Source organism: Polyodon spathula, chromosome 8, assembly GCF_017654505.1.
Source record: "Polyodon spathula isolate WHYD16114869_AA chromosome 8, ASM1765450v1, whole genome shotgun sequence".
NCBI classification, from domain to species: domain Eukaryota; kingdom Metazoa; phylum Chordata; class Actinopteri; order Acipenseriformes; family Polyodontidae; genus Polyodon; species Polyodon spathula.
The window spans coordinates 20,961,445-21,078,859 of record NC_054541.1 but is presented as its reverse complement, the minus strand read 5'-3'; the positions used below and the strand labels follow the sequence as shown (position 1 = coordinate 21,078,859).

Genomic DNA, 117,415 nt, shown 5'->3' with positions numbered 1-117,415 from the left:
ATTAAATTAAAAGTGATCCCTGCAATGAATACCTAATAAAAACAATAATCACTTTGTTATAATGTACATAAAATTGTAGAAAGGCAAGAATACCTACAAATTAACACAGTAGAACCATATCCTCTATAATTATAAAAAGCACAAAGGAGAACAACTATTTTTCACATGAAAAGGTTGACAGCATTTAAAGGCCTGTACATGTTAAAAGACTGGAATGCTCCACATCGATGTATGAGAGGCCAAATCTGATACACAGTACAAAAATACAAAACAAAAACAGACCACACAAGATTTTCACACAAAACAACTTCTGCTGTGGGAAAATGTGTGTGTATCAAACCACTATTATTTCTACCCTGGTAAAAGGTTGTCATTTTGCTGTTCATTAGCTTTTAACATAATTATACTGGAGCGTTCTTCATTATAAGACAGGAGGCAAAAGGAACAGGAAAGTATGGCTCAATAGCCAGGCAGGCTTTTTATTAAGCAGCAGGCAATGATACAAACAGCAGCAATAGTCTCCACTCGACTCTAATCCCATACCACAAGCAGCTCACAGGCTGTTTTATACCCCACATTGGTACAATTGTAACAGTGTCTCATACCTAAACCAGGCACTACTCCCCCTGCCTCTTGCCAGGGGTACAAGTTATTCTTCTGGAGGTCAGCGCTGGTGCACAGTTCCATCCACAGTCCAGCACAGAATAACATCTGCAACAAGATAACACTGTTGTGCAGAGGAGGCACGGAAGCAGACCATGCAACCTGCTTCTGCAAACGGCATAGTTCCACGCAAGTCCAGTTCCAACGCACAACATAGCAGCGCCAGCCCTTTGTTACTATACATTTTGCTATGGTGGTTAACTCACCCTTGTTCAGCCGCACAGTCATGACACTTTCATGTTGTAAACAAAGCACAGAACAAATGGAGAATAAATAACTGGCTTTCCATCCCCTTTTTAAAGGCTGGGATAATCAATTAATCTATTAACACCTGGCCACATGCTGCACCTTAGATTCAATTAGTCAGAGAGAGAAGTCTAACCTCCCAGCCCTGCCATATCTAGCACATACTATTTTACAAAATTACACATTGTTATTTAAAAATCAAACAAAACTTATAAATAACAAATAATATTATTATTATTATTAATATTATTATTATTAATATATTATTATTAATAATAATAATAATAATATTGCTCTTCCATTATTTATGGTGTAATATCAACATATTGGTTTTTAGTTTTTACTTAAAGATGTTCTTGAGCTTGAGTTGAAAGTGACCGTAATCTTTGCTGATCAGCTTTATCTGGCTGTTACATCAAACACTGTTCTACTGTAGTACATGAAGATCTTTCATGTCATACCAGAAAAAAAAATACTGACTGGTTTTATGTCTTGGGTGGTAATTAAGTTAATCATTTTGAGTTTTGTGAAAACGACAAGAAATAAAACATTAATCGTTTCTGACTGAAATGCATGTTTGAATGCAGACTTGACACATGAAAAGGAATTTATATTAAGTCTCAATCAGATTGGTAGTGGTGGAATTCCCCTTCATTATAAAATGCACACATAGCCAGGAGGCTCACTGTTGCTGACAGAAACTGGCAAACTGACAGAAAATGTACCATTGTGAATGGAAACTTATTTACAAAACCCTGTTATTTATTATTAGTTTTTTTCACGCAACTGTCAAAATACAAGATACATTTGGACAAGTAGAAATAACTACATTTTTGTGATTTTTTTTTTTTTTTTTCAGTGTTATAAAAGTCCCATGAATTAATACATGTTTTGTAGCATTACTGGTGCTTTCATAAATTATGGATTATACTGTTGTAATGTACTGGATAAGAACATTGAGGATGTTATTCAGAAATAAATTAGTGTTATTCCATTTAAAACACTTCTAATTCAACTGATACATATTCAAAATATCAACTGCCAACTAGACAGTCCACCTCTTCTAAACAATTAAAGTATTTACACAGTAACCATCTTTTAGATCTCTTGAGTTGGTAAATGTGTTTTCTTTGGCAAATTCACTGTGTTCTCTTTGATGAATCTATACTTCAGTTTAATAGGAAAATTAATAATGTATAAATTCAACAGATGGCCTCCTGCAATGGTATTGCATACCATGGTATGTCAGCTGCAGGTCTGCCTTTATTTCCAGGCTCCATTAGAGGTTTGTTTAGAACAATCTGCATATGTCTATATTTATAACATTGTTGTACAATTGACATTTATAGAGGAACAATGCAGGACCGTGGTACTACTCTGCACTGTTGTTTAACATAACAACATTGTTTAGAAATTATTATATAAAAAAAATATTGTGTGGCTTCTCCAAACAATAATTTTCTTATATTTTCTAAAGAGTATGTAGTGTCAAAGTATTATTTATTTATTTATTTATTTTACATTTCCCGTGATGCGTATTTTACAGTAGTTGCATCCATTTTAAGTAAAACCACCATATCCTTCTCACCAAGGACTACCTCCACAGCAGGGGATAAAAAAACACAGAGGATGGCAAATGGAGCAACTGAAACATACTGACAGTGTCACTGGAAAGAGATAGTGGTACATTACTGGTTAGTGCATCCTACCACCCTTTGACAGTCTCAGTGATGATAGGGGTCAATCAGATGTTTCTGCTGTTGAACAAAAGGCATATTTATACTGTTCCCACTTCCCCTTCCCCTTGAGAGGCCCCAACTCCCCATCTTGCAAACACATAACCAGATTCTCATTATCCTTTAAAGGAAAATTTGGGTTTCAAATCTTTTATCCAGAAATTGGTACTATAATTAGACCAGGTTGGGAAAGAATGGATCCTGCTATGTAATGAAATAGTGCCTGAAAATCCTACTTTGTTTCTATCTTGTCAAGCAGTATTAATGAAAGGATGGATACAGCAATATTACAATTCCAAACCCACATGAATCATCAATGTATTTTATCTTTGAAATGGAAAGTTGAATGTGTAAAGTGAATGTCTTTAAAACAATAAAACAGAGATTCCTCTTGTAATTTCATTCAGTGAAGGTATTGTGTGATTGGTGGATAATGCTGCTGTATCAGTCAATGAAGATTTGGGAAGTGCATTTTGTTTTAAGGTCACTGGGATTATCAAAAATATAAGGTAATATGTATAGAAACTAAGGGGATCATCCTATACTATGACAAACGACAGCTAGATATTTGTAGCATATTTTACAGCTCTGGGGACCAGAGATTGCATCTGGTGTAATCCAGCAGATCCATACCTTGAACAATAAGAAGTTGATATAATTCAGGGCAATTCCCTTGTTCAGTATAATACTCAAAAAAATCAGCTGTAGTTTATAGAGGTAGGTTATAGTCGAGAATATGAACTCTTTGGCTAATGTCGTCATCATTGTACACTGATCTTCATTATTTGATATTATTTATTTGCAACTGATTACATTTGTAAAGCAATTCACAGAATTTGTTAGTTACCACCAGAAAATCATTGAAGAGGTGTAACACATTATTGTAATCTGATTACATTTCTCAGGTCGTTGTTATGGATTATATTTTATGTGAAAAAATAGTGAAATCAGAAAGTGCCTTATTTGTCATATGAACGCACTGTTCATATCATCTTGCTAGAAAATTGAGTCAGAAGGAAATGATAATTAGATCTTCAAAGAATATTTCGAGCTGCAACCTGACCAAACCAAAAAAAAAATCTCTGTAAAATGTCTGAGAAGTAACTAACTGTAACAGCAACAGATTAATTTTTAAGAAAAGCTTCCCCAACACTCCCTAAAACACAATACAGTGTATCCTACAGCTGGCAACAGCATGCACCAGCTAACAATGCCCTGTGTAACTGTGCCCCTCCTAGGGCCACCCATATATCCAGTGTAGCCTCATTCTACTTCCCAAATTAACCCTTTCGACACCCATAGGTACCCCAAGTGCAGCTAAAAAGGCATTAATGCCTGCTACCTGGCTAGCTGAATTGGTCCCCCTACAACTCAAGTTATCCCTGAACCAGAAACCTGCCGAGACAACATTTTTTAAGGTTAAATAACCATAACATCTCAAACAAAAAGCAGCTTGGTGTGAATTTGAACGATAATTAACCAAACACAGGCACACTGGCCTTGATGGTTCATTTGGCCTGTTTGGGAAACAGGCCAAGACCGCTTACATGAAAGACTATTAAAGGGTTATTTTTGTTCAGATACTTATCTGAAACAAAACTGAAATTCCTTAGTTGCATCCCTTTTTTGAGGATGTCTGGGGTTTTTTTTGTGTTCACTGCTAGATAACAATCTCTCATCCTCTTAGTAAGGTTAATTCATGCCAAGAAACCCATCGAGTGTTGCGCAAAAATCTCCAATACCAGCATATCACAAAATAATAAACACAGTAAACTGATATTTTTAAGAAGGAACTAGTGGTTAACACAAAAAAGGGAATCAGTCTACATTACCCAAAGCCATGTAAAATATTACAAAATGAACTGCACTGTGGCTACACTGATCTTTTGTTGCCTTTTTAAATGTACTGACAACACAATTATATAATCAGGAGAATAACCTTAAACATTGTGTCTGAACACCCAATTATTATTATTAACAGTCCACAGCTAGGATAATGGCCTGTTTACACCCAGGAGCTCTGCAGCAGATGTTTGTGTGCTATCAGTCTCTGCAGGACAAAGGCCAGCCTTGCAGGTGAGTGTTTTGGGTTCACTGGGTGCCTAGCCCATTACGATGTTCCCAGTTCTGTCCTCACAAACACATCACTGTGTGCTTAGTGCAGGGTTTCATCCTGGGGACCCCTGTGTCTGCTGGTTTTCATTCCAACTGATTTCTCAATTACTTAATCAAACCCTTAATTGAACTAATCATGTGCTTAATTACTAGGCCTTTTTAATTGTTCTCAGCTCCTAAAAAGTTCCAGATTTCAAATTACTTATACAATTGTACAGTTAACTTGAAATCTCCAACTATTCAAAAGCTGAAAACAATTTAAAGGGTCTAATTAAGCTAATGAATAGTTCAATTAAGGGTTTGATTAAGTAATTGAGAACTCAGTTGGAATGAAAACCAGCAGACACACGGGTCCCAAGGACCAGGACTGGGAAACCCTGGCTTAGTCTACACTGTATGTATTAGTAAATGTAACTGCAGTGTAACTACACATAGTTATTTGTAATTTTAAAAGTATCCAAGATTGCAATCAAGTGAGGAGTGAAAGTAAATATATGAATGTAGCCCTCGGGTAATCTCAAGAAGCCAAGGCCATAACTTATTTTGATAAAATAATCTACTGTGGTGAATTGATTAAAGAAAAGATAACCCCCCCCCCCCCCACCCATTTTAATAATACATTTCCCTATCTTCTACATAACATGTTGTCGTATGGTAGAATGTTTTGTTTTCACTGATCAGGTGAACCATATTTTCCTGACAGAACACAAAGATGTTTCCTTTTTAAAATAATGAAGTTCAGATGGGGTTTTTACTGGGCTCTAATGTAGGGTTTGGGGTCTTGTTGAATTGAATTCTCATCATCCCTCAATCCACTTGATTTGCTGGTATAGAGTAATACATGAATGACTTAATATCAAAGCTACTACACACCAGACGCGATGTGATGCAAGTGAATGTGTTGCACGACACACCGCACCACGACAAAAACAATAACGCAAGTAGTTTTGATACAAACCATTCACACTGCCTGTGATGCAACGGGGCGACACTGAAGCAATATGAAAAGAAAAATGGGATTGGATCTATTTTTGAGATTTTAACTAACTAGAGAGCAATCAGAGAACAGCTTCAATGCATGTGGTCCACTGGGTTGAAGCAGTATCCAAAATAACAGAGGACAAAAATATACTTGGAAAAATACCCAGAACTTTATGACAAAGGTCAATGCAATAATAAAGATAGTACAGTATATGGAAGTCCATTTCGAAGGAACTGGATATGCCTGGTATGTATACTTTATTGCCATATATGTTGAAGACACTTCAGTTCAATTGCTGGTGTAGAAACAAAGACACAACAAAATGTGTGGTACAGTATGTATAGGACAGTGGGCCACTATTCACAAAACTTTCAACCCTGTTTTAAAGCATGTTTTGTTAAGGATTGTTTTTAAAGTCAATTTTGATTAAATAAATCAAGTTCTAGTTCATGAAACCGTTTTGAGCTGTTAAAGAGAGGGTATTTTGAGTCTATTCTCATTTTTCAAATGTAATTATTCCTTAAAGTTTTGTGAATAGGGTACAGCCGATAAAATGTTCTACACAGCCAATATATGTTCTATTTGTTACTGAACCATTTAAAACAGTCCTGACACGGTGCTTGAATGGTAGCTTTGGGTGACGTGACAGAAGCATTGCCTGGTTAACTGAGTGCAACAGTAGCAATCCTTCTGAACAGCAGGTTCTTTCTTCCTTTTATTTAACTCATAAGGAGATGGTTTAATCCAGTTGTATGCATTTCTGTGAATCCGGAACATGTCAGAATCTGTCAGGCAACGGAAATGCTTTAGCCCCAGGCTTCATGCGGTTTCATCTTTAAGGCCATTTAAAAGAACGGCTTGTTATAGAATAGATTTTTTTTGTGCCCTTTATTAGGACCACTGTAGCTTTTTCAAGGCACAGCCTGAAAATATTAGGACCAGCTTCTTTCCAAGACCATTTTACTCAGTGCCTTTGTTCACAGTAATGGTCAGATTCTACATGTGTGTTTCATTTTATATATACTCATCCAATATCTGACAGAGCGAATATTAACACATTTGACAAAATATGTCAACCTTTCACGATGAAGTTTAATTCTCAATGTCATTTCATCGTTTGTTTTTGAGTTTTGCATATTTATCATTAATTGATATCTATTTATGTCATATCTATCTTGAAGTAGCAACGGTTGTGTTTTAATTTCCCCCAAAATACTAGAGTATAACAGCAAAGAAGAGAGAGAAAGACTTTGGACCAGTTGTGGTCCTGACTTTTTTGACTGGTGAGGCACAAATCACTAAATAGTTATTACCCCCCCCCCCCCCACCCCCACCCCCAAGGTTATACCCCATCAATGGGTTAACGTACTAAACTTTGTTTAGTGGGGTCAGTGCAGTCAGAATTTGAATTGTGGTTGGTGATCCAGTATCTAATGGAGTAGGAAAGCCAGCCCGAACCCTCTGAAAGTGGACAGATCTGATTGAGGCAGGGACAGCAGGGGGCTTTCCATGCTGTCTTATAATTACATTATACCTATCCCCCAAAAAAAAGACATACTCACGTCAAGCCTGTGCCAAAGGAAAGCACTCTGCTGTCTCCGATCAAAACCCTGGTCATCTTTAATCCTAACCCAGGAAAGATCACCAGAGAGTGAGTGAACCTTCGTAATCGCAAGAGAGAGAAACTGAGGAATTGCCGGAGCCAGCAGCAGACGGCCTACAGAGGCTACTAAATACATGAATGAAGAAGGAAACAGTAAGACAATTAGCAGTACTTCTGAAACAATTGAGTAAACAGGTGTTATCCATTCCAATGTGGATTTGCATTGTGAAATTAGTACTTCAGAAATTGAGACTCAAGTGGCCTTTCTACAGGATAAACAAGCACAAAAGCATGTCAATCATTAAGAAAAATGAAGCACACTCCTGTCAATAATCACCCAGTAGAGATGGGCTTTGCGACGTGCGATAAAGAGTTGAGGTCTTTTTTGGTTCACTTCAAGTCAAACACAAACTGAACCAAGACATAAATAAAATGTAATCTTATATTCTATAATGCTGCATGAGGCAAATGGTGGTCACACCAGATACTGACTGGTTTTCTGATCCACGCCCCTACCTTTTTTTTTAAGTTATCTGTGACCAACAGATGCATATCTGTATTCCCAGTCATGTGAAATTCATAGATTAGGGCCTAATGAATTTATTTCAATGGACTGATTTCCTTATATGAACTGTAACTCAGTAAAATCTTTGAAATTGTTGCATGTTGCGTTTATATTTTTGTTCAGTGTAGTTTTCTGTTTTGTGCATTCTGAAGGGAATTTGGTACATTACACGTTATATTAAACACAAATCATGTATATCCAGCAATAAAAATGTCAATAGCACAGCAAATCATAGCAAAGCATAGCTTGGTAAAGCATAGGCAAGCATAGCTTAGAGTAGAGAAGAAGGATGGAAAAGTATGGTGAGACTGGTAAACCTGGTTAAACCATGGTAAAAGCACAGTATACATTGGGGAAATAAAAGAGTGCATAATTACTGTACAGATTTTCTGACATTTAGCTAATCTTACAAAAGATTTATTCTATATTTATTAACTCTGGTCTTGTCAATTTATAAATATAAATGACACATACTGTACAGTTTTCCCAGTTCTTTCAATAGAACTGATGATTGAATATATTTACTAAGTTAGAGAACGGAGTACATATTTGCTTTATATTGTGTAGGCATACATCCCTCAAAATAGGCCCATCCTCGTTCCAGTAATCTGATTTAGACTGCACAATAACACTATTAAGTATGAATTTGGTTCCTATAGTTATGAGAAATACACGATTGCAGTTTCATTATAGAACTGCAATAAGGAATGTGTATCTCTGGAGCATTTGCTCCTCAAGCCACACATTCAAATTTTAAACATAATTTTAAATGCACACATTAAAAAATGTCTTGCAATTGTTTAATATAAGCATAGGTATTGTGTCAATCCAGAAGACTTTCTGAAAATGTAAAACTTGATAAATGGATTTGGAAACAAATATTGGACATGGGTACTTCAGCTGCAATTTAAGAAGAAAGATAAAATCTTTTAAGTTCTATACTTTCCCCTTTATAGACCTTCATATAACCTCTGCACCTTCAACACCGGCTTTCGTTTAAACAGTTGCCTTTAGTGGCACATTAAATCAAGATTATCCAACCCACAGACTGTGATTTGGTAAATCTGTAGGAAGAAAACTAATGGGCACAAAAACAATTGCCAGGCTCCTCTGATTAACTGAATTCTCACCTTTTAGAAAGCCCAGAATGACATGCACCCACATGTTACAAAGAGATATTATGTCTGATTGTGCTGGAGAGAAGGGCCTGCAGGGTACCTGTTAAGTGTGTTTATGCTTTTTGAGGAACAAAGAGCAAAAACGGTTGGTGTCTGTGCCAATGATGTGTCAGAGATTGTAGATACGCTATCAGGTGAAAAACATCAGTGCAGGACCACCAGCAAAGGAACTGCATGTTTCAACAATCCCTGAAGGGCAAGGATGTACTAAAACCAGCTCTGCATATTCCAGAGAGGGAGAGAAATTACACTTCCATACTGTACATTATTTTATTCACAATGCAAAAAAATTACATTTTAATAAACCTCTGAATTTTGTCATTAAAGTCTCTTATAAATTACTTAACAAGGCAAGTTCCCAAGCCAGTAATTTCCAGTTGCAAAGTTCATCACAAAGACAGGTATGACAAAATAATCTAGAGATGAACGACAAATAAAACATGACAGTAACATGAGAAATAGGCAACATATCTGATCAGATTCGTGATGTCGTGATGTAGCTACGTTTGCGGATTTTGGAATGTGGTCCAGAAACTCCCTATTGTAGAAGGTGGGGCTTTTCCTTGTCCTAAAATTGTAGAACAGATTTGCTGATCTTTAAAAAATATATATTCTAGGGATCTCATTATAATAGCCTTCAGTATTACCATGAAGAAATCTTAAAATAACCATTAAGAGTTCACATGAACGGAGCATTACCCATAATGGCAAACCAACGGATTTGGAACAAACATGGCACCCTGGTACTGATATGGTACAGTTCCATCTAGCAGACAAACATTATATTACCAAGAAAGCAAGTTTAAATAAAAAAGCACTCCACCCTCTCTGTTCTTACCATCATTTATAGAGCTTTTTTGGGTGTTTGAAAGCAACACAGAGTTGTCTGTGTATTATTAGAAAAAACAGCCTTTTTTAACATGTGGTAGGACCTGGAGTCAATGTCAAAATGAAGTTCTGAAAACAGAAAATGGGCAACAGCAAACTCTGCCAGTGCCATCTACTTTGCATATATAGGTCATGTTCTTAAAGCACAGATTTTCATAGTTCTGCACAGAATCGCCAAGACGCGCGTTCTTTGAGGGCTGCTGCATGACGTCACTCAACCACCCACAGATTCTGCACAGCCTAGCCCAGCTTTTAGAAGTTACTGCGGGAGGCTGGCTGTGGCCGTGATAGACAGAGATGATGCAGAGATCACGAGTGACCTGCTAATTGTAATGCAAATTACTAAAACTACTGCCGCCCCCTTATTATTGAAGGCCATTTGGCCCTTCTTGCTCGCTTGGTTGTTAGTAGCTTATTATTCCTAGAATCTTTCAGCTGTTTCTTGAAGGATCCCAGGGTGTCAGCTTCTACAATGTTGAGTTTCATTATATACAAACAAACAGAATAAGTCATTAATTATGCAACTAGAGTATAAAGAGGTGATGTTGTTGGTAAGTTTCCCAAAGGTTTGGAGAAGGCGTTACTAGTAGTAACGTAACGTCAGAGAGCAGCAATGTCCAGCAATCTCTAGGAAGGCGCCAGGAGCAGCAAACGCAGCCAGCTCTGGGATACAAGAACATGGCCGGCGTTTATCTAGAAGCTGCGTGTGACATCAGAAGGACAGCAGCCAAAGAGCAGCCGGCACAGCAAGCGCTAGGTAACAGAATGTAACCATAGAGAGTAGGTGGGGCTGGCAGTTGAATGGTCACAATGTCACATGATGTGAATGAAACGAGGAAAGCTGTTGGCTTGCAGTCCTTAGGATTCTCCAGACAAGTTCAAAGATGTACAGACAAGATTTACAGATAACTGACTCAATAGAAAAACACAACCCAGAACCACACTGAATGATTGTAAACATCATAAAACAGTTATGCAAAAGTAATTGTAGCTAACAACAATACAAATAAAAAATAAAATAAAAATCTTACAAATTTTGCACTACAATTAGTTCTTAGATCTTGAATGTGCAGTACAATACACTATGTTAAAGTAGTTCTGTTTGCTTGCCTTGCCTTCCAGGAAGTCTGTTACAGCTTTACTTCCTTTGTCATTTTACCCCAGCAGTGTCTTCTGGGTCAAAGCAAGGTAGTGGCTGAAAGCATGTCAGTCAGGCAGGGAAGCAGCTGATTAGTGAAGGAGTGGCGACAAGATCACCTTCAGGTGAAATTACCCAGGAAATGCAAGACAGTCAAAGCATGGCTTGTAGACAGATTTCTTTAACCATGTTTTAAAATAAACACGTTTGCTAAAACATGTTGTCAAACTGCACATTTGAGACCTGTATAAATCAATGGATACACATAACAGTGAAAACTATTTTCTTAACTACAATTACATTAAAAAGGAATACAAATTTCATTGGAAGCTACCGACCCCTCAAAGCAGCACCTGACTGTAAAATAACCACAGAAACACACGACAATACAGTTCCACAATTTAGTATTTTTAGAATATATTTATTACATGACAGTACTGGCACATGCGCCACGCTAAATTGGACAGAAGAATGTGGATGATCAAATCAATGTGAAATAGTATGCAAATTAACCAGTGCAAGTTAAAGGACACCTACATTTTACAACTTAGTTATCCAAGGGTGAATCCATTGCCTGAAAGTGTGCAAAATCAAATGCTTTAAAAGTTGATCAAAACCTTAAAATTACAGATTTTTTTTAAAAACATCATCCAGTGTTATTACAGATGCAATTTATGTACCACTTATTTTGCTGAACTGTGTAAAAAGTTTTCCCACTGGTGATAAAACCAGACAAACATTGTGAGTATTGTGAGTTTAATGCGAACAGGACAATGGCAAGGTTATTATGTACACTCAATACTGTCATTGTTTTGTGCTGTTATTTTCCCTTTCTGGCAAAAAGGGACATGCAACTCTCAGGGCAATTAAAAAGAAAAGCAGCACAAGCATTTAATTTTCACTACCATTTCTGCTGGATACAGTTCCCCTTTAGAGTACATAGAAATGTATTTACAATATTATTTACAACCAGTAACTCAACAAACATATTAAAAGTTACAGATTTAGAACTGCTTTAATGAAAACTAACCCTATTTTTTTTAGGTATCTGCTGAGAATTACTATTTTGCAACTGTTTTCCAAAACTGATTGCTGGACTTATGAATGCCATATCACACACAAACACACTAGGGGTGTTCAATTCTATTTGATTTCTTAAACTAAGAAAAATCTGTTCTGTATTGTATTCTACAACGTGTATATAATACTACTACTACAGGTGTACAACATATAGGCTAAATATGAAAAATACTGAACATGCTACTGTAGAATAAACAAGACCAATATTTGCATTCAGCGGGAAGATTTTTGACAATGGTTTTCATTAAGCACAATTCTAAACTTTCTAACTTCAGATATTATTTTAACAATTAATGCACACAGGTTGTAGGCATTCATCACACACAGACGACATGCACACGCAAAGACTGGCAGTTTTACCTTTTATAATATTTCATATTATACAAAATCTCTTCACATGATATTTTAAAATATGTTAAAGCACAATGTTCTATTCATATTAAGCTGTTCCTAAATGTTTGAGACATATTGCTGGAATTCTCAGCAGGCAGTTGCGGGGCACAATAGAACAGACAAAAATCAACTTAAGTTAATGTTACTTTCCTGAGTTGCCTATCTATCGTGGTTTTAAAATAAAACTGCTTGTGGTGTATATTCATGTTAATGTTCTGTAGCAATATTAGGGCAGATCATTTCTTCAGGCTGCTTGGAGACTACCTCAGATTGGCCTAGCCACCAAATGGAATTATATATTAAATGCATTTATACAATCTACAGCACAAGGGAAAAACCAGTAAGTAATGTATTTATATATTAAAATAAAAAAAAATCTGACATATATTCTGGAGAACTGGGCCAAAGTAGGATGGTTTGCAGTACCCATATTTTCATTCCAAATATTTTTCAATGCATGGTAGAGTATAACCTATATTTTCTCATACATACAGTATATATAACACACCCACACATAATTTGCACATTGCTGTTTTTCATGGATTTCAGTTCTACTTAAATGATGACATAACTGAACAGCCATCTAGTGGTCAAATGGTGCATCACCATCATAAATTCCTTGCATATCACCCTCCATCCTCCACATACCCTCCAGTTTTCACAATGCTCTGACACATTTGCTGTGCACATTTTTTTTTTGTGTGTGTGTGTCCATAGCTTTGCTAGGAGAAACTGTTCAGGTTGTATATTTGTAATAAAAGATACAACTTGAACAGTTTCTCTCAGCAAAGCCTTCTATACATGCAAAAAATATATTCTCTGCATACTAGCAAGCCTACACAACAGTCTTGTTGAGCAGAAGCAATCACTTTAGAAACCTGAGTCTGGTTACAGCACACCGACAACTTAAAGTAATTGCAGCTAACAAAATAATTCCATATATCTTACCCATTTTGCACTTCCATTTAGTTCATAGGTCTCGTGCAGGTTTGAAAGAAACATCATTTTGAAACATGGCATCTGGTACGGCACTAGGTTAAAGAGTTGCTTGCTTGCCTTGTCTTTTAGAAAGTCTGTTACTGCTTTACTTCCTTGATCACTTCACCCCATCAGGGTCTTATGGGTAAAAGCATGTTACTGGCTGAAAGCATGTCAGTCAATAGGGAAAGCAGTTGATTGGTTATGGACAGGAAAAAGGTGTGAAAGGGGGTGGGGACAATTAAGGTGAAATGACGCAGGAAGTGTTAAACCGAAAAGCATGATTTGCAAAGAAATTTCTTTAACCTGGTGTAGAACCAGATTTCATGTTTGAAAATGAAAATCCATTTTTGCTGTAAATTTGAGACCCATATAATGAATGGATGTGCATGGCAGAGAAAATGCACTGAACAATGTTAAGCTATAAATTATAAGGGTAGCCCTGCAATCTTTCTACAGAGGAAAGAATCTCATCCCAGGCATATAAAAGGTCATTCTATATAAACTTAGCATGGTAGTGTCTTACAAAAAGTATAGAGAATAGCATTTTATTTGTTTTGAAATTATTTTGATTTGTATTGAAATAAAAATATACAGAATGTGCAAATTAAGAAATAAGAAAGTGATATTTACATTAGAAAATTATGAAACAGGAAAAGGCATCGAATTATTTGTGCAGAATTGTGTGGCGTTTTTGTTTTTTCAATGCAGCAGTAAATTTCCTTCTTTTCAGTTGGTCTCCTGCAAATGCAGTGCAATTGTTAAAAATAAAACAGTAATAAGAGGAGATGAGTACTTTTAGGTGCAAGATTATGGTTTGCATAGATCTTACAAAGTGCCTAGAACAGGAGCAGTAGAGAACAGTTTCAGAATATTCACCACACTCCATACTAAGGCGCATCAAAATGCAACACAGAACTATTTTTGCAATGAGCAGCAGATTAAAAAAAAACGCAATATACCACAGGTAAGTCACAGTGAGTCTACCTTATACTAGTTTCAAAGTAATTTCCTTTTTGGGGAAGTGGGGAAAGAAGACAGAAGGGGTCTCCAAAGTCATGGGGTGGGAATCACTTTAGTTCTGGGATTAACTGGGACCAGCTGATGTTGTCCATACCTAGCTCCTCATCCTCCAGGCCGGTGAAGCTAATGTCCACCAGGATCTTGCTAAGGCTATCGTTCATGGTGTCTAGGACCAGACCCTCAGCCACAGAGTGGTTTGCCACTGGGGTCCCAATCTGAAGCTCACGTGAACATCTCTTGGGCCTGTCAGACATGGAGATAGGAGAGCCTGAGCAGGGCAAAGTGAGCAGAGTGGAGGAACGGCTGCTCAGCAGCTCCTGTGGAGAATCAAAGAGTGGCATCTCCTTGAATGGAGTGCTGCTGAAGTTAAAAGGGGCCGGGTCCTCTCGCAAGGGGGCAAGAGGGACACCACGTGGGGTGCGGATGGGGCTGAAATCAAGCATGTTCGCACCCCCTTTCTTCAAAGGAGTGGTTCTCCATAAGTCCTGCAGCAGTAGTGCAGGCAGAAGTGAGGGCTCTTCCAGAACAGGCTTGCTTGGGGTTGAGGAGGAGGTTGGTAGACTGCCCTTGATGGGAGTTTTAAAAGAGAAACCCTTCCCAGGGCTATCTAGCTCAGGCTCTCTAGTGTCCTGGAAGGTGGAGAGGTCAGAAACCATTCCTGAATCAAAGATGCTGCTCTCTGGGAAGAAAATGACAGGCTCCTCTGTGCACGGGAGGACGAGGCACTGCTTTCTCCTGGAGCTGCTCGTCTCCTTCCTCTCCCTGGGCTGCCTGACAGAAGGGGTCTCCAGGGCAGGAGATCCCCGGTTTGGAGGCCTAGGTTCTAGCTGTGGTGGATCATCAGTTTTACTTGTTACCTGTATGGAAAAAAAGGATATATTCCTTCACACAGCAAAACTGAAAAGACAGGTTACATGCTCCCTCTCCAATGGGGATTTATGTGCAATAACAATAAAACCTCATAAGCCTGACACATTTAATGCAAAATTTAACAGTCGCTTATCGTAAATTACTTCATATAATACGAATTCACTTACCACAAATTTCCTGTTGGTACAAATTATTTCGGAGCCCTCCTAGGAAGAAAAATGAGAATACAACTAAACACCCTAGTTTGAACACCTGAGTGTAAAGGATATTGGGAAATGTATTAACCTGTATCCACATTAGCACCTCTCTAGATTTTAGTGCTGTTTTGGGACTACAGATCCTATGATGCATTTAGGAGTTGCCATAGTGCTCACACAAAAATCTACATTATCTTTGCAGACAAAAACTGAGGGGTTGCAAGCCGTGGATAATGCGCCATTGTACAAGAAAAATAAATATTTTGCTAGATTTCAACATTCACACAAACACTTTGTCAAGCATTCTAAAAAAAAATGGGCTACAATAGTACAGGCTTATGAGCAGCAAACTGGAACAAGTCATCAGTGTTTTTGATTTTCTCAATACCCTAATGTTGAGGACACCTTGCTTTTGTGGTTATATATACTCCTTAACAGTTCAGTAAAATGCAGAGTACTTTTAAATGTACAATACTTTTCATTGTTCTGTAATTGAAATGGGATTTTAGTGTTACTGTAACTTCAATAAAAACTGATAAGATTAATTTTTTTGCTGGTCACTTGAAATTTGTATTAACAAGAATTGACTAATTAGATGTAATGATTAACGTAATGATATGATGCGTGATAAGAACAACTGAGGATGGATTTTTGTTATAAAGACAAAAATTGCATTAAATAGGTAGTGTTTGTAATTATAAAATCACATGTATTCATCATTTAAGAAACACGTGGTGAACTACAAGGCATTAAATAAAAAGAATATAAAGATTCCTAGATACACCGTTGGTGGGCATACAGTGGGCCAAACGAATCCCACAATGCGAGAGGCCCCACATTTAAAAGTAACGTACAGCTATGGACAAAAGCCTTGCATCAAGACTTATGCTTCAGAAAGTCGAATGAAACCTGCTGAATAATGTTACATTAACTTATTGAATTGCATACCGCTTTGCAGTTTTCTTAATACAAAAAAAACCTGACAAATCGAAAAATGAGACATTTCGAAAAATCTAACATGAAATACTGTACTATTATGGCTTCCGGTAGACTTTAGCAATATCATTTAGTAGTTTATTTGATTACATGGTGCGAAATAAAATTATGTTCCTATAGTTTTCTAGGTGATGCAACACTTTTGGCCACAGCTGTTTTTGTTAAATAATATAGAAACAGCTTAGTTGCAGAAACACGGCTACAGTACTGTAGTGTGTTTGCTGTAGACTGACGGTGAGTAACATTTGAAAGCAATGGATGAACTGCCTGGCATATTTACCTTGGGAGCGATGCGGACCCTCTTGTTGGTCCAACCCAGATTGCTGGCAGTGCATTTCCTCTCAGTGGCCAGTATTGGGAGCTGTGTGGCTGAGGGCAGGATGAGTGGAGTGGTAAGAGGCAGCTGAATGGGAACCAAGTAGGAGTCTGTGCGAGGAAGGAGAGGCTTCATTTTTCTCTCTGATTGGACAAACACACATTTAGCACCAAAAAAGGACAACAGACAGAAATACCAACAATACCTTTTTCAATACTAACAAGTTTTTTTTTTTTTTTAATTTGTATATTGTTAAATTCATGCATGTAAGCACCTGACCAATATATGACCACCAAATTACAGGTGTCAGGGACATGAAAAACATACACCAACAGCACACAGAATCTTGCTAATGCCCATGGAAAGTTAATCAGAAGAGTATAAACCTAGTTAAAATCAGGTGTCCATTTCAGTGGAAAAGTCACAACGAGCTACATTATGCAAAGTTTCATTGAATATTTGGGCAGGCAATTCTGAAGACGTATCTTCATCCGACCAACCAGTGGCTGAACATTGATACCTGAAGATCGGTCTGCTTTCAGAGCTGTCAAGACCCATTCGTAATGTTTCTTTTAAGTGAATTTGGTACTCCTAGCTCTCGAACTTGAAGTGCATGTTTTTCAACAGCCTGATTTAGTTTTGGAAACCAATAATAACGCTGCACGTTTTCTGACCTTGCTCTTTATGCATGGTCAATTTCCAAGGCCTTTAAGAGCATTCTCCACCCTCGTCATTTTCATAACTTACCTGAGATACTTGCAGGCACAGTTTTTTTCAGTTCAGGTACAGCACGCTTCTGATGCTAAAGGAGATGAAGATACAGAAACACAGTCAGCTGAAAGCCAAATGTGGTACAATTAGCAGAGCCCCTATCCCTGCTCTTCTTGTACTGTCTGCAATCTTCAGGATTCAAAAGGGCCCAAACAATCAGAACTCAGGTAGAATTTCATTTGAACATTTTCTTTGTAGAACCAATAAATCTCTGCTGCTTTCTTACTGTTGGAAACACATGCCATATACAACACAAAGGGCAGGAGATGTTAAACTAAATTATTCTGACTGGCTCTCATTTGTGGACTGCTTTAAAGCAAAACAGAATTTAACAACTCAAAACAGGCAAGATCCAAGTCTGTTTTCTAAAGTAAAAACAGGTTTAGCAAATGAGAAACTAAGCCCTGCTGTTACTTGCACACATGAACAATTATGAGTGCTAGACAGGTTTGTGTTTCCTTCCTTTTCCTCACTCCCTCTGTGCTCATCACTGCAATAGGATTCTATACAAAAAAAAAAAAAAAAATCAAAACATAAATTCTTGCTTTACATATAAAATCCTGGGACTTAGATTGGCAGGTTCAATTCCTAGGGCCTTTGACCTTTCTTAGTTGTTGCCATGAAAGCAATAACATTATTTCCCTCCAAATCTGCATTAACCTGAGAATGAGTGCAAATACCTCCTCCCCTGTACTGCTCTACTGATTTGCAAGGTAAGAAAACAAAACAGAGGAGACCAGTCTTACTTGTTCGCAGACCTGCTTGGTCATTAATGAAGATTGTGCAGGGGGGTCCACTGGCTGGGTGAAGTGAAGGGAAGGAAAAATAAAATGTGAGTATACAAAAACCAAACACCAACATGGCTTGGATTTGCTGTTCAGGCTTGCAGTTTTTGCCATTAATGCCAGCAACACCTTGCGTTTTGTAGCCCCATAGCAGAGTTGGTCAATATTTTTTAATGATGAGAAAAATATCATTGCAAATAAATTATATCGTTCCATTTGTTTTCACTTTTTTTGTGGTAAACCCTTATCTTGTGCATGATGTGACCTGAAAGTATTAGACTTTGGATTGATTCACTTGAACTTCACAGGGAGGTCAATAGGTAGTACATAAATATTTGTATTAGAGTATATAGATATATTTTTTATTCCAGAACTCATTAATTTTACTGAATGCCAAGTCAACCATTTAATCAATCAGATGTCACGTTTAACTTTTAAAAAGGTTCATTTAAATTATGTTTGATGTGCCCGATGTATACTCCAGTGTTTTGGCCACAGGTTTCACCTTGCTATCGGTAAAACTTTTACCTTATTTTATTAACAGTGTGAATGTACCCGTCTTTGTGTTATTTCGAGTATGTTTTACTAGTGTTGCTATTCCGTGGTAATAAAGCAGCTACAGACCAACTGCATTATGTTATTTCGCTGTCACTTGCCCTAGGGTGTATATATTACACTAGCTATATTATTATTAATTATTTAGCAGACACTTATCTAAGATCGACTTACAGAAAATGTAACAAAATATAGAATAAAATCACTTACTTTTACTATTGAATATTAAAACTATCAAATTTTAAATGTGATTGTGGACTGAATTCCAAATCCCCATTAGGCTTATTTTATTTTAGATTCTACTGATTTATTTATTTTTTTAGATCATTCCCTTTATTAAAAATGTGCACAGATTAATCAACCGATTAATCAACTAATGCCCATAAATAAACCAATCAAATTTTAATTGAGCGACAACCCTATAATAAAAATATATTATAGTGGCAGAGTAAGTGGAGGAGAAAAATTGTTGTCCGCGAGGGGTTGCAGGACTACAATTCCCAGAAGGCCACAGGACTGCAAAGGAAATGGAAAGCACCTGGAAGTGGAGAAATAACAGAATTGAATAGAAAACTATTTTTGTAACACTGTGTCACAAAATAACTAACAGTTTGCTTAAATTTGTACATATGCGAACATCACAAAACATACAGCATTCCCCAAATGCTCTTTCCTTTGAGCTTATTGCCGTTGGCCAATAAAAGTGGAAACCAATATGAATATGGGCAGATGATCGAGACTGGGTGCAATATCGTAATAACCACGTAGTTACACTACTGCCCCCGATGAGACTGTACTGTGGTACAGTTCAAACAAGGACATCCTTAATGCAGCAGCGCTGCTTCCTTCAACCCGAGGAAACAACTGTACCTGAACTAAATCAGCCACCTCTGAGCTTTCAGCATCTGTACTTTTATCAGACAAAGACAGAATGACCTGTAAACTTTAATATTCAAAGCACTGAACGTATGACATAATCAAGCAGAATCAAGAATGATTACACTTGCCCTTTGGCTTGCGTTTACTACTGGTGATCCTCGGTAACCAGACACTAACTTGATTATTTCATATGTAATCATTTTAGGGCAGTGAACACACATGTGGTGCTGGAATAAATTTACTTCACAAATACACTTTTACCTAAAGAGCAGCATACCGGTAGAAACTGAACAAATGTGTACCTGGCTGGCCACTTTGATTTCTTGTTTTCCACAAAACCCCAACATAACAAACACCAACCTTGTAAACTTGATCCAGTGTCAAACAGCGGTTAGCTTCGGGATGAATCGTCCAATAGGAGATCTTTCCATCCGGAGAGGTCTCTCGTATAAACATGTCGTGAAGTGAGAGGTTGTGGCGGATTGAATTCTGTCAGGTTGGTAAAGAAGCGGGGTAGCTTTAGAAATCATAAATTGTTTTGAATCAGTTTGTAATCATCGATTAAGCAAGTACACTACTTGTATGATGTATAATAAGAACACCACTAGAAACACAGTTTGGGAGATGCAAAATGTTGATCCCAAAAAAATGGATTTTACCTGCACCTCGAAAAAGTAACTGGGCTGCAAATATGTTGGTAATGTTTCTGTAAGTGTTAAAAAAATGCAGTTTGAGAAAGTTTCTAGGACATTGTAACACACATGTTTTGTAAACCAATCAAGATTTAAGGTCTGAGGGGCTCCCGAGTGGCACATCCAGTAAGGTACTCTGCCCGGAGTGCAGGATGCGCCCTATAGCTTGGAGATTGCCGGTTCAAATCCAAGCTATGCCACTGCCAACCGTGGACGGGAGTTCCCAGGGGGCGGCACACAATTGGCCAAGTGCTGCCTGGGCGGGGTAAGGGTTAGGTCAGCTGGGGAGTCCTTGCACCTGCAGGCTGGCCTGTACACTGCGTGGTCCTCCAATGCTGTAAGATCTGAATATGGCTGCACATTAGCAATAGTGATAGAAGTCACAATTACCTTCCAGCCAGGCTTAGCTATGTGTCTGAAGTAAAGGAAATGGTCTTCAATCCAGGTGTAGATTTCTTTCAGAGTCATCCGCTTGGTCTTTTTGCTGTTAATAGCAAACTGGATCATAGCCATGTAGGAGTAGGGTGGTCTCTCAGAGAGGGTGTCTTTTGAGGAAGAAGGCCCTGCATCATCTTCATTTCCCTAGGATGGTTAGGAAAGAAACATTAGTGCTGCTCATGTGTTTCTTTAAGCTCTACTCAATCCTTAGCAGATTTTAAATGTTCTACATAAAAATAAAAAAAGTGGATCATGCATCATTCAGGGGGCTCAAATCTAAAACTCTGTTTAATTAGAATTGAAAGACATACACCTATTCTTGAGAAAGAAATTAAAAAACTGAGAAATTGTATCCCATGCATGCCTAAAACAACAGTGCCTATTACTGTACTAACATGGATCGCCTGTATGTTGATGTTCAGGTTTTCTTTATCTGCCTCAGTCTTAACCGCGCAAGGTCCCAGGCTATCTGTACTCATCCTCCCGAGCCATTGGATATTTGTCAGACTGTCATCCAGAGGAGAGCAATCAAGATTCTTATTTGCTGTAAAGAAGAAAGGATGTATTCTGAGTATGGTACACATTTAATTGCCTAGACAAGAACTCACTATATCATCCCTCTATCATACAGACTGTTAAGCCTATTGAAAAATATATCCTGCTACTGCTGTAAACAGTGACATGCCTATTTGACTAAAGCCATTCTGGTTTGTATTGCCAATACCAGGCAGGTGTCCTTTTCAGTGTAAATGTAGCAAAAATGAAATAAAATCCTACCAGGTTTAATTTCTTGAAGAGGTTTGGGTTCCACAAATACGCCTGGCAAGGCATCTAACACTGATTGGGAAGCCTCAACGTGATCAGACACTCCAACAGAGTGACTGGAAGTCGAATTCAGTTCCCTCTTGGGCTGGACAGCACAGTCGTGTCTGGGGGATCCAGGGTCGTCTCCTGCTCCTCCTCCACTGCTGAGTAGAATGAACTTGTTTGGGCCCTGGGAGCCGCACTCCTTCCCTTTGGCAGTTAGGGCCCCGATGATGCTCTGGAGGTTTGCAGTTTTGGGGATGACCACCACCTGTGTGTTGGGCATAGAGGGGTGGTCCAAGATCCGGATCCCATCTGGGAATCTCTGGCCGCTGGAACTGCTAGTTCTCTTCTGTGCCCCATCTGGTTCATCCCTAGATGTGTCCTCCTTTTGGGGCAAAGAGAGCTTCCTCCTCTTTAGGATTAAGGGCCTTCTGGGACTGTCTCTCATCCTGGTCAGACACTCTCCACACTGAATAGCACAGAGCAGGGGCAGTTTTTCTATTTTAAAATAAAATTGAAGAAATCAGACTTAATATCTGGGGTGGAAAGGCAGCAGCAGTCAGTCCAGATTTTATATGGCAATAGGGCAAAATGTAGAGAGGTAAATACGTTCACAGTCAATCACAAAATAACAAGCGGTATGCAATTGTGTTTATCTCGGTAAATGTTTTTTCAAGTCAAGTGACAAAATTACATGCTAAGACATTATAAAGACCACACAACTATAAGATACAATATGCAAAAGCACATTATTTTAGAGACAGAACCTAGAAATATATGGTTTTAAGTATTTGAAATCACATCACCCACCTTACAAACTGTTTACACATTTAAGAGATCATTCCATTGGAAGCAAAGTCCACCTTGCTCTACTGAAGTTTCCTTTAAAATGTTATCATTATTGGAAAAAGAGCTCCATACAGTAGCAGAGCTAATAAAATGCATGCCATTAACTCTTGCTGCCAGATAGAAGCAGGTGCATGCTGTTTTTGTGACCGTCTCTGAAACTACATTTTCAATGTAGACTACTTATGGAACATAGTGCACAAGCATATACAAGGCTATAACTTATATACTGTAGATTCATATATTAGTAGCGAGTACTAAACATTAAAGTTAAATTAGAAAAATGACACAGTATAATATGCAATATATCCCATGACTGAAGTTTCTACCAAAATCGCAAAACTATAGCATATGTTCTACGTTTATTTGTCGTCATGTAACGACCTGTAAAAATCAATGTTTTAAATATCAGCTTTTACCTGTGACGTGACAACTTTTAGAACAACCGTTTATAACTGATTTTTTTTTTAGGTTTGCAACACTAACTCACAGAAATAAACGCATTATAGAGCCAGCTGCCCAACGTTTCGATATGTTGTACATATCTTTCTGAAGGGAGCCTGTGTTTGAAGCATTATATATATATATACATATATATATATATATACATATATAGAGAGAGAGAGAGAGAGAGAGAGAGAGAGAGACAGAGAAACACTATTACATCATGTAAGAATAAATAATGTATTTGAATATAAACAATAACAAGTAGTTGTCATGCCGTCAGACACCTATAAATACCTCCAATGTTTTGATTCAAACACAGGCTCCCTTCAGAAAGATATGTACAACATATCGAAACGTTGGGCAGCTGGCTCTTTGAGCTAATCTGAATTATTTAAACGTGTACCATGAATAACAATAACATTTATTGTGCAAATTCTTTCCAACGGCGCATATGTATATTGTAAACAACGTGTGTGGTTTTAAAATGTCACTTTTGCTTAAAATGAACAAATATACATACGCGCATCTGTTACGTGTGTGTACGTACGTACGTGTGTGTGTGTGTGTGTGTATATATATATATATATATATATATATATATATATATATATATATATATATATATATAATGTCGGCACGAAAGCTAAAGGAGTCTGAACCTTAATTGCTCCGCCCAGTTTCATTCTCGTAAAGCAAAAACAGTTTCAGAATTCACTGCAACCAAAACTTACCTTCATATTAATTAAATTCCCTTTTGAGTTTTGAAATCAAGTTTTGATGTAGTCACCCAAACCTGACCAATTCAGCCAAATCGCTCCGCTTAAACTAAAATATTTTCAAAATTCTACGCGATTATTTTAAAAAATAATGAATCTTATTTCCAAAACAGTTTATACAGCAATTTGAATTTAGGCGCTGGCTATTCGTTCCGGTCACGTGGACCTACATCAGCCAATGAGTGCTCACACTGCCGGGTCCCAGTTCAGTCATTGAACATCGAGGCGACCAATCACACTGCAAGGTTTAAGATGCAGGGTCGTGCGTTTTCATAGGCGGTTAATTAAACTGGATGAACTACGGAAGACAGATACCGCTAAAAATACCATCAAGAAAGAAAGAAATAAAGAAAGATACAAATTAGATACTAATACCGATGCTGTCGGTATTTCTAACGAGTTTAATTAATTATGCAAATTTTAACCAGTTGTATTTGCACTATACTAAATAACAGATGGCGTGCAGACATGACTGTGTTGCTCGATAAAGCCGGTTATTCGTGTTATGAGTAGAGCAAACAATGACATGACCTCGACTTCCTGTCAATACTTACACTGTCGATGCAGCACTGACAGATTATTTATTATTTAGTTAGTCCAATAAATGGTATCAATTCTCCTTCTCTTTATCTACAGATGTAAGAGCAAGCCATATCTAATGAGCTTCACTTAAGAAACAAGTTTTGTTGGCAGCCCTCTGCTGAGACTTACTAATATAAATCCAATTTAGTTGATTCAGCCTACATTACATACTGTATGTCCTTCTGGCAATTCAAACTGAAGAGCAGCTCCTGAACTCCCTTGTCAAAGCATCTTTACATCGGATTATAAAAAAACAAAACAAAAAAAACCCCACTAGGCTCTGCTGTAGGAGGAGCTGTGACATATGAGGCTTTCAGACAATTTGGTGAAATATCCAACAGTAATTCTGTAGGTTCCATGAATATTTGTTCTCAGTCTATCGATACATAATTTTTTACCATATATTACCCTCAAATTATTGTATCATTGTTTAGCTCCAGATTATTATAAAGAGTTGGCAAAAAATGTCAATGTTATATAAGATCCAATAGTTTTGATGGGGTTTTAAGGGAGAATGTGTTTGGTTTGGGGAACTGTAGTTGCTTGTATTGTACTAAATGAGTTGGATGTCACTTGTTAATTGATGCTTGTTAACAGGCGTTAAATGGTGGAGGGTTTACCTCCCCTGGTAATGTGCACCTTTGCAGTCTGTTCCAGGCTTGAAGAGGTGTGTATTTTGGGATTGTATTTTGAAATAAATGACGGTGTCACAAGATAACTTTGTCTGTCCTCGTTTGTATCTATACAGTAAGCTATTGATATTGCACTCAAATGTGCCCAAATCATTTAACACATTTACATTTTCCATTTGTTTTTGTTTTTGCATTAGTGTGTCGTGATTAATAGATATTAGGATTGTTTTCAGCCACTTTCTACTATTAAACTATTACTATTAAAGGTGATGAAATGTGTTAAATATATTTTCACTGTGCGCAATAAATGAAGCCCACTAATCCGCTTTTCTGAGTTTTGTTTAGAAGCTGCCCTGATTGCAGAAACAGGAATTTCCTTCTGAAGTAGTTATTAAATATGGTAGTAATCCACTTTGGCAATAAGTTTCTCTGAATAGATGTATTTCCAATTCCCCTTTAGCTGCTTGTAAGCTGATGGGCATCAGTTAAAACAGAAAGAACCCTGTTAAAGACATGTTCATTGCAAGATGTAATTTCCTGCCTATTCCATTTTTTGGTACCAATCAATGATAATGACAGAGCATCTTATGACAATCTAAATTAACTACACCTTTTACAAAGGCTAATTTCCTTGCTGGTCTTGGCTGGAGTTTTTTATTTTTTTATGTCAACAGTATAGGCTGAGACGGTGTACAAAGATTAATCTTTTATTAATTAATCTTTTAATCTTAAAAGATTAGATCTTTTTTAGATCAAATGACATGCTGTCACTTATTTACTTATGAAAGGAATACTATTTAATCTTCCTTAATATAAGCATACGCATTCACCTATGTAAAATGCGCAAAGAAGTTTTCAGGTTGTCAGGAGACGCTTTCTCATTGTCATTGATTGGTTCTGAAAAGCTGTATAGACAAGACAGGAAATGTCATACAATGAGCACGTTTTTAACAGGTTAATTTATGTTTTAAGTGATACCTGTGGCTTAAAACATGTTAAAAAGGAAATTTGGAAATAAAACTATTTGAAGAAGCTTAAAGGTATCGACCCCACCCCGTCCTCCAGGAATTCAAGCCCTGACATTTGTCTCTTTCTGAAGGAAAAACATGTTTTTATTAACATGTTGTTTTTCTTCTATTAAACTAATAGCTGTCATAAATTAAAATACTTATAAAATACCTTACATAGCTATAACAACAGATAACATTAGTCTTTGTCTATTTTTTTCTTAAACTTTGCAGGATAAAATATACTTCTTTATAATACATTTAACACATAAATAAAAAAATAAGTGGTCACCAAATTAAAAATAGATTTATCCTACCTCTAAGGCAGTTTATTTAAATATTTATTTTAAAGAATGGTCAAATTAAACGAGGACATGATTATTTTTTGTAATTGTTTTAAACCATTTGCATCATACAGCACTCAACTATCAATGTAAATATATATTTTTTAAAATTAAATGGGCAACCGGAGACCTGGAACTATTGTATTTCATTATTGCTCAAAAACACACTTAAAATGTATACTTACAGACATAAAAAATGTCCTGAAAATTTTAAACTATTTTTACAACATGAATTCCACAAATGTAGAAATAGTTCATAAATGATTTTGTATTATTCACTATTCACGTTTCTTACAGGGTACCTGTGGTGAACTAAAAGTGAATATATTCTTATTTCAATAGAAATATGTTTCCAAATACTTTTGTCATATTTTTTCAGACCCTCCTATTGTTGTGGTGGCTATTTTGATGCAGAAAGTTTTGAAACCGCGACAAACTTCAGTGCACTGCGTTGTAAACATGTCACGGTGGTGATGTGACATGACAGCGTTGATTTCCTATCATGTCCTACACACGAAGTCGTTTGCACGCAGATATACAAATACCATGGATGAAGGGAATAATTCCAACACAATCCAAGTACCTGTATGACCCGTCCTTATTAGGTTACAGTGGTCTAACCTCTTCAGGCAGCGAAAGTGATGATTCAAACGCGGATAGCCGCCAGTTCGTTTTAGCAACAGTCAGTGGATAAACCCTCCCACAATTCTCTGTGATTGGTTGCAAATATGAACGTTGGCTGTTCAGTAATTCTCCAGATTTGCACGGCGCTGTGAAGGTGTACGATTTCAGAATAATCTCATCATTCATGACTCAGTATATATTCATACTGCACGTGAAAACTACTTTTAGGGAATGTAAACTAACCGGTTACTCAATCAGTGCAGACAGTATCGTTTAAATGCAAAAGCACTTTGTCTGTAGCGCAAACGTGATCCGAGGACCTCCCACTAAACGAAGCCATGAGAAAGCCATATCCAATCATAACCACGCGACGACAAGCTCCCGCCAATGCTGAGGCGCTTTACTCGCCTGTGCGGTTGCTAGGGCTTGCAGAGTCCATTTCCTTTAGTTTAAACTGGTGTGTCAGACACAGGGAGGCCAGCAGCTGAGGGATCCATAGCAACGCCTATAATCATGAATTACTACAGCATTAGGTAAGCAAACAAGCCCCGATAGCAGTGTACAGGTATGAAAACGCCCTTGTCAAATGATTTCCAGATCTCGGTAATTAAGTTATCTTTTGTATGTGTAAACTTAAACTTATTATATTGGTTTAACTTTTTGATACTGATACTGCTGCAGCCGGTGCCACGATGGAATAAATAACGTAACAGATTGCCAACTGGTAAAAAATGAAAAACATGCATGTCACTTCAGACACAGAAAATAGTGTTTATAACTAGCATAATACCTATATTATATTGCGCTTTTGTGTGTGTGAGTGAGTGAGTGAGTGAGTGAGTGAGTGCGTCTGCGTGCGTGTGACAAAATAGGGTCGTAATGACTTGCTTAGCAAAACGACGTGTGTCTGTATAATTTAGATGTGTACAGATCAGTAAATATCACAGTGACCAAACTACATTTTGCGGCGGAAGATTTGCTTAGTGTCAAACTGGACACAAAAAAACCCACGTCTGTGTTTTGTTACAGCTAGTGCAATAAACATTACGTAGGTACCTTGCTTTTTTGTATTGAAAATCATTTTATTGAATCGCGCACTTTAACACCCTCAGGAGAGCAAAACCGGTTATAAAATCAGACTATATATATCTATATATATATCGTGACACAAGGAATTACAAAACGTATCAAATTATTATTATTTAATAAAATGTTTCAATAAGGACCTATAGTCGTGTTGGCATTCACAAATTAGAGCAGAGTAATTTGTGTGAGTGCAAGATCAGTATTGTGATGTCACAGGGACACGGAGCTGTGAAAACTTAATAGAAACCAGAAATAAAACGGTGGTGATGTGGAAGACTGGTAGAGTAAAAATGCACAGTATTCTTTATAAACACCTGTGCACAAACTGCTTAGAGCTTTGTAACTAGGTAATGTAGCCTACTAGGTACTGAACATACTGTACCCACTTCTTCCTTATTATGACAATAGGTTTTTATTTTAATTGAAGTGGAATTGAAATTGGATGAACAGAAAGTTTGCCCAGAGAGTCGGGAGACTACAGGATGAGTTATATCAGCAGGTAAAAGTAGATATGGCAGCATACTGTACCTGTATGTGTAATAACAAGCACTCACTCATTCTTTTCAATGGGACTATTGAGTGATTATCACACTTTAGTAGGCTGTGTGGTCTAGTGGTTAAAGAAAAGGGCTTGTAACCAGGAGGTCCCCAGTTCAATTCCTGGCTCACTCACTGTGTGACCTTGAGCAAGTTACAACTTCCTTGTGCTCCATCTTTTGGGCAAGATGTTGTTGTAAGTGACTCTACAGCTGATGCATAGTTCACACACCCTAGTCTTTAAGTTGCCTTGGATAAAGGTGTCTGCAAAATAAACAAATAATAATAACTTTATCATTTGTGGGTGGAGATCACACCAAACCCTGTGAGCTTATTTAATACATTGAGAACAGCTTTTAGTCAAACATTTATCAAAGAATTTTCTTCTAGCATTACTATATATCATTTGTTACATGTAAATATGTAAAGTGTGATGAATATCTCCACCACCACTATTAATAATAATATTATTATTATTATTATTATTATTATTATTATTATTATTATTACTATTATTATTTACATAAACTGTATGTCCTTTTAATGAGTGTCAGCTGTACACTGTTCAAAAACAGCAATCTGTAGTTAATCAGTCCCCCACTGTCACAGGTAATTTTACACTTGTATGCTTAAGTTTGCTGTCTTCTATAGTTTAACTTGTGCTTGTTGACAGTTTTGTTTGTTTCCATTCTATAGTGGTAGTTTTAGCTGTAGTATGGATACAAAGCCCTCCTTGAAACCTGCTAGCTGCTGCTTGCAGTGGCACTAATATTGCATTGGGTCAGCCCTGGGGTAATAATGGGCGCATTAAGTAACTGACCAGTTCAGAGGGAGAACTCTCAGAAAGCACACTGAGCTGAATTTAAATGACTTAACGCTCTGCTACACTGGAGCGCTGAGCAAGTTTTAAAATGGTGACTAATAATTCTTGGCTTTTTGATATTTGTGATGTTCTGGTTGATAAAATGTCCCGAAATGAGGGTCTCATTGGTATTTTTATTCCTAAAATCAGGAATGTTAACCATAGAAATATTTTACCAGGAGGGTAAGCAGATTTACCTTACTGGGTATGCTAGAAAATGAAAAATATCCAGATATAGTACATTGGCCTACCATTAAAAGTTGTTTTGAGAACCTACTGTTACTCCAGGTGAAATTGTCACACATGATTTATGGATGCACAATCCAGCTAGACAGACAAATTTACGTAATTTGCCGGACATTTGTCAACTAGTTGGGTGCCTAATTGAACAGTTTTTTTCTTACGGTCGTGTGTTAATGATGTATGTGATGTAAAATCACCAATGTATAACTAGACTTAAGGATACCAAGATACTTGGTAACAGGCGTGCCCCCTGAAATGTTTCACATGGTACGCAAAACTGAACCACGTCAACATGCCTTCTCATGCCGATAACGACTCTGCATCAACATGCTGTAAGTGTTTCAGCCTATCAGAGTGCTGTATTTTTGTTCTTTCCTGAGTTTCACAGTACCTACACCGTCACATTAGAAAACGGCAATCAAATTGCATCAGTTTCCCTTTCTAAAAAATTAATAAACACTGCGCACTGCAATTGAGACAGAACAGCAACTACAGTGACAGCCAAATAGTCCTCGACAACAATTAAAGGTACAAATAAATCTATTTGAAATACAGACTTAAACTAGGGGAAAAACTAGCGAACAAATCTGTTATACTGGTTCCATTTCGAATCATTACTCTCACAATCACTACAGCTAATGTAATCCTTACACCCCCCCTTAGCATGGCGTTTAAACATTTATTTTGCATGTTGTGTCAAAACAGGCAATTGAAAAAGTAAAACATCAATAATAATAATAATAATATTAATAATATTAATAACACAACTTTGCAATTATGTGTTAATGATTAGGAAATGTATTATTCATTTTAATATAAGACAGTGATAAAATTAAGATACAAATGAAACTTGTGTAAATGTGCACTTACCGTGCTCAGTCCTGGAAGAGCAGCAGAATTCAGATAACTGTACTAACATTCAATGCTGCCAATGTATTTTTGGCACTTAACAGACGGTTCGGTGCTTTTACTGATTTTTTTTTTTTTTTTTTTCCCCTCTGACATTTTGGATCATTAGAAGATAGATTTTTGCTCTTCTTGAAGGCTTCAACCAAATTTATCTGCTTTGTTTGCTCATTACTACCACTAAACGGTACAATCCTGTAAGCTTAAAATGTCTGTTTCGCCTCAACTGATCGCACAAGATTATATGTGAGTCCAGACTTATGAAGCCGGAATTTGTGTGGCTGTGGGCACCAGTGCTTGGTAGCACATTAGTAAAGTATTCATACTGTAATTCAAACTGCTGTTAACATTTCTGTATGGAATGTGATCATTCAAACAAACTACGTCATAACATATCATACATTCCATCATTTTGTCATGTTTGCTGTTAGTGCTAAAGGAAGCCGTGAGCTCTGAATCATTGATGTGAATGGAGGCCAGAATATGCTTGTAGGATAATTAACCCTCCTATTAACCAACTCTAGTTTCGAATTAGCTTAAATGCTGTTTGTATTTTCCTTTTCTGCATAATATTTGATGACTTTTCCTAAGTTGGGACTTATGAACTTATACACAGAAAACAGAACCTTTGAGATGTTTTTTTTTTTTTTTTTAAGAACAGGTCATGTATACAAATAAGATGTTTCAGGTCACTGTGACCCATGGCATTTATCTATGTAGATTTGTGTGCAGGAATAAAACAAACTTTTTTTTAAAAATGTGTTATTTGATTATTATTGTATTTGTATTATTATCTCAGGAAATGTCTGCACCTGTCTGGATATATTTGTAAACAAAAAAACAAACTATATATGCAGAGCCTAATTTTCTCAGTCAGCATTGCAACAGCATCTTTACCACATTCCAAAATGAGGAGCTCCCAGGTTGGCAGTCAGACAAGTTTTATCACAGCTCCTAGACTAAAAGAGCATAAAAGAGTAACACCTTTGTAAATAAAAAAAAATTAATCAATTTAAGGCTGTTTAAATTAGTTTGAAATTGCATTGGGTCAATATGACCCAAAACATAATAGCTATACCTAAATTCTGAACATAATAGGAGGGTTAAGAACTAACTACAGTACAGGGAGGATCAAGTGAGTCCTTTGAGTGAATCCAATTTGAGACTGTCCATATAATAGATAACTAAAGGACTCATCTAATGAGTAGCCCCCGAGCAGCGCCTCTCTTAATCAACCTTTATTTTGATCGGTGCCACTATTCAGCTTTCATTCAGTAGTCCATGCTGCTTGCATTCTAATTTTCATACTTTTTCTAGCTGCTATTGGCCAGCATTAACATCAGTATAATCACTGCATAGTGATTGACTGGGCTTTCATTCTGTTCAGATTTCATTTAATTATAGCGTGTGTTACAAATATCTGTCTTTTTTGCTTTGTGTCAGTAATCATTGGTTGATCAACAAGAGCAGTGATACGTATAGTGATCAACGTTTTGCTTTGTTGTGATCCTATATTATGTTAGGAGAGTAACAAAAGAAAAACATCGGTGAGGTTTTTTCTTTACAACACCTCCTTTTCCACATTTTTTTGAGTTTGTTAGATTTGACAGTTTTCACTTGCATGTACTGCTAAAAAAGTAATAAGTACACCTCAGTAAAGCGTTTACTTTAGGAAAATGTGTCTTTTGCCACATTTATTGTGAAGAAACTGCAATTGCAGGAATTAGAAAAAAAATAACACAAATACAAATAGTGATGTCTACTTTTGTACTGTTTCTGCCTGAAATACACGCAAGAAAAATGTAGGCTGTAACTTTAACTGCTGTGTGACATCTGCTGCTTTTATAGTTATCAGTGGCGCAAAGTATGGCTTTCACAACCTATTAATCTGGAATATTACAGTTTTACATATCATTTCATGATATAACATCATTGCAGATGGTTATATTTTGTTGGATTTAGCTGGGAATTGTGCTGCATGTGGTGAAACAGAAAATAGTTTTTGCATTTATTTAACTTAAATTTGGTAGTCTTTAGCTTATGTTTTGCATTCATTTATATGTATTTATGATATACCGGTAATTTATATTTATGATCTAAATTAATACAATGTATATGATATGGATTAATACATTTAGTAAGTTTGATCTATTGTCAAAGCAGTACATTTAAAAAAATAAAATAAAATAATCCTGCAAAACACCTGATTATTACCTACAGTTTATTATTAGAAGGGCTTGAGAATTAAGATCCAGTATAGTTGAAAGGTTCTGCTATATTTTCTTATTATAGCAATAAATGAAAACATTTTGAAGTGCATATATCTATATTTTCTTTATTTTTCATATACTATATATGCTATACCGTACTTATTTTTTTTGAGAACCACTGCACTAGATGCACCTAGTTATAGCAATTATCAGTTGTTTTGGTCTTTGCTTATTTCAGTTCTAAGATTGCAAAAAAAAGAGTAGTGCTTCCACTCCAAATCAGGTACTTAACCCAACGGCAGGCTGCTGTTTCTATGGATCCTTTGTGACGCAGGTTTACCCTAACTGTTGTGTTATTGCAGGATAACAGAATTTAGATTCCCAATGAAAGTGAATGACAGAGAGATTATGTTTGTGATCTAATGGACAGTTGTTTATCATTCCTAGAAAATAGATTTCATTTTGAGATGAGATGGCTTGCTCATTAAATTTGCATATTTGAAGTGTGGGCAATACCAAAATATTTAGTAAGCAAGCTGTCTGAGTGGGGTGATGCTTGCAGAAATGTATTGCCCCCAAGCAAACCTTTATTCAGTTATTTTTTTGATCAGGATTGTGAAATTGTGCATTATACGTAGTTATGACTCTGATCTCATATTTACCACTGTGGCTGGAGATACAGGAAGTGTGTTAACTGATACTTATTAGAGTGGGAATAACCTCTGATTTATTTTCTGTAGCAAGCTTAAGAATGTTGGTATTGGCACACCTGAAGGGTTAAGCATTTTGAAGTCTTCTGAAAGCATCACTTTCTCTGCCTGAGATCAGCTGACACTGTAGTGACGTGATCACTAAGGAAGTGAATTGAGGTGTTTTTCCTGTTGCCAAGTGATGGAGCAATGAGAAGCTCTTGCTTGCTTGCTTGCTTGCGGTGTGCTTTTCTCCTTTGCAGCCAGTGCTGCCAGATCTGAAAAATGAAGATATAATATTGGAACCTCAAAATTATTGTATTTCACAAAAAATGATCGTACAATTATTTCCGTGGTTTTTCAGGACCCTAAGTTCAGCAGTAAATTCCATATTATAACAGCAACATCTTACTTTCTTGCAGTTGACAGTCACAGGCTGTAAGCAGCCAATAAGCAAGGGTTGCGTCTCCCACTCCTTATGGCCGGTGTTTTGCTTTCGTGGTCGATGTTGGCTCATTCTCATACTTGCTTTTCTTCACAGGAGTACCTGAATGGTACTCCTCACTCTCGGTACTACTCACTGATCGTGATTCCATCCTTTAAACTTCCAAATATGTCTTAAAATAAGGGAGAAAATAACATCTAACCATCACATGCATTTATTAGAAGCAGTCACACTCGCAAACACTTTTAAACATATCTTCACCCACGAGCGATTACACATGACTCATTATTGTCATCTCCTGTCTCCTCCAATGACAGAAGATGAAAAAAATTATTGAATATTAATTTACTTTTTCAGATACAAGTACTCTATGGACTATGGCAATTTTCGCAGATCTATCGTACAAGTACAATAATTATTGTACGTACGGCAGCACTGTTTGCAGCCATCTGGGTCCTAACCAGTCTACAGTATGCTGCTCTATAATGAGTCATTCCCTGGAGCAAAGTCTGCACTCCATAGCTGATGTTAGTGTACTGTTACCAATTCATTCCTGATAAGGCTGCATCTGTCTAGTCACACATTAGACTGCCTCTACTCATTCCTGGTTATCTACTGCAGTGTATCCTGTGCTTTAACATGCACCCAACTCTGCTGCCCATGTCAAGTAGCAAAGCAAAAAAAAAAAAAAAAAATGTGAAAAGTGATTATTTGAAAAGACAGTCCTTTGCAGTGTTTAAACCTTGGATTTTGTAGAAAAAACATCTTTGAAAATCCGTTGATTATTCTATGTTTTTATATTTAAGCCTCTTGAGCACTAGGATTAAAAAACTGACCAGGATAAAATGTACAGTATCAGTATTGGGGTGAAGAGCATGGGGATCTAGATGAGAGGAGAATTCTGAGGCAGCAGAGCTGAGTAGAGCTGAGCTGAGATCATGCTTAACTGTAGCTCTCTTTGCTCCATCTGTTTTGTAAGTAAATCTAATTATTTCTGGATAAAGCACTCATGACAGCAAAGCACACACTGTTATTCTTCCTGTAACTGATGCATTAGAACACTTAAGGTCTTGGTAACATAGCAACGGCAAACAGTCCCATTCGTACACCGCCTTATCTAGCAAAATTTTACAGTATATAAACGAATGCTGTTTACATTGAGACTACCAGGCTTAGTTAGTCTGGGGATTTTAAATACAGCTGTAATAAAGTGTTTTTAAATAGACAACAGTACTTTAACTTTGCCTGGCTATATACTTTGAAATACTTAATTCCCTCCTCTGATCGTGATACAGTACTTCTGTTGTGTGCGTTCTTTAAGTCTCACAAGTCACCATGAATATTTTGTTATTTTTCTGTCTGTAAAAAGCACTTGGAACCTATGGCCACTGCACCACGTGACATTATGTGACTATATGCTTACTACATCAGTGCAGAAAACTGTACCGTCTAAATCTGCACAAAAAATTATAGGTTATTATTTTTATTATTCATTAAAATATACTGCACATTGTTTGTTACAGGAACAAAGCACTCCATCATGACGTTGTGTTCAGTTCCATTGTAAAGACAGCATATTCATTTGATTCAGTGTCACAGAAGCCTCATAGTTACCATGGATTCAATCTGGTATAAAACAAAAAGAAAGAGTGAAGCATTATGGATGTTTTGTATAATTCCTTCCTCAGTATTGATTTGATTAGGCTAAAGCCCATGTTAAAAATATCAGCTCTATTGTACTTCACAAACATGAAAATAGTAATTAATAAACTCCTCCAGAAAAATGCTTATTTGTCACACAGTGATGGGGGAAACTTGTGTCCCCACAGTTGAAACTACCTTTGGGGAATGTAAACAAACTGCACTGTCATCAAGTACACAAGTAAACTGCATGGAACAATGTAGGACATCCCTGCTGAGGATGACAGAAATATATGAAGGCACATGTACAGTACATACTCTATTGCACTTGAAGTTAGAGAAGGTCCATCTGAATCAAAAAACGCATTGCCAGTTATACCTAACACCAGGCTGCAATGGTAGCCACATGCCTGGTTATTATGCATTCTGTGGGTGTGGCCTACATAGTAGAAGTACCTTTTCAATATAAACCTGGATTCTGTTACTGTATTTCTTTACTAAATAACATACCTTACACGTCTTGGTATCGACTTAATTGTAAAACACATGCTTAACGTAGTTGTTTAGTTTGTCACGACTTAATTGGCCCAATCAATAAATAAATCAAAAAATAAATAACATCAGTAAAAATTAAGGCACATTTGAGCAAGTAAATCTACAGCAATTTTTTCATGTGTACACAGTAGGTTGATTGATACAGAAGTTGTAATATATACAGTAAAGAGCTCTGAAGTTGTCTTTGTATGGTAGCGTGCTACAAGCGTTCTCCCACCTTCAAAACTCTACTGTGATATGGACAGTCATGCTTCTGTGATGGCTGGTGAATGTCATCTGCAAGCTCTACATGTCTCTAAAGGGTGCAGATCAGGGAAGCAAAACGCTAAGTGTCAGAGATTACCTGCATTTACATTTAAAACATTTTCAACCTGAAAAAAACTGAAATGAATTGCCTTATTTGCAAGGACAATTTAAGATATTTCAAGAACACAATTGTTTATATTTGACTTTAAAAACAAACAAACAAAAAAAAAAAAAAAAAAAAAAACACTTAAACATCAATGCAGTGAGCTGTTACATATAGGCCTGAAATATACAATGTAACGGGATGGAGGTTGGACGTGAGCAGGGATCAAGCATTTCACAAGAGAGCATCTGAAATAAACAATGTAACGGGGTGGAGGCTGGATGTGAGCAAGGACAAAGCATTTCACAAGAGAGCATATTAACCAAAGTACATGCTACCAAAGAGCCAGGATCCCTCATAAGGGTTTACCATACTAAAAGCCTGGCAAATTGTAATGAAGCACAGTAAAAGCATAGGTAAGCATTGCAAAGCCCAGATATGTATGGTATAGCATATACTGTAGCACATTGCAAAGTATGGTAAATGCAGAGTATAACCATGGGAAAAGTATGTGACAATGGCAAAATTATATGGTAACTGTGCAAATTTCCAGTGGTAAATTTTGTTATTTATTTAAAAAATAGAATAAATATACAGAGGGTGGAGGAAAGAACAAAGGAGAAGTTTTCTTTGATGTCCTTATCTCAGTAATGACACAGCAGTGCTCTGTTCATAGTAACATTGCAGGTGAACCACCTACCTGCTCTCTCTGGGCTTGCCTCCCTCTCCCTCACACTCTGTGTCTCTGGATGCTGCTTTGTGCTGGCGGGTTGTTCTGGAGGCTGCGTTGTGCTGTCAGGTTGTTCTGTAGTGAAGCTCTGCCACAATGGATACATTAAATAATGGCCAACAACCGGCCTACAGCCGATGGACTTACAGCAGGTACAGTAGTATGAGACATGGACATTTCACTGTAGGGATAGCGTATGTTTTGGGCTGCTTGATTTTTTTTTTTCACCAAAGGAAAACAGGTTAAGCCTGCTAAGAAACAGTAGGAATGGTTGGTGTTTAGTTTTATTAGAATACAGAAAGGTAGCTGTGTGTACTGTAGACACTAGACATAAAAAAATATGTTCTGCTTAATTTACATGGCTATCTTCTATCTGTTTCAGATCACTTTTGATATGCCCTGTATTGGCTTAATCTCATTCTACCTTTTATCTGATACATTTCCCTGTACAAGATTGGTGTCTTTATTTTAAGGTGTACTTTTAAAATAGTATGTTGCTTTTGTTTTGATTGCCAATATGTTGACGACAGTGTTTATTTAAATATTTGTTAAGGATTGCCTAGTGAGCTAGCTGTTGTTTAAAAGGTCAAACCATATGGTATACAGTATCAGGTTAATGTTCAAACTTGTGTCTTCTGATTTAGTTTTAATTTATATTCTTGTAATACTAACTTTTTCTTTATTTTTTTTTACTAACTTGTAAGTCACAACCCTTCAGGACTGAATAGTGTTTAAAGCATATTGTAGGGAAATGTTAGTTTGATTAAAAAGTAATGCTGTGAATTTTTTGTTCTGTGTTTAGCATTATTGCCAAAGCCGTGGCATCAAGCATATCGATACTGAATATTGACTTGTTACACTGTAGTTTAATATTTTATTTGAAGAGAAATGAATGCGCGGAGTGTGCACTGTGTTTTGTTCTGTACAGTAAATTCTGGTTCCAGTCTTGGCTACAGTTACTAATGGTGACCACCCTTTTCATGGGAATTCCTCCTTGGGGAACACTTCAGCTTAGAACAACCTTGTGATGAAACAGCTTTTTTCCATTGTAAATGCTCCGCCTAAAGGAATATGAATGCCGCTTAAACACATTTTTGGCACAGATAGAGATTCGTTACTAACTGATTAAAAACTGATACAGTACTGTTTTGTAAGCTGATAAGTCATCATCAAACTTAAATTCAAATGGTTTATTCAGTCTTTTCAAAACTGACTTGTCATCACGAGAGTAATCTAGAGCTGTTGTTAACGTGTGTAGGGATGCTGTGTAAATAACCGCTGTGTTCAAATTAATTCTCATATTCATAATTACCGCTGCTGCATTTTTACTGTATGTAAGGGTGCTTTGTTAATTTAGTTTGTCAGTTATTTTATTAATGTTAGTTTGTCAATTAGTTTATTAACATACACATTTTGCATGCAAGTGACATTTAATGTGTGATTTAGTATTCACACATTGTCAAACGGTTTCTGTTAACAGAAAAAAGAAAAACCAAAAAAACCATGCAGTGCATGAATGGCATCTCATGAATTTAAACAGTCTTCGAATTCCTGGCTAGTGAACAAACCTTCAAGCCTTCTAATACAGCCCTAGAACCCTGAAAATAATTTTGTTAGGGTTTTCTCTTAACCCTTTGCAGTCCTATGTTGGACTAGGTCCGGCATTACAATTTTCCCTTTCCAGTCCAATGTCAGACAGGGTCTGACATCAAAAAGACGTAAAGCACAGGTGGGGCTTGGCTGCAGATACAGTACTTGGTGCCCTTTTGTGATTCAGTGCCTTTTAAACCTGTTTTACATTTTAAAAAAATATTTCAAATGATGCGTGTGAAAATAAATTGGACCTGACGCGCCTGACAAGCACTGAATAAATGGACTGCAAAGGGTTAACACACATTTGTTTAGGCCAAGGGTGGTCTTTGTTCTAACCCTGCTCTAAATTGTTTAATTGAACACATTAAACCTCCATCTAGACCTTGAGTAGTTTAATTATCCAGGACCCTGATTGGACACCTGTAGTTTAGGCCTTTATGTTGCTGTCTTATTTACGGGTGACCCATGAATACTGGTAGCTCTATTAAAGTCTTAGCAATTAACGGCTTTGTAGTTTTTGTGTCTGTGATTTAAAAGGCGGAATGGTATATCGGGTCGTAAATACACAGAGCACAAAAACATACCGATCCACTCCTCTGATCTTGCGCTACACACCGATCCACCCCTCTGATCTCGCGCTACACACCGATCCACCCCTCTGATCTCGCGCTACACACCGATCTACCCCTCTGATCTACTGATTTACTGCAGCCTGGATCCATCACTGCATCACCAGCTGTATCCTGCCACCCCACTGGAATGATGCATTCTACAAACTTCTTATTATAATACTGCTTTTTAAAATTAATTTATTGTAATTCTACCATATTTGCTTTTATTTATTGTATTTATCACTTGCTGTGTAGTAAAACTGTAAGTAACCTTGGATAAAGGCTTTTGTGTGAATAAATAATAATAATAACAACAATTATAATGGTAATAATATGGAAATCCATTGTGAGCTTTCCATAGATTGAGATTCTATAGATTCCATAGATTGATTGAATTGCTTTTTTTCTGGTAAGCTGCAAGGTTATTGGTTGATGCAGTTTTGCTTGAGACTGAATTCTCACTGGTAGCACCTGCTCCAGTTGTCTAGGAATGGTTGTGCCTTTTTGGCACAGTGCGAGATTCACAGTTGGCAATTCACTTTTCAAGTCATTAATTCACAGGTCAATCACGGAGCAATGATTCACCCAGAAGCCTAACAAGCCTGTTGTATGGATGAGTTGACTAATTGATGAATTTATGGATGAATTAACAAATTTCTTGATTGATGGATGAATTGACAAATTAATTGATGAATTGTCTATTTATGCATTGATGGATGAATTGATTTAATAGTTTTTGCACAAATGGCGTACCATAAAAAGCTTCAAGCTGACTCATGAACAAAGGACACAACAGAGTTGCTCCTCACCGACTGGGTCAAGAGCATGAGATTATGTGTGCTACAGTACAGGACTAATAAGGACTAGTTATTGTATAGTTGTTCAGAACATACAGTGTGCTCCCCTTACTGTATTGTTTTAAATTTTGCATTTTAACAAAATAACCCATCTTAATCAATAAATCTACTCTCTCATCATACAAAGTAAAGTAGCCCCTCTGGACCATCACAGCATTTCGTGACCTGCATATTGTCTTGTGTCTTTACTTTAAAGTTACAATACAGTATTTAATGGAGCTGATGGAAGTATGACTTCAGTCTTCTCCTTTGTTGCCAATTGATGCCCTTTTTGTCTATTGCTGCATTGTAAATGTCCAATCACTCCCTTCTCAATAATTATCATGGTTTTACTCCTCCTCACTTAAAAGGTCGCTTTAAATTTTCCAAATATTGAATTTCTTACCTTTTTAATATTCTACTTCCCTGTTGTTGTTTACTTTAAGATCCAACCTTCTGAAAAGACTTCTCGAGGCTAATTTTATGTAACTGAGGTGGGGATGCATATTAGTAACGCACTGTGCAGTACTGTACAGTAGATGAAGCAAGGTGCACTGAAGCCTGTGCAACCCAGATAAGCTTTACCACCCCAATTTATTGGTAAGAAATAAAATATTTAGAAAATGTAATTAAATTACCCCTAACTGAAAGTGCTCCTTATACAACTCCACCACCACACCTAACCTGATTTCCTGTTTTTGTCTCCCTCCTCATTGTGCTCTGTCCCACTGTCTGTCTGTTTGTCTGCCTGCCTGGCTGGATATAAAGACCCTCCAGTTCTGCAAGTTTATCCTCTACCTCAACCTCAGCTGCAAGGTAAGCACACAGTAAATTTGCTGGCAGCCTGCTTGAGTTATCTTAAAGCACATACTCTATCCCCTTGGCTCTTAGCCTTGTACAGAAATGGTAAAATAAAAAAAAAAAAGCTGTGCTTAATTAAAACTGTATTTTCAGTTGTATAATTTATTTATAGAAGAATTGGCTTTTTTTTTGTCTTTGTACCCTAAAATAAAGTAAGCAGGAGCCAAGCAACGTTTTATCATAATATGATGGGGGACTGTGACAAAGTGGCTGAGTGGATGCAGGTGCAGGGGTGATGCAGTGCAGTAATGAAACAGACAGAAATTTAATCCGGTTTGGAAAAGGCTTCTTTTTATTTTTGTACCTAGGTCTGATAACCAGTAACAATAACAGTAAACAGTAACGGGTTTGCAGACCCAAACAATAATAATAAACCACACATGTCCATCCCACAGTTATACATACACGCTCACCAGTCCTGGGTGAGTGCTGTAGTGCTCGTGGTGGGTGATACAGTTTATTTTTGTGACAGTAGTGCAGTGCTGTTCCGGCTTTACTGCTGGCCCTTGGCGACAGCTCCGGAATCCTGTTAGCCTTCTAGTGTAGTGTTACAAACAAGACGATTACACACAGACAAACAAACAAAAAACACTCATGATACTGTTTCACAAAGTGCTATGGGGTCTCTCGCAGTTCTCCTCGGTTCTTTCCATGTAAACCAGTGCAAAGGAACAGATTACAATTCCTTGTCCCTTTTATGCTGTCACACATGACCCCTTGGTAAACGAGTGCAATCGCCTCTCCAATCTGCGGCTGCCATGTTGTTTCCCTTCCTGTTCAAAGTGTTATTGCAACGCAGTCTCACCACCTTCCTGGCTGGCCGAGTTCCCTTGAACCCTGGTAAAGAACTGTCAGGCCAGCCTGTACAAGGAACTGCTTAGCGCCCTCACAGGTTGGGAGGGGGATTTACAACCAAGAATCATTGTATTTCTGTCACAGGGACTTGTGATAAACTTGCACCTGCTGACAAATACATAAATGCTATTTGTTTTAAGGTCTTGGTTATCACTGATTGTTGTTTTTTTGTAAATGACGATTATTCGACTTATTTGACTATTTTTACCTCTGGCATTCTTACCTCGACTATTCTACTCTGCCAAATAAGTAGCAGTTTTACCCCTAATCTTATGGTAGATGCGCTCTAAAAACAGATCTAACAGCACTTGGGAGAACAACACCTTAGCCCTCAGTGTTGTGCTGTGCTGTGGTGTGCTGAAGGTTAATATAGTACATTATGTCCTGGTTATCCTCAGTAAACATGAGTGTTCTACTGTACTCTCTGGCAGTGTTTGATGGGATCTGCGTAGGAAAGTGACGTGCAGACCCTGCTGGCTGTTTGATACATGCCCCGCAGTACCACTGTCTTCAGCCTTCACTCGATAAGCTTCAAAGAACTCTGTCACACCAAAGGACTCCAAATTGTGCTGTAAGGGAGACTTCAAAACACAGCACGCTACAGTATTCTCTGTTGCTCAACTTTTCCTGCACTCCAGAGAAATTTGAACTCTTTAGACTGCTTGGATCAATCTCTATTAGATTTTCTTTTTTAAATGAGGTGGATGCAGTAGTGTCAATGATTACAGTTTAGAGCTACAGGGTAGGAAGTGATAAAACTCCACTTCAGTCTCACTTGGTGACTGTGCTAGTTAATGGTTTAGGGGTGTAATAATTAATTGTGTTTTTATTAATTACGATACTTTACGTTAGGGCTGCTACGATTAAATCAAAAGTTGATTTTTCGATCAGTTCCATTCCTTACTATATAAATCGATTATAAATATTGGATAATCAATTCAGTAATTACATTTTTGTAACGCGCATAGTTAAAAACATTATTGCACTGAACACCCTGCCTTGCTATTTACAGTATTTCTGCCACAGACAAGCAGTGGGCTTGCTTTTATCCTCCTGCTCGTGTAAACTAGCATCTGATTTGCTGGTCCCATCCTACCAGTGAATCAGTTTTGAAAATGCTTTGTAAGTACACCCCTCTGTGTATTCACTGTATTTAAAAAAAAAAAGAAAAGCGCGATGCTTGAATCCAGAGCAGGACGATAGGCTTGTATTCCTGGCAAACAGCCTGTTAATAAATTGTGCACTTTGAAGAAAACTGTATATAGTTTGCAGTTCTTTGGAGTTTCAGAAGGAACTGTTATATAATGAATAATAAATAAATAAATAAACCATCAGTGATGTTAAACGCAATTTTGGAGTAATGATCAGCTTGACCTATAGCAGGTATGCGTGTTGTGGTAAGTAAATCAGTTTATTTATTTATTATTATTATTGTTGTTTATTATTATGATGATGATTTATTATTATTATGATGATGATGATGTTTTATGCCGGGATTTCCGCATTTTGTTTCACAGATAATGAAGGTTAGGTGGTACAGTATTAACAAGATGCAATGCGTGATGCTACAGCTGTCACTGAGTAAAAAAAAAAAAAAGTTTTTCATTTTTATCTTATATAGATTTCTTTCCAAAGTACTGTCATTTGTTTGGAATAAATATTTTAGTAACACCCCTGTAGTATGTTAAACTTGCTTTAGTCTTGTTGAGAATGTTGTGTTTTTTCTGATGCTACCAAGGTATAATTACCCCTTGCATTCAGTTGTTGTGTACAAGCTTTTACTTAACAGCAATGATACCAAAAAATCACGCTGGGGGGAGAGGAATGGAGCGAAAATGTATGTGGGCGGTGGAGTCATCGATATTTATTCGAACAATTATATTTTATGTGCCCAATTAATCGATTGCTATTTCGAGGCTTAACTGACAGCCCTAGTCCCTGCTGACTTGCCACAAACAGTAATTTTCGACTGTCTCCCCCTGTCCTAATGGACCGAGGTTACTGTTTCGGTGCAGGCTACTTCTAGTCTTGTGTTTGTACTGACTAGAAGTTTAGCCAGTGGCTGACTTGCAGGTGAGCATCCCTGCTAACGTGCCACTAGCAGTAACTAGCGGGATCAAGGTTACTGTTTTAGTACAGAGTGTACCACGTCGGTATCAAGCAGTATTATTACCAAGTGTACATGTCAGTATCGAGTGCAAACGTGTCAGCACCGAGTGCACCATGTTAGCACAGAGTGCACGTTACTGTTTTCTGACACTGCTGTTGTGGACATTGCAGTATACCATGGCTGGATTCCATGCATGTGTCTCTTGCAAGGCCAAGCTGCCTGCAAAAGACGGGCATGACAAGTGCATTGTTTGCCTCGGTCTTGAGCATGCGCAGAGAGCTTTCACTAAGCGTACGCTTGAAAATAGAGTGGCACTTCATTCTAGGGACCGTTCCCTCACGCCTGCGCAGCGTTTGGCATCGCCTCACTGTCAATGAGGCTGGTCCCTCCTCTCATCGTTCTCTACCAAAGGAGTGTAAGCACAGAAAAAAGCCCAATCGAGAAACCATGCTCCTCTGCTACTTCCTCATCATCTTCCTCCATGTACAAACACACAAACACACAGAGCTCAGTACCAACCATCTACATTGGGTGGGTCTGAAAGTGAACTGGGTGCAGGGTGTGTGGCAGCCCCCATAGGAGGGTCACCACATCAATATTTTGGAACTGCAGGCAGTGTACCTGTCCTTGCAGGAATTTTTGGAGCAGTTTTGGTGGAGACACCTGCTTGTCCAACATAAATCACCAGGGTGGTCTGCGGGTCACCCAATCTCCACTGTGTGGCCCACAATCTTCTGCTGTGGGCACAAGTGCACCTCCTCTTGCCTGGATTGTGATGTCCTGTGTCCTGTACCAGTTCTAAATCTTTTTGGATAGGAAGTAAAGCTTCCGATATTTTGTGCCTCCCTGGTGAGTGATGTGTTTTATGCCGTGGTGTTGTCAGTGAGGACTAGTACCTCCCCTTATTTTAAGACTGGGTGAAGTGTTTCAGTGCCAAGAAGATTGCTAGAAACTCCAGATGGTTTAAGTGTAGGCATTTTTGTTTAGGTGATTAAGTGTGCTCCCCACCATAGCAGGTAGTTGTCCATATGCAGATGGAGTGTAGGAGGCCATGGAGATAGCGACAGTACCATGTTCATACAAGGTGAATGTCGCCACCATCTGGCTTCTGTTGCAATTCCCAGAGAAACCTCCATGCGGAATGAATCTGTAATTATACCAGGAAGGTAGGAGACACCTCTGTGTCTGTCTCGTGTACTTTTGCATCCCTTACCAAGAGACTGTTGCTGCCATGTTCCCTAGAAACTGCTGAAATAATTGAGCTGTTGGCCTGGTCCCTATTTTGAAGTGACCCGACTGGAAAGGATTGTGGCCACCTTCTCCTTCTGTGAGATGCACAGAGTGAGAGTGTATTGAACTGGGTCCCCAGGAAGACTAGAGACTGTACTAGGGAAAGAGCTGATTTTTTCCCTTTAGACCAATAGGCCCAGGTCCTGAAAGAGAGGAGTCTTGTCCCTGTCTACCAAGGATTTTTCCCTGGAGGGTGCCCACACAAACTAGCCCATACCTTGGAGATGTACTACTACTTCGGCCTCCAGACAGTCTCATGGGAGGAGAACCCCCTAAGAGGCTTTTTAATCCTTTGCATCATCATCCACCAGATCAGGCTCATCCACAGAGTAGTTCTACTGATCGTATGCATTCGTGGGTGTTGTTCTACCAAGGATTGCCACCGAGGCAACAGGCTTTGGAGGCCGAGCCTGTTTTAGGTCTTCAAATTCCCTTAGCCACTAGAAGTACTGATCCTTAGTCAGTGGAAGCATCATGACCTGAGCAGCGCAGGCTGGTCTCCATAGTGGTTGCCGCTGGTTTTGCAGGCGCATCTCTCTCTCCTTGCTGCCACAGGAATGTATACACTTACAAGACTTCTTCCTCAGGGGAGACATGCGCTATTCCTTAGGGCTGCTAGGCCTTTTTGTTGTCCTTGAGGAGAATGACGAGCAGGCTTTAACTGATCGCTGAGCTGGGGGCGATATAGCCCTTCACTTTTTTGTCGGTATGCCCAACATACCAACACACATTAAACACAGATCCCTACTACACAATGGTGAAAGTGGGAGACTACATTGTATAAACAGGGTGCATGGAGAAGAGAGACACACTAATAGGAAAAATGAAATCCAGAAAGAAATAACTAGAGGGAATAGGGAGAGAAAAATACACAAAAAAAAAACACAGGCATGCTAATGCCTATACCGATTCTTTTTTTTTTCCTTATCCAAGGGAGGCCTGCTATCACAAAGTTTGAGAACCCCTGTCCTACTGAGAATAATTAATGGATGTGTGTAAAAGGAATTACAGTACTATAATTGTTTTCTTACATAAATCGTGCTTGCATGTTAAAATAAGAGTCAGCATTTATTCCATATCACAGATAAAAGAAAAATACTCTTGCTCTTTTGTGGTAAACCTTGAATTACATTGACTGTATTTTCCAGGAAAACTTGACAACCAGGAAAAACCCTTGAGATCAACACTGATGTGTGTACTGAAGACAGCAGCAAACAAACTGCATGTCATTCATCAATAATGAATTACAGCAAGCTCTCTGTACAGAGACAGAATTAGAGGGGAGTGAAGCGTGAGTTTTTAATGTACACATCCTTACTGTGAAAACAAACAGCCAAATAAATAAAAAAATAAAACTGCTCTTTTGTGTAATGTCTGCCTGCACATTGCAAATTTGATGTGTTATGCATAATGGCATCTCTTACATGGGTTCTGTAATATATAAAAGTTCTCTCTTTGTTGAAAGTCTGTTTCAGTCACAACGGGGAAGACAGCAGCACACTGGGTTTATGCCAGAGAGCTGGCGCTAAGCTGACTACATAAATTACTGAGCAGGAAAAATGTAATTTTGTTGAACTAATATATACAGCACATGGTGTCAAATCTTTATAATTTAATTAATTCCTTTACCTGGAATAAATCCTGGAAAGACCATCTTGTGTGTACCAATGGCAGAAGCGATTCATTCATCAGTGCAGAATGACAAGCATGAATTCAGTGTACTGGGACAGAATTGTAGTTCTTGTAAGCCATAAGGGTGAAGCTTGAGTGTTTTTATGCTACCATTTAAGTGATTCCCTGTCATATCTATATGGTATGGAATATAACTTGGCCCCCGCATTCTGAATGTAGTACCACTTCCACTGAGCAGTCTAAATCCGCCAGAATTTTGATGATCATACTGTACTGCAGTATGTGTACATTTTTCCAAAGGTAATGCCTGACTAATACCACTACTGAGCCATCTCAGAGACGTTTAAAAAAGTATTTAAAATACCTATTCACACAGCGAAATTCTAAGTCTATGCCGGAGTAATACCGTCGTAACCCTTTCACACAGCCAAAGGGATCACGTGAGAACAACTTTCAAACATGTCAGTCAACAGATTGTTTTTATGGCAATGGCAATTTGCCCATAAATACCAGCATCACGCACTGTCCCTTCTATTTGTGAATTCACCTCCTCATCAGCCTGTAAATGAACAGTTCCTTAACTTATTCCAGACTCCAATTACTACCTCGTTCTTGATCAGCCATTACTTTGTTCTTGGATCAGCCATTGTATTTGAAAAAAAATGAAAGCATGTAACAAAAAATAGGTATATATGCAGTCACATGGGATGTTGACTTTCAATCCACGGCCACTATAGCGCTTCATTGCCGGCATAGCCTTTCACACAGGAGTTTAGCCGGTTTAGTGCCATCTCTGAACCACCTTGAGAGCCTTTATCTGTTCTCTAGGGTGATAAAATACTATATTGCATTATTTTTTGGGCTAGACATTAGTAAAGTAATGTTTTAGTCAGGATCTAATGAAGAAAATCTCCATCTATATTTGATAGCATTATTTTGCATGATTTTAGATTTAAAACGTAAAAAAAAAAATGGGTACATACAAACACCTTTTAAGTTAAATTCTTCATTAATTAAGTATAGACCTTTATGTGAATTGGTCTATTCGTGATCCAGCTGTGAGTGGTCTTTGTTGGAGCCGAGGTGGACAATTGGCGACGTTCTAGAATTTAAGTTTTATTTCCAGATCCTGTCAGCAGAGGTTATGTCATTGAACAAGAGGGGCCTGAAGTCTTGAAGGTGCCCTGGTCTACAGAAGCTGAGACAATGCAGTCAGTCTTCTATGACAAGCCTGACACCTCCAGTGCACCCAGATTTTCTCTTTTGAGATCCAGTCGTCCTGGGGTTGCCCGGCTACAGCTCTGGCTATGTAGGGTGCATGATGTGGAGAAGCTGGGCCTGGCCCAGTTTCCACCAGTGAAGGCTTCTATTGCGACGCTGGTACAGGCGCCTAATTTAGCACTTTTGTCCAAGGATGCTGTTTGCCCCAGTAAGCAGTGTCAGGTCTTGGAGCTGATCCTTAAGCGTGCCTATTTAGCAAGTGGATTCGCTGCACGGCTGGGCAACCTAACCTTTTCTTGCGGTCCCTCTTTGACAAACACATGCCATCACCACTACAGCTGGATGAGCTGCGCCTGGTTAATAATAACCTGCTTTGTCTGTCTAAACTAAACAAGCAGGTAGTTGGTAGAAACCAGGCTGCGCTGGTAGCATTATGCAGGCAACTTTAGCTTTCCCAGGCATGCGTGCCTGATGGGGACAAAATTCCGCTGTTGGATGCCCCTATTACACCGGGGCATACCTTTGGTCCCGCGGATGCTGCAGCACTCTCACCATGCATGGCAATCTACAAAGGTGCTTGTGGCAAGCTATAAAGGTGTGGAACCCCACTTGGCAATTTACCTTGCTTTTTCTGCAGAAGGCTCGAGGAAATCATGTGCTTGTCCATGCAGACAACGCAGCAGTGGTGGCTTATGTCAACCACAAAGACGGCCTCAGGGACTGTCTGGGGTGAAAAAACTGGGCAGCGGACCTTCTCTCAGGGAACGTCCCAGTGCCTCAGAGTGGAGGCGAACCCGAGATGATAGCCCCATTTTGGAGAGGTTCGGGAGAGATCTCTCTTGTCTCCCAGGAATCACCTCACCGTCCCCTCTGTCTCGCCATAATAGTAGGCGGGGATCCGCTGGTGGTAGATGCCTTGGCACACCAGTGGCCTAGGCAGCTTTTTTATATGCCTTCCCACCGCTCACCTTGCTCCCGTTGTGTACGGAGAAAATCAAGCAGGATCGGGCCAAGGTGCTCCTAGTAGCCCCTTTTTGGCATAGGAGATTCTGGTTTTCAACCATGATGCAGCTCCAGAGTGGCCAGCCGCAGAGACTGCCCAAGTGCTGCGACCTGTTCAGTCAGGCACGGGAGACTTATGGCACACTGACCCATCGAGCCTGTAGCTGTGGGTCTGGCCCCTGAATGACTGCATTGAGCCATCTGGGTCTGTCCAATAGGGTTATTGACACCTTACAAAATGCCAGCCCAGCGTCTACATGGTCCCAGTATCCACAGACATTTGTAGAGTTTTTTGAGAGGTTATAGTAATAAAATAATGACTTGGATCACATTTTTCAGGAGTTTTGTGATAAAACGAATGATCGGGAGAGGATTTATCAGTATGCACTCTATAAAGAGGCATGTGAAAAATACAGCAAACAAGGAGTGGGGCTTGACTGGAGATGCAGTACTGAGTGTACTTTGTGATTTTCAATGCCTTTTAAACCTGATTTACTCTGAAAAAAAAATATTTTAAACAGTGCGTGTGAAAATAAATTTGACCTGATGCGCTTGACAACCGCTGAACAAATGGACAGTCTCCCCAGAGCTCCGTGTCCTGGTGGGGCAATTTTTGGTGGCTTTAGACGTCTATGAAGGACATTGTAACTGGCTGGAGGTTAAACGTGGTGCTTATTGCACTCTTTAAGCCTCAATTTGAGCCCATGCATTCAACAGAGGCCAGGACAAGGGTTAGGCACCATACCAATTCTGCCTTTTGCCGAACACTATCTCGGCATTCCATTCCAGGCTTCTTTACACCTCCTTCCACTCTGACTGGGAGCTACAGCTCCATATGCTTCCAGGGTGCATCTGTCAAGGACATTTGCAATGCAGCAGTGTGGGCTACTCCCCATGCCTTTTAATAGGTTCTACAGACTTGGTTTTGGAACTGGAGCATTAAGGGTGGCTTCTGGGTCTTAACTTTACAGCACAGGCACAGAGGCGAGTTTCTCCCTCAGTTTTTTAGCCCTAGTTACTTGTTACTGGGGTTCCGTATGGTAACACACAAGGCAGCCTCAATTTAGCATTGCGTCCATACAGTAATGGTTATGTAACAGGGAGAGATCTGTGCTGACTCTGCTGGCGTGTTCACGGGCTGCAGGAAGAGGGCGGCAGTCGCCCAACAACCGCCTGTGAGTCATGGCAGTGACACGGGGAGGTGGGAAAGTGTGAGTGTGGACTTTCCCCCTCTCTGAATGGCCGAGAGGCGGGTCTTGGGTGATTGTCGGTCCTATAAAATAACGCTCTGTTGTTTCCTCAGGTCTGCCCACTTAGACGCGCTAAGGGTGCGGACGCTTGGATTCGGGACCGGGAATCAGCGAGACAGAGAGAGAGAGCGGGGAACCCTTGGGCAGACCCCGGCGTATTGTAAAAGAGCAGGCTAGATAGCCGACAGAGTAGGACGGTGATCCGGGTCGTGCGGGTAGCGGCGACCGGGATAACGCTGCCGAGTGCAGCACCTTTTATTTGTAGTTTTATTACTGTTTTATTTTCCCTTGTTGTTTTCGCCTTCTGTTTTCATTATTATTTCTTTGAGCACCTGCGAGTGCGTTTGCGGTTCGTGTACCAGCTGTGGTATTTCCGTGGTGCTGTCTATCATCGTTGATAGGCAGCCCACGGTCAACAGTGCCCTCTGCCGGAGAGAAAGAAAAAAAAAATAACTTGTCTAAAATAAAACTGGGCACCTGTGTGGTGTTTCCCGAATACACCTGTCTGTCTCCTGGTCAGTGAATTACCCACACCCCTTTCACACGTGGTGTCAGAAGTGGGATTCACTGGCACTGCCCCAAGCAGTGCAGCTAGAGAAGGAGCAGACTAGCGATGGATGCGACTCAGTTTGCCGCAATGATGGACCTCCTGCGCCAGACGCTCACCGCGGCAGTACAGGGGGCGGCTAGACCCGCAGCTCCAGACCACTCCATCCAGAGACCCACCAAAATGACGGCCGAGGATCGACCGGACGCCTACTTGGAGGTGTTCGAGGCTATGGCGATCTCGGCCGGATGGCCCCAAGCCCAGTGGGCTAGCTATGTGTTGCCCCAACTCACTGGGGAGGCTCAAGCAGCTGCGAGGACGCTGTCCCCGGAGCACATGTTGGATTACCCTCGGCTGAAGGCAGCCATCCTAAATCGTGTGGGGGCCACACCGGAGGGCTACCGGAAGAAATTCCGGGAGGAGCAGTTTGCGGCCGGGGAACACCCACGAGCCATCGCCCACCGGCTGAAGGATTACGCCCTGGGTTGGTTGAATCCTGACCTAAACACCAAAGCCAGGGTGGTGGAAATGATCGTGGTGGAGCGCTTCCTGGAGTGTCTAGCCTCGGGACCTCGGCTGTGGGTCCAGCGGCAGGCGCCGGACACGCTGGACCGGGCGGTCGAACTGGCCGAGCAGTACCAGGCAGCGGAGCCAACGCCTGCGAAACTGCCCGGGAGGAGTGTGGCTGCTGGATCGTCCCCTCAACTGGCCCCGGAAAGGGCGAAGGGACTGGGGGGAAGGGGTAGTCCAGGATTTGGTCGGGGGGTGTCGGCGGGAGCTCCCGGCCCGGGTACTGGGGCAGGGTGGGGATACCCACGGGCTGCTGCAGTGTCGGACCGGGGTCTCGCGCGGACGCCTTATCGGCGGGCCCCTTTTATGGCTCCAGTGTTTTCCCCTCTTTCCAAAACTTCGGGGAGAGAAACCAGCCCACCGAGGTGTTGGACGTGCAGGGAGGTGGGCCACCTCTCCCGGGACTGCCCCGTGATGGAGTGTGACCTCAGCCGACCAGGTAAGCACGTTCAATTACCTCAGTCGCTTCAGCACACGGGTTTTGTTATTCCTGTGACAGTGGATGGTACAAAAACCCAGGCTCTCCTGGATTCAGGGTGTGGTCAGTCTCTAGTACAGGAGAGCCTAGTCTCACCGGGGCATAAACGTATATTGGGACGGGTGCATATTAAATGTATTCATGGGGATGTCCGCTCCTATCCCAAGATAAATGTGTGTATGACTATTGGCCAGCAGGTGACGCAGGTGCAGGTAGGATTATGTCCTCGATTGCCGGTACCAGTAGTTCTGGGGCGGGACTGTGAGCAGTTTAAAGATTGGTTGGCTGCTCTGACAGCCCCGTCTTCTTTATTGGCTAAGAAAGAGGAAGTAATTGGAGAGATTTTTCCCTTTCGCGATCCAGAATGGTTTTGCCATAGATTTAAACCCCGTAAAACTAAACGGGAGCGTCGGATCGCTAAGAATGAGGGCTGGCAATGGAGGGAGTCGGAGAAGTTTCAGGTGGGGGCGGTTGGTGAAGAGTCCGGGGGGGAGGTCGCGGAGCCAGCGCAGGGGTCTGGCTCGGCTGCCTCTGCTCGGGACCGACCTGACCCCGAGTTGGAAGCCATGGGAGCTGATTTCTTAGCTCGCTCCCGTGACTTCCGACTCGAGCAAGGGCGTGACGACGTGCTGGGCAGGCTCTTTGACCAAGCAGCGGTGGTTAATGGTCGGGTGGTCGAGCCCAGACGCGCCGCCACGTACCCCCACTTTGAAATTGATCGAGACCTACTGTACCGTGTTGATAAATTACCCCAGACCGGTGAAGTGCGTCATCAGTTGCTCATTCCTCAGCCCTTTAAGGAGGATTTGTTGCAGCTGGCTCACGCTATTCCCCTGTCTGGTCATTTGGGAAGGGATAAAACTAAAGCAAGGCTTGTGTCACGGTTCTTCTGGCTGGGGCTGGATGGCGATGTTAAGCGGTTTTGTGAGCGTTGTGGGGAATGTCAGAAGGCCAGCCCTAGAGCCGTTCCACGAGCCCCTCTGGTGCCTTTGCCCCTAGTGGAAGCTCCGTTTGAGCGTATTGGGATGGACATAGTTGGGCCACTAGAAAGGAGTGCGGCAGGATACACCCACCTACTTGTCATTCTGGATTACGCTACGCGTTATCCAGAGGCAATTCCCCTCCGATCTATGTCCGCTAAGTCTGTTGCCAACGAGCTTGTGAAGGTTTTCTCCCGGGTGGGGATTCCCAAAGAGATACTAACCGATCAAGGCACCAATTTTATGTCCCGGCTAATCCGCGGAACATGTAAGCTTTTGGGAATTAAGACCATTAGGACCTCTGTGTTTCATCCTCAGACAGACGGTTTGGTGGAACGCTTTAATAAGACCCTTAAGAACATGTTGCGCAGATTTATTCGTAGTGATGTGCGTTACTGGGACCAGCTGATTCCTCCCCTTCTCTTTGCGATCAGAGAGGTTCCCCAGGCTTCCACGGGGTTTTCACCATTCGAGCTGCTGTATGGGCGGAGACCCCGGGGCGTGCTCGATCTGGTCAGAGAGATGTGGGAGGAGCAGCAGGACAATTCGACCAATACAGTCCGGTATGTGTTGGACCTGCGCAAACGTCTTGAGTCTGTTGGGAAATGGGCGCATGACAATTTGCAGCAGGCGCAGCACAGACAGGAGACACAATATAACCGAGGAGCCCGGTTGCGCACATTTCAGCCGGGGGATAAGGTACTTCTTTTATTACCCAGCTCTGAGTCGAAACTCTTGGCTAAGTGGCAAGGACCCTTTGAGGTTACACGCCAGGTTGGGAAGGTGGACTATGAGATCTGCCAGCCGGAGCGACGGACAGAGAAACACATTTACCATATCAATCTTTTAAAGCCTTGGTTACAGCCAGAGGCGTTGTTAGTGGCGCATGCAGATGACGTCACGGACCTGGGACCTGATCTTTCTGTGTTGGCAAGAAAAGGATCGGTACAGATTGCTGAGAATCTGACACCAACGCAGAAATGTCAGGCTCGCGGTCTGGTGGCGGAGTTTCCTGACGTGTTCTCTTCAGTCCCGGGGCAGACTCGAGTAGCCCATCATCACATTGATATTGAGCCGGGGGCGCTAGTTCGCCAGAGGCCGTACCGTATACCTGAGCGTAAAAGACAGGTAATAAAAGCGGAAATTGACGAAATGCTGAGACTGGGGGTAATAGAAGAGTCCCAAAGTGACTGGAACAGTCCGATCGTTTTAGTCGATAAGCCAGACGGGTCAACTCGATTTTGCATTGATTTCAGACGAATCAATGAGAAATCGAAATTTGACGCTTATCCGATGCCCCGAGTAGATGAGTTGCTGGAGCGTCTAGGCACGGCTCATTTTATGACGACACTGGATTTAACGAAGGGGTACTGGCAGATACCCCTGACTCCGGAATCTAGAGAGAGGACGGCGTTTTCGACTCCCTTCGGGTTGTACCAATTCAGGACCATGCCCTTTGGGTTGCACGGAGCCCCCGCCACTTTCCAGCGGATGATGGATCGCATCTTGCGGCCCCATCAGCAGTACGCCGCTGCTTACATAGATGACGTGGTTATCCACAGTGAGGATTGGCCGAGTCATCTGTGTAAGGTAGCGGCGGTGCTGCAATCCTTGCGGGAGGCGGGGCTCACTGCTAACCCAAAGAAGTGTGCCATTGGGAAGAGTGAGTCGGAGTATTTGGGGTATCGAGTAGGGGGCGGCCAGATCAGACCGCTAGTTGCTAAGGTGAAAGCCTTGGCTGACTGGCCGGTTCCTACAACCAAAACCCAGGTGCGCTCTTTCTTGGGACTAGCGGGCTATTATAGAAAGTTCATCCCGAGTTTCGCTACGCTCGCTGCTCCCTTGACAGACCTCACCCGGAAGGCTGCCCCAAATACGGTTCAGTGGACGGAGTCGTGCCAGAGGGCCTTTCTCGCCTTGAAGCGGAGGCTGTGTAGTAAGCCAGTACTATGCAGCCCGGATTTTGGTAAGAGGTTCACCCTGCAGACGGATGCGTCAGAGACAGGTCTCGGGGCAGTGTTGTCGCAGGAGGTTCGGGGAAGCGAGCACCCAGTCCTGTATATCAGCAGGAAGCTCCTTCCCCGCGAGAAAAATTATAGCACCATCGAGAAGGAGTGTCTCGCGGTAAAATGGGCAGTCGAGTCACTCCGGTACTACCTCCTGGGGCGACACTTCACCCTGGTTACAGATCATGCCCCCTTAGCATGGCTTCACCGGATGAAAGATAGCAATGCCAGAATCACACGGTGGTACTTGGCCTTGCAGCCCTATGCCTTCAGGGTAGTCCACCGAGCAGGAAAGCTGCATCAAAACGCAGACTTTTTCTCTCGGGAAGGCATGGGGGTGTAAGATTTTCGAATGAACCGGTGGTGTCATTCTGAGGGGAAGGATATGTAACAGGGAGAGATCTGTGCTGACTCTGCTGGCGTGTTCACGGGCTGCAGGAAGAGGGCGGCAGTCGCCCAACAACCGCCTGTGAGTCATGGCAGTGACACGGGGAGGTGGGAAAGTGTGAGTGTGGACTTTCCCCCTCTCTGAATGGCCGAGAGGCGGGTCTTGGGTGATTGTCGGTCCTATAAAATAACGCTCTGTTGTTTCCTCAGGTCTGCCCACTTAGACGCGCTAAGGGTGCGGACGCTTGGATTCGGGACCGGGAATCAGCGAGACAGAGAGAGAGAGCGGGGAACCCTTGGGCAGACCCCGGCGTATTGTAAAAGAGCAGGCTAGATAGCCGACAGAGTAGGACGGTGATCCGGGTCGTGCGGGTAGCGGCGACCGGGATAACGCTGCCGAGTGCAGCACCTTTTATTTGTAGTTTTATTACTGTTTTATTTTCCCTTGTTGTTTTCGCCTTCTGTTTTCATTATTATTTCTTTGAGCACCTGCGAGTGCGTTTGCGGTTCGTGTACCAGCTGTGGTATTTCCGTGGTGCTGTCTATCATCGTTGATAGGCAGCCCACGGTCAACAGTGCCCTCTGCCGGAGAGAAAGAAAAAAATAACTTGTCTAAAATAAAACTGGGCACCTGTGTGGTGTTTCCCGAATACACCTGTCTGTCTCCTGGTCAGTGAATTACCCACACCCCTTTCACAGGTTACATTACCTACTTGAAAGGGAACATTAGGTTATTATCATAACCCTGGTTCCCTGAAATATAAATGTAACCATTAGCCTTCAAGGTCTCTGCGTCCATGATTGCAACAGGCTTGAAGGAAAAATGATTTGTGCGTGCAGTTCATTTATGTCCTTGAGGGCAGGGCATGACTTGGTCACAGGATCTGTGAACATCTTTGTTATATCTTATTCAGGTTTCGAGTCTTTAGGAGGTAAATACCCATTTGGTAATGGTTATATTTCTATTTCAGGCAACCAGAGTTATGACCTAACGTTTTGTGATAAAGAACAGTACGCATCAGGTGAAACTATGGAAAAATTATAATAAACCTCAATTAATTGTATTTTATAGAAAGTCACATAGGAGCTAGAAAGAAAGTATATGTTTGCTGTTATCTCTATAACATATTTTGTTATTAAAGGAAACCAGTGAATTAGAAAAGTTACTTATGAAACATTTGCAGTTTGTCCTTCCAACCCTAGAATTGTTTTTTTGGTAAAGCTGGGTTGAGAGCAGTACAGCAGACTTTGAGTGAGTTGAGGACTTCTCATTGATCTTTTTCTATTTTTCCTTGCAGTGTTCTTGATGATGAAAATTCCAGCATCCGACAGCAGAAACTGGATAAGCAGGTGAGAAACTGTACATACAGAAATACACAGATCATCACATTTCTGGGGAGTGTTTTTTGTTGTGGTAGCAATAACTGTGCAGTACAGTTCAGTATCTGCTTTTGATACATCAAATGAAAAAGAAAATTGACCTTCAACCGTGTACTGCAGTTCTATTTCAGATAAGAAAAGTGTAGGAAAGGCTTGAGGAATCTTGATGTCCTATTAGTATTTTTTTTATTATTATTATTATTATTATTATTATTATTATTATTATTATTATTATTATTATTATTATTTTATTTCTTAGCAAACGCAAACGCCCTTATCTAGGGTGACTTACAGTTGTTACACGTTATAACAATACATTGCATTAAAAAATGTCACATTACAGGTTATCACATTACAGAATGTCACACAGATAAGAGCAGATATGAAAGTACAATAAAAAAGTAAGAGCAAAATAAGGTATATAGTAACTTAAAAATAAGAGCGAATTCGACTAAGTGCAGTTAAACCTTATAGTAACTATTTGCTTATATGAATAAAGTCCAGTAAGAACACACAGTAAGTATGATAAATGGGTGAGAATGATTTCAAATAAGAATAATTACAGAAAACGTAAGTACAGATACCTATAAGAGTAAAGTCAAATACAAGATATAGTAAGTAGTTATAGGTAGAAGCAGTAGTTGAATGTGGTAAGGTATGAATCAGTTCAGTGCACCAGTACAAGATGATGCAAGTACTGGTACAAGTGGGTGCCATATAGTCCAGCATGATCGAGAGTTTACAGTTTACAGTGCTATTCCAGGTTAGTGCTGGCCCTTGGCAACAGCTCCGGAATCGTGTTTAGCCGTCTAGTAATGTACAGCACAAGACAATTAACCCTTTGCGGTCCTATGTCGAACCAGGTCCAACATTACAATTTTCGCTTTCCAGTCCAAAAAGACATAAAGCACAGTCTCTAGTTGTTTTTTCTCCGATAAGAGCCGAATGAAGCCAAAAAAAAAAGAAAGGGCTTATATGATAGCGCCATGCACCACAGAGATAACACGGACATATTCAAAGGAGATAGCTTCTTCTGCATTTGGTGCTCAAAGAATATCAGACATTTGCAGAGCATTTATAGTAATAAAATAATGGCTTGGATTGCATTATTGAGAAGTTTGGTGATAAAACAAGTGATCAGGAGAGGATTTATCAGTATGCACGTCTATAAAGGGGTTTGTGAAAAATACAGTGAACAAGGAGTGGGGCTTGGCTGGAGATACAATATATAATATTTTAAACGGCGCGTGTGAAAATAAATTGGACCTGACGTGCCTGACAAGCGCTGAATAAATAGACTGCTAGGGGTTAAAGACAAACAAAAAACCTGCAAACATTTTTATCTCACAGGGTCTGTCACAGTCGTTACAGTTCAAGTGCTTTAACCACGCGAAGGAACAGATTACGATTCTCCATCCTCTTTTATGCTATCACACATAAGAACATAAGAACATAAGAAAGTTTACAAACGAGAGGAGGCCATTCGGCCCATCTTGCTCGTTTGGTTGTTAGTAGCTTATTGATCCCAAAATCTCATCAAGCAGCTTCTTGAAGGATCCCAGGGTGTCAGCTTCAACAACATTACTGGGGAGTTGATTCCAGACCCTCACAATTCTCTGTGTAAAAAAGTGTCTCCTATTTTATGTTCTGAATGCCCCTTTTTCTAAACTCCATTTGTGACCCCTGGTCCTTGTTTCTTTTTTCAGGCTGAAAAAGTCCCTTGGGTCGACACTGTCAATACCTTTTAGAATTTTGAATGCTTGAATTAGGTCGCCACGTAGTCTTCTTTGTTCAAGACTGAACAGATTCAATTCTTTTAGCCTGTCTGCATATGACATGCCTTTTAAGCCCGGAATAATTCTGGTCGCTCTTCTTTGCACTCTTTCTAGAGCAGCAATATCTTTTTTATAGCGAGGTGACCAGAACTGCACACAATATTCAAGATGAGGTCTTACTAGTGCATTGTACAGTTTTAACATTACTTCCCTTGATTTAAATTCAACACTTTTCACAATGTATCCGAGCATCTTGTTGGCCTTTTTTATCGCTTCCCCACATTGTCTAGATGAAGACATTTCTGAGTCAACAAAAACTCCTAGGTCTTTTTCATAGATTCCTTCTCCAATTTCAATATCTCCCATATGATATTTATAATGTACATTTTTATTTCCTGCGTGCAGTACCTTACACTTTTCTCTATTAAATGTCATTTGCCATGTGTCTGCCCAGTTCTGAATCTTGTCTAGATCATTTTGAATGACCTTTGCTGCTGCAACAGTGTTTGCCACTCCTCCTACTTTTGTGTCGTCTGCAAATTTAACAAGTTTGCTTACTATACCAGAATCTAAATCATTAATGTAGATTAGGAATAGCAGAGGACCTAATACTGATCCCTGTGGTACTCCGCTGGTTACCACACTCCATTCTGAGGTTTTTCCTCTAATCAGTACTTTCTGTTTTCTACATGTTAACCACTCCCTAATCCATGTACATGTGTTTCCTTGAATCCCAACTGCGTTCAGTTTGAGAATTAATCTTTTGTGCGGGACTTTGTCAAAAGCTTTCTGGAAATCTAAATAAACCATGTCATATGCTTTGCAATTATCCATTATCGATGTTGCATCCTCAAAAAAATCAAGCAAGTTAGTTAGGCACGATCTCCCTTTCCTAAAACCATGTTGACTGTCTCCCAGTACCCTGTTACCATATAGGTAATTTTCCATTTTGGATCTTATTATAGTTTCCATAAGTTTGCATATAATAGAAGTCAGGCTTACTGGTCTGTAGTTACCTGGTTCAGTTTTGTTTCCCTTTTTGTGGATCGGTATTACTTTTGCAATTTTCCAGTCTGTCGGTACCACCCCTGTGTCAAGAGACTGCTGCATGATCTTGGTTAGCGGTTTGTAAATTACTTCTTTCATTTCTTTGAGTACTACTGGGAGGATCTCATCCGGCCCAGGGGATTTGTTTATTTTAAGAGCTCCTAGTCCCTTTAACACTTCTGCCTTAGTTATGCTAAAGTTATTTAAAACTGGATAGGAACTGGATGACATGTGGGGCATGTTGTCAGTATCTTCCTTTGTAAAAACTTGTGAAAAGTAATCATTTAACATATTTGCTATTTTTTTTTCTTCCTCTACGATTTTGCCATTTGTATCTCTTAAACATTTAATCTCCTCTTTGAATGTTCTCTTGCTGTTGTAATATTGGAAAAACATTTTGGAATTGGTTTTAGCTCCCTTAGCAATGTTTATTTCTATTTCTCTCTTGGCCTTTCTAACTTCCTTTTTGACTTGCGTTTGCAGTTCTGTGTACTCTTTCTGCATACTTTCTTTTTGGTCCTTTTTTAATGCTCTGTAAAGTGCCTTTTTTCGCTGAATATTTTTTTTAATTGATCTATTAAACCATTTTGGCAATTTAGTTTTACATTTAGATTTGTCTACTTTAGGGATATAATTGTTTTGCGCCTCTAGTACTACATTTTTGAAGAACAACCATCCTTCTTCTGTGGGTGTTTTCTCTATTTTACTCCAATCTACTTCTGTTAGTCTCTGTTTCATACCTTCATAGTTTGCTTTTCTAAAATTGTAAACCTTAGCTTTAGTCTTTACTTTTGGGGATTTAAAAAACACTTCAAATGAGACCATGTTGTGGTCTGAGTTTGCCAGTGGTTCTCTGACCTCTGTTTTAGTTATTCTATCTTCGTTATTTGAAAAGACTAAATCAAGGCATGCCTCCCCTCTAGTGGGTGCCTTCACAAATTGTGTTAGGAAGCAGTCATTTGTCATTTCCACCATTTCTATTTCATCCTTCGCGCTACCCACCGGGTTTTCCCATTTTATTTGGGGGAAGTTGAAATCCCCCATTAGTATGGCTTCTCCTTTGCTACACACATTTCTAATGTCATTGTATAACAGATTATTGTGCTCACCGTCTGAATCTGGCGGTCTATAGCATGCTCCTATTATTATGCCTTTTGAATTTTTGTCTGTTATTCTGACCCATATTGATTCGGTTTTATTTTCTTTGTCCAGGTTTAACACCTGGGCTTCAAGACTGTTTCTTATATATAGCGCTACCCCTCCTCCTCTTCTGTCCTGCCTGTCTTTCCTATACAGTGTATACCCACAAATATTATATTCGTCCCCATCACTCTCAGATAACCACGTTTCTGTAACACCTATCACATCATAGTTACCTGTTAGTGCAGTAGCTTCAAGTTCTAGAATTTTGTTTCTGATACTTCTAGCATTTAGATAAATACATTTAATGGTTGTCTTACCTGAGTTGTTGTTCTTGTTTTGATGCGGTCTCCCTTCTGTTTTTTTGTTGATTTCTCCCCCCTTCCTTTCTAGTTTAAATGCTTCCGAACCTGCTCGAGGATCTTTTCTCTGAGTAGACTAGTTCCCTTGTTATTTAAATGCAGTCCATCCCGTCTATACAGATAGTCCTCGTTGTAGAATGTGGTCCAATGATCAAGATAGGTGAAGCCTTCCCGTGTGCACCACGTCTTCAGCCATTCGTTTTGATTAATTAAGCCATTCGTTTTGATTAATTAAGCCATGTCTCCTTGGTAAACGAGTGCAACCACCTATCCAATCTGCGGCTGCCACGTCGTATCCCTTCTGGGTCAATGCGTTATTGCAACGGAGTCTCGCCCCCTTCCAGGCTGGCTGACTTCCCTTGAACCCTGGGAAAGAACTGTCAGACCAGCCTGTCCATGGAACTCTGTTCTCGCTGCTTAGTGCCTTCACAGGTTGGGAGGGAGATTTACAACTAAGAATCATTGTATTTCTGTCACAGTTGCTGAGGAAGAAGCGACAGGAACATGCCAGAGTAGAGATGCAGTACAATTTCATTAAAGTTCCAGCTGTACAAATACATTCATTTTGTTTTGTTAATCGGAACCATACACATATTTTACAAGTGTACCACTGCGTTGCACTGACAAGTTGCAGTACTGTCATTCAAAGTAAGTCATTCAAAGTACTGTACTCCATTCAAACAAAATATCTTCTACATCGTGCCATTAACACATTCCTCCTTTATCAGCTCGTTTTTCCTTTTGCCATATTTAAGTTTGTCTTCGACTTTAAAGTTTCGACTCTAGTCATGTACTGTTTTTTCAGCATAGTGATTGCCAAGCATTTTGGCAAATTCTGTAGAGCACAGCACACAGTCACGCAAAAGAATGAAGAAGTACAGTTAACATATTTTATTGACTGGTGAAATACAATTGCTGAAGTACAGTCGCAAATAAAAATATTTATGGCAGTTAAAAAAAATTGAAAAAACACAAAGAAAGTGATTTATATAATTTCTCATTGTTCTATTGAAAGATATCAATTAAAGTAGTGATTCAGCTTTATAATAAAACAAAAAATGATTACATAACATGCATAAAATGAAAAATTATTTCATACTTTGACAAAAGTATTTGCACAATCAACATAGTTTGTATGAAACCCATTTGTTGCAAATTATTGACAATTATGATTGAAAACCAACACCTGATGATAATTATAGAATGAATAAATACATAATCATGTATCATGCTGAAAAATAAATTAGAAATGTGTGATTCAAAAAAGCAATTTCAAAATGGTAGGGATATAACTAAATGAAAATGTTTACTCAGGCCCCATCTGTGCACACTGAGAACAGTTTTTTCCTCCATACATCCCCTAATCCCGATATGTCAAACAGGTTGACTGCTTTTCGTCTAGTTGATTAAGACCAAAGAAGTCTGAGGAAAATTCCCCTTTGTTTGAAACACTCACATATTTCTAACCTATTTCCTGCTGTGTTTTAAATATGTCTTCTGCTACATCAAAAAGCATTCCCCACTGGATTTCAGTTTATCTTGCAATGAGGAATTCTGCAGTGGTATTAATAATCCATGCACCCCTGTATCAATGTGTGAAGCACTTCCAACTTTTACACACATCCACTTGTAAAAGTACAATATTTTCTTCATAGTTGCGAATAGGACGTGCATGTTTGGTTTCATGAAATGCAAGTAAAAATATTCTTAAGAGTTACGTATTGTTCTTCATTTGCTTTTTGTTGCCATCGGTGTAGTGGATGACTTGATTTTTCCTCAGGCCTGAGATTTGCAGCCGACATAGCTTCAACAACTTTTATGTGTTCAGCACTCTGTGTTTTTCAAACACTGGATGACTGAAGTTTTTTACACCTGTGTTTTTTGCATCGAAGTAAATAAATCAGACTATTATCAGGGAAGGATACACACTTACAGTAAGTGAAGATGATCTTGCTACCAAAGTATTTACACCTCATGGTGCAATAAGCAACATGGAAGTACGATTTTTTTTTTTAGCGTGCATGACTACCTGCGAACCCCTTATGTTAACTTCTGTTTATTGGTATTAAGTAACTATAAATGGATACAATTGTTACTGCTGACTATTTTTCCAACATGGGTAATGCTACGTTCCTAAGATTATTTTACTTAAATGAAAATATGTAGTATGAACAGTGTTTGTTGACTATTTCTCAAACATGGGTAATTCTTCTTCCCTGTTTCTAAAACATGGGGAATGTGTATTCATAATCGTAAAGTAATGTGTTTATGGCATTTCTTCTTCTGCTTTTACATTTTTGTAAAATAACTATTTAAAAGACTAGTAAGAATGTATTACCATCTTTTTTTTATTGTATAAACAAGGGTAGCAGTTTCTGACACCACAATACGACCAGTCAGAATTTATTATCCCCCTGTTGTAAAAAAAAAAAAAAAAATGGTTAGAAATTTCTGATGAGGCAGTTTCTAATAATAGCATCAGTAATGAAACAAATTTAAATTTAGATGGATGTAATAATTGTATTAATTTTTTATATGTGATTAAAACCGAGATTAACTAAGATTTTTTTTTTTTTATCGCTTGACAGCCCTACTAATCATACTTCATCAGTTCAGAAGCTAACTAACTGTTTTAATTATTGTTTTAACAAAGTAAAGATGTCTTAGACTCTGCAATTATCAGATGTTGTGCTGCATTCACCAATATAGAAATCTAACCTTTTCACAGTCTGTGAGGCGAGAGTGTATTAAATGGAATGTCCAGACAGTAATTTATGTGTACAGAAATAAAATAATTTATTTTTATTCTCTATACACAACAAAATGATTAAATAACAAAAGAAAACAAAATGGTGTGAGGGAAGGAGTGCAGGGGTGAAATCCAAAACAAACCGTGATGACTCGTCTTTAATTGTCTTCGTGGCGACCCATACATAAACAAAAAAAGACAAAAGAAATGTTAGTGTTTTTGTTTTAAAAATCCCGCTGCACCAAACCAATCTCTCCCTCCACCCGTTACTCCTCCTATTTTACTTTCGGACCAACCCCGAACACAGTAGTACGTTCCCTTTAGTATGTAATGTCCCGCCTCTGTAGTCAGTGGAACACCAATCCTCAACTGACAAGTGTCCTTATCCTTCACTTGACTCCAGTGGCTGGAATTTACATACTCGTACTTCCGCCCCTCACCAAGGTGCCGCCCCTCAAAAGATGACTTTTGCCATGGTCACGAGATCTTGGTAAGGGAAGTCCCGAGTTGGTTTGATGCCATCTACTGTCGGGAGGCTGAATCACAGACCGAAAACCCAGTCAAATGTATTTTCTTTCAAGGTTTGGTAAAAATGTTAATTCTACACAGACTACTATGTTCTTTGAAATGGTTATTTCAAATATATGTGCAGCACCATCATCTTGTGGATGAAGAAAACACTATTTTTTATCTTACCTTTTATCTACATAAATGACAACAATCTTTTTTTTATATAGAGCCTTTCATAGTGGACCACCATCACAAAGCACTTCACAAGATACGAGACTAGGGTGTGTGAACTTACAACAATGTCTCATTTGAAAGACGGAGTACAAGGAGGTTATGTGACTTGCTCAGGGTCACACAATGAGTCAGTGGCTGAGGTGGGATTTGAACCGGGGACCTTCTCATTACAAGCCCATTTCTTTAACCACTGGACCACACAGCCTCCTAAAAAGCTGCTTTGATTAGCCAACACCCTAAAACATGCAGTAACAATCAAAGAACGTAAAATAGGCCTACCCTTTAATTATTTGTATTTTAGATTTTTACAGAACTGTAAAACTTTGAATAACAGAGTAAAGATACAGTACAAGGAAATTAAATCTGTACTCAATCAGGGATCAAGGATTCCCTATCAAGTACGAAATGTAACTACTACCTAATGGGTATTTATCGTTAGACCATAAAACCTGAATAGATATACCAAAGCTGCACACAGTGCCTGTAATGCAGTTGCGCCCGCTACCCTTGGGGCATATAAAGGATTGCTGGCACAATATCATCATCATTTTTCCTTTCACCGACCTGAGAGAGATCTACGCACAGATAAGTATCACTTAAAACTGATTTTTTTTCTGAATTATCTTACTTCGCTTGTGTTTTACACTTAATGCAGTTTAATTACGTTTAATAATGTCTAATTACACGTTTGTGCGCTCAGTCGTGGTTTGTCGTTAGTTCCCTAGCATCCTTTGGTACTACACGAAGCCAGCGGCTTCACCGCCCCTTCCCTGGGATCGAACACCTTTGTCGGCTATTGTATTCTCATCATCAAAAAGATGTCAAGCACAGATCTCTAGTCGTTTTTTCTCCAGAAAAAGCCGAGAAAACCTTTCAATGGCCGAGTGAGACTGATAAGAGCCAAGAGAAGCCGAAAAAAAAGGGCGGATCTGAGCAATACACAGTTCCTTCACCACAGAGATAACACGGACATAAACAAAGAAGGTAGCTGCTTCCACATCCAGCGCTCAAAGAATATCACAGACATTTGCAGAGCTTTTTGAGATGTTTATAGTAATAAAATAATGACTTGAATCACATTATTGAGGAGTTTGGTCATAAAATGAGTGATCAGGAGAGGATTTATCACTTTGCACGACTATGAAGAGGTATGTAAAAAATACAGTGAACAAGGGGTGGGGCTTGACTGGAGATGCAGTACTGAGTGCCCTTTTGCTATGCAGTGCCTTATAAACCTGTTTTACTCGGGGGGGGGGGGGGGGGGTGTGTATTTTAAACAGTGCGTGTAAAATAAACAGCACGTTTGAAAATAAATTGGACCTGGCACGTCTGACAAGCGCTGAATAAGTGAACCGCTAAGGGTTAAAAATTAAACATTTCATTTTTTGGTATAAAAATTATTATTGTGGGAGAATTTTTTTTCTCTGTGTGTATTTTCTGTTTTTTTTTCCACAGAAAGAAGAAAGACCGAGACACGCGCTCTGGTCAAGTTGCTTGCAGTTTTTCCCTGAGTGTATCGTTGCCACATTAGCTCTGCTTGCCAAATTAGTGTGAAGACTGTTAGGTCTCTAGCAGTTGGTTCTCCCCAGTTTTCAGGCTGCTGGTTAGCCAAGAGCGTTATATAGATGGGCATCCCTATATTCGCTTTCGTGGTAACTATAGGTCCAAGACCTGCTACCTTTCCCGCCGGTACTTTTCTTCAACAAAAGAGGTCACCTTCTTTCTGAGTCACTAGCAGTTGTTGGGCTCAGCTCTGCTTCGAGAGCTTGCCTAAACACAGCGACCTACTCAGCCTGTTGCGGGGGACATTGTGGGATCCCGTCCCATTGAGCCTGCAGCTTTGGGTCTGGCCCCTGAACAGCGCTATTTGAGCTGTCTGGGGTTATCTAATAGGGTCATAGACACCCTACAGAATGCCAGAGCAGTGTCCACGCATTCCCAGTATGGGTACAAGTGGGGCATTTTTCAAACTTGGTGCCTGCCCAAGGGTTTTGACCCTAAGGCCCGTCCCATGGCAGTGATAATACAATTTTTACGAGACCTATTTGATGAGGTGAAATTCCCCTCTACATTTAAAGGTCTATTTGGCAGCTATTTTGGCTTTCAATATTAAGATTGATTCAGCCTCCCCAGGAGCTCGTTTCCTGGCTGTACAATTTTTAAGGGGTGCTCTGCGACTTCAGACGCTGTGAAGGACATTGTACCTTGTTGGAGGCTTAACGTGGTGCTTGAAGTACTTATGAAGCCTCCCTTTGAGCCCTTGCATTCAGCTGAGCTGAAATATTTGTCTATGAAAGCGACTTTTTTCTTGCAATCACATCCACTAAGCGGTTGGGTGAGATGCAAACATTTTCAATTGCAAATGCCTGCTGAATTTATGCAGAAGCCAAGGCGAAAGTTACGCTTCGCACCAATCCTGCTTTTTTGCCAAAAACCGTCTCGGCATTCCACATTAACCAGACCCTGGAACTTGAGGCTTTTTATTCTCTGCCTTTCCAGTGTGACAAGGAGCGTCAGCTACAAATCTTGTGTCCAGTGCAGGCTTTAGTGTACTATGTGGACAGAACTCAGAGTTGGATCACAGTTAAGACTGCCTATGAACAAGCCAACTTGCCCCCTCCAGAAAAGCTCACTGCCCATTCCAGCGGGGAGGGCAACTTTGTGGGTTTTGTTCCAGAGTGAATCTGCCAGGGACATCTGCGATGCAGCGGTGTGAGGTACTTTTACATGGTTCTATTGGCTGAATGTCATGGATCCACAAAACCCTGTTTTTGGAATGAGAGTGCTAAGGATGGCCTCAGGGTCGACATTTATATCATAAACATAAAGGTGAGTTCTCCCTCAGTTTTTTAGCACCAGCTACGTGTAGTGGGGTTCCTAATGGCAACAAGCAAGATAGCCTTGGCTTAGCCTTGTGGCATTCTGGCTGGTCTGCAGTATTGCCTTGCGACAGCTTTGGTATTCAGACCCATTAGATAATGGTTACATTTTCTACTTAACTGGGAACTGTGGCAAAGTACAGTACTTAATACCAACAGTCCAACAACAGTTCCAATGGTGAAAACTAAGCTCTATTTGTTGCTTTAAATAATAAGACTGACTATACACAGCATGTGTAAAGCCAGCAAAACCACAGAGTTCAGCCCCGAAATAATAACAACACACAGTATACAGACATGGTCACGAATTCCAGCATCGAGTGCGCCTTGTGTAAGTGGTGAATTATACAGTAACAGTGAAACAGTAGTGCAATGTAGTCCGGGGTTGATGCTGGCTGAATAGCGACAGCTCCCAGATTTAGTCTTCTATGAATGATAATGGTGACAATTAATAGAGAGACAGATACAACACGACAAAAACTGTTACTTTCGGCATTTACCGTCCTTTACAGGTCTTTCACAACCATAACAAAGGAACAGCTCGCTCGATCACATCCCCTGATATACCTTCAGTCACGCCCCCTTTGGTAGCGAGTGCAGTCACGTCTCCTCCAATCCATGACTGACACATCACCTACCGCAGTAAGGTGCCGACTTCTAGTATTGTGGCTTCGCCCCCTTTTTGGATGGCCAAATTCCAACTGACCCTGGAATGAACTGTCAGACCATCCAGTCCGGAGCCCACTGTTCCTGTTATACCGTGTTCTCACAGGACAGGAGGGAGATTGTTGACTAGGATTCAATCACGCTCTGTCACAGGAATGATGACGATGTTGTGCCAGCAGTCCTTTTGATGCCCTAGGACAGCGTTGCGCAAACTTTTTAAATGCCGCCCCCCTTTTTAAGCATACATTTTGTTGTGGCCCCATATTAAAATGTTTGACCGTAACTATATTTTAACAGGTGTTTTTTTTCCCAATTTCACGTAAATCACATATTTTTTCCTTAATCACAAACAGTAGATTTAGCTAATAACATAAGCACATCAAAAATTTTGCAGAATATTTACCTGACATGTTAAACCTGGGTTTCTAACAAATAAATCAGTGAATTGAAGTATTTTGTTTACACTTAGCAAGTCAACATTTAGCTAACATTTCTAACAAATAAATCAGTAAAAAAATAAAAAAATAAAAAAATACATGTAACATTTTTTTTTTTTTTTTTTTTTTACTTTTACCTGACAGATAAATCTGAAAAATATTATCGTTCAGCAATTAAATCTTTGTTTTTCACAAAACAAAGTAGCACACCAGGAGCGAAGTGAACGACACGAATATAGCACGAGTACAAAAAATTATGTAGCTAGTCATGAAAAGAAAAGGCTGTCTCCCTTTGCTCCTTTTGTGGAGACGAAATAAATTAAAACACAAAAGAGCATGGGTAAACCACACACTAAATAAAGGAAACAGTTTGGGGAATACCATCAGCTTGTTAAACAGCAAATATGATTATTATTATTGGTCAACATTATTACAACAAAGAAGCTTCATTTTACAGAAATACAAAACCAGTGTGTGGTGCTTCCTGTCACTTTGACTAAAATTAAGGTGAAATAAAGAAGGATAGACATACCATCAATTTCCAATTGTTCTGCTATTTTTTGACGTGGCATCCTTCATTTTATTGTCTTTATAGCCACGGACACTGTCATCATAAAGAACATTTTATTTTAAATTCTCATTGATGTAGTTTTTATTTTATTTCTGTGGTCTGATGTTTAAGAATGCGTTTGTTAACATTTATGTATTTAGCTAAAGCTGGACTTTTTGTTGTTAAATGTAGGAAAAAATATGCGATCTACATTAAATCCAGGGAAAAATAGCTGTTAAAACATCAGTGTTTCTTTTTACACTTGTCACCACTGTTCATTGCAGTTTCACTGACACACTTACCACTTAAAACTTAATTTCGCTGGTTCTACAAGTACTAAAGTGATTGTCAACAGCTTGTTTGAAAGGTAAGAACTTGGCCTAATTAGCTGTCATTTATGTATGTAGTTAAAATGTTCTATCCTTTTAAATATTATATATATATATATATATATATATATATATATATATATATATATATATATATATATATATATATATATATATTAAGAGGTCCACAGTATTGCAAACACAATTATGACTTCTGTTCCCGATTTTGTTTAATTTTGTAAACAAGTCCCAATCCCAGTTTCTAATTTCAATGCGGCATTGACTGAGAGCAGTTAACTTATATAAAAAATAATTGCTTATACGGGTAAAGCTCAGTAAGAGCGTGTAGTAAGTATGATGCATTGGCGAGAACGATTTCTAATAAGAGCAATTGTAAAAACTTGAATACGGATACCTATAAGAGTAAAATAAGTACAAGGTACAGGAAGTACTTAGAATTAAGAGCAGTAGTAGAATACGGCAAGGTATGGAGCAGTTCAGTGCAAGCACAGGTGCAATAGAGCTGTAGAACTTAATGGTAATAAAAAAATTATATATTTGACTATACATGGATCGCTTGCATTTGTACACAGCAATTTAACCTGCTGAAACATCCAGCTTGATAGAAACCTTTAATTTCTTCAGAAACAAGTAGTATTAAACTTCACCAAAAACAATTGCATCTATTCATTTGATTACTTGCAAAAATGGTATCAAGTAACAATTAAAGTTATCTCACTGCGCCAATTGCTGACACAATTACAGTACAGCAAAATATTATTGTTAATTAACAACAATTGTAATACAAGTAACATGTTATTTGTCATTGAGCGAGAGGAGTATTAAACAAATCCTAAACCGAAATCATCTTTTTATGGAAAAACGATATACAGCCCATTATAGTCCCAAAAAGCTCTCTGTAGCACTCTGCTGGGGAAACAAATGTATTGGTTGTACGTCAGCTGCACCGCCCAAACCGTGCGGTATACTGTGAAGTGCCTCAGGGGACCGCAAGTTTTACATGTACTATAAAAAGAGATTTAATTAAAGGTAAAACATGAAAACCCCTTATGTAAATATGCAGTATAGATAGGGTTAATTAACCAACACTAAATGTACCATTGAGCCCTTAAATTATTTGTAAGTTCTTCAGTGCAGTGTCCAGATGCTTTTCAAAATAGTCTTTGTGGCCCTTCCAGTTGAAGGATTTATTATAACAGACCTGTTTCTAGTGTAGCATAATTAAAAACAGGCACAAATTCATAAATGGCATGAAAAGAAAAAACAACAAATTTAAATAAAAAAAACAATACATCCAAACAGAGATTAAAAGAAGACAGTCTTTTCATTTATTCCCTGTTTGAGTAGCTGTCTGTGTTGTGTTTTTTGCTGTGCTCTCGTCCTCCCCTCTTATCTCTGCTAGCAGTGGTACTGTCTTACTCAAGCTCTATCACATAGCTACTGTTGCTGTGTGCGGTTGATTTGCACAGTCGAATACCGGGTGGAAGATCATCCTGTACAGCCCTCTTACACAGTCTTAAAATACTTCTTTGCATTATCAAGACGTGTTTGTCAGGCGTGCATCAGGAATAAAAACAATAGTGCAGGGTTTAGTGGGCTAGAAGCACTCTTCCCTATCCAAACTCGCATATCTCCTTAACGATGTCCATTGAAAAGGTTAGTCTTTGTTTAATTTATTATTTGAATATTTTATAGTTTGACAGACTAGCCTTGTTTCTTAAGGGGGATTCATTCAGGGCAATTTATTTGGAGAATGTTTGCTTTCCTCTCTAAAAAGGCCCTTTACCCAGTGCCAGGTGACCAGCTTTAAAACCATCAAGGTATGAGAGCCTTGAAGTACAGGGACTTGAAGGTCTGTGACCTTAAGGGATCTTTCTTGTTAGGCAAAATGTATAATGGATCCTTCCAGCTTGCATAATTAAACATGTGCTTCTGTTTTGCTATGTTACTGGGGATATCACATTGGCTCAAACTCAGCTTGCTTTGTAGGAAATTGAATGGAAATGTTTTCAGGATATATATGTGATAAGGCAGGGAGGGGTTAAAATATTCATTGCCCGAATTGTATTTGTTTAACTGTTTATTGTTTAATTTCATTTGTTAATTATATTACTAATTAATTATCACCTGCACCTGGCTACCATTGTAAATTAGTGCAGTCTACTCGAGGCTGCTGTGTGAGTAAGCCTGAGAGTGTGTGTATGTGTAAGGTAGTGTAAAACCTTTTGTTAATTGTGAAGAAACTGTGTTTTTTTTTTTGCTTGTTTGGTTTTGTTTAACGGGCAAACAGCTTGGTTGTCTTGTTTTATAGTTTAGGCTCCTGTGTTTTGTTAGTTAGTGCTTGTGAAAGCTAGGTGTTTGTTTTCATTTATTTATTTTTTTTATTATTGAAAATATATTGCGTCAGCGCTTCAAAACACCTGTGTCTGGATCTGCATTTAAAGGGGCAAACGAACCGCAGAGAGTGGTGCAGTCGGTGTCACTATATATATATATATATATATATATATATATATATATATATTTTATTTATTTAATTTTTTTTCGAGTTTGTTCTCAAAAAGCGAGAAGAAAATACATACGCACAGAAGTTTGTATTGTCGTTTTTTTATTGAAACATTACAGTGACACATTTTATATTGTAGTTTACAAACTTTGGCAAATAGATGCATTGCTGTATTCCATAGAACCTCAGGGCAGGGCAGGGCAGGGGAGGGGGGGATTGCACTTTTAGTATTCTTTAAGCAAAGCAGATTTTAAATTATTCTCCACATTGAGTTTGTAAACCACTTTCCACATTAAAAAAATCTGTCATGCTTTTGAGTGGAGTCACTATGAGGCACTGATTTGAAATGTGGATGCGGGTTGAGGCAATGCAGAATCTGGGGGGGGGGGGGGGGGGGGGGGGGGGGTGCGGGGGGGAAGATATATTGTACATTACATATTGTACATTTCACTTGGTTATCTGAACACAGTCAATCAGACATTTACATGCAGGCTAATACTCAATTATTATTCCAAATATGTGTTATTCTGAATAAGTACACGTTAAACTGAAACTGCATATTCAGCATAATGTAAGCAATATTCTGAATAAGATTATTCAGACTAATATTTGTAGAATATGGCTCTATCCTTGTGGAATGTTGTTCATGTAAACACTGTATTCCACATACTTTTCTTTCTCTATCTCTGCACACGTGTGAGTTAATAGTCTATGAAGTTTTTTTTTTTTTTAATCTTTTTATTACACAGATGTTTTTTCTTTTGTTTTCTCCCCAATTTGGAAAGCCCAATTCTTTTCTTATTTCAACCCGGTTGACCGCTGCCACCCCCATGATGACTCAGGAGAGACAAAGACGGACACATGCGTCCTCCGAAACATGTGCCGTCAGCCGTCCACTTCTTTTCACTCTGCAGGCCCACCACCTTGGAGCTACAGCGTCAGACGACCACGCACCTTACAGGCAGACCTAAGCCCTCCGCACCCGGGCGTCACTCGGTCAATTGTGCACCACCCCCGGTCAGTGGAATAGCTGGGACTCGAACTGGCAACCTCCAGGCTATAGGGTGCATCCTGCACTCCATGCGTTGCGACTTTACCAGATGCGCCACTCTGGAGCCCCCACTGTTAGGTTACACCTTACAGTTTAACATAAATGTTTACTTTGGCTTAAATATTGATTAGTTACATATAAACAGCTTGCATTTCTGAAGCTGTCAGGTTGATGCTGCAGTAAAAAAAATAGAAATATAGCACTGTGGCAGGGCTGAGGCCTGCCCCTGTAAATAGTGTAGTTTGGTGGAGGTTTATATTAAATATGGTTTGGAGGTGTAAAAATGTGTATTAAATGTGCTAGCTATGGCAGGGCAGGGAGATTAAACTTCCTACCTTGCCTAATTGAAAAGAAGGATGCAGCAGGTGGCCCAGTGGCAATTGCATAATTGATGATCAATTAATACTGGTCATCTGCCTTTAAAAAGGGTCTTGAAAGCCAAGCCCTTTGTTCTTCTTTGTCTGTTCTTGTGTGTGGTGTTGTGCTGTCTTCTGCAAACCTGTGAAGAAGAAGAACCCTCACGACTGTGTGTAACAAGGGTGAGCTATCAGGTTATCACCAAGTGTAGACCGGGATAACTGCCTTCAAAACATAGGGATTCATTTCGGGAAATTGTAATCCCGCAAAAGTTTATTTAGTTTATTCAGGGAGAATGTTCCTGACACTGACAGGACGCCCTGCCACAAGCACGTTTACAAAGATTAATGAAGAAAAATATAACTCCATTCTGTTATGAATAATACCATATTCATAGTTTGCCTTGCTTTGTATTTTGATCTACTAAAGTTACTTCTGCAGTAGACAGGAAACGGTCTGCAGTTTATTGGAAGGAACAAAATTGCAATGATGCATGAGAATGTCTGTAGTGTTTATTACTAGAATTCTGGATATGTATGTCTGCATGTACAGTAAATGTGGAATATTAGTAGAGCACTGAATTCCACTTGCATGTAAACAGATTATTCAGAATATTTTTTTGGAATACTTCAGTTATGTTGTGCATGTAAATATACTGATTGATCTCCTAGCTGGGGTTGCCACTGTACACATGCAAGCCATTTCATACTCAAAGATACATCAGATTTACTCTGTAATCAAACACCCTGTGATAGTTTTGTAATGTGAATTAATGAGTACTGTTGAGACCCCCATGGTAATTGATTTCACTTGGAATCAAACCCTGGCTTCTGGAGCTGAAAGCCATGAAAGACTAAAAAGTTAGCTCACTGCACCAACTAGCCCCTAATTGACCTTCTACAGTAGCATTTATCAGTGCTGGAATAATACATTTTAAAAAAGGAAGAGAAAAAAAAGATGTTGCTTCTATAAAGATCAGGGCAAACTAAGATGTATCTCCCCCTTCCTTGCTGAGTTTCTAGGGCATGCTGCACAGGTTTCTCTGTTTTATTATTCAGAGTGGTTGAAAGTGGGGATTTTTAAGAAGCCTTTGGAGTGCAGTCAATCCATAGGGGACCATCTCAGCTTTTTTATTAAAATCTCTTAAGTGGTGGATCAAGGAAGCACTCAAGTTTTTTTCTCTTAATTGGTGAGGCTGTGTGTTTTGTGTTTTGGAAAAATATCTTAATAGCTTTTAACTATACAAGGGATCTACGAAGGGCTTTATTCTGCTTCTAATGTTCACATTATGAACTGATTTCTTTGCTTTCGGCTAAAGTACAGTGAGTAAACTGTTCTCACCAATTTCTAAAGTTCAACTGATATCCCTAAGGCTTTTTGCAATACAGGTCAAGTTCAAAGTTTGAAACGCACTGTGGAGCACTTTTTTAGATTTTGTTCAAGGAAATATGTACTGCAAGATATAAATATTTTGCTTACTATTCTTTTCATTGTCATGACTCATCTCTCTTTCTGCACGCCTTCAGGAAACGGTACACAACACTCCTATTTCAGATTAGGAGGAAAGTCGAAAGCCCCTTAGTAGTCCAATGGAAAGCCTAATTCAAAATAGTATACCAGTATATATTATTTATTTGTTCATTAAAAAAATATACAATTTTAATAACATTTTGGTTAAAATGAATGTTAGGCTACATGCATTAGAAAAGTGTCAGGACCCCGCTGAGTTTACTAGCAATGTGCCTGCTCCAAGTCAATCCATATATATCAAACATCAATGTATATAATTCAAATATCAATCCCATATATACCAAACATCAATGTATATATATCAAATATCAATCCCATATATACCAAACATCGATGTATATACAAAAGGGGACGTGGCTAAGCGATCTGTTCTTTGTTTATGGTTGAGACTAATCTAAGAGTACAAAGTATAAAGTTATCGTGAGTGTTAATTTGTTTTGTCGAATTCGAATTGTACTTTTTTGTTATTAGATGGCTAACATGTACCGGGAGCTGTTGCTTGTAAGGCCAGCACTAACCCGGACAACACTTCACCATTGTACGCGGATAAGTTTTCACAATTTGCACGTAAACCAGTCACTCTGGACTTGTGATCGTGTGTGTTAATACTTGTGTTATTATTTCGGGACTGCAACCTGTTGTTTAGAAACAGTGAAATACACATTGCTGTGTATTGCCTGGGATTATTCTTTGTGGTTGCCAGACCAGGATTATAAAGAATAAAACCTGTTTGGATCGTGAAGTTTGTTCTTTTGTCTTCTGTTTCATAATCGCATCACCACTACACCTTCACACTGCAAGCTGCTTTGCCACAAATACACATTGCTGTGTATTGGCTGGGATTATTGTTTATGGTCACAACGATTTGGATTACAAACGGGAACCAATAAAGAATTGTTTGGACCGTGAATCCTGTTGTCTGTCATCTGTTACGCATTACAACACTTCTACACAAGCGCACTGCAAACCACTTTGCTACAATGTATCAAACATTTTTCTTAAAATACTTTAATGTCACAACAGTCAAGGCTACACAGTTGTATTTTAGTTCATATGGATACAATCAAACATTAACCCTTAGCGGTCCTATATCGGACCAGGTCCGACATTACAATTTACCTTTTCCGGTCTGACATCATCAGAAAGACGTCAAGCACAGGTCTCTAGTTGTTTTTTCTCTGGAAAACGCCAAGAAAACCTTTCAATGCTAGAGGGAGACAGAGGAGCCACAAAAATATCTGAGTAATACACATAGCCCCTGCACCACAGAGGTAGCACAGACACAAACAAAGAAAATAGCTGCTTCTGCATCCAGCGCTCAAAGAATATCACAGACAGTTGCAGAGCTTTTTGAGATGTTATAGTAATAAAATAATGACTTGGATCGCATTATTGAGGAGTTTGGTGTTAAAACGAGTGATCAGGAGATGATTTACCAGTATGCACGACTAATAAGAGGTATGTGGTAAGTACAGTGAACAAGGGGTGGGGCTTGGCTGGAGATGCAGTGCTAAGTTTCCTGTTGATATGCAGTTCATTTTAAACCTGTTTTACTGTGGGGGGGAAAAAAAAAACAACAATGTTTAAACAGCTTGTGTAAAATAAACAGCACGTGTGAAAATAAATTGGACTTGACATGCCTAACATGCGCTGAATAAATGGACCGCTAATAGTTAAAGAAAGTAAATAAACTTTGATTTAATGTGAAACATGCGGTAGTTGATGTATTTCATGTTAACTTTTTAAAAATATTCATCACACCAATTGTTATAAATAACACTAACTATGTAGCTTCTAACATTTGCAAACAAAGACTGCATCAAGCTTTTTAAACAAAAATAAATCCACATATATGCATGTTCAAACCTTGTTCTATTTTATTTCTACTATAATATAAACTGGAATGCCGTTTCCTATCCTTATTGTACAGTACCTTGTCATCATTTTTATGGTATATAGTAGGGGTGGGCACCACTATCTATTTCGATATGATATTGATATTGTTTGATATTGATAATTATTTCCATATCATGGAATAAAAAAAAAAAATTCACGTACGCTTGCAGAGACATACTTTTTATTGCTAATACTGCTAAAAATACAAACACAGTATAATGAAGTTTATTTTTTATTAAGATATAACAAACCCTACACATACCAATCGTTGTTAGTCTCGTAGGCAAACATCACACATAAAGTATTATTTAACCATTTTATTCTATTGATTGGTGTTTTTCTTTTTCTAAGAACCCGATTAACAAGTGTATTTCAAACATTCAATAGCTATAAATCAAGAAAATCCATAACATATACCCTCTCTCATATGCTCTACTCCCCTTTCTTCACCTGTTTCCTCTCACCAGCCAATTATTTACCAGAAACTATATCCTGTTTTCAAAAAGTGCGTGCATCAACTAATTAAAAACAGGACCGTCTTTTTTTAAAGGGATACATGGATTTTTTCCATGCTATTATTTACACTGTTATTAATGCATTTAAAAGGTGAACTTTCTGTATTATAAATGAGATGTACTTTTAAAACATCAAAACACATCTCAAAATAATGCAACATTCATCATACTTAATACTTTTAGAAGTGTCATGAGTCAGTATTTATACGCAGAGAAGAATAAATTACTTCCGGATTGGCTGCGCAGTGAAGTATATCAATATTTCAGTTTTGAGGTGGTAAATTTACAGTATAATCGTAAATCTCAAAACTACTCACTTCTAAATCTTTTGTAGTCATTTTTATATTACTTTAGTATAAATACATGTTAATTTGGATTCATATGTTGTTTTTTTTTCTGACTTTATGTGAACGAAAAGACACAAAAGCTCCCGTTTTCTAATTGGAAATAGTGATATTTCAAAATATCACTGTCCTGGTCACAAAAGCAAAGTTTGTGGGGAATAATAGCCATTTTCTATACTTTTGAGGCATAAGCAATTAGGAAATAACACTTAATACCCAGGAACAAAAATTGTGTTACATAGTGTTATACATGTAAAGTCTCATTTGAAAGCGTTGTGGTGTACGCTCAGGTGTCAACAAAATGTGAAAACTTCTGCAAACCACTGTATATATGTTTAATATTGCATTTGTGTTATATTTTTCTGTGTTTTGGGAGATTTGATATTATCGATATACAATTTTCATATCAATGCCCATCCCTAGTTTAAAGGTCAATGTAACAATACAAAAGATTGGCAATGGTTAGGGTCCAAGGTCCACGTTGTATCTTGGGAGAAGGTTCTGACAATTTACCTAAACCACCCCCCCCAAAAAAACAAAAACAAAAAACAACTGCCATTAGTCTTCAAGTATCCCACAATCCACTGCATAAGAAAGGATTAACTGATCTAAAGAATCACATAGGAAACATGATCATCTGCTTGTAAACATGTGGTCTCCTCAATGTGCTTAAATTGAAAGGTTTTTCAATGTTATTAAAGTTTTAGTTGTGTCCCCTCCTGCTTGCATCTCAGCTGTGCTCTTGTATGCGCTCCCGTGTTTGTTGCACTTTCACAATAAACTTTCCAAATTTAAGAGCGTTACAAGAGATGCAGTCATGAGTACAGTGCACAGGATGTGCGTTATATGTAAAAAATGGATGATGTCTTACGGTAAATAAGCTCTAAAGCAAACTGGACTAAGAATAATTTTTTGGTTTTAATGCAGTTGCTGTAGGACACAGTTGTTGCCATGGACAATTATCTAACGTAATGACAGCAGTTTTTGTTTTTGCATCCTTAATTAAGATTTTAAATTTAGGAAGAAAGGTATTGACTTTTTTCCCAAAATGTTTTTAATGCACTGATAATATTTTCACCTTTTAGTGCTAATCTTTTCAAAATTGCATAAAAGACAGCCCATTTAGAGAGAGACTCAAGAAAGTGGGAAGCTATTTCAAGGGCTTGAGATGCTTTTTTCTTTCATTGCTGCTTTGATACCATGTGGCAAAATGGCTGGTGAAGGAGTGAAAGGCAGACAATTGTAATCCTTTTAGAAAGTGCTCTTTATTTTTATTCCAGGTCTGGTGACTGTTTAAATAATAAATCCCCGGCAATACACAACAATGTGTAAAGCACGGGGATAACAAAACAGGGCACACTCCCGAACAGAAAACAAATACATGGTCGCCAGTCCTAGGGGAGTGCAGACGTGCTTGTGGTGCGTGAACACACGGTATTTCGTGAGGGTTTTGTGCAGTGGTAATCCGGATCGTGCTGACCCTCGGTGACAGCTCCGGATTGGTGAGTTAACTGTCTGGTGGTGCAAAACACAGACAATTACGAGACAGACAATTACTAGACAGACACAAAACACAATACACAACACGTCGCTTTTTCTCTTAATGAGAGCTCCTCTCTCAGTCCTTCTCTCTGCTGAGCTTCTACCCAAACGAAGGAAAAGATCAGCGTTACCCTGGCCCCTATATGTAGTCATGCATGACATCTTGGTAAACGGTTGCAGCTGCCTAATTGTTTGCAGTTGCCCCTCGTTTACCTTTCAGGTCAGCTCAGTCTTAAAAGAGAGCCTCGCTTTTTTCCAGGATGACCGACTTCCCGGTCCCGGAAATGAACTGTCAGGTCAGCCCTTCTAGATACTTCTCCTCCCGTTCTTTAGCGCCCTCATAGGTCGGGAGGGAGATTTATCACCAGAACTCATTATCTTTCTGTCACACACCATCACTGGCATGCTGATGTTGCCATGGGAACCCTGTTCACCTCAAACCAAGAAGGTCTACAGCCAGACTTTCGTGAGGGAAGAAACCAATTATCTGATTTAAAATCTGAGCAGTTTCCACCCTAATGGTTTAATTTGTGAAAGAAATCAAAACCCCTAGAGAGTGATTAGCTATCCAAGGAGTTTGAAAATAAAAATAGTCTCTGGATTTAAGTAAATGCTATATAGTAGTAGTAGTAGTAGTAGCAGTAATAGTTTATTTGGCAGATGCTTTTATCCAGGTGTTACAGGGTTACAATGCAAGCTTAATATTTAAGTACAGTGTAGTTTACAGTAAGTGCAATAGTACAACTAAAATACAATGTGAACTAGGATGCAACAAGTGATATCTACAATGACACATTCATAGTGCAAGGATAGTGCATTAGGTAAGGGTCAGGTAACTGAGTGGAGAATTTGGATCAGACGGCTGCCTCTTCATTGAAGCTGTGTGTTTATTGTTGTGCAACAGCTGAGGATCATGTAGCGTGGTGCTGAGGTCAGGCAAGTCCAGTCTAAACAGGTGGGGCTTGATATTGTACCCTATTGACTAAACCAAATGGTGTTTCTTAGTTCTTGTTTGTACCGTTTGTGACATAACTTATTGTATAGGTTGATTAAGGTTCTTTGACAAAATACTCTCAAGAATAAAGTACAATATGCAGGATTCATCTAATTAGCAATATGTGTTTTTATATGACTGTGGCAAAGTGGTTGATTGTGTACAGGTGCAGGAGTGATGCAGTGTGCAATAAACAAACAAGGAGAGTTATAATCCGGTTGAAAAGGTATTTTATTGTATCCAAGTCTGGTGACCAAATAAGACCCCAGTACAACGGTGTGTATTGCACGGCGTAAATAACAACGGGTTGCAGTCCCAAATAATAAACACAAATATCCACCCCACAATAATACTAGCACAGTTGCACAAGTTCTGGAGTCCATGGAGTGCAGTAGTGCTCGTGGTGGGTGATACAGTTTATTTAGTGACAATCATACAGTGCTGGCCCTTGGCAGCAGCTCCGGAATCGTGTTTAGCTGTCTAGTAATACACAACAAGACAATTACAGACAAACAAAACACGTAGAACATCTCTTTATTATTTCTCACAGGGTCTCTCACACAGTCCTTACGGTTCAATAGTTTTTAAACCAAGCGAAGAAATAGATTATGCTGTCACGCATGACCCCTTGGTAAACGAGTGCAACCGCCTCTCTAATCTGCGGCTGCCACGTCGTTTCCTTTCCGGGTCAATATGTTCTTGCAACGGAGTCTCGCCTTCTTCCAGACTGACCGACTTCTCAACCCGGGGAAAGAACTGTCAGACCAGCCCATCCAAAGATGTTCTCAGTGTTCTCTGTTCTCAATGGTTAGCACATTCACAGGTCAGGAGGGAGATTTACCACCAAGAGTCATTGTATTTTTGTCACAATGACATAAGCACTGTTTGTGATTTTCGTGGTTAAAAAAAAGGAGGGGGGTACTTTTTTTTCTGTACCTGGTTTGTGTCCTGGTTTCTGTCCTGGTTTGTTTTTAATGGTGTAAGGTCCACGTTTTTGAAAAAATTGAAAATTTCAGATTTTATTTCCTCTTTAGTAGAGACCATTTTCTTGCCTCAAGAGTCACTTCTTGTGTTCCAGATAATATAAGCCCATCTGAGCACTTATCCATGGAAACCATGTCATATCAGGTAGGGTCCTATTACTGTCCCAGGAATACGGAGGTCATGTAAGTTGCTATATCAGTGATACAGACCACACACTTTTTCACATATCCATTTTACATTTACAGACCATTAATTCGGAGAAGCCAGTCACATTAGATTAGGTTCCCCCCAGAATGCTTTGTTTTTATACTCAAAACCAAACCATTTCTAGTTAGTTACACCTGTGAATGTTACCCTACTGAATTTAATAAATAAGAATACTTGCATTCAGATAGTGCTGGGACAAATATCCTAATATTCAAATGAATATTTTTTGACATGTATTCGGATACAAAAATCAGATGTTCATATTCGCTACAAGTGACAAAAATACCTTATTTACCGTCTCACCGCGACCGTTTCAAAAAATTTCAAATGAGAAAGAGCTCTGTGATGTGAGATTAATATAAAAAAAAATAATAATTAAAAAAACTGGATCAACACAGCAGCTCTGAGCTTCTATTAAAAAGTTTTAGACAGCAAAAAAGTAAACAGACCAGATTATGTATGCGCACACATAGTGATCTCTATAGAAAGCCATCTGGGACAAAAATGTGTTGTGCTGCTTTAGAATGAGCCAAAATCTCATGGGACAGAAAAAAGGCAAGCACGTCATTCTGAAATGCCTTGCTTAAACAGTGCCCAACTTGCTGTAAATGTTGTGTAGTGATTTTTATATAGTCTATATATTGTTAATATTTTGTTGCCAAAACGGTGAGTTTGTTTCCCCTTCACTTTACAGTGCCATTTCCACATTTGCTTCATTTGAAGTGTTTAAGTTAGTTAAATTTCAGTTTTTGTTTGCTTGTTCAGCTACAAAAAGGCATAAGTAAACCTGTTATTTTATGAAAACGTGTTGATGGCCACTGTTTACTGTGAAGAAACGGCAACAGCAAGGATTAAAAAAAAAAGTAAAAAAGAAAAGTAAAAAATACATTAAATGCGGTGTCAACTTTATGTACAATTTATTTTGTGAATTAACAAAACAACGTTTAGCTTGAACTGCTGTTTGGCATCCTTTGTTTTGTAGTTATTTCATTGGGCTAAAATAAGTCCTACACAACGTATTCTTTACTCCTGGGATGTTTTTCTATTTTAACATGTTACATATTGTAAGGTCTTGCTGTAAAATAAGGCACACACAGGAGCTATATAATGGCTTTTATTACCTTTTGAAAAACGAACGAATATTTAAATTACCCGAACATGAAAATCCTTGTTCGTCCCAGCACTAATTATAGACAGTGTTCTTAATCTGAAAATGCATAAAACACAAACCTATATTTAACAAGTTTTAAATGGTTAAGTCTTGAAAATGCTAACTGTAAAAGCTGCTAAATGTTCTAGATTTCATGTAAGGAAGAAATAAAACAGAAACTCCACAGACCATAAAAAATAGTAACTCATTACAAAGACCAAAGCCACTCCTGCTTGCGATAAGATTTCCAGAGACAACATTTCCTCCTGGTTTGCCTCCTGAAAAACCAATCAGTCAATTAGCACTATTATGGGAAACAAAAGTGGAGAAATGGCCATATTCTATTGGATTTAACCCTCAACAAATACAGAAAGAAGTACTGTACTGAAAAGGGGAATGCCTGTAAAATGCTTTTACATTTGGTTAATGATTGTACTTTTGTGTACGAAGTAAATAGTCCTTAGTCTTTTGAATTTGGTTGTTCTGAAAGAATGGGGGAAATTAACATTTTTTTGGTAAGCTAGGGGCAGCATATTTCTTGTAAAAGCTTAAATTATAATAATAATAATATATACTGATAATTGTAATGCAGGCAGGCCTTTACCCTGAAACCCAGCTTAACATTCAATCCTATTTTATTTCTGTAAATTAAAATCCTATTTTATCTGTCTTCTCTTCTGTCTTCTCTTGTAAATGAGACCTTTGTGGTGTGTGTGTGTGTGTGTGTGTGTGTGTATATATATATATATATATATATATATATATATATATATATATATATATATATATATATATATATATATATCCTGGCTAACAAGGTTTTAGTTGTATGGCATTGGTAATTATGTATATAAGATACACTAGTCTTCATCATAGAAAAACACAGGTTTGTGCCAGTGTATTTTATGTTGGGGGACATTGAAAATGATCAACATTTTCCGAACGCATACAAAGTATACACGGGGAGGAGCGTGGGGAGGGGTCGAAGGCTAATGTATGCCTGTCACAGAGACGGCCGAAGTGGGCGGCGTCAGAACCAGGAAAAGGAATGAATGACAGAGAGGTGTGGTTTGGTGGAGCTGAGCGAATGTTTCGCTCAGCATTTAATAAACAGAACAGAAAATAAAAAGGTTGTACAAACAAACACAAACACAGGACACGGCACACGTCGCCAAAACAAAGACAAACAAAACGGACTAGACAGACAAACACTGTGAGCAGATACGTTGTTATTAATATTATTATTATTATACTTATTATTTCCTCCATCTCCAATCCCGTTCTCCACTCACCGAACGCGCAACCGCGAGTATGTGAAAACGTGCATCTATATATACTGTTGTGCTGGGATTCAATTACTAATTAATTATTCACTTGAATCCCATCACATGAATTAATAAAGTGCAATTCCCCATGCTCACATATTATTACATTTTACTTGCACGTGAAGTTCTGTGCAATCCTCGTGCCTAAATACACATATACATTTTAAACACTCGTGTTACACAGACCCGTTTATATCCCGTGTACCAATGTCTATACACCAACATTTAAACACACCACACGCAACACATAACAGATAATATACAGAGGGGCGGGCACTTTGTCACAATGCCTTATGATCAAAAAAAAAAATGGTGACATTTCTGTAGCATGAAATATTCACATGCCTTCCTGCAAAGGTACAATAGCCACAGAAATGTCTTATTTGTAACAATTCATAATATTTGCTTTTGGTTGAGAAGAAGGATCCTGTTATATTAGCACATGCTTCCTTTCCAGCGCACAAGGTTTTTGAAGGCAATAGAGCATCAACAAGCTCCAGTTAACTTTTCTTGTGCCTGTCTTGGGCCTAACATTAGTGATGAAATGTGTTTATCAGTAACAGTGTATGTCATGGGCAACAATTTGAATGGCAACTGGTACAAAAAGACAGCAACACTTATTATTTAATAGCAAAACAATTAATTGCTTAACAGTGGATTTTTAATTTTTATTTGTTACTGTATCCTCTCAGTATGCAAATATGTGCACAATTCATACAATACATGCAATAATAATATGTCTAAAATCTATCCAACAGCTCAAAAAAGGTTCTATAAATTAAATTAAAAAAAAAAAAAATAACCATAAATTCAGCTCGATTGAAAATTTCTGCCTGTCACACGATTAAACTCAGTTTCATTGCGAAATTGGACTGGAAAACTGAAGTACGCTGTACGCTTGTTGTAATTGAAGATCATTTTGGGAAACACCTGCACTGTACCAACCACTTTTGTACTTGCTGTGTATGTTTATAATCTATAAATACATAGGGAGTAAAAAAATATTTGTGACTGAGGACTATAAAAAATGTTAAGGCTGTACCTACCGTAATATATTACTGCTCAAAGACCTTTGATACCATGGCACAGCAAACTTTTAAGCCGTTACTTGCACAAATTACATTTCAAACTGACCTGGTTTTAGTTTGTGTTTTACATTTTATATATTTTTGTACTTTTACATCCTCCCCATATAACTGTAGATGGTGTTACACCTCTAAAAGTTGTAATAGGATTGCAGATGAGTGTATATTGTGATTGTATGATGGACTATGTTAGTGGTGAGTAACATTTTTACTATCACAACTGATGTATTATTTTTACATCTTTTGTACATGAGAAAACAGCCAAACAGCTGTTTTCTTGTGTGACCAAACAGTCTTAACTTGAATGAAAATTGGTAAAGGGAGGTGCATACATTGCTCATAGACTGGTATTGCAGTACAGATTTTGATGGCAATCCTTGACGTGCAATGCTTTTCGTGACACCAAATTCTCAAACATAAATTGGTAAAAAGAGAAACAAACAATGTTTCTTATTGACTGTTTCCCATGTAGAGTAAAAGAGAAAAGGCAATAAACATTGTACACAGACCTTCTATTTGTGCAGTTATACCAAGTCTTGGCTTACACATTTTTAATTATCCCCCCCCCCCCCCCCCCCCCCCCCCCCCCCCCCCCCCCCCAGCGTTCTCTCCTGGAGCAGAAGCAGCGGCGGAAGCGACAGGAGCCCCTAATGGTGCAGCCCAACCCTGAGGCCAAGCCGCGGCGCTCCAAGCCCAGGAAGAGTGAGGAGCAGGCCCCGCTGGTGGAGTCCCAGCTCAGCATCACCAGCGATGTCATCCTAGACGGTGAGAGCACTTGTACAAACCTTGGGTTAATATCCTTTCTTCTCTATGAATGAATAAATCATATGCAGGGTGTCTCTTATTGTTAGAGTTCTGGCTACTCAAAGTATTAACTTATTATAACTCTATTAAAGCTAAGTTTGCAGTCAGGAACTGAACATAAAAACGTGATGATAGAATCGTGAATAATGATATAACAAAGATACATCCAGTGCTTCAGTGAACTGCAGCAAGTATGTTGTAGTAAGTACTGTAGACATTAAGTATGTAATTAAAGGGATAAAGAGCACTCTGGCCTACTATTGCAGAGCAAGAGTGATTCAATCATGTTTACTATCCTAAACCACAGATATTGCCCAGACCCAAGTGTTCATTATTACTGTTCAATTAATTGAAAACACAGATCTGTAAAATACCTGTTTGCTTTGCTCTTAACTGAAGACACTATGGAGTTGAGTTGCAGTTACAATTAAATTGACCGTCATTTTGTAATGTAAGTCATGTTTTATGATTCAGCATTTGTATGATTCTTCTAGGTTTACCTGGCTGTTGTCACATTCTTGATCCTGTCCTCATTCCAATTTTCGATAACACAGAGTTGAGGCAAAGAAGTGTAGCCAAAGCACAAACAGAGCACAAAGAAGAAAATAGAACAGATAACTGTGCTTATGGAGGGAAGCCAACAAAAGAGGACAGTTTTCTAGATTTAGATCTGCTGAAAGAGGAGTCGTCAGGGGAGCGAGAGGAAGGTAGAAAGGCGGTAAACTGTTGATCACAGAACTGAAGTGTTATTCCAGAAGAATGCAAAATTGTGGTGCGGTGTTGCTTTAGTGTGTAAACCCTATTTTTAATTAACTGATAGAAACCTGATTTAGAGCCTCTGGTAGCAGCATCACAAAGGGAAAAAAAAAACTATCAGGAAGTGAACGTTTCCCTCCCCTATCCACTGATATATGTTTCAAGCCTGTACTGCAAAGTATGGTGGCCCTGTAGGTCATCAAAACAAAGTGTTTTTTTTTTTTTTTTTTTTTTATCTCCCACTTCAGTATGATCGTGTTAACACGGAACCAGTCCTTAACCCTTTGCTGATGGCTCATTGTAATTTCAGACAAATTCGTCTGATGCGTAGTTGCTCACAGGACTGTGACAAGTATGTTATTTTTTTTCAAATTAGCATAAAAAACATTTGTCTGACAATCAAAGAAACAACAGTTAGTCCAGTTTGCTGATATTTTTATTTCATTTTGTAGCAACATTGTTTCTTTTTTGTTTGTTTGTTTTTTCTGCTGAGCAGTTCAGCGACCACGATGCGTTCTACAAGTACAAAGAATTACCTAACAGCATATTAAATCACCCAAAATGTTGTTAAACAAACAAACCATTTGCTATAGTGAAATATATGTGTGGCAAACCAATCAAAAAGTATTTCATTAAAGCCCCTAACCAATAGTGTTGAGTTTTTGGATGCAGTGTAGCATTTCAGAGTCTATGGTTTCCGTGTTTACTCGAGAATGCCTAGACCACGGCATCAAAGCGCAAGTCTTTACCAGAGGGGTTTCTAAATCGTTGTGCAAGACCCAGAACGCTTACTGATCTAAAAGAAATATGGTAGAAGACATTTTTCTAGAAGATGATGGAATGAATGCCAGAAAGAGAAGAATATCCCTTGGATTACGAACTTCTTCACACTGATAAGAAGATTCTGAAGTAGATGAGCTTGTGAACGTTCCAGTTTTGCTTGTTTAGTTTTCAATAGATGTTAGTTATGTGAAACAAGCCCTGGTTATAAATATACTAATGTGTATAAGGATAGTACATTGTCCAATTGTTTAGTGTTGGCTAATGTGTTACGCTTACAGTGTTGCATCAGACTTTGCTGTTGTGAGTGTTTCCCTATTTATTTATTTATTTATTTTACATAGGTTCCTTTTTCATTTTGCCATTTATGAATTTGGTCCAATGTAGTATATTACTTGTATATCTATTAATTATTCATTTTTTGTTTGCTTTTGCTCATACATATGCTAACATATGTATGTACATAAGTATACAGATGATATTTGTTATAAATTAAAAATATTTAAGTAATTAAAAAAAAAGTGTGCATGTTTTTTCTACTTTTGTTTCTAGTTGGGTAAATTAAGAGTGTACTTAATGTCAGAGTGTAATTCTTGGTATGTCCAGGTTCTACAGACACTCAGCTTTTCAAAAAGATATCACACACTGCTTTAAATTGATATATACATTAACTCGCATAATAATCAAAAACCTTGCCAGTCACTTCTCAAAAAAGTAAAAATGCGCACCTGTCAAACAATTTTGCATAAAATCAAGACCATTATTACTAGACCAAAAATATATATTTCATATTCTAGTTCCTGCGGTGTGTTTTCTACCGCTGCTAACTTTAAATATTTTAAGTAGGAGATCAGTAAGTTTGCTTATGAAGACATTGCTAAAGAAAAATTAATTTTCAAGTGAATTTAACTTCTGTGTCACATTGAAACTAGGTCAGTGTGGGTGTACTTGATCATAGAATGAAATCATTATGTATTTAGTAATCTGCAGAGCAACAGCTTTTTAGAAATATATAATACTGTGTACTTTAAGTAGATATTTGGTTAAGTTAAGTCAGTCGGCCCTCAAAATTGGTCGAATTCTCACAGTCTGCAAAGGGTTAAAGATATCTTCAGTATTATCTCCTCAACGCAAAATGTGCCACAAGTCATACTTTAATTCATGCTGCACACTGCCTGATTCTTGAGAACCGTGATGGGTTGGACAATATTGACATTTCCAGTTGTTATCATCATGATCTCCATTATCGTAAATCATGTGTTCTGCTTTTATTTATTGCGGCTGTGACAGGGTAAAGGATAATACTGGTGAAGTGCGGCCTTTCACTAAGATGGAACAACCTTAAGTCTATGGTCGGGTTGCGGCCACCATCTTGCTGAAGATAAACCACACATGTGCTTCAGTACTCTACTTACAGAATACAACCCTTTTCTGATACTCCTGTTACCTAGTAACCTGGGTTAGGAGTTAGGGAGTGTGTGGGATACATGGTTGGTTAGCCTGGGGATGTGAGGAGTAGTGACAGTTCCAGCTCTCTTCCATGTGTAATCGCAGTTTTGTACTCTAATTGTTTAGTTGGTTATCAAATACAGTATCCCAATGAATATCTTATTGGAGAAACACAGACCCGGATGGATGAGAGCCAGGGGACTATTGATGCTGCTGGAACTAACTGCCTCACAGAAACCCTGGATTAATGCATTGGGGCTTTACAGGATCGTCCTGAACCTGGTGATTTCTGACTTTTTTATTTTTTCTGGATTATTACTTCGTGGAAGTTTTATTGTAACTCTTAACAGTGTATACACAAAACACTGTTGAACTTGAACTTTATCAGACTTGTAGCAGAAGCAGAACCGTAAGAGGGAGACCCAGAGACAGCAACAACTGGCTCAGTTCTTCGGCAGCCTGAGAAAATGTCGTCATCTCGGAACCCAGAAGCCACCGTTGGCCGTATTCTTGCTGTTCAGCCCAAGCTCATAAAAATGACTGCAGAAGATGACCCTGAAGTGTATTTGTTGACTTTCGAACTGGTAGCAGAAGCCACCCAGTTGTCAAAAGAACACTGGGTTCTTAAGCTGGCCTTGTGTCTGGCAGCACAGACTTTATGCCAACTTTGTCGGTGTTGGCTAAAGATGCAGAACAAGACTGTTGAAGAAATTAGAGACTGTTTGGCAAGTGAGCAGCTGCTTCAGGTCCTTCCCCTGAATGTCACCACCTGGACCAGGCGCAACTAACACCGGACCCTGGAAGAAGCGATATGTCTTGTTGAGGCATACCAGGATGCTGAAGTAGCAGCCAGCCCCTCTCCCACAGCCCCTCGAATCCGAGCTGCAGACCCAACCGAGCAGCTCGCCCCCGGTGGGTAAAAGAACTCCCCCACCTGCCAGTAGAAAGCCCCAATGTGCCTCCACCTGTAAGTTTCTATAAATGTCATGAACTGGGTCACATCCGTGCTGAATGCCCTCAGATGGAATGCGATGTGGTAATGAACATAATCGGGAGAACCTGTATCTTGTTTCTGTACAGATTGAGTCTAGGAGTAGCCATGCTTTAGTGGACTCTGGATGTGGGCAACCTATCGTTTGAACCTCACTCTCGGGGAGTGGGGGTGGGTTGCGAGGTGTGGTTTGTTAGCCACAGTGGTTAGTGGCAATCTCCTGTATCCATGGAGATGCCCAAACGCATCCTACCATTAAAGTTAGGCTCCACGTCCAGGATCAAAGCACACACATAATCGCAACGGTTGCAAAAAAAATGCCATGTCCTATGATTGTTTTTCGGCTTCATTCAGCTCCTATCAGTCTCACTCGGCCATTGAAAGGTTTTCTTGACTTTTTCTGGAGAAAAAACGACTAGAGACCTGTGCTTGATGTCTTTTTGATGATGTCAGACAGGGTCCGACATCGGACTGGAAAGGGAAAATTGTAATGTCAGACCTGGTCCAACATAGGACCACAAAAGGTTAATCCTTCTTTATGCCCTAGGAAAAGTATAAGCACGTAGAGCGGAAAAAGCTGAGGGAAACCAAATTTAATTCGGGGAGAGGATAGACTCAAATACTGGCCAACTGGGGAAAAAGGAAGGGGAAGGGTATTCAATGTAAACTACAGGAAGAGATGAACAACAGCAGGGGAAGTACCTATGATCCCAATTTTTGGGATCAAGAGATTGATTTGGCCTGCGAACAGAGCAACGATGACACCTTCCAGTTTGCAAGAGAACAGGTCAGGTCAATTGATAGGAAAATCGTACATAATTTTACCCTAATAGCTTATCCGTGTTTTATGGAGAATGACTGGCTAGTATATAGACTGTCCCAGGTAGCTGGGACTGGTAATATAATATCGCGGTTTGGTTCTAAAGCCTTTCCGTGCTGAGGTGATGAGATTGGTATATGATATTCCAATCTCGGGTCTCCTCAGAAGAGAAAAGTCTGAGGACAGCATACTAGCAAGATTTTACTGGCCAGGCATTTACTGCAATATTAGGGATTAAGCAGCAGGTTGTTCAGCTTGCCAATTGACAGCTTAAAAAAAAAAATTGGCCTGCCCCATTGGTTTCATTGCCACTCACTAGGTTGTACCAATTTAAAACCATGCCATTTGGTTCACATAGAGCACAGACAACCTTTCAGAAGTTGATGGACAAAGTATTACAGCTTCATTGAGGGTATGTTGCTGCGTACATAGATGATGCAATTGTGTGTATTTTTTCATGACCAGTGGGGGTTGGCTTAAATTCAGCTTGTCTTTTGTCGGACAACCAATTTGAGAAATACAGCTGATCTTCATTGATCTACTGAGGTATTTGGAGATTTTGCAATTTTGTACTTTGCCATATTCCAACTCCTATCCATTACTTTGCATGAAAACGAGTACAGTACAGTAATCTTAATAGTTCCAGTTAGATTATTTTAACCAGCAGGAATGTTTAGTTTAGTATGTAAAAGTCTAGGAGATCCAGAAGAGCTAAAGATCGTCAAGGTGCACTGTAGAAAAATGAGCATGTATAGGGTTTCAAATAATTATATATCTTATTTAGATGCCTTAACAGATCAAAGAACATTTAATAGGATGTATTATTATTATTATTATTATTATTATATTATTATTATTATTATTATTATTATTCAAGGTAAGACTTGAAGCTTGGGTTTATAATAGCTGCTAGAGCTAAAATTGATGAAACAGCGGGGGGGGGGGGAGTAATGTTGTATTAGAAAACCCATCTGGAAAATATCTGTGTTGTTTTTATGGTAATTTTCTCTGGTGTTTTTAAACAAGTTTTTTGGTTAACTAATGTAAAATAAATGAATGTCATTGAGGACCACACAGATGAATATCAACTGGGGAGGAGCACCATGCCTAATAAAGGGTTTGAACGCCAATGTAAGTGGAACGTAACTGGTTTTCTTACTGCTCTCCCCTGTTCACCCCACAGTGCTGGAAGAGGTCATGAGCTGTCCAGCAAAGACAGAAATCATAGCAGAAACTCCCAGGCCACCAATACCGATGAAACCAAGAAAGGCATTTCAGGGCAGAGGGGAGTGCGAGGAAATTGTGGATTACAAGGTGGAGCAGCCAGGTCTGAAAGAGCAGAGAGCAGGGAAAAAGGGAAAATCAAAAGTACTTAGATCGCAAGGTATCTTATTGGTACGACACTGTGCTGTACTGTGTGTGCCCTCCTTCAAAAATATTAATAAGATAACTGAAAACCAAGAGTATTTTATAGGAAAACTTTTCAAAAGGAAATATAATTTTTTTTTTTTTTTGTGTGCAGGTATCGATGGCCCGGCTGCATTTTTGACTGCAGAAGTTCCGGATCTTGGCACCAAAGTTGAGATCCTGTCTGTGAGCCAGTCTACACCCAGCGAGGATGGTGACAGAGATGGTGACAGAGAGACCCTCCTCAAACCCTCATCCAAACCAGATATACAAGACATCATGCAGAAGAGAGGTAAGCAACCGGTTCAAGCACTGAGTTCCCTTTCAAGTAGTGAATATTAACCATTACAAAATGGGTGTTTCCCTTTGACACCCGAACTGAAAACTCTAATAAAAATTCTCGCTAGAGCAGGGTGGCGCTGCTGAGGCTCCACCCCACAACCACAAAACAGCAGCGTGCCCTGCAAGCATTATTATTTTCTTTTTTCAGCCGAGCTGATTACTCCTGAGACAGAGGACAGGCTTTTTCTATTATTGTGCACGAATTTAGAATTAGCCAGTAGGCTGATTCGAAGGTGGACATCCCTGTTGATTCACCACATACAGTATTTGAGAGGGCAGTAGACCTCAAGAGTAGACACACTGCCTCCTGTGGTTCTCCATAAAGGGGAACCTCTGGGGATAGACGCACTGGCACACCTGTGGCCAATATGTCTGCTGTACACATTTCCATCGCTTGCGCTGCTCCCATTGTGTCTGGAGAAGATCAGACAGGACCGGGCCAGGGTGCTCCTAATAGTCCCTTACTGGCCCAGGAGAGTGGTTCTTCTCCCTGATGCAGCTGCTGGAGGCTTTTCATCCCCCTCCTTTCCAATCTGACAAGGAGCGCCAGCTCCATGTGCTTGGCCCAGGGCGGGTCGTTTACATACAATTTGGAGAGGACTAAAAGCTGGAGGCAGTCGGAGCAGCTCTTTGTTTGCTTCGGGGCTAAGTCCCAAGGACAGGAGCTTCCCAGTCCACTCTCATGTCACAACATTAGAGGCAAGTCCATTTCAATGTTATGTTGGAACATTACTGTCACACAAGTGGTTACTAGCTTGTAAATTGGATGGTATGCCATATCCTTGCGACAGCTTGAGTATACTCACCTATTTTGTAACTGTTAATATTCCATACTTGAAAGGGTATGTTGGGTTATTATCATAACCCTGGTTCCCTGAAATAGGAATATTAACCATTAACTTCAGGCTTTCTGCATTCATGTTCGTAATCTTGAAGAAAATGACAACGATTGCAGGGGTCGCTGCTGTTTGTGGTTGCAGGGACCTCAGCAGCGCCACCCTGCTCTAGCGCGAATCTTTGGTATAGAGTTTTTCAGTTCAGGTGTCTTTAAAGGGAAACACCCATTTTGTAATAGTTAATATTCCTATTTCAGGGAACCAGGGTTATGATAATAACCCAGTGTTTGGCCTCTCCCTAGCTCCACGTGCCTTCTATAAGTGCATGGAAGCTATATTGGCCCCATTGAGACTCACAGGTATCAGAGTACTAAATTATGCATCCCAGACAGAGGCCCATACGGTACTGTCACTGGCCACCTTCAATGGCTGCGCCTTACAGTGAATCATGCAAAGAGCCAGGTCACGCCTTCCCAGACAGCCTCCTATCTAGGAGTGTGTTTGGACACCAGGGCCATGCTGGCCACTCTGTCTTACCACTGTCTAAAGGAACTCTCTAGGTGGAAGCAGCCAGCCCGTCTGTGCCTTGGCATAGTTCTGGGCAGTGTCACCAGCCTGGGGTGCTGTGTGGAATGGCCAAGGTGTGCAAGATGTGTAGAACCTTCCTTGGCACATTTTCACATTTATATCTGCAGGCAGTTTACCGGGTCCCCAGCAGCTCAGAGTGGAAGCTTCACCTGAGGTGGTAAGCCTCCTAGAAGGGGTTCAGGAGAGCAGAGATAGACCTCTTTGCCTCCCAGGAATCAATCCACTGTCCCCTTGGCAATAGATGCCTTGGCACACCAGTGGCCGAGACAACTGTTATATGCCTTCTCACCGCTTGCCAGGCAGGACCTGCTCCTATTAGCCCCATTTTGGTACAAGACACTCAACTCTAATGCAGCTCGTGAGAGGCCAGACATGGAGACTGCCGATGCGCTGCGACATCCTCAGTCAGGCACAGGGGACCTTATGGCATCTCAACCCATTGAGCCTGCAGCTCTGGGTCTGGCCCCTGAACGGCTGCATTTGAGCCATCTGGGTTTGTCCAACAGGGTTGTTGACGCCCAACAAAATGCCAGCATCTACGCGTTCCCAGTACGGGTACAAGTGATCCTTCTTTCCGACATGATGTCTGCCTTGTGGGTTTGACCCCACGACTTGTCCCATGGCAGTAATACTCCAGTTTCTGCAGGACCTATTTGACAAAGGGAAATTCTCCTCCACAGTAAAGGTCTATCTGGGAGCTATTTCAGCTTACCATGTTAAGATTGACTCGGTTTCCCCAGGAGCTGACTTCCTGGCTGGGTAATTTTTGAAAGGGTCTTGGCGACAAAAAGGGGCAAGGACATTATTTATTTACTGTACCCACACTACACAAATAATAATGTATATAACAGTAATATACAGTACCTGAAACTGTGTTTCTCCATGACGTGATTGAAAATTTGTGACAGAAGCTTTCGGATGTATATGTGCTAGATGGAGATGTTAGCATTGATGAGAGGTTGAAAGGTGTCTGATTTGAAATCTGTCACACAAAAAAAAAAATTCCTGCACAATTATTAGAATGTTATTATAATGCTGTGTGGCAGGAAATGTTGCGGTGACGTCAGACCAGAAGAAGGAAGCACACACAGGTCAGGTAACTGCAGTTTACAAAAAAGACCCAGCATGCGCTGTTTATTAAATAACAAAAATAAATAAAATATTTAAACAAAAATAAATTTGCTCACAGAGCACAAATGAAACAGATAAACAAAAACAAATCATGAACACAAAACACTCAAGGTCCAGCTGGGCAGTAGCCTTCACAGTTCCTTTAAGTTTCACTTTCGTTTTAAATTAATCTCTCCTCTCATGCTCTCTCGCTGTCCTCCGTACAGCCACATGGAGAGCAGAGAGCTGCAGGTATGTATACAAGTGACCATCTCCCGATTAGCAACAAATTAATCACTTAATTAATTCGGGAGATGGCCACCTTCTGCACGAGTTTTTAATGTGGATGGGGCTTCCCATCCACACTGCAAAACAATACAAAACAAAATAAAACACACGCTGGTTCGCCGTCATCTATATACAAAATACACAAATATAAAACCATAAACAAAACACACGGCGGTTCGTCGTTATAAATGTACATAAATACACACAATAAACAAATACAAAATAACACAGGGGCGGAGGGGGAGACCCCGTTCTAAAAATAAACAAACAATACGATCAAACAGCAGGGCTTTCCTACCACCCTGCTACGTATCCCCCTCCTTGTGTGAAGCACAATTGGCCCCAACGACCACCTCTCAATATCCCGGAAGAGGGGTCTGGAGTAATCCATAGGGGTGGCCATGGTGGGAGGTCCTCCTCCCCCCATGTCTTCCTGGCTGGTAGCTCCCTCTTCTGGGGCTGCAGCCAAACTGTAGCAGGGGGATCTGGTCTCCTGACCTCCCTCCTTTCTTCATGGCTGACAGCTCCCCTTTGTGGGGCTCCGGCCACCGTACTTCCTGCAGCTGGGGGAGCTGGTCTTCTGTCCTCCTCCCCTTCTTTGTAGCCGGCAGCCCCTTTTTCTGAGGTGCCAGCCCCGGTGCTTCCTGCGGTCCAGCAGGACAGGAGCGGCCCCAGGCGGCGCAAGCTAGGCAGCAGCCCCAGGCGAATCAGAGCCAGCAGCGGCCCCAGGCAAAGCAGAGCCGGCAGTGGCCCCAGGCGAAGCAGAGCCGGCAGCGACCCCAGGCAACCCCAGGCAAAGCAGGACCAGCAAAACCTAGGAGAAGCAAAGGAAAGACGGGCAACCCCAGGCGAAGCGGGACCCTCGGCAACCCCAGGCGAAGCGGGACCCTCGGCAACCCCAGGCGAAGCGAGACCCTCGGCAACCCTAGGGGATAAAAGAGAGACACAAGCTGCCCCAGGCGATGCAGATAAGGCATCCTTGGGCTATGCGAGGCAGGCGTCCTTGGGCGGTGTGAGACAGGGCAGCAGCTGAACCTCAGGAGGCGACAGCAGGAGGAGAGCCAGGCCTAGCTGTGGTGCGGGGGATGGCCCTCTTCGCAGCCACTGCGGCCAGGCATCCTGCCCTGGTCCCTCCAGTGCTGAAGACAGAGACAGCTCCTGCTGCTGTTCTCCAAGTGGTGATGGTGGTGGAGACAGAGGCAGCTCCTGCTGCTCTGCTCCTGACGAAGGAGGCAGGGGCTTCTTCCCTTCTGGCGGCGAAGCTGGCAGGGGCTCCTCCCCTTCTGGCTGCAGTGGGGAAACCAGCAAGCATGCTCCTTCTGCTGATGGAGTTTGGAGGTATTCTCCCTCTGCTGGTGGTGGTGGGAGTGACAAGCAGTCCTCCCATGGCGGTGGAGGTGGAACCAGCAGGTATTCTCTCTCTGCTGGGGGTGGTGGGAGTGACAAGCAGTCCTCCCACGGAGGGCAAACCAGCAGGCATTCTCCCTCTGCTGGTGGAGGTGGGAGTGACAAGCAGTCTTCCCATTGAGGTGTAGGCAACCAGCAGGTATTCTCCCTCTGCTGGTGGAGGTGGGAGTGACAAGCAATCCTCCCACAGAGGTGGAGGTGGAACCAGCAGGTTTTCTTCCTAATCCGGTAGAGGTGAGAGTGACAAGCAGTCCTCCCATTGAGGTGGAGGTGGAACCAGCAGGCATTCTCCCTCTGCTGGTGGGTACCTGGGCCGTGGACGCACCGGCTCCCCCCTCTTGGGCTGTGGACGTTCAGGCTCCTCCCACTCAGGCGCAGGTCGTTCGGGCTCCTCCCACTCAGATGCAGGACATCCTCTGGTGGGAGGGGGCAGTTCGCTGGGAAATGCCCCACTCCCCACAGATGCAGCAACAATACTGCACTCCCATGCTGTGGAGGAGGGCTTCCGAGCTTATCTCCTCTTGTGGTTGTGGCTCCACCTCTTCTTCCTGAGGTGACGAGTGGTAACCATCAGGCAACACGTGGCTTGACTTGCCCAACTCAAAGCACCACTCCTCCCACCTCAAGCATGTCAGGCAGACTTGTGGCTGTTGCTGCTGCTTCCTCCAGCTCCTCCTTTTCCTCCCATCCTTCTTCCTCCTCCTCCCATCTTTCCTCCAAAAAAAAATTATAATAATAAAAAAAAATGAAACTGCGGTACCCTTGTGCAGTCTCTTCTGGCCTTAATCCAGGAGGTGCTGGTGATCCCACACTGGACACCACGTGTGGCAGGAAATGACGTTGCGGTCACTTCAGACCAGAAGAAGGAAGCACACACAGGTCAGGTAGCTGCAATTTACAAATAACAATTTTTTTTATTAAATAACAAAAATAACAAAAATTAATGAAATAGTTAAACAAAAATAAATTTGCTCACAGAGCACAAATTAAACAGATAAACAAAAACAAATCACGAACACAAAACACTCACGGTCCGGTTGGGCAGTAGCCTTCACGGTTCCTTTAAATTTCACTTTCATTTTAAATGAATCTCTTGCTCTCGTTCTCTCCTCCGTACAGACACCCGGAGCGCAGAGAGCTGCAGGTATTTATACAGGTGACCATCTCCCGATTAGCAACAAATTAATCACTTAATTAATTCGGGAGATGGCCACCTTCTGCACGAGTTTTTAATGTGGTTGGGGCTTCCCATCCACGCTGCAAAACAATACAAAACAAAACAAAATGCACAGTGGTCATCTATAAATATACACAAATACACACAATAAACAAATACAAAATAACACAGGGGCGGAGGGGGAGACCCCATTCTAAAAATAAACAAACAATACGATCAAACAGGAGGGCTTTCCTACCGCCTTGCTACATGCTGCCATTGGAAAAAAAAATGTTATTTATACTTATAATACTGCCATTGTTAAAAAATAATAATTATGTCGTTATCTATATTGTTATAATTCTACAACCGTCAACATGTTGTTATTTTGTTATTTCAGATCTATTGAAATAATATATTTCCGTTTTTCATAATCACAGTAAAAAAGTGTGTAAAAAATATAGCAAAAATTATTTTGAAAACTGTCCAAATTGTTTATTGTATTGTACTGTTACAGTTCATACTGAAAGGAAACTTTAGGTTATTGTCATAACCCTGGTTTCCTGAAATAGAGATGTCATCCTTAACCGTCAAGGTCACCATGTCCATGATTGCAGCAGGCTTGAAGGAAAATAACGCTGAGATGAGTGAGGGCAGTCTTTTTGTGCCCTCGGGGGCAGGGCCATGGCTGCGTCACAGATTCAGAGAGCAGCTTTGGTGTACAATTTTCAGGATTCAGGTTTTTAGATGGTAAATACCCATTCGGTATTGGTTACATTTCTATTTCAGGAAACCAGGGTTATGATAATTGTTAGAATTACTGACACACTATCCAGTGGTTTTCATCCAAAGTGTAAGTCACAATATGGGTTTTTAAAATCACCTGCTGAGCACGACTGATACATGTCAATTGAATAGAATGTTTTCAGTAGTCAGATTGTAATTAACAGATTTTTTTTTTTCAACAGAACACTGATGGTTTTCATGTTTTTATTCACACACCCTGGTTCATAAGAACTGAAACTGAAAGCATTTCATATCTCGTCAGCGTTTGGTAGGATTTATGGTCCCTCCAGCAGTAACGCTGCTGCTCTGATTGAAATGAGTGGCTATTGTGGGAGCAGAAAACCAGCACTGCAGGTTCTGCAGGAAGCAGTGATCTGGATATGGTGATGATGTTCTTACCACAAATCATCTTTCTTCTGGTGAACTCTGCCAGGGAAATTTCTGAAAGTTTCAGTTTGGAAGCACTCTAAAACTCAACTGTGAGCTTCACTGTTGTCTAACGTTTAGAACAATGTGAGTTTATCAACATTATTTTGTCAGCTGTTTATTATCACATTACATTACTATTAAAAATAAAAGTACATTAGTTTTTCTTACCATTTATAAGAAAAAAAATATATAACTTTTCTTAAATATTTTAACCGTTTTAAGCATAACCTGTGTATTGCAATATTATTTAGTTACATATACAAAATATAACATCTGTGTCAATTATCTTAAACTATCATCTGAGCACTGAATCATTGTTTTAGTGACAGGCTAGCTAGATCATTGGCAAGGTGTCAAAAATGTCCCTTTTTGACAATCTTTGTAATGGTTTTTCAGATATTCTGTGAAAATGGCAACCTCAAAACCACACAAGTTGTAAATCTATGGAAATTTATTTTTCCTTTCGTATTATATCACACATCCATAGTTTTCACTAAGTTCATAGGTAGAAAAAAATGTACAAGTATTCCTTCGAATTTAAGATGCAGCCCAAATTTCACACCCACATTTGCAAATGAACATTTCCTCATATAAGAAAACTACATATGGAGGCAGTTTGCAGACGGCTGCTGTCAGACAGAGCATTACAGTTATGTACTGCTTCACATTTCCAGCTGTGATTACTCACACATGTTTTTCTCTCTTTTTGTGAACTGTGGTATTGCTTGACAAGTCGAAAAATATGGGATGTGATTAGAACTGAGCCTAATAATGAAACATTGAAATTTTAAAAGCTTCTCTTCGAATTCCTCGGGAAGCTAATGGTGCTTTGTGACATGGAGGACCCTGTTCCTGGTTTGGTTGTGCTGCTGCTGTTGTAAACAGGAAGGCTTGCCCAGAGCAGAGCTGATTGGGAGGTCCTGATTGGCTGGGGGCGTGGCCGGGGAGCCTACGCCTGTTTAAGAACGCAGCAGTGCCAGTTCGAGGCTACCCCACCACGTTCACTAAAGCCATAGCTACAGAGGCGGTGCTGAGTGAAAGCTTGCTTTGATCAATGAGGAAAGCATCCGCTCCACAGGATAACTGTTACGGAACCCTTCAACTGCCAGTCAGTCAAGTTGCTGTTTGTGTACTTAGGCTGTTACATCTTGTTGCCAATTTTTAATACGCACATCACTATACTGTACTCGAATTTGAGACGCAGGCCATTTTTGAGAAGAAAAATTTGTTTAAAAAGTGCATCTTAAATTCGAAGAAATGCTGTTATTATATGAAGACCCCCCCCCCCATTAATTCAGTCACATTTAATTCTTAATGAAAAAGACACAATCATTACCGGTTAAATTACTATTTAATTTCTAAGTGCCAGCATGTAAGGCTATTACCGTACATTAAAGCATCAGAGTAAGTCACCTACTATATTACAAAAGCAAATGGGAAAAGAAAATATGTACAGCACTTATAGTGTTGAACAGCAATCCTTGAAGTCTACAGTAGCTGGAAAAGGGTAGAAATAGCATTTCGATTGCATTTCTATCTTCTGACACGCCTCAGATGCCTCAAATTCATGTTATGATGTACAATTTCTGTTTTGTTCAGCAAACAAAATTACTTTTCTTTTAAAAGCTGGACCATAAATTTCACAGTTTCCTTCTAAACAACCCCAACGAATTAGCTTTTTGTCACTGAAATTACAAACCCATCATCTTACAAAACATGTAACATTTGTTACACCAGCACTCCTGATATTGTTTGGTGGAGTGAGATGATGCATAGGCATCTGTTTAGAGAGAGACTTTTCATTTAGACCCACTTTAGGTCTCTTAGCAGTGTCAGCCATAAGTTTCTTTTAGTAAAATGAATTGTCAGCAACTATTAAGATTTTTTTGTTAAGAGTGTACCGTTGCTATGGTTCTTTTGTATTCTACCATTACAACCAGCCTGTAATTAACTCCAGCACAATATTAATGATGACTTTAGGTTTTCTGTTATATAAAGTGTTTTTCAATGATAATAATAATAATAATAATAATAATAATAATAATAATAATAATATATAATAATAATAATATACATGTGCTGGATACAGGAGGCACATTATTGTTGCTCCATAAAAGCACCAGGGATTCATTTTTGCATTAAACTTTCTCCTCATCCCCATTCCTCATTCAAATAAATTACATAAAAATCGGCCTGCATTTTATTTATTTTACCGTATTGCCAATTATGTACCCACCCTAGAAAGATGTATTAGGACCTGGTCAATCCAAAAACACTGGGGTTGACCTTTTTCAAAATCAAAAGCTATAGATAGATAGATAGATAGATAGATAGATAGATAGATAGATAGATAGATATGATAGACTGTTGCAGGTAATGGCTATTGCGTGCCCTGTTTTTTAAAATTGATTTATTGCTTTCAAAGTGTAATAATACAGTGTTTATAATGAGCCACTACCAGGATAAAACTCTGCAAGGGCGGCACCAGCCTTTCAACTCTGTGAGTATGTTGAGTCAGCTCAACAGTGAAAGTCAAAGGTTTTAGCTCAGGACCGCCTTTAAGAAAGGGTAAAGTTCACTGTTGAGTTTTGGAATGCGCCCATTCATTCCCTAGGATGTGTAAAAAAAAAAAAAAAAAAGTCAAAACAATGATAAACAAATCATTTGGTAAGGGGTGGCACACTAAGCCAGCATGCCAGCACTACCAGTTAAATCCTGTGACTCTATCCACAGTGGTAAAGGTTTGTTGGAAACCCATGTGTGAGTGTGCCTCTCCTTCCTTAGCTGAAAAACCCAGAGAGAAGGGGATAAGTTCGGGGGCCGAGACAGGGTGTGACGCAGTGGAGAAAGGGTCCCTAGATGAGATCCCTGTGGAGCCAATGCCACCCCCCATGTCAGCCCGCGAGAAACTGATACAATCAGGTAGTATGGAGGAGCACTAACCAAGGGGCCTCTCACTGGTGGTGGGCCGGGGGTCTGAGCACTATCCACTTTTTCCAAAAGCAAAGTTTCTCTGAGAATCTACATTTTGTTTTGTTTCTGGTCCATTAAAAATGCAATGACCTATGCAGTTTTCAAAATAGTGTTCTAAGTTTTCAAAAGGATTATTTCTGCTTAAAATATTAGCTTAATATGTTTTTCTTGTAAAATATTATCAGTACACCACAGTAGATCATTTTTTTTCTCTTTTTACAAGACAGCTTCCTAGAGCAGAAACAGCTAATTTACAGTATGGGTTCATAACATAACGCTCAGCTGCAGGAAGTATAGCTGTTCTTTTTAGAATGAGAGAGGAAACGTGTGTGTTCAGCCAAAACTAACTTAGAATCATATTTTCTAGTAAAAATCATATTTTCTAGTAAAAAATGTTTACATGAATTTGGGACACTGCAGCTTTAAATAAGACACCTGACCTTCAGTCTTGGGTAGCACAGGGATTTATTTCAACCAGGACATAAATATTTATTTTAAATATTTATACATAAAATAAACAATTGTCTTACTAGACTATAGGATAGAAAACTATGAATATTAACCCTTTCATGCATGGTGACCTCATGGAGATGGTTAAAAAAAATATCTTCTAGTATTTATATGAGGATGTATGGAAGATGTAAATGCATGATGACGTTATATGAGGATGGTATATTTTCCCCCATATAAAGCAATGAAAAAGAAAGTCAAAAAATATATTTGTTGTGTCCAAGACTACCGTTTTCAGCTATTTTCAATATTTCATGCATTAAAGAGTTAAGCCTATTATATTGCTGTTTTCTCACATTGTTAGACTGAATCCATTATCTAGCTGTTCCTGTCTAGCAGAATGTTATTGTCAGGGAACAGTGGATACTGCAGCCTCCAGTCTGGGTGTTTTGTTTGGAGGAAATGGTGGCTGGTTACTAACCGAGGAGCAGGGTTCTTCAATGACACTCTTATCTATTCACTTTCCTTTTTGTTCTTGCTAATCTGTAAGCCGCAGGTAGACTTCATGCTTTGTGCCACACTGAGTGTTCTGTTCATTTCCTTCAATGGAGGTTGCCTCATTTGTATAAGTTATTAATTATTTTACTATTTAGATGGTGGTTCTAAATTCACTTTGCTGTGAAAACAAAAAAACAAAAAACTAAACAGTAAGTACAGCTGCCGAATTTTTTAAAAAAAAATTTAAATTTCGTTTACTATGTATTCATTCTGAGTAGCTTCAGTTTGTTTTCTATAACTGTCTTTACTTGGCTTTGAACACGTCTGGAGAATTCTAAGCGTCAGTACTGGACTACATTCATAATTCCATAAACATTATGTAACAGTATTACCTTAAATGTGTCAATGTCACCATTAGGTAGCTCAAAGTCAGGCAAAGGGAAACATTATAATAACTCAATTTTGAAGCAACAAACCCTGGAAGAACTTTTAATTATCACAACTATCATAGTCAAGAACGCTAAAAAAAATAAAATAATAATAATTAAAAAATAATTAAAATACATTTGTAGCTAATTACTCAGGTGGTGGCCCCAAACAAAATTCTAGTACCACCACAGCTTATTATGAGGACTATTTGACATGAGGAAGAGCTCAAACTTACACTAAATATTGTATTTCCACTTCCAGCCTAAAATTCTGTAGCACATTCATTTGGTGAATGTTCTAAGTTTGATATGTGTGTGTGCGCCACAACTGACTTGCACAGTATTGGGTGTAATTCTGAAAACATTCAAGAAAAAAATCTCTTTTCTCACTATCCTTGTAGCATGTTTGCTACGTTAGTGATATGCATAGTGAAATGCATAGTACACTCAAAGAAAAAAAAAAAAAAAAAAAATATATAATATATATATATATATATATATATATATATATATATATATATATATATATATATATATATATATACACACTAAACTAGGATCCTTCTCCCTACAAAGTCACATTGATTAAAAACTGTTGTATTACACAACATGAGCCCTTAGTTACTCGGGAATTTAAACTTAGGTCGAGCTTTAGATACAGTCGAAATCTCGTGTCTGTATTTACAAGAGATTTCATAATGTACATTGACCATGTTTACAGGATACAAAAAAGTCAGATGTACTGTTTTTATCAAATTGGATAAACAAACCTGCACCAGTAGTACCGTTTTAAACGAATTTGTCGCTACAAATGACAAAAATACCTTGCACTTATTTACCGTTTCACCAGAATTTGTGGGACAGTTTCAAAAAATTGATATTTTTCTATTTGAACGTGTTGCATATTGCAAGGTCTTGCTGTAAAATAAAGTCACACACACACAGAGGGGCCATGGCCACGGCCACACCCACTGCCCCTGCTGCTTTTCTGTCTCTGTCTGCTTTCAGAGCAATATAATGGCTTTTATTACTTTTTGAAAAACGAGCGAATATCTGAATGAATATTTAAATTATGAGCAAATATCCGAACATGAAAATCCTGTGTTCGTCCCAGCACTAATTACAGGGCAGCTAACTTGTTCACCTGCAGAGCACATATTCGCTGGGAAACCTAAAACTCTGTAGACCAATGGCCCCTAGTGGCCAATCCGCTGGTACTCCTGCCAAAACACAAAATGCTGTTTTAAGCTATTCATAAGCCTGTCTGAGGGAATAGGGCTCTTTCCAAACAAAAGCTAACCTACTTTCCTTTGGTGATTTAGTAGCTTTTAAGTATTTTCTTTTCTTTGAGTGAACAGAAAGAATGCAGTCTGACCCCTAGTTATATCACAGGGATCTCTGGCAGTCTGAACTTTGATGAAGAAGACAGTGATGATGACGAAAAGAGTGCCAGATCACAGTCTCCACACTCTGAGAACCCCCGACCTGCCTCCACCACCACCATCAAATCCAGCACCGTGAGTCTTTCTCTCCCTCCTTTCTGTGCTACAGGCTTAGTGGGCTGATCCTTTATTATAACTTAGCCCCTTTTTTGTAGCTATCACATCATTTATACAAATGATTCCTCTTATTGTCCCCTGCTGGGGTTTATTAGAGGTCTCCATCCATACGTTATTCTGTACATCTGCTGGCATGTACGAGTTTTCGTCGAATCTAGTGAACCGCTTGCCAGATGAAACTAGCTAAAGACGCTCTTTACCGCATGGTAATGACAGCGTTAAGAATTTGGGGATTTGTGTAGAAGTCCTGTCAGTCTCACCATCTCTCTGCCTGTATATCACCTGTACATTTTTTACATTTATCTAATAAAGTGTTTATCCAATTGTGATGAAAATTAGTTAGGAAATTGAGTTATTGAGAATATAAGAAGCTGTGTCTATGTGGAGGCACCTGTCATTTACTTAAATTTTTTATGTGGCTTGTTGCAGACCGTGATGTTGTACTTGATACTGGTAGCTCTAATATTGTTACTCAGCCATGGCAGGGGGTGTAAGTTACTGACATATTTGTTCTAACTTTGTGAAATATTTCGGTTTCTCAGAGCCCAAGTACTGTATGTGTGTCTGGTTGTCTCCTTGTCTCTCTCTGCAGGACCGAGATGCCCCTACTTCTCCCCAGGCAGACGGCTCGTCCATAGAAGTGGAGAATCTGGAGGAGTTCTCAATGCGGCCCGCCCCACGCAGCATCACTATCAAGTGCCGAATCACACGGGACAAGAAGGGCATGGACAGGGGGCTCTACCCCACTTACTTCATGCACCTGGAGAAGGATGACGGCAGAAAGGTAAGATAGGTAGTCTGTTAAACACAACTTGAACTAAGAAATTTGATAGTATTCAATTCAGCTCTACTGTGTCTTCTACTGAAAAAGAATACAAATCTGTATAACAGATTACTGTTCTGCTGTATTGAGTGAAGTTATCTTTTCTGTAGTGCAATAGCAGTCTGCTGCTTTGAGTGAAATGATCTTTCCTGCAGTGCAATAACAGTCTGTAGTTTTGAATGCAGTTATCCTTAAATGTTCATTTTTTATTTTTTAGTTCTCTAAATAGAAATTTTAGACCAAATCAATCCACTAAATACTTTGAATGGTTGTCTATGGAAGGCTGTAACCCCCTTTGGATTGCTTTGAAATAGACCTTAGATCCATAGCTCCCTGTGAACCTGCATGGAACTATCCAGAACAGCAGCAGCAGCATCATATGTATATTCTATAGATAGCTCCTTTTCATAGCACAGTACTCACAAGGTGCCACCAGTCCTCATGAATGTTACAAATATTTAAGTATTCAAAAGCGTCCATTGTCGTGTTATCTTGAGCCCTCAGTGTGATTATATAAAATGATTTTATGTAACATTGAGAGGATTGTATTTAATGTGAAGCTGCAAATGAGATTTCAAAGAATTTATTTAATCCTTAAATATTTTAATAATTACTGTTAAACATTCATTGAAGACATTGAGAAAGGCTTATAGTTGATCTGTTTGTCATTTACTTTATGATGTTTATTTTGCTAGTTCTAAATTCTAATACACTAAATACACTGATGTAAATCACAATTTGTAATGTACTATTTTGGCTGGAGTGCTATCTTTGTACTAAAATCTGGTCTACCTACAAATTTCTCATGTGCCCTGTTTCTCTGTGTTATTATCTGGGGAGTGCATTTTGTTCATTGTTTCTCTGTTTTGGGTCCCAGGTGTTTTTACTTGCAGGCAGGAAGAGGAAGAAGAGCAAGACGTCTAATTATCTAATTTCTGTCGACCCCACAGACCTCTCCAGGGAAGCGGAGAGTTTTGTTGGCAAGCTAAGGTAAGCTTGTCCTTTAATCTGTAATTTAATGATTTTACGGCTACTGTATCCCAAATCACTGTGTATTTCAAAGCCGACCAACTTCTAGTTCTGTGAATGTTAAATAACAGCAACTCAATAGTGAAGAGCCACTTTCCATGTGACACTGGGAACATTTAAAAAGGTATTTTACATAGTTTATTTTATTTATTTAACAGCAGAACAAAATCAAAATGTGTTGAGCTAGGAATCTGTTTGCCCCAGTTAGGATTGCCGTCTGGCAGAAATACATTCCAAATTGCTTTGAAGAAGGAAGTGATTTATTTATAAATGTCCATTGACATGTGTGACAGGGGGATGCTCGTGTCATGTGTGTGGGTAGCCGCTGATTAAGCATACAGAGAGACAGCTGGGGGTGGAGTTGAAACACCGGCACAGGCGCGCAGGATTTATTAACAACAAACAGAAAGAAAGAAAGTAAATAAAGGTGGTCTTGTGACGTTACCAGCCATGGTAACACACAGAGGACACATACAGCAAGCTGTACAAAAGGCAAAATAAAACACAGTACAAAAAACTACAAATAAAAAGTGCCGTAGAAACGGCTAGTGCTACTCCCCTAAGCAGGAGGTTTCACTGGAATACACTTCTCTCTCTACTGCAGGCTGTTGTTGCCTGAAACGAAGCTCCGTTCTTACCCTTTCCCAGTATACACATGACCGCTGGCGGTTGCAATTTCTTCTTGCTTGAACACGGGAACCCTGGCCCTGGTTAACCAATGCAGTAGTCAGCAGTCTCCAGTTCTTTCTGTTCACTCAATTCCAGACCTCTGTAGCGCTGAGTCTCATGGCCTTGCAGCAGCTTCGAGCCATCTTCCGCGGATGTTTTTGAACTGACGGACACTCGGTCAAGACCTGCCCACCTGCTGATTTGAGGACCAGCACAGCCAATCACTTGCTGCCCTTCCACTCAACCCATGCCTAGCAGGCAGCAAGTCTCAATCGAGCGCCCGTCTGTAAACAATAATTCAATTACACAAATCAACTCCAAAAAGACACAATAAACCCATTCCCACATACAAATTACACCAACACTAATTACCCATTGTGCAGGGCAATCGTCCTGCCACAGCATGAAAGAGGCAGTTCTGCTATTTACAATGTAATGGGAATTTTAGTGTCATCTAAATCAGTAGTGATTTTAGTACAGGTTGAGACTAGACCAATTATAGTTGAATCGAAGCTCTGATTTAGAAACATGACATTTGAGATATGAATAATTCAGGTATAAACATGGAGTCAGTTGTAAACATGGAGTCATCTAGATTGTCTCTAAAACCGGTAAAGTGCTTAACTCTCCATAGTTTACTTTTTTAGTTAAACGACCATCCATAGCTCCTAAACCGAAGCAAAACAACATTTAATTAAAAGAGATATTAAGGTTTTAAAAATGTAATTGGGCATGCACACACATGTTAAAGTCAGCAGCCCCCAACACCTAGCAGGCCCTGTCAATCATCAGTCTAATACTGTACAAGTGAAGGATATAAATTAATTACAATTCTGTATTAAAGCCAATATTTTGTTGCTGACAGTGATACTTAAGAATACGCACTGATAATATAAGTGACTGAAGTCTTTTGAACCGTATATGATGCTACTATATTGTATGTTATTGTCGTAAACTATCTGCTTATTGAGCCTAAAAGGATCTGTAATATTTTTTTGAAATTGTTAATATTGGGGTTGTTTGTTATATCAAGATATAAATTACCAATGGTGGATGATGTCATGCCGTGGGTATTACCAATTGTAAATTGAAAGTTAATACTACAAAAAATCAGTTCAGGCACCTCGAACATAAAAGTGAACATGTTTTGTGATGTGTTTGTTTTTTAAATAGCTCTTAAATGTAAAACATGTAAATGAATAAAAAAAATGAAATATTTCTGTACTTCACTGCGCACAGACTTTCTAGCCAATCCAGAAGTAATTGAATCTTCAGCTGCTCTGTGTATAATGCTGCATTTACACTGCCACCTCAGACCTAAGCTGACTCAAGTCCGACTGGTCATGGAGATTCTTATAATTTTTCACATAGCGTTTACACTGCGGTTGTGCCCAGAGCCAAAATATTTATTTAAATAATAATAAAAACATACAACAAAATGACGATTTGTTAAAGCGTTTTTGAAACTAAACTAATAACTAAGTGGTTTACAATTAAATAACTTGTAAAAACACAATACAGGATAGTTTTTGTATAAAATTATTTTTGATAGCATTTTTTAAAATAATTCTCACCGATATACTCAAATATTACACTTTTGTTTCTTTTGACGTCCACCGACGTCTGCACCTGTTTAACAAAGCATAAAAGTTATCATCAAAAGTTTACATAGCCCAGTATATGGAATTGGGAAGAGAAGGTTTGAGATAGCGACAGCAAAGAGAATTTAAAATTGATTAAAAAAAAAATGTTACCCCGATTTTCTCCCCAATTTAGTGTGCCCAATTATCTGTATCCTCGGCTCACCACTCGCAACCCACTAGTGTTCATTATATTTATTATTCTATTGAAATGGTAACATTGCTTATATTTTAGTCAGTGAATGTATTTTGATTATTTCTTTATCTATGTATTTTAATTGGTAGTGTTTGGCATTTGGGTGTTTTGGTTGGGTTTGGTGACCCTCGGTCTTCGTTATGGTGCTAAAGGTCAACTTTAAACAGGTTACAGTGTAGTTAGATTAAACCCACAGGGTGAACTACCATTTAAAAAAAAAAAAAAAACTGGGAATTCATTGCAAAAAACTTTGTTAAGATAATGTTATGTTTACATTTTACATTACAGCAATCTTAACTGAGACATGTTCTACCTAGGCATTGCAGCAGAGACAAGGAGAGTGTGGCATCTACCCTGGAATATATGTAATAGTTGGTCTGCCTCCCCTATTGAGTGTACAGTAAAATAAATAAAATCAAATAGTAAATATTTGTTCACACAGTACTGTTAATATACGTTGTATGGTTGCAGATTCTGAACAGCAAGAGTGTAGTGTTTTGAATGTAATTTAGTACACATTGTAAAATAAATGTATATAAAGTCTTGTTCAAAAAAGTCTGTTATTAAGAAGTATGACTTGTTTGTCAGTGTTTCCCTGCATGTGCTGTTAGAATCCTGCATCGGGTCGGGTGACCCACACTGTGGGTTAGGGTTAGGTCGGAATGTGAACTTTTTTTCGTAGTTTGCGGTTTGGGTCCAGGTCCGAAAATGTCTCTTTTGGGTCAGATTTGTGTCTGGATTTGAATCGCCAAAAATGTTTTTTGTCCTTTTAGTGTATTCGTCTGTAACCCTTTTTAAATGTATTTCCACCAAAGCAGGACATGATTAGGGAGGAGTCAGCTGACTAAGTAGTGTTCTTGGTTTGACATAGTTTTTTGTAATGAATACATATGTAGATCTGATGAGCGTGAGTTTTGTACATATTGATATTGTCATCTTGTTTATCAGTAATCAGTTGAGCAATCGGTACACGTGTGGTGTTGATTATGGCTCTGGTTTGCTCAGGTCTAACATGATGGGGACAAAGTTTACTGTGTATGACAACGGGACGAACCCAACCAAGGCACAGGGCCTGCTGGAGGAGAGTAATGCACGTCAGGAGCTAGCTGCCATCTGCTATGTGAGTACTGCTCTAAAACAGCTTGCTTGCTTCATCCGAACACCCTCACTGAAATCCTACCACTGCGAAGATGTTCTTTTTGTGCCTTAATTGCAATTCGGTTCATTTATCTATGAGGGTGTTCCCTCGTAGATTTGTGCAACCTGCATCAATCAAGTATGTGAAATTTGATGCATCACCACATTAAATAGGAAAAGGCAAAAGCAGATTGGTGTACTTATTAATAATGTCTAATTTCTATTACCAACAGGCAAGCATCACAGCTAATGCCTTCGTCAACACATCTCGAATTGTTTGATTGTTTTGGATGGATTACAAATCAGTCTAAAGTACTTGGCGATTTCCTTTTAAAGGCTCCCTTCTCAATGATTTGAAATAGACAAGCCACTCGCTCAGGCTTGCATGTGGGTCAAAATATGTTGAAAAGACATTTTTAAGCGTAACCTATTTCTATTTTTTTTTTTTTTTTAGAGGAAGAAGCAAAATCAGTAAAATTGTATATAGTACATTGCACAATTAGTGGCTATTTAAGTATACAGTACATAACAAAATTAGCTAAAACGAATGACCAAAATATATAGAATAAAAAGGAGCACAGTATATAGGGCCAGATATTCAAAAGAGATACAAATTTAGCAAGGGCAGTGCAGGTGGGTTTCCCCTCAGTTCTGCCATGAGAAGAAGCTTGTGAGTAAAATTTTAAACGAGAATGTGAAACAACAAAACAAAAAAAACTTTGCTCATTTTTGTGTTTTGAGTCTGGAGTCAGAATTGTGAGTAATTATGCAAGTCCACCTTGAAGTGCAAAATTCAAAAAATGTATTTTCCACAAATCAAAATGTGTCTCAACACATTTGAACTAGCCCATTGTTCTTAATATTTAAAAATGTCAATGTTTCCCATCCACCAAGTTACCTGCAGGAGCGGTGTTGTTTCAGTGACTGTACTGTTACTTTTTTCTGTTTCCAGGAGACAAATGTCCTGGGTTTTAAGGGCCCAAGGAAGATGACGGTGGTAATCCCAGGGATGAACATGAGTCATGAGAGGGTGCCAGTGCGACCCAGGAACGTGAGTACAGGGGACCAGATACATTCATTGGGAGACTGAGTGGTGGACAAGAGAGAGGGCAGAAAAAGCTAATAAACCCTAGCCATTTATGATGAAGATTGAGATGCATATGCATAAACTCAAGTTGAGAATGTGACAATCTAGGTATTTTGACCTTAGTATTTGAGTTCTGGCTTGTGACTAACAAAGGTTATATCTTAAGAACCAGTTGTCTGAATTCACATTCTTTACTAACAACTTCTGAGAAGATAGTCAGCATATTATTCATGTAGATCCCACCACAGGATAAAAGTGTTGAAGTAACTAATTTATTTTCTTCACAGTGAGTGGTGGTGTACTGTGTGTTAATTTACATACCTGTTCTGGTTTAACCAGGTAAGGCCAGTGTAGAATGGGTTCTTATTTACAGTGGTGACCTGGATACTTGCTCCTTTTTGAAAGCGACCCCCTTTTATGAAGGAAGGCACCTCGAGCAGTACACAATACTGCCGGTAACACCATGCTGGGACATTTAGACTTTCTGGTTCAGTGGGGAGAGTTCCTCCTACTCAGCCACTAAACCCTACTTTCACGAGATGCATAAATGAGTTGATCCTAATTTAGTTGATGATCCTGATTTCTGTTGTTCGGTTTAAGGATCACGAGAGCTTGCTGACTAAGTGGCAGAACCAATCCATGGATAACCTGATTGAGCTGCACAACAAGGCGCCCGTGTGGAATGATGACACGCAGTCCTACGTACTCAACTTCCACGGCAGGGTCACGCAGGCCTCCGTGAAGAACTTTCAGATCGTCCACGAGAATGACCGTGAGTGCTCTTCCAGTTGCAATGATAATTAATAGACATCTTCATGGGTGAAAGTTTTCTGCCTGTTGATGGAAAAATTACATCTCCCAGGTTAATTCTTATGATTCATGTAGAAATGCCCAGAAAATCAGGTGGGGTGGTATATATTTTTATTGTGGTAAACTGTAAAATCTTTTCACATGCACTTCATTTTTGTGGCTTTTTACAGTTATTTATTTTTTCTCCTGTTCAGCTGTAACTTGATTGAAATCGCCAGGTAATTAAAATATTTTGCTCTCCCCATCATTCTGCACAGTGTCAGCCCATGTTAGACATAAAATAATGTACCCAATGCAAAACGTGCCCCAATATTTAAAGTAAAACATATTTAAAAATTAACAAGTACTTGGTTGCATTAATTGGTTATATTATAGCTGTAATTTATTTTATAATGGGCAAACTAGTAAACCAGTGCTTCTGACATGGCAAGTATTTTGAAATGCCTTACTTAGGGAATACTTATCTTCAAAAGAACATTACTTACTTTTCATTGTTTATTTAACACTTTCCTTTAACTACATGTGGGGGAATTCTAGGTGCAGCACTATGCAGAGATGCCATTGGTAGTGGTTGTGCAATTCGGTGCTACTTGCATGTATTTGTAATTTAATGCATGCTCAGTAAGTACATATCAAACATATCACATAACACAGTATCACATGAATTCAAAAAAAGATTTGTGACATTTGCAGGATCGCAATGCATATATATATATGACATATGTGACATACAGCTCTGGAAAAAATTAAGAGACCACTGCAAAATTATCAGTTTCTCTGGTTTTACTATTTATAGGTATGTGTTGGGGTAAAATGAACATTTTTGTTTTATTCTATAAACTACTGACAACATTTCTCCCAAATTCCAAATAAAAAATATTGTCATTTAGAGCATGTATTTGCAGAAAATGACAACTGGTCAAAATAACAAAAAAGATGCAGTGTTGTCAGACCTCGAATAATGCAAAGAAAATAAGTTCATATTCATTTTTAAACAACACAATACTAATGTTTTAACTTAGGAAGAGTTCAGAAATCAATATTTGGTGGAATAACCCTGATTTTCAAGCACAGCTTTCATGCGTCTTGGCATGCTCTCCACCAGTCTTTCACATTGATGTTGGGTGACTTTATGCCACTCCTGGCGCAAAAATTCAAGCAGCTCGGCTTTGTTTGATGGCTTGTGACCATCCATCTTCCTCTTGATCACATTCCAGAGGTATTCAATGGGGTTCAGGTCTGGAGATTGGGCTGGCCATGACAGGGTCTTGATCTGGTGGTCCTCCATCCACACCTTGATTGACCTTGCTGTGTGGCATGGAGCATTGTCCTGCTGGAAAAACCAATCCTCAGAGTTGGGGAACATTGTCAGAGCAGAAGGAAGCAGAAGTTTTCTTCCAGGACAACCTTGTACTTGGCTTGATTCATGCGTCTTTCACAAAGACAAATCTGCCCGATTCCAGCCTTGCTGAAGCACCCCCAGATGAGTCCAATTTTCAGCTTTGCCCAACACCTGGTCATCTAATGGTTAGACGGAGACCTGGAGAGGCCTACAAGCCACAGTGTCTCGCACCCACTGTGAAATGTGGTGGAGGATCGGTGATGATCTGGGGGTGCTTCAGCAAGGCTGGAATCGGGTAGCTTTGGCATGAATCAAGCCAAGTACAAGGTTGTCCTGGAAGAAAACTTGCTTCCTTCTGCTCTGACAATGTTCCCCAACTCTGAGGAAATAGGGGAAATAGGGGAAATAGGGGAAATACCCTAATATAATACTATATATAATTAGTATTATATTATATTATACCCTAATATAATACTATATTACAGGTTTATTTGTCAATGTAGCAGGGCGAGATCTGTGCTGGCTATCTGACACATGCACGATCCTGCTGGGGAGGTCAGCAGCCCCTTTAGGATCCGCCTGGCAGTCACGACAGTGACACGGAGAGGTTGGGTGAGGGTGTGTGGTGTCTCCTTCTCTCTGAGTGGTCGGGAGGTGGGCCTTGGGGGGGTCGCTATACCAATAAAAAAACCTTTTCTATTTCCTGAGTCTTGCCCTTTTAGGAAAGGACAGCAGGGGTTGTGTTGACAAACAAAAACAAACCCTGGATTAAAAACCATAATAAAATGCCAGTGTCTGGAGAAAGAAAAGGGGCAAGCAGGTGTGGCTGAGGAAGACAGCCGCTGCCAAATAAATTGGATTGATTATTATGTACCTGAGTGGGACGTGTATAAATAGCTGGGGAGGTTTGGGCAACCCCGAGAGTTATAGCAAGGGAATAGCAACACACAAATAATACTGGAGCTGCATTGAATAGCGACGGCTATGGAACATTGCCAGGAGCAGCACCTTTTATTTGTGGGTTTATTACTCTGTTTTTTTTTTCTCTTTTGCTTTCGTCTTTTGTTATGAAATATTATTTTCAGCACTTGCATGTGCTCTTGAACTGTGACTGTTTCTACCTGAGTTGGTAACCCTGTGGTCCTGATTATCATTGTCGGTATTCAGGCCACGGACAAGAGTGTCCTCTGCGGGCAAAAATAAATCGGTGCACCCCAGTGGTGTTTCGAAAGAAACTTTTGTCTTCTGTATCAGTGAGTTCCCCACAACAATTTTACAGGCAGCCATTTCGGCTTGTTATATTAAGATTGATTCAGGAGCTCATTTCCTGGCGGTGCAATTTTCATTAGCTCAGCGACTTCGGCCGCCTATGAAGGACATTGTCCCTCGCTGGCAGCTTAATGTGGTGCTGGAAGAACTCACGATGCCCTCCTTTGAGCCCTTGCATTCAGCAGAGCTGAACTACTTATCTATAAAAGCAGCTTTTTTGCTTGTAATCACATCCGCTAAGCAGGTGGTTGAGATGCAGGCTTTTTCAGTTGCTAAAGCCTGCTTAATTTTTACAGAAGCCAGGGTGAAAGTTACACTTTGCACCAATCCTACTTTTTTGCCGAAAACCATCTCGGCATTCCACATTAAACAGATGGTGGAACTTGAGGCTTTTAATCTGCCTCCTTTCCAGTGTGATAGATCGCGGTAGCTCCGTACACATTATCTGGTGTGGGCACTAGGGTATTATGCGGACAGAACTCACAGTTGGAGGCAGTCTGTGCAGTTTTTTGTCTTTTGTGGAGCTAAGTCTCATGAGAGAGTTCTGTCTAAACAGAGGCTATAAAGATGGATTTCAGACACAGTTAAGACTGCATATGAATGAGCCAACTTGCCCCCTCCAGAAAAGCTCACTGCCCATTCTACCAGGGGCATGACAACTTTGTGGGCTTTCTTCCAGGGCTCGTCTGTCAGGGACATTTGCAATGTAGTGGTATGGGCTATGCCCCACACTATGCGGTTCTATCGGCTGAATGTCGTCGATCCACAAAACCCTGGTTTTGGAACAAGTGTGTTAAGGACAGCCTCGAGCTCGACCCTTACAGCATAAATATAGAAGCAAGTTCTCCCTCAATTTTTTAGTCCTAGCTACTTGTACTGGGGTTCCTCAGGGTAACTCGCAAGTTGGCTGTTGGCTTACCTTGTAGCATTCCAGTTGGTCTCCAGTATTGCCTTGCGACAGCTCTGGTATTCATACTCATGAGGCAATGATTACATTCCGTAGTTGAAAGGAAATGTTAGGTTATTGTCATAACCCTGGTTCCCTGAAATAGAAATGTAACCATTAACCTTCAAGGTGGCTGCGTTCAGTATTGCAGCAAGTCTTGAAGAAAAAATGATGACAATGTCAGTGTCAGCAGTCCATTTATGCCCTCGGGGGTGGACGCGACTGTCACGGGCACTGTGTGCAGCTTTGATATTTCCCAAAATGAATGGAAAGAGTAACATGGTTATTATTGTTCTACAGTAATAAAAAGCTGCTAATCCTTTTTGTGAGTGTTATGAACTCTATTTTGTGATGTTCTTGCTATTTTATGGACACACTAAACCTAGAAATAACTAGTTATCATTCAATACTGATCTCCCCCTTTCCATTTCACCCAGCCGACTACATTGTGATGCAGTTTGGAAGAGTGGCAGAAGATGTCTTCACTCTGGATTATAACTACCCCATGTGCGCCTTGCAGGCCTTCGCCATTGGACTCTCCAGCTTTGACAGCAAGCTCGCCTGCGAGTGAGGGGCAGACTCGACACGCTAACACTAACCTACTTTGGACTGTTTTTTTTTTTTGCTTTTTTTTAAATGCAGGGAAACCCTATTTATTCAGCAACGGTGTACTTTATCGCAATCGTGTGAACTTGATGTATAATGAAATCATGCAGAGGCCGAGAAATCGCAACAAACGTGGGTGACTGTAAATCATGAAGCATGTATTGTATTTTTTATTTAATTGTTATTGTTTGTATATTTGTTTGTTACAATTTTGTTGTATCACATCTCTGTTTACCATCCCCAAAGCTATGTCCTACGTTTATATACCTGTACTGCAGTTTTAAGATAGGCAGATAGTAAGTAAGCTGAACTTCTGATAGGGGGACACAGGGAGAGACGAAGACTAAAAGATTGTACAGCGTTGGACCCAGTGCTTCGAACACCCAAGTGCAGTACGCTTACAAAAAAATCCTAGAGGGGGTACCTGGTACAGTACATGCAGTAGGCTCCAAACATACAGTACAGCTCCCCAGTTAGATAGTGACTAGGGTGTGCCATGGCAATGATAATGATATCACCGTGTAACAATTATTATTATTTTTTTTGTTTCTGGGTAGTAAGTGTTATTTCCTAATTGCTTATGCCTCAAAAGTATAGAAAATGGCTATTATTCCCCACAGACTTTGCTTTTGTGACCAGGACAGTGATATTTCAAAATATCACTATTTCCAATGGGAAAACGGGCAAATGTGTGTCTTTTCGTTCACATAAAGTCAGAAAAAAACAACACATGAATCCAAGGTTAGTGAGAATTTAAAACAGAATTGTAAATTGTAGCAAAATGTAAAAAAAAAAAGCCTTGACA

The 117,415-nt window shown here is 39.5% G+C and overlaps 2 protein-coding genes across 5 annotated transcripts; one reads left to right on the top strand and one right to left on the bottom strand.

The window, feature by feature from the left end:
- Window positions 1-11,465: 11,465 nt before the first annotated feature.
- LOC121319588 (forkhead box protein M1-like) lies at window positions 11,466-24,064 on the bottom strand. 2 transcript variants are annotated; one of them, XM_041257176.1, is made up of 10 exons: window positions 23,919-24,064; window positions 21,865-22,392; window positions 21,483-21,631; window positions 21,040-21,231; window positions 20,318-20,446; window positions 18,485-18,538; window positions 17,715-17,769; window positions 16,932-17,077; window positions 15,626-15,664; window positions 11,466-15,445 (listed from the first exon to the last, which is right to left on the bottom strand). In XM_041257176.1, exons 2-10 carry the CDS (start codon window positions 22,340-22,342, stop codon window positions 14,636-14,638), a joined length of 2,052 nt encoding a protein of 683 aa, XP_041113110.1. In that variant the 5' UTR covers window positions 22,343-22,392; window positions 23,919-24,064; the 3' UTR covers window positions 11,466-14,635. The 2 variants fall into 2 exon arrangements, with proteins under 2 accessions (XP_041113110.1, XP_041113109.1); XM_041257175.1 differs by having other exon boundaries at window positions 11,467-15,445; window positions 16,932-17,110.
- Window positions 24,065-27,600: 3,536 nt separating this feature from the next.
- LOC121319586 (tubby-related protein 3-like) lies at window positions 27,601-116,634 on the top strand. Of its 3 annotated transcripts, XM_041257172.1 has the most exons (13): window positions 27,601-27,685; window positions 41,214-41,261; window positions 56,933-56,984; window positions 85,802-85,964; window positions 92,322-92,498; window positions 101,933-102,070; window positions 104,890-105,014; window positions 105,649-105,840; window positions 106,757-106,869; window positions 110,419-110,533; window positions 111,503-111,601; window positions 112,238-112,409; window positions 116,442-116,634. In XM_041257172.1, exons 1-13 carry the CDS (start codon window positions 27,666-27,668, stop codon window positions 116,573-116,575), a joined length of 1,548 nt encoding a protein of 515 aa, XP_041113106.1. In that variant the 5' UTR covers window positions 27,601-27,665; the 3' UTR covers window positions 116,576-116,634. The 3 variants fall into 3 exon arrangements, with proteins under 3 accessions (XP_041113106.1, XP_041113108.1, XP_041113107.1); XM_041257174.1 differs by lacking the exon at window positions 101,933-102,070; XM_041257173.1 differs by lacking the exons at window positions 27,601-27,685; window positions 41,214-41,261; window positions 56,933-56,984 and adding an exon at window positions 71,277-71,369.
- The last annotated feature ends 781 nt before the right edge of the window (window positions 116,635-117,415 follow it).

What these genes read in the sequence shown, in the direction of transcription:
- LOC121319588 (XM_041257175.1), bottom strand. Translation starts at nt 22,342, where the DNA reads ATGAGAGACAGTCCCAGAAGGCCCTTAATCCTAAAGAGGAGGAAGCTC. An exon ending in CACTGGATCAAGTTTACAAG is followed by an intron (nt 18,539 to 20,317) that starts GTTGGTGTTTGT and finishes CACTTCACCCAG; the next exon opens with CCAGTGGACCCCCCTGCACA. An exon ending in CCAAGCAGGTCTGCGAACAA is followed by an intron (nt 17,770 to 18,484) that starts GTAAGACTGGTC and finishes CATCTCCTTTAG; the next exon opens with CATCAGAAGCGTGCTGTACC.
- LOC121319586 (XM_041257172.1), top strand. Translation starts at nt 27,666, where the DNA reads ATGAATTACTACAGCATTAG. An exon ending in ACCTCAACCTCAGCTGCAAG is followed by an intron (nt 41,262 to 56,932) that starts GTAAGCACACAG and finishes TTTTCCTTGCAG; the next exon opens with TGTTCTTGATGATGAAAATT. An exon ending in AGCTAGCTGCCATCTGCTAT is followed by an intron (nt 110,534 to 111,502) that starts GTGAGTACTGCT and finishes TTCTGTTTCCAG; the next exon opens with GAGACAAATGTCCTGGGTTT.